The sequence below is a fragment of the Mesoplodon mirus genome (genome assembly GCF_964341445.2).
Source record: "Mesoplodon mirus genome assembly, chromosome: 15".
NCBI classification, from domain to species: Eukaryota; Metazoa; Chordata; class Mammalia; order Artiodactyla; family Ziphiidae; genus Mesoplodon; species Mesoplodon mirus.
In genome coordinates this window covers 11,789,610-11,933,788 of record NC_138991.1, presented here as the reverse complement: position 1 = coordinate 11,933,788, position 144,179 = coordinate 11,789,610, and the positions used below count along the sequence as shown (strand labels likewise).

At 44.3% G+C, this 144,179-nt stretch overlaps 1 protein-coding gene across 1 annotated transcript; it reads right to left on the bottom strand.

The window, feature by feature from the left end:
- Positions 1-37,248: 37,248 nt before the first annotated feature.
- On the bottom strand, positions 37,249-117,458 carry B4GALT5 (beta-1,4-galactosyltransferase 5). Its single transcript, XM_082643987.1, has 9 exons — positions 117,179-117,458; positions 58,734-58,868; positions 48,732-48,845; positions 47,399-47,523; positions 46,290-46,406; positions 45,209-45,396; positions 44,333-44,455; positions 41,378-41,479; positions 37,249-40,425 (listed from the first exon to the last, which is right to left on the bottom strand). Exons 1-9 carry the CDS (start codon positions 117,291-117,293, stop codon positions 40,278-40,280), a joined length of 1,167 nt encoding a protein of 388 aa, XP_082500113.1. The 5' UTR covers positions 117,294-117,458; the 3' UTR covers positions 37,249-40,277.
- Between the last annotated feature and the right edge of the window lie 26,721 nt (positions 117,459-144,179).

The following is a 144,179-nucleotide window of genomic DNA, read 5'->3' as shown; positions in this document are numbered from 1 at the left end:
GCTACTGTCCTCGGTCCTCAGTCTGATCTTTTCATGAGCTTCAAAACCTTAAACCAGGCTAATCATTTAAACTGTTCAGGGAAGACCAGCTTCACTCGGGTGTTTCAGGGACAGTGTGGCTGTTCAGTTCCCCTCCCTCCTTGCTCCTCTCCAAGATGGCATCTGCCCGTACCTTATCCAAGGAGAAAGGTCAGGTTCGGAAGTGACATTTAATGAGTGTCCCCTCTGTACTAGCAGATGCAGATGCCCGAGCTCTGGGAATCCTCATAACCACTCCTGGGCAGGAGGAATTGAGACTCCCTGAACCAGTGCTGGGGAGCTTGCAAGCAATGGAAGCGCATGAGACTCCACGACGTCCGACTCTGAAGCCCGGCTTTTCTCTGCTCCTATCAACACTGTTCCCATTCCCAGGCATGGGACAAGATTCAGAAGCTTGTACGCTCCAAGTGACCCAATCACTTGATCTCTAAAGGAAAAACTTTCTCTACCTTACCCACAAAGTGTGTTCATTTGTCTACATTTTTCTTTGCAAACAATAGGAACTCAACTCAAATTGGCTTGAGGCAAAAAAAAAAAAAAAAAAGTAATTTATTGGCTTAAACAGGGAAAGTCCAGGGTTGGAATCCTGGCTTCAGGGAGTTGGGGATGGGGTGGGGTGGGATGGACAGCTTCAGGTAAAGCAGGATCCAGGAACTCCAAGGATGTTCGGACTTGTTTCACTCCATCTTTCAGTCCTCTTTCCTCTGTGTTGGCTTCACCCATAGACAGCCTGTCTCTGTGTTGTATCATGATGGCTTTTAGCAGCCCTTATATCCTGCCAGCTCAGCAATCCCAGTGGGAGGAGAGTCTCTTTGTCGAGTAGTCTTACTGAAAGTCTGAGACTGATTCAGGTTGGCCTTATTTAAGTCAGATGCAAATCCCTTTACTAATCCCTGAAGCCGTATGGGATGCTCACATGGGCCAGGCCCGGATCTCCTGCCAACTTCTGGAGGTGGAGCTGGAGAGTGGAAAAGTTTCACTACAATGTTGAGTAATTAACGGCCTCCCTGGACTCAAGTGTGCAACATGAGCCACATGTTCTGGCTTTGAGACTTGCTCTGACCGATGGAATGCAGGGAAGCGCTGCTGTACCTGTTCCCAGCCTTGGCCTCGAGAGGACTTGCAGTTTCTACTCTCTCTTGGAACCACCGTGAGAACAAGCCGGACTATGCTGGAGGATGAGAAACCACATGAAAGAGAGCCCAGTCCCCACAGAGGCTGTCCTAGAACAGCAGACAGCCAGCTGACCTCCCAAAATGTGAGCAGGCCCAGCCAAAGTCAGCAGAGCTGCCTACCCAATCCGAAGCTGACCCCAGATGCATGAGACCAGCTGAGACCCAAACTGCCCTGTGGATCTATTCACTTGTGGGCAACAATAAATACTTATTATTTTAAGACACTGACTTTTAGGACAATTTATGTACCCAAAACTGACAGATACAGGAGTTGGTCCACCAGAACCACGTGGATTGAGTGGAGGAGGACTGCTTTTTAAAATGAGACATGGGTTCTATTATCAGAAAGGCAGGATGAATCTTGGGGAATCTATTATTTATTGCTCTTCAACTATCATCCCCATTTTGCAAGTAAGGAAACTGAAGCTCAGAGAGTCTCCTCAACTGGTAAGTGAGAGAGAGATGAATTTGAGCCTTGGCCTAATCTACCAATTCTCCCAGAATAAGTACAAACATTAAGTGATGAACCCAGATTCAGTGGAGCATGGACACAAATGTGACCCTGCACCTGAGATGAATCAGTCGTGGCAGCTGAATACTGATTTTAGTTGAGTTTCCTGGCAGCCAAGGTGAAAAGGGAAATGTATTGAGTTGCTTCAGTCTATTCACCTGATATTTAATGAAGGAGGAAGTGGGGAGGAGAAGGAAAGAAAGAGAAAAAGAGCCTATATACAAGGTTGTCTAAAGACAAATGTTTTTCTAGCCTTGACTCCAAGATGGCAGTGAGGGCTCCTTACATAAGGAATCTAACAGAAAAAAAAAATGGTTCTTAAGGTAGATGCTGCTCATTTTTTTTTTTTTTTTGTGGTACGCGGGCCTCTCACTGTTGTGGCCTCTCCCGTTGCGGAGCACAGGCTCCGGACGCGCAGGCTCAGCGGCCATGGCTCACAGGCCCAGCTGCTCCACGGCATGTGGGATCTTCCCAGACCGAGGTACGAACCCGTGTCCCCTGCATCGGCAGGCGGACTTTCAATCACGGTGTCACCAGGGAAGCCCTAGATGCTGCTCATTTTATTCCCCATAAAGGTTAAAGGCAGTCTGTGAGTTCACAGGCATTTCTGGGAGGAACTCAGGTAATGAGGTCCTTTCCCTTTCTCTCTTTTTCTTGCTTTCCTCTCTCCTCCCTCCTTCTTTCTTTCTTTCTTTCTTTCTTTCTCTCTTTCTTTATTTCTAACAACATAGAAGTTTATTTCTGTCTCGAGTGTGACAATTTAGAGATCACTGATCCAGGGCTGGTGAGTTGGCGCAGCCATTCGTCCCATATGCAGCTTCAATCTCTGCGTTCCAGGCGGCTGCTCTAGTTCCTGCCTTTAAGCCTGCTTTCCAACAAGCAGAAAATGGGAAAAAGCAAGAGTTTGCTTCTGAGTAATCTTATACATATTCTGGCAGGACTGGGACTGACAGAAGCCAACGGAACAGAGGTCAAGTGTGTTTGTAAAGATGAAAATTGAAAGGTTGCCAAGGTTCAACTCCTGCCTTGGCCATTTACTAGCTGTATTAGTTTCCTGTGGCTTGGTGACTTACAACAACAGAAACTCATTCTCTCACAGTTCTGGATACCAGAAGGTCAATGTCGGTTTCACGGGGTCAAAACCCCATTGCAAGGAGTTGGCTGGGCAGAGCTCCCTCTGGTGGCTGCTGGCATGCCTTTGCTTGTTGCCACATCACTGCAACCTCTGCCTGTCTTCATGTCACCCTCTCCTCTGCATGTTCATCTACTCTTCCTCCACCTTGCTCTTATAATGACGCATGTAGTGGCACTTACATCCCTCCTGGATAATCCAGAATAATCTCCTCATCTCAAAATCCTTAATTTAATCACAAATGCAAAGACTTTACCACAACATTCACAGGTTCCAGGGATTATGACCTGATATCTTGGAGGCCCACTGTTTAGCCCACTGCACCAGCTGTGTGAGCTTGGGCAAGTGTCTTAACCTTCCTGTGCTTCAGTTTCCTTACTGTAAAATGACAGTAGCCACCTCCATAGGTTATTATGAGGATTAACTAAATTAATCACATAAAGCACTCCAAAGGGTGACCAGCACATGACAAGAGCTTTGTGTCGGCTTTTAATATGATCAAGATGCTTCCGCCATGACTAAAATCCCCGTAAGGACAGTTCCCATCTTTGTCCTGTTCACCACTGTCTTCGTAGCACCTGCCACAGGGACTTACACACTGTAGGCGCTCAGTAAATACTTAATGCACGCGTGCAACTGGCTGGCTGCGTGGCTTTAAGGAAGTTGTTTTTCCTCTCTGGGCCTTGGTTTCCTCATGCCTCCATGAGCGCTGCTGTTGGGGAAAGTACATTTCTCTGTCTGGAAGGGTGTGTCCCTGTCGGGGGTAGAGGGTTTGGGGGTCAGGGGACGGCTGCAGCTGCTTTCTCTCTGAGTCACCAGATTTCTCAACTTGAAGCCGACTGTCTAAATATTATGAGCAAGCTGGTTGTAGATAAGGTGGGGAAACGCTGATTTGGCCAAAGCTGTAGCCAAGGTGCTCGGTCTGGACTTCCCTGAAACTTTTCAGCAGCGTGACTTGGAGCTTAGCACCTGCCAGAAAAACAGGCCGCTGACCCACAACCAAGAGGGACGGCCCAGATGCCTGGCTTTAGAGTCTGCTTTGGCCGTCTCTGTTCACAGAGCCAGCATCTACTCAAATCCTTGTGGCTCAAGTGGAGAAACTGAGACCAAAAAGAGTGAAGACCTTGTCCAAAGTGACGCTGTCCCATGAGGCTAAGATGCAGGATCCAGGCAGCACCTGCAGGAACCAACCAGGCAAAGGGAGGGGGAAAACTGCAGGCATGTGCAAATGACCAGGGGTGAGAGACAGGACTTAAGAGTCAGAAACTAGGGTAGAGGAGAGAGAGGGGGCTACATTACATGCCCAGGACTTTGGACTCAATTCTGAGGAGAAAGGGGAACCACTGATGGTTTTAGGAAGAGGAGCAACTAGATCTGAGAGTCTTTTTTTTTTAAAATAAATTTATTTATTTATTTATTTTGGGCTGCATTGGGTCTTTGTTGCTGCATGTGGGCTTTCTCTAGTTGCGGCGAGCGGGGGCTACTCTTCATTGCGGTGCGCGGGCTTCTCACTGCGGTGGCTTCTCTTGTTGTGGAGCACGGGCTCTAGGCACGCGGGCTTCAGTAGTTGCGGCACGTGGACTCAGTAGTTGTGGCTCGCGGGCTCTAGAGCGCAGGCTCTGTAGTTGTGGCACACGGGCTTAGTTGCTCCCCGGCATGTGGGATCTTCCCAGCCCAGGGATCGAACCCGTGTCCCCTGCACTGGCAGGCGGATTCTTAACCACTGTGCCACCAGGGAAGCCCTGAGAGTCTTTTTCCAAGTGTGGTCCACAGACCATCAGCATCAGAATCAGAATCACCTCCAGTGGGGACAAGGAGGAGGCTGTCAAAACACAGACTCCTGGGGTCCCCCATAATGGGCTGTTCATTTTAACAGACCCTTCTCCAAGGTGATTCTGAAGCACATCCACTGTTCTTATGAGTCCAAAGATGCTGGGTAACATTCCAGTTTCAAGATCTGGACTCTGCCAGACCTGGTTTCAAATCCCAGCTCTGCCACTCACTTGCTGTGTGACTTTAGGCCAGTTACTGCACCTTTCTGAGCCTCAGTTTCCCCTTCTCTGAAATGGAGACAATCTTAGTCTTTGCCTCTCAGGGTTCTTCTAAGGACCAAGTAAGATAATGTACAAAAAAGTGCTCAACACAGGTCTAGAACCTTCTTAGTGCTCAAAAACACTAAGTGATGTGGTGACTAAGGATTCACCGTGGTGGCCATGTGGAGGAGGGAACAGAAGGGAGCAAGCGTGGAGGCAGGGAGACCAGTGAGAGGGTGGCTGCAGGATGTGCCTGTGGTTCAGATGTGGAAACAGCTCAGACAGGGTCCTCTTTGCATAGCACCAGGGGGTGCCTTCAGCTACACTGCACTGTGAACGGTGCCGCCCAGCATCCTGCTAGGAGATGGTCTGGGGCTGGAGAGAAGAGGGGGGAGTAAACAGAGGAGAGTAATAATAACTACATTCGAAGTCACAGACTCGGTGCTTAGCATGTGCCAGACCCTGTGTGAGCTGCTTCGGGTACCTCATCTTCACAACAGCCCTATGACGTGAGGATCGCTTTAACCAGGGCTTTCTCAACCTCTGCACTGCTGACATTCGTACTGGGGAACTCTGTTGGGTGGCGCCAGGTTTGCACTGTGGGATGTTCTAGCAACATCCTTGGCTTCTACCCACTAGATGCCCATAGCACCCTTGGCCAGTGGTGACGACCAAAAATGTCTCCAGACTTTGCCAAATGTTTCCCAGGCGGCAGAATCACCCCCAGTTAAGTCCCAGGGCGTTATCCTCATTGTACAAGGAAGAGACAAAGGCTCAGAGCCAAAGCATCTCGCCCACAGTCACTCAGCTAAGAAGCAGCAGGATTCGAATTCTGCCTCAGAGCCCTGGGGGTTGACCTCTGCTGTGAAGGAGGTCAGCCCTTTGCAGCGGCACACCCAGGTTGTATATATGGGAGGGGCTGGGGGGTGGCGGTCTGGTCCAAAGGGGCAGCCTGCTAGGGATGTGAGTTGCATTAACTTAGATTGTATGTTTATTGGGGGTGGCTTTGGGAGTGGTGATGGAGTTTATGGGGGAGCCAGATTCACCCATCACCACCGGGCACCCTCTAGGTGTCACCACTGACTGCCCTGGACGGCGTGGGGCGGGGGGGCTGAGGGAGATGGGCGTTGAAAGGGCAGAAAGGACCAAGATGATGCCGTTGGGAGAAGCTGTGAGGTCACTGGGGCCTGGAACCTTGCTGCCAGGAGCCTCCCAAAACTCTGTCTCAGAGCTTCAGGCTAAATATTTATACTGTGAGCTCTCTCTTCCTTCCTGCATGGGCAAATGGACCCTTAGAGATGGGTCCAGGAGATATGGGGAGACAGAATCCAGGGAAAGGGAAAGAGTCGAGGCTAGAGGCCAGGAGATTGGAGACCAGAAATAAACGTCCGTTCCTCAGCTTGACATCCAAGGCCTTCCAGAGCGGGACCCGGTGCCAGCAGTCTTCTCCCTCAGGGAGGCGTGGGATTCAAACGTGTTTTTGTTTTCTTAAGAGATGTGGAAGAAAATGATATGTTTCCTTTGCCCAGTCTTGGTCTTTTTAAGCATGGGGGTTGGAGATGAGGGGACAATTAAGTCAAAAAATTATGTCCAGAGAAGAACCACTTTTCTAGACCCCAAAATACTTTGTTTATACAGATGGTTGCTGTCAAAGGCCTGACTGTGAGCACTTGAAGAAGGTGGATTTATGTTGCAGGGGCCTCTGGGTGAGCTGAGTAGTCATAGTCAAGGTCCTGACAGTTTAAGCCACAGTGGGCTCTGCTCTCCATCGGAGGCGACAGGCCCCACCAATGGGTTCTTCTTCCAGGCGGTGGAGACCGATAAGGGCCCTCACGCTGTCAGTTTAAATAAATCAGAAAGAGAAAAACAAATACCATATGCTAACGCACATGCATGGAATCTAAAAGAACGGTACTGATGAACCTAGGGGCAGGGCAGGCATAAAGACGCAGACATAGAGAACGGACTTGAGGACACAGTGGGGGAAGGGGAAGGTGGGATGAAGTGAGAGAGTAGCGTTGACGTATATACACCACCAAGTGTAAAATGGACGGCTAGTGGGAAGCTGCTGCATAGCACAGAGAGATCGGCTCCATGCTTTGTGATGACCTAGGGGGGTGTCATGGGGAGGGTGGGAGGGAGGCTCAAGAGGGAGGGGATATGGGGATATATGTATACATACAGCTGATTCACTTTGTTGTACAGCAGAAACTAACACAACATTGTAAAGCAATTATACTCCAGTGAAGACGTTAAAAAAAAAAAAAAGCGGATCTGACTCAGTAGGTCTGGGGCGGGGCGTGAGATTCTGCTTTTTCCAATAGGCCCCCGGGCTTGACGCTTGAGGTCATTGCCAGGGGCAAGCTTTATCATTGTTTACCAAGTGTGCTGTGTGTGCCCCTGCCGCTAGACCTTTGCTCCCACTGTCCCTGCCACCTGGCACGCCCTCCCTCTCTCTGCTAAGCCTCTCTGCGAGCTCCCTGCCTTCTCAGACAGAGCACCTCCTCCAGCTGGTACATGCTCCACTTAAGGATTCAGGAAATGTCTAAGCTCGAAGGATCTTTGAAATAATCTCCTTCAACTCTCTTTGGAGTTCCAGGTTCTTTTGTGGTAAGAGCTCAACCCGGCCAAAGCAGAAAAAAAAAATTTAAATAATGACTTACTGGTTCATGTAAATGAGAAACCAAAAATATTTCTTTTTTTTTTTTTGGTGGTACGCGGGCCTCTCACTGCTGTGGCCTCTCCCGTTGCGGAGCACAGGCTCCGGATGCGCAGGCTCAGCGGCCATGGCTCACGGGCCCAGCTGCTCCACAGCATGTGGGATCTTCCCGGACCGGGGCACGAACCCGTGTCCCCTGCATCGGCAGGCGGACTCTCAACCACTGCATCACCAGGGAAGCCCCAAAAATATTTCCTGAAGCAATGTTTGTCATAATCCCCAACTGGAAACAATGTACACGTGTCCTGCTGTTTAAAAGGTTGGGGAGGTTTGCATATGCCAACCTGAAAAATCTCCAAGATGTATTATTAAGAGAGAAAAGCAGGGCTTCCCTGGTGGCGCAGTGGTTGAGAGTCCGCCTGCCGATGCAGGGGACGCGGGTTCGTGCCCCGGTCCGGGAAGATCCCACATGCCGCGGAGCGGCTGGGCCTGTAAGCCATGGCCGCTGAGCCTGCGCGTCCGGAGCCTGTGCTCCGCAACTGGAGAGGCCACAACAGTGAGAGGCCCGCGTACCGCAAAAAAAAAAAAAAAAAAAAAAGAGAGAGAGAAAAGCAAGCACAGAATGATATATACAATAGTATATCACTTATTTTCAAACACCAAAAAAAAAAAACCTTGGTATCTTCTACAAATCTGTATAAATTTGTGTGGCTGCATAGAATAAGAATTAGACAAGGTTTCTCAACCTGGCCACCACTTGGGGCGGGATAATTCTCTGCTGTGGAGGCCGTCCTGTGCTTTCAGAATGTTTAGCAGCATCCCTGGCCTCCACCCACTAGATGCTGACAGCACCACTCCCCCAGGTGTGACACCAAAATGTCACCGGGCATTGCCAAATGTGCCCTGGGCGGGGGCAAAAGCACTCCTGGTTTAGAAACACTGGAATAAGATCTGGAAGAGCCCATCTCAAAGAAATAAGATCAGTTACCTCTGGGGTGTGGGAAGGACTGGGATGGAGACGGAGGTTTTCCATTCATTACTGATTCATTCATTCGTCTATTTCATACATTCTGTTTCTTTGGTGGAACCTGACTGATTCAGGAAGGATAAATGAAATAATACTTAGAAAGTCTGGCACATAGTAAATGCCCAAGAAATACCAGCACCATTGTGGTTGCTTCTGTCACTCCTCTTCCCTCACCTAAAAGGGCAGATCTCGTCTTGAGGTCATTCTGAGACCAGCAGACATGGCTGAAAAAGCACTGACCTGGGAGCCAAAGGACATCAGCTCAGGCTCACGCCCGCCCCCTTCCTAGCGAGATCTCCTCTGAGCCTCAACATCCTCCATCTGTAGAATGTCAATAATCGTACCCCTCACAGGCTTGCTGTGATTAGATGCCACCCTGACTGTATAACACCTGGGACACCAGAGATGGCTGATTAAGCTTCATGGTCTCCAGGTGTGTTTATTTACTTGGCATGTCACAGGACGAATGCACTGTACTAGGTATTGTGGGTGATTATAACCCACACAGAAGCCAGGGCGTCACATGGCTCAGTCTCTGAAGGAAGACACATCTTCCCCCTGGAGATGCTTGGACTTGAGGAAGCCAGGAGGGAGGGGGGCTGCAATGGGCCTGGTTGAGTCTGTGGTGGGGATCATGATGACCCAGTAACTTTCCTCCAAGATCAGTGTCCTTAGGATTAAGTCCTAACCATCCACCCACCCCCCCCACTCTCCTTCCCTCCTTCTCATCCATCCATGCATTGACCATTTATTGAAGACCTACTACGTGTCTACACTGTGTGAATGAGGGACAAAGTGGGGACCAGACAGGCCTTTCTCAGCCCCACCCTCCCTCATTCTTGCTTCTTTCCGCTCCTTCTCCAGAAAATCCCTGTCCTGGAAGATCCAGGGACTAGGAGGGCCTGAGGGGGCTGCACCAGGGCTTCACGGTGTCTCTCTCAGAAGTCCTGGCCCCTCTCACCTGTGGTTTTCCTCCCAGGACTGAGGCCAGTGGGGCTGGGCTCCTGGAGCATTGAAAGTGAAAACGTGGGTGGTTGGGACTTCCCTGGAGGCCCAGTGGTTAAGACTCCGTGCTTGCACTGCGGGGGGATGCAGGTTGGATCCCTGGTCAGGGAACTAAATCCCGCATGCTGCGTGGAGCGGCCAAAAAAACCCCAAAAATAAACAAACAAAACATGGGTGGTGAAAACATCTCCTCAGGGAGCTTCCGGGTGGGAGTGGAGGGGGAGACAGCAGAGAGCCTCACACCGACCCCAGCCTCCTGTCTGCCCAAGGGGGGCTGCCTGGGTCCCCCTGCTGTGTTGGAAAATTCCTGCGGGTACAGTCAATGATGGGTTCCAATCCCGCCATCGTGCATGGGGTCCCTCAGTGATGTGTCCCACATCCCCCCTTCTTCCTGCTACTCTGTCCTCCAGGGAATGGATACTCTATAGTCTGTTTAGCCTCTGGCCTCTCCCCAGTGGAAGGACATTCTGGTCACACATCCCCGTGACTGAGCCCCAGCTATGCCCCAGGTGACTATAATTCATCATTCATTTCATGTCACCACCAACGCCCTTGGGTGGTAGACACCCATGTTGTCTCCATTTTACAGACTTGGAAACTGAGGCAAGTCCCTTGTCCAAGGTCACACAGCAGGTAAGCAGCAGTGCTGGGACTCCAGAGCCACATGTCACCATCATCTTAGTGGAAAGTCACCTCATAGAGTAGGACAGGTCTCAGCAAAGTGTCCACGATGGACACGAGAGGAGGAAGGGGGACTTTGGGGCTCTGGCTTCAAACCCTCGCTCTGTGGGAAACAGCTACAACTTCACGTCCTCCCTCCCATGTCCCTGGCCTGTCACCACCCCGTTCATCTACGTCTCTCCCGAAAGCCCAGGTTTTCCTTGTTGCTCACTGTGACTCCAGGAACTACATCAGCCCATGAAGGCAGGACCTGGTCTGTCCAGTTCAGGGCCATGGCCCAGGCCCATGTCAGGATTCAATACATTTTGGGCAAAGACCTTTGGGATCAGTTGTCAGTTGATCAGTCACTTGCGGCTCAGAGGCAGCCCCAGTGCTGACTCTGTGAGCCTAGTAAACTACATTCCCCCACTGCACCCCCACGAGCCTCCCTTCCCTCATCTGTAAAATGGGCAGTGTAAAGCTTATCTCTTAGGTCCTACAAATACTAAATGCTCAAGCAATGAGCTGGAAGGTCCATAGGGTCCAGGGTTGTGAACTCAGACATTCCAGCATCCCAAGACACAAGTGAGAAATGATGGAGTGGGCTGGCCGCAGACGGTGATAGCCCCTAGTCAGCTCCAGTCACCAGCTGCCAGATCTTCTCATTTCTCGAGAGAAGCCAGAAATAGAGTTTACGAGAAGTTTCCCAACTCTTAAGTGCTGGCAGCTAATCTAAAACATTTAAACACTTCTGCGGGAAGGATGTGACTGCAGGCTGTCAATTTGAGACCGCTGATTAATCCAGTGTGCCTCAGATGTGGAGATGGAGGCCCAGAGAGGGTGAGCCACCAGCCCCAGGTCACAGAGCACAGGAAGTAGAGGGGAAATGGCGACCTTTATCCTCCAGCTGCAGCCCAGCTGCCCAAGCCTAGGGTATAGGCGGGCCCGCTCACCACAATCCCAAGGGAGGCAACGCAACCTTCACCTCCCAGGCCTGGCAGTTCTGGGGTGAGACAGAGGCCACAGTATCTCTGCCCAACCTGCCTAGACCAGGCTGTATCAGGCTGTGAGATCCAGAGAATAATTCCAAGCAACAGGCTGGCCTAGGAAGCAAGACCTGGGGTGGGATGGGGGTGGAGGGGAGTATGTTCCTTCCTCACTTCAGTGACTTGGAAACCATTTCAGCAGGCCTGGGCAGAGCCGGGCAAGGGGCAGATCTTGGTTCAACTCCTGTCTGGAGAAGCATGTTCCACTGCTGAGGCTGGGACCTTCAGCCTAGCACTGCCCTTAGAGGTCTTGTTGAGAGGCCAACAACATGTGCCAGGCCCATCTCACCAGAACTCACCTGACACCCCACAATCTCCCTGAGCCCCCCTCCCTCCATCCTCCCATCACAGTGGCTGCCCTGCTGTGCCTGCAATGTACCAGGCATGCTCTCACCTCAGGGCTTTGGCACTTGTGGGTCCCTCCACCTGGTACACGTTCCCCCATTATCCATATGGTTCATGTCCTCACCTCTTTCAGGCCTCTGTTAAATGTGACCTTCTCAGGGAAGGTCACATTTTAAGCAGGGTGAACCTGCCTGTTCACCGTGCTTAAAATTGCAAGTCGGGCTTCCCTGGTGGCGCAGTGGTTGAGAGTCCGCCTGCCAATGCAGGGGACACGGGTTTGTGCCCCGGTCCGGGAAGATCCCACATGCCGTGGAGCGGCTGGGCCCGTGAGCCATGGCCACTGAGCCTGTGCGTCCGGAGCCTGTGCTCCGCAACGGGAGAGGCCACAACAGTGAGAGGCCCGCGTACCGCAAAAAAAAAAAAAAAAATTGCAAGCCATCCCTACATTCCTTATCCTCCATCTGGTTTTATTTTTCCCCACAGCACTTATCACCACCTAACATATTATATGTTTCATTTCTTTATCATGTATTAGTTTCCTCTTGCAGCTGTAACAAATCACAATTTGGTTGCTTAAAACAATACAAACGTATTATCTTACAGTGCCAGAGTTCCGAAGTTCAAACTGGATCTCCTTAGGCCAAAATCAAGGGGCAGGGTTGACTTCCTTGGGGAGATTCAGAGAGAGAATCTGCTCCCTTGCCTTTTCCAGCTTCTACAGGCTGCCTGCATCCCTTGGCTCGTGGCCCTACCCTCCAGCTTCAAAGCCAGCAGAGGCAGGTCTTGCCTGTCTGGTGTTGCATCCCTCTGGCTCTGACTCTCCTGCTTCCCTCTTGTACTTACAAGGATGCTTGCAATTCAGTTGGGCCCACTGGATAATCCGGGACCATCTCCCAGCTCCAGGTCAGCTGCTCAGCAACCTTAATTCCACTGCCGCCTTAACTCCCTATGTAACTAGCATATTCACTGGTTCCAGGGGTTAAATGGACGTGGATGGGTGGGGGGCATTATTCTACCTACCACACACACACACACACACACACACACACACACACACACACACGCCAACAGAGCTCCAGGAGGGCACGGATTGTTGTCCGTCTGGTTTACTGCTTTATGCCTAGTGCCTGGTTCTTAATCAGTGCTCAATAACATTTGGTGACTGGATGGGTGGATGGAGCAGAATGAGGTGACTGATGGAAAGGGAGGCCCAGGAGGTGACTCAGACACCCCAGGGGTCCTCCCCATCTTACTCAAGGGACCTTGGCTCAGAGGAAGCCAACACGTCTATGGCTGGGGTGCTGTGACTTAGCCCCTGGCCTCGCTGTACCCGCCAGAGCACTTCCCACTCCGTCATCCTGAGCCCACAGAAAGAGGACGGGTGTGGGTGGTCTCACTCTCTCACCACTTAGCTCATCCCCTTCCTGGACTGAGCTTTCATTTCTCTGACAGGCCCTGGGCTGCATGTGGGAGGCCCAGAGAAAAGGCCTGAGCTCTGGGTGGCTCCAAGTGGGGATAGTCCCGGCCCTGACCCCCTCTCTGCTGGCGCCCCCCACCCTCAAGAGCTCTCCTCTCAAGGCCGTGCCAGGCGGCGTGTGCAGACAGCTGCCCAGCCCCAGCCTGTCCATCCGGGGCAGGGGGGCACCCAGCAGGACCCAATTAGTCACGTAGCAGCTGGAGCTCTCTCCTCCTTCCAGCGGTACAGGCCCTCCTGCCTTCAAAGGAGACAGGCTCAGGGCCCAGGTTTTCTCATGACAAAAAAATGTTCCGCCCCCAAAGGACATGAGCAAATTGCCTGCAAGGAAAGCAGTGGAGATAACGGTGTTTGGAAACAGAATGTTGAGTGAAAGAAGTGAGAAACAGAAGAAGAACGTGTCTGTAAATTAAAAACACCCACGTGTAAAATAATACTACTTGTGTTACAAAGACACATACATACCCAGAGACAGATGTCACAGGCTTGGGCCTTAAGGATGAAGGGAAAAAATACAACAAAATATAACAAAGTAAAACCATGGAGTTCCCTGACACAAACCAACTGATAGCATGCTTAACGCAACAAATAAAAGGTGTCTGCTTCACTCTCAATTTAAGAAGAGAGGTTTAAACTATACTAAGAAATCTGCTCTCATCTATTAGAGTGACCAAAAAATCCAAAAGTTCATAATACACAGTATTGGCAAGTTTGTGGGGAAAGAGGAAGCCTCACATATCATTGGTGGGAGAATAAATTGGTACAATCTCTGCAACGTGCAATTTGATCATACAGATCAAAATGTAAAATGCACAAATGTGTCATAAAATCTCACACACAAAGAAAGATATTAAGGAGAAAGACACTTACTACAGTATTATCTGGTAAGAGCAAAAAGCTAGAAATAACCTAAGGGCCCAGCAATAAGTGAATGATTAAGTAAAATATGGTCCAGCCACATAATGGAATACTACGCAGCTGTGGAAGAGGATGATGCAAGACATCATCATCCTATTTGATGAATTAGGAAGATCAACAAGGTATGTCAAGAGGAAAAAGCAAGACGTGAGACATGGGTTGTATTATGCTTCTATTCGTTTAAATAAAGAGTGTCTGTGGTCATGTCATGGTCAGACTTTCTCTGGAGGAGCCCACGTGAGACTGGAAACAGGGTTGCCTTGGGAAAGACAACTGGGAGAGCTGGGAGTCAGGGTGGGGAAAAGACTTAATTTTCACTGACCTTTATGCGTCATTTGAATTTTTATTTTTTACGTGTCTTGCCTATGTTTTGAATGTAATTTTTTTAAATGGAAAAGCAACACTCAATTGATCACAAAATTTAAACAATGAAATACAAACAGTATGAACCAATTGTCCCTAACCCTTGCCCTGAAACCACTACTATTAACCACTTTCCAGATTTAATATATGATGTTGAATTTTGACATGCTTCTGTATTGTTTGAATTTGTACGACAGGCTGCATGACTTGAAATTAAACATGAAACTGCTTTCTTTTTAATGCAAGAGACCAGCAAGGAAGCAGTTGTAGTTGTAAAGGTGAGAAAAGATGGTGACCTGGACAGGCTGTGGAACAGTGAAGTGGCCGGTTTCCGGAGACAAGTATAAGAGTCAGATGTGAGGGCAGGTAGGGACAGGAGGGAGGATGTGCCATGATCTCATGTCCAAGTGGACACCAATGTGTCGGTCCCAGACAGGACTGGGGAGACTGGAGTCAGGGTCAGAAACTCAGTGATGGGGGTCACGGAGTACCAGGAGTGGGTACAAGGGTCCCAGATTTTAGGGGCTGGGACTCTTGAGGTCAGAGCAAGATGCATGGATAATGGACTCAATTTCAAGAGTTAAACTCCAGATTTACTTGGAGTTCTTGGGACTTCCCTGGCGGTCCAGTGGTTAGGACTCCGTGCTTCCACTGCAAGGGGCACAGGTTCAATCCCTGGTCGGGGAACTAAGATCCCACATGCCTCATGGCCAAAAAACAAAAAACCAGATTTACATGGAGTTCTGGAGTCCGGATTCACTGCTGGGAACTTTGGAGGGAGGTGATGATTATGATGATCCCGGCAATAAGAGTAACAGAGGCCAACACTTTGTAGCACTTACTAGAAGCCACGTGCTTTACACGTGTTAACTCCTTTAATCCCACAGTCCACCCTCTAGAGAGGTGCTGTCGTCCCCATTTCACAGATGGGAAGACTAAGACACAGAGAGGTGAAGTAACTTGCCCAAGTCACACAGCTTATGGGCAATGGAGAAGGGCAGGGTGCACCACTGAGCAAAAAGGAGGTCCCTTCCCCCCAGAGTCCCAAATTCAACCTTCCTCAGTCCCTCCATCTCTCCTGCCACCACTGCATGGACAACTGCCACAAGCCCCTCCTCAGCCTCCCTGCTTCTGACCTCACCCCCCAGCCCCTTTTCCACCAACTGATCGAATTCAACATCACCGATAAATGGTAATGACAATCAATAATTATTTCAATAACTGGCCTGTACTCCTCAAAAATTATAAAGATTAAGGACAGAATCTGTCAGATTAAAAGAGACAAAAGAAACAGCAAAGTCCTATTATATAGCACAGGGAACTATATTCAATATCCTGTGATTAACCATAATGAAAAAGAATATGAAAAAGAATGTATATATGTGTATAACCGAATCACTTTGCTGTACAGCAGAAATTAACGTAACATTGTAAATCAACAATATGTCAATAAAATAAATTTAAAAAAAAGAGAGAGAGACAGAAGAGACATGACGACTAAGTATGATGCACAATCCAAATTAGACTCTGGATGGAGGGGGGCGAGGAATTGCTATGAAGGACACCACTGGGACAGCTGGCAAAATATTTATGGGCTTTGGGTAGCATCTCTAGTAAAGCTGCTGAATTTGATGGCTACAGGGTTGGATAATGGAATGCCATTGTTCGTAGGAAATACACACTAAAATATTTAGGGGTAAAGGGCCATCACGTCTGCAATGTATTCTCAAATGATTAGGGGAGGAAAAAAAAAGATTTCTCCGGAAGAGAGAGAGAAAGTGTGAATGATAAAACAAATGTAGCAAAATGAGGTTAACAATTGGTAAATCTGGGTAAAGGGGTTTTTAGAGTTCATTGTACCATTCTTGCAACTTTCATTTCTTTCAAAATTAAAAATCTTTTCCAAAGTCCCTAGCATCCCCCTGTGGTGGTAAACCCTCCATGTCATGAGCTCAGGCTACACTGTTCAATTCCTCTCTGCTTGTAGCCCCTGAAGGTTTATTTCCCTTCAATTCTGCGAGCCCAGCCGTCCCTTTAAAAGGCTCCTTGCCATGTTTTGTCCAGAATCCCTAGGTGTCCTGGGGGGAGGGGGACCCGGTCCCTGACCTGTCCCAATGCCCAGCCTCTCAGCACTGTGAGGGCAGGAATGCATCTCTCTCACTCCCAGGCCCCTGGCACAGACCATGGGCTTGGCAAATATATGGCGAATAAACAAGCTTCGGCTTATAGGCTGGGCTCAAATCACAGCTCTCTACTCACCCGTGGGAAAGCCACTTCACTCCACCAAACCTCCTTTCCTTCATCTGCATGGGGACGGGTCCGTGGTTTTTTTTGTTTTGTTTTGTTTTAATTTTTTAAATAAAACACAAATACAGAAAACCATGCAGTACAGACATATACCTTAATGATTTATGATAAGGCAACTAAACTTCCTTGTGGCCAGCTCCAGGTGAAGAATCAGAACTTGGCCAGTTACCCCAGAAGCCCCTGCAGGAGCCCTGTCTTACTCCGGGACAGCCCCTCCCTCCTTCCAAAAGGAACCACGACCCTGACTTTTAGAGTTAACTCTTCTGTTTCTTTATAGTTTTATCACTTCTGTTTGTATCTCTAGGCTATATTTTTTCTTGCCCATTAAAAAAAAATAAATTGATTGAGAATTCGCTGGCAGTCCAGTGGTTAGGACTCTGCACTTTCACTGCTGAGGGCCTGGGTTCAATCTCTGGTCGGGGGACTAAGATTCCACAAACCGCGTGCAGCATGGCCACTCCCCCCACCCAAAAAATTGATATGTTTTCAGTCTTTTAATTTCTGTTTCCCCTGCCATTTGTTTCTTTTCCTTACAGTTCACCTGTTGCAAAACCTGGGCTGTCTGACCTGTTGACTTCCCTGGGGCTGATTGTAACACAGCACACTCTAGCCTTGGCATTTCCCGCAAAATGGCAGCCAGATTCAGATGCTTGATCAGGGATATTTGTGAGGAATGAGGATGGGAGAGGAGCCTGGCACCAGGGGGCAGCCCCTGAATGCAGGAGCCGAGAAGGTTTGGGTGCCCATGTAACCTGACCACAGCTCAGCCAGGCGAGACATCCAGTCTCAACAATCCATCTTGGTTTCTCTCCCCAACTCAGACCAAGCTTCCCCACCTCAGGAAATTTCCAGGACCGAGGCTGGCTCGTCCCAGTGGGAGCTGGCAGCAGAATGGCCCATAATTTTAGCAGTTCCGCTTCCCTAAAATTATTTCCCATCTGGAAATGGATTCCAAACCTCGCCCAGGAAAGAGTTGGTGGTGCAGGGAACATTTTTCTATTAAAAACAACAAAACGACACCAGACACCGAACGTTGAGTTATTGTAGGCCAGGCTCCGGAGGCCTGGCTGAGTGCCAGCTGTATACCCTCCTTGAGGGGCTCTTCCAGGGAGGAGCAGAAGGTGAGAGGGACAGTCAGGCTCTGTTCCCAGGATCCCCCATCCCACCCTGGGCACAGGCTCTGCATGCAGGGCCTGGGAGGGCCTGGATGACCAGAGGAGAAGGGTTTGGGCTGGGGTCGAGCTGTGGGCTGTTCTAGGTCACATGGGGCATCAGGTCCCAGAGAGGAAGGCAGTTCTCCCCACAGGGATTCTCTTGCACTGCTCTGAGCACCTCAAGGAAAATGCTTCCTTGCTGCTAACAGCTCCTTATCATCTAGCTAACCCTCTCATCCCTTCTAACAAAGCTCCAGCAGGCTCTGCTTCCAGACTGGGCGAGCAAGCAAGCATCTGGCAAGGATGCAATGGTGTTGTTTAGCTCTTATTGTATTTATTTTTATCATTATCTTCAATTCATTACATAGGTTTTCCATTTCTGCTAATGATATATAGTTTCCTTTGTACAGAAACAGGTTTAGTTTAGAAGAAAGGCGGGTGGGCAGTCCCTTTAAAATATAGATTAAGGAAGGCAGAGAGCACATATAACACAAAACTCAGAGCCGACTAGAGTTTGGGAGACTCTGGTGCCACAGTTAAGAGGGCAGACTCCAGAGCCTGAGGGCCTGGGCTTGAATCCTGGTTCTGACGCTTGTGGGCTGTGTGATCTCAGGGAAGTCACTTGCCCTCTCTGAGCTCTGGGTTTTTTAATCCATAAAAGAAAGGAAAATAATAGCACTTCCATCACAGTTATTTCTCTTTTTTTTTTGAGGAAACTTTTAGTTTATTTTAGTAATTTTTATTGGAGCACAGTTGCTTTATAATGTTGTGTTAGTTTCTGCTGTACAGCAAAGTGAATCAGATATATATATACATATATAAAACCTTCCTATTTAGGTCACCACAGAGCATTGAGTAGAGTTCCCTGTGCTATACAGTAGGTTCTCATTAGTATCACAGTTATTTCTGAGGATTCAATAAGACATTGCTGGGAAAACACTCAGCACAGCGCCAGGCACACGAAGGACTCATTCTATGCATTCAGCCAAAATTCATTGAACGTCGCTTCTGAGTTCATGATGTTTCCTCAGAAAGCAGGTTCAAGTCCCAGCCCTCGGCTTACTGGCTGGCTGAACAAGTTGCCCTACCTCTCTGAGCCTCAGCTTCCCCATTTGTAAGAGAGGGACATTGATAGTCCTTTGAGGTTCCTGCAGTAGGTGGAGGGTGGCCTTCTGAGACCCCATGGCACACTGCGTGTCCTGTGTCCGTCCCTGCCTCTCAGTTGCAGTGAATTGAGCCCCAACATCTACCTCATCCTGACTCCCTGCCAATCTTTTTTAAAAATTTTTATTTATTTTTTAATTTTTGGTTGCATTGGGTCTTCGTTGCTGCCCGGGGGCTTTTCTCTAGTTGAGGCGAGCGGGGGCTACTCTTCGTTGCAGTGCATGGGCTTCTCATTGCAGTGGCTTCTCTTGTCGCGGAGCACAGGTTCTAGGCATACGGGCTTCAGTAGTTGTAGCACGTGGGCTCAGTAGTTGTGGTGCACGGGCTTAGTTGCTCCGTAGCATGTGGGATCTTCCCCGACCAGGGCTCAAACCCGGGTCCCCTGCATTGGCAGGCGAATTCTTAACCACTGCACCACCAGGGAAGCCCCCCACCCCCCCGCCCCATCTTTTTGATGTTATTTTAGCCAGACTTGGCTACTGAGGTTCCTTGAGCCACCCCGGGGCCTTTGTATACGCTGCCCCTTCCGTCTGAAATATTCTCCTGCTTCCAGATGGGTAACTATTGCTCCTCCAGAAAAATCAGGTGGGCTTCCTGCCCTCCCCTGAAGCATCCCCTGAGGCTTCCCCACTCTGGGCCATCCCAGCTCCCCAGTCCTCCCACAGTTTCTGATTCTCTGATATGGAGCGTCCATGGATATTTTAAACAAATAATTATGCTCTTGGCACAATGTCTGCCTCCCTTTTTTCACTGTGTGGATACAATCACCCCCTCCCCAAAGGAGACCACGCAAATGTCTAATGTGTACAATCATAGCTTATGATCCAAAGGCGCGCGATCTGCCTCCATACACTGAAGACGCATTGTGGAACAGCATCGCCTCTGCTAGCGACCTCAGCTGTCCGGCCTCAGTTACCGCCTCTGAATAATGGGGCAATAACAGTGCCCACCTCATTCGGGCTATCCTGAGGGCTGAATTAACGTATGTGGGAAGCCCTGAGCACAGCGCTGGAGGCAGGGAAGGAGAAAGGCATCTCTTTGGTAGGACAGGACCTCTCAGACCAGGGCTGGGACTAGAGTGAGGCAAGCGAGGTGTCTAGGGTGCGAAATGTAAGGAGGCGCTCACTCTCAGAGCCACGAAGACCCAGTTCCCAGGAGCCTCAGAGGAGGCCCAGATCTCTGCTGCCCCCTGCTGGTCACTCTGCAGAATGACACTCCTTCCCTCTGCTCCCAAAGGTCCCTGACCCTCACCCTCAGAGCTGGACGGGAGGAGGGCATCTTGCCAGCTTCGAGGCACAGGTCCTGCTTCTGCACCTGTGGGAGCCTCAGTTTCTTCACCCATAAAATGGGGTAGGAAAGCCTGTCTCACAGTGCATGGCAAACAGGAGGCACTCAATCATCTATGTTCTTCCTTCAACACCAGCGTTTAAGGAGCACCTACTATGTGCAAAGGACAAAGAAGGAGACTGAGACTCAAGTCCTTCCCTTCAGGGGCTGAAGGGGTGGAGAGGGGAGGAGGCAGGAGGCCGGGAATGGCGACTGAAGTACAGGACTGCCCCTATTAAGCACCCACTGGGCACCACACACTGTTCTAAACACTTGTGGAGGAATGCATTTAACGCTCTCAGAATGCAATGAGGAGGGTACTGTTTTTACTCTTGTTAGGAAACTGAGGTCCAGAGAGGTTAAGCAGCCTGTCCAAGGTCACACAACCTTGGTTATGGAAGTGAGACTAAAACCCACAAAGTTCTAGTGCGAGGTGGGAAGGGTTGTGCAGATTCATCCATTCATTCATTCAACAAGTATTTGTTGCACACTTACTGGGTACCAGGCAAGGTGCTGGATGCTGGAGAGAGATCAGTGACCAAACAGACAGCCTCTGCCCCCAGGGAGCTGCTCACATAGAGGAGGTGGGCAAAATAAAGATATATCACTTGGTGATTCTTGCTGTATATAAAAAATAGAGTGAGAAGGGGGGGGTGGAAAGCAGGCTGGAGTGTCTTTTGATTTTAAATAGAAGGGCAGGGGCCTTTGGGGCCATTTAGGGACTTTGGATTTCTTTGTGAAGGAGAAGTGGGAGCCATGGAAGGTTCTGAGCAGGAGAGGGACATGGGGGTGACAGACAGAGAGAAGTCGGAGACAACTGACTCCCTGAGTGTTTGGGGGAAGAGTTCAAATTTAGATGCGTCCGTTCAGTTGCCTGTTAGTGTGGATGTGGAGTTTGGACTCATCTGGATAAAACATCTTGCATTGACCTGGCACACCATGAGCCATGGGCAAGCGCTTGCTCGATACTATTGGCATTATTATTCCAGGAATGCTGGAGGGATCATTTCTGAAGTCTTGGTTCCTCCGGGAGCTGTTGCAGTGTCTCACGAGGCCACCAGGTGGCACCAGCGCACAGTAGGCAGGCCTGAGGCTGCTTACCCGGGGACACAGGACCCCAGGCCGGCATCTCTCAACCAGCCAGGTTTGGACAGGCTCATTCTGTGGTGGCGGCTGTCCTGTGCACTGCGGCATCTTTGGCCTCCGATCACTCGATGTCAGCAGCACACCCTGATGACCCAGCGTGACCACCAAAATTGTCTTCAGACATTGCCAGGTCGTCTCCTAGAGGGAAAAATCTACCCCTGCTCTTCTCTCAACCACTCTGTGCCAGATACATTGGCCTCCTCGAAGCTCCTCCCACTCATCTGCATATTCCTGCTGCAGGACCTTTGCACTTGCTGTTCCCTCTGTCTGGAACTCTCTTCCCCCAAGATATTGGCATGGCTCCTCCATTTCATCCAGGTCTCTGATCAGATATCACCACGTCAGGGACTTCCCTGGTGGTCCAGTGGTTGGGACTTCGCCTTCCAATGCAGGGGGTGTGGATTCGCTCCCTGGTCAGGGAGCTAAGATCCCACATGCCTGGCAGCCAAAAAACCAAAACATAAAACAGAGGCAATATTGTAACAAATTCAATAAAGACTTAAAAAAAAAGATATCACCACCTCAAAGGCCCCCTGTCCCGGACGCTCTCTACCTAATTACCTAACTATTTTTACAGCGCATTTATCACTAGCAGAAAAGATACTGTTAAAATGTTAATTCCTTTACTGTGGATCTCCCCCACACAACAGACAAACCTCTGCCCTCTTAGAGCTCAAGTTCTGGTGAGCCAGATGGTCAGGAAGGGCCTCTTTGAAGTGGTGACATTTGAGTTATGACTTGAAGGATGAGAAGGGACTGGTTGTGGGAGAAACTGAGGAAAGGTCTCTCCTGACAGAAGGAATAGCAAGTGCAAAGGCCCGGGGGCTGATGAACCCCTAGAGCCTGCCTTGGAGCAGGCCTGTCTGCTCACTGGGTGGTGAGCTCCCAGGCTGTGCACAGCTGAGAGCACTTGAGTCATCAGGAAGCCTGATGGTGTGGACAGGGGCTGGGCTACACCTGGTCACACAAAGGCTCATTCACAGCCAGATGGGAAGGACACGGGGCAGCCCAAGTGGTTGGCTCCCTCTTGTCAGCTCCCAGGAAGCTCTGGCTGGAAACAATTGAAAGTCTGGAGCTTTCCAGGAGACTCAAGTTTCCCTGGGTCAGGGAGAGAAACATGGGCAGCCTGGTCACTTGGACACACAGGGCAGCTGTGTAAAGGCTTTGAGTTCCCACGGCCCCATTCTAAGTCCAGCCCCCCAACCCTCGCCAGCTAAGCAACCTTGGCCACATCATCCCACTCTCTGGGCTTCAGTGCCCTCACCTCTAAAATGGGGCGAAAAACAGGAGAGTGTGAGGCCATGTGGGAACCAGGTGTTCTGTGGTAGGAGCTTGACGGCAGGTGGCTGGCTGTGGCGGTTGGCTATGGTGGTACTAAGTATGAAGACCAGCAGGGGAGCATGGCATGGGTTTCTGGTTCAGAGAGCCCGGGTTTGACCCAGATCTCCTGCTTTCCAGCCTGGGGCAGGTGTGATCTCCCTGCTCCTTGCCTCGGTTAAGGGATACTGAGAGCCGTACACAGGACGATAGCTATAAAGACCCCAGCATGGGGGCCTGTGGTTATAGATGTGGGGTCCAGGGCTTCAGAGGGCAGCCTCAGGAGGGCAGGTGGGAAGTGTAAGGGCATGTTCCCTACAGGCTGACAACAGGAAGGGTTTCTGGAAAGGCCCGGCTAAATGGCTGATATGGCAGAAGAATGATGCATCTGGGTCAGCCTGCTGGGTTCAAGTCCCCCGTGGTAGCTGTGTGTCCTCGGGCAAGTTACGAGACCTCTCTGTGCCTTGGTGCCTTCTTCTGTGAAACAGGGGCAAGATCATCCCCACTAGGCCACGGGGTAGGTGTAAGGTCCTGATGGGAGAAGTTTCATACAAAGAGTGGCTGACAGGCTGAGGGTCCGATTTGATGACCCATAACTGAGTAGGCATCAAGGCTCCAAGGAGCTGGGAGGGGAACGGGGATGCGAGCAGGGCCTGGAAGGGCCGTGGGGCAGAGTAGGCAACACCCGCGTGTTGTGTGAACACATGGACGAGCTCGGCCACGGGTCAGGGTGAGAAGGCATATCTCAGGCCGGGGAGCAGCAAGAGAAGAGAACCTGAGGCTGGAAAACGACACAGTGGCCATGGGTGCTTCAGGTCCTACTAGAAAAGCTGGCTGCGCCCAAAGAAAGGAGAGCGGACATGTGGAGATAAGGGGTGTGGACTCGGCCTGGGGCACTAGGGAGCCATGGAAGGTTTGGGAATTGAGGGCCCAGCTGCTCTTTGCATGAGACTTGACATAGTTAGGATCCTCGGCTTCAGAGCTTCATCCCCTGCACCCAGCTTGGAGCCTGCCACACAGTGGGTGCCCAGGGAAATGGTTTTGAATGAATAAATGAAATAATGAGTGCATGGGAAACCAGCCACTTAACAGCTGGCCCTTATTTTGCCTTTCCCCACCCACATAGCACTACATACCTCGAGGGACTTAGATATAGTTCTAGAAAAGATTATAGTAGCTAACACATGTAGGGCATCTACTATTGGGTTTTAGGAAGAGCCAAGATCTAAACAGGTCTAGTCCCTGCGTTTGTGGAGCTCACATTTCAGTGACACACCAGGAACAGGTAAACAAATAAATGTGAGTCTGACGTGATGTGCTCTGGAGTGGATGGAACAGGAGTGAGAGAGAGTGATGGGGTGAGGGTCAGGCCGGCCTCTCTCAAGAGGTGGCTCTGAGGGGAGAGTGGAAGGAACAGCCATGGGAGTAGCTGAGGGAAGCGCATGCCAGGCCGGGGGGCCAGCCAGTGCAAATGTCCTGAGGTGGGAATGAGCTTGGTGAGAGGGAGGCACGGCGAGGAGGCCCTAATGGCCGAGGAGGGAAAATGAACGGACAGGAAGGCCTGTGGGGCGAGGAGACAGGACTTCCCTCCGTATGCAGCGGGCGCCCTGGAGGGCTGTGAGCAGGGAACTGGCTTGGTCTCATTCGCCTTTTATATCCTCCTAGTCAAAGGGCTTCACCATTATCATCATCCCCATTTTACAGATGAGGAGACTGAGGCTCCAGAGTTTGCATGATTTACCTTAGGTCATGTGGCCAATAAGAGGCAGAGCCAGGGCTCAACCCCCCACTCCCCACTCCCCACCCCGTCTGTCTCTGGGGCCTGCAGGGTTGGAGGCGGATTGAAAGACACTTGCTGGACCCAACACAGGTCTCCTGAGTCACCCGGTTGGGCCCAGAGCTAATTTCTAGCAGCCAAGAGCTGCCCCGGGGAGGTGTCCCTCGCAGGGTCACTCCTTGGTGTCCTGCCCCAGTGGCTGTGAAGTGCATCCATGCCCTTTTGATTCCCCGGCAGTTCCGGCTACACTACCTCAGCCCTCAGCGTGCGTGTTGTCCTGTGTGGAGTCCTGGCCCATTGCTGATACTGGGCCCAGGCCTGAGGGCAGAGGGCAGGACAGATACATGCAGGCAGTGGGAAGCCCCTGTGGGCCCCACGAGCCCAGACTCCTGTGGGTGAAGCAGAGGCCAAGGCCAGAAGCTCAGGGGCCCACGTCCCACACAGATAACATGACCCAAGAAGAGGGAGACTCCTGTGGCAGAACTTGGCCTCTATAAGAGAAAGAGGGAAGGAAGAGAGAAGGGGAGGGAGTGAGGGAAGAAAGGAAGGAGAGAAGGAGGGAAGGGATGCAAGAAGGGATGGAGGGAGGGAGGGAGGATTCTACTGCTACCGTGTCATTTAATGCTCATAACAACCAGTGATGATGATGATACCCAGTTTACTGATGAGAAAATTAAAACCCAAAGAGGAAAAGTTTTTTCTCAAAGTCCCAGAGCCAGGAAGGGGAGAGCCAGGATCAAATCCAGGCCCTTCTCATTCCAGAGCCCCTTTGACTGGGCCTGGCAGCCCCTCAGACTCTTAAGCTTTCATTTTCTTCCCCACAAAGTACAGCACTCTGGACTGAGCCTCCAGGGGCCAGCCAGGCCTGGCTGTGGACCTTGGAGCAGGGCAGGGTTGGTCAGTGCAGCAAGGTGGGGCTGGGGGAGCCTGGTGGCCTCCCTGGGGTTGTTGGCCATCATGCTGGAGGCCACTCTGTCCCTGGGACCCAACCCACCCAGGAGGAGCCCATCTCAACATAGGAGTCATCTGGGGCCTGTGTGGCCCATTTTGGGGTGGGAGGCCCAGAAGTTCCCTGTAACTTGCCCAGGGTCACACAGGGGGAGAGCAGACACAGCCAGGGAACAGGGGGTACAGTGCCCTTTCCTCCTGCCCACTCAGGATATTCCTCCAACAATTGCCTCTTCTGTGCAGCCTCAGTTTTCCCCACGCCCAGGACCTCATGTTAAAAAACATAAAATGTATATATGTCCAATATATGTATATGTATGGCTGATTCACTTTGTTATAAAGCAGAAACCAACACACCATTGTAAAGCAATTATACTCCAATAAAGATGTAAAAAAAACAAACAAAAAAAACCCATAAAATGCCTTCCCTTGACGTCATCACCTTACCACGAGCGCCCCTCCCTCCACTCCCTCCCATACCTGGTGAGAGTCCACACTCCCTGGCCCACTTCCACACCCTACCTCCTCCTCGGTGTCCCCCAGCCAGGCTTCCACCCTCTGTGCCACCAAATGGCTCTCAATGTCACAGTCCTTGTTGCCAAGTCCAATCGTGGCATCCATGCTCAGCAACATCATTTCTCAGCAATGTCCTCCCCGAGCCCTGTCTTTGCGCCCCTGCCGGTGGCGCTCCTCCCCCTCCCTTGGGGACCTCACCCATTCTGCTGCCTGAAATAAACATGCGTGATGAATCTCACATTCCCATCAGCATCCTGATCTCTCCCGGGCTCTGGACTGGAATATCGAATTGCCACCTTGAAACATCCTAAGAAGACATCTTGCATTTCTCCAAACACTTATTCCTCCCCCATCCCCACCCCAAACCTCCAGTCTTTGCTCCTGGTGACACCACCCCGTGGCTCAGGCTCCAAAGGCATCATTATTTTTTTGTTTTTAATTGGGGGTAGAGTTGCTTTACAATGCTGTGTTAGTTTCTGTTGTACAACGAAGTGAATCAGCCATATGTCTACACATATCCCCTCCCTCTTGGACCTCCCTCCCACCCCACCCCCCAGGCAGCACTCTTGATTCCTCTGTGCCCCTCACCGCTACCTCCAAAACGTGTCCTGAATCGTCCACTTCCGCTGCCACCACCTCGCTCCGAGCCACCGCCATCCTCACCTACAACCTCCTTGCTTGTTTCTCCGCTGCCACATAGCTCCCTACAGCAGCCAGAGGGAACTTTATTTTTTTAATTGTTTTGGCCACGTCGCGCGGCTTGTGGGATCTTAGTTCCCTGACCTGGGCCCTCGGCAGTGAAAGCGCCAGGTCCTAACCACTGGACAGCCAGGGAGCTCCCAAGAGGGAACTTTTGGAAACGTAAATCCAAACATGTCCCTCGCCTGCTGAAACCTTCCAGTGGCTCCTGGCTGCCCTTCCGCAATCAGCGAAGTTCTCACCACGGCCTGCAAGGCCCCGTCTTTGCCTCCTCCTCTCCCCTTCAGCTGCTCTGGCTTCCTTCTCCTTCTTCCAACAAGCCAAGTTCTCTCCTGCCTCAGGACGTTTGCACTTCCTCTTTCCCATTCCCCTGTCCTTGTCATAACTGCCCTTCTTTTAAACCCCAGCTGAATTGTCACCTTCCCAGGGGTCTCTTCCCCGACCATCCAATTGAAGGAGCCCCACCCTGTGTCCTGGTCATTCTCAACCCCATCTCCCTGTTTATTTCCTTCACAGTTCTAAGCACATCTGGAACTCAGTCATTTATTTGTTTACTTGTTTATTGTCCATCCACCCTTCCTCCCCAGAAAGTTGGTTCCACGAAGGCAGGGATTTATATCTGTCTTGTTTGCTGCTATAGACGGAAGCCAGGTACCCAGTACAGTGTGCAGCACAGAGTAGATGCTCAGTAAACATCTGTTGGATGGATGGATGAATTCATAGGCAAGCAGAAAAATGAACCTAAACTACACATTTAATCTTGCCACTCTCCCACTCAAGAACCTTCCTTGGCTCCCCACCATCTACAGAATAGACAGCAAACTCTTCTTTGTGACATTCAAAGCTTTCTGAACTGGTCCCACATTGGGTACTCACTGCACCCCCAGAAGATAAATCATTCATAATGGCCTGTTAGGAAGTGGATCGGTTAGCTGTCCGTCTCCCCACACCAGGCCAAGAGTCATATGAGAGTGGGGTCTTGGTGGTCTTCATCTTGGTCTATTGGCATGTAGCCCTTTGTCAGCAGCATCAGAGACATTTGATGAGTAAATACAAGAATTAGTGAGTGAGTGAGAGAAAGTGGCCTCACTGTGACTTGGGGAGCCAGCAAGGGAGAAGGCTCAGACGCAGGAAGCTTCAGACTCAGAGAGCGGCACTTTCCAAATTTAGAATATGGGAGTAGTTTCACTGTTTCAGGTCACTGCTCCTGGTCAGGGTTTCAAAAGTATGTAGAGGTGGGGCTTTGTGGTAACAGGGAAATTTTGAAAACTACCAGCAATCAGCCCGGCAGCGTCTCTCAGGAAGGGATGATTTGGTTTTGTTTTTCCTTTCTTTTCCCCCTAAATTATTTATTTTTGGTTGTTTTGGGTCTTCATTGCTGTGCGTGGGCTTTCTCTAGTTGTGGTGAGCTGGGGCTACTCTGTTGTGGTGCGCGGGCTTCTCACTGCAGTGGCTGCTCTTGTTGCAGAGTGCGGGCTCTAGGCGCGCAGGCTTCAGTAGTTGTGGCACGCGGGCTCAGTAGTTGTGGCGCACGGGCTTAGTTGGTCCGCAGCATGAGGGATCTTCCTGACCAGGGCTCGAACCTGCGTCCCCTGCATTGGCAGGCAGATTCTTAACCACTGCCCACCAGGGAAGTCCCAGGAAGGGATGATCTGAATGATAATTATCGGATCCTCCAATTCTAAGAGCTGTGCAGCATCAGATTAGTAAAAACACACTCTCATGTGCTTTTGACCAAAACCATGAAGACCCACAGCCCTGGCAGTGAAGGTTGTTGGGAACTTACGGTCTTGCTGGCGTTCTTCTGGTCTTTGCACGCCTCTCAGACCCTTTCAAGTCTCTTGATTTGCAGGTGGGATGGAAGCGGAGCTGTGATGGAGGAGGAGCAGCTATGCGAAGCCACTGTGGCTTAGCAAACTTGTCTTATGTTGCATGTTTATCTGGAGTGGCTTTGGAGGCACTGAAATTATGGGGAAGAGACAAAGGCACTTCCCACAGCCCTTGATGCCAGCCCTTGACACTACCACTGACCATGACAACACCCCAGGCCTGACGTGACAGGTGCCAACACTCCCTCCTAAGCTGGCCCCAGGACCCCACGCTCCAGTGGGGGTGAGCTGTTCCTTTAACGATCATGATGGCTGAGTAACCATCACTTGCGAATTAGCTTCAAGGGAAACCTGTTAAGGGTAACTTATGCCACTTGTGAAATGAATTCTGCTCCCCATTCTGGCAGAAAACTTCCTTGGGAGGTTATGAGCTGTGCAGCTCAAGAGAGCACAGCTCTGAGACCTTCTCTCCCTCCCTGCCACCTTGCCCTGCCCCCCTCAGCTGCCCACTACTACTGCATGTGGCACCGACAGGTGCTGTGTGATTGATCTCCGGGACAATGGTGGGTGGCTTGGTGAAGTGAAGTAGCCAAATGGGAAAGAGGTCCCTGCTTTGTGGAGAGGCGGGGGGGTGGGGAAGGAATAGGGGAGAGGGAGATGTAAATCTTCTGCTTTTAATTCTAGAAAGAAGAGGGACTGGGAAAGATGCTCTATAGCTGGATTCCACTTCTACAACTAGCTCCATAGCTAGAACTCCACAGCCTGGGGAAGTCATTTCACGTCTCCGGGGCTTCCTTAGTAGTGGTTCATATTTTTGTAAGACGGACAAATTGAAAAGCCAAGAAGTCTGGGTAGCTGGGTAGGCATCTCTCTCTCTCTCTCTCTCACACACTTAACAAATATTTTAAGACCATCTACTGTCACGCCCTACCCTGGATGGCGAGGAGACCTGAGATTCTTGCCCTCCAGAAGTTTACAATGTAGAGGGGGAAGAAAGATAATAAACCAGTGAACACATAAATGAACGAGCAGATTCATCTAGTGATGTGGTATAAAGAAAAATAACACAGAACTGGGACAGTCGGCTGCTCCAAACTGGGTGTTTAGGGAAGACACCTGAAATTGATGGAGTGCTCCCAGCAGAGGGAGGAAAAAGAGAAAATTCCCCAAAGCTAATGTCCCCAGCGTCACCTTTAAATGCACTCCAATTCTTGACTTACTACCCTACCTAAGATATGACAGATACACCTACAAAATTTAATCTTTTAAACTGAATTTATTAGCCAGGAGGCTGGCAAAATGTTTCCTGTAAAGGGCTAGATAGTAAATATTTTAGACTCTGGGGGCCATACGTAGTCCCTGTCACAACTCAACCACTTGATTTTCCCGTTGTAACTTGAAGCAGCCGTAGACAATATGTAAACCAATGGGCATGACTGCGTGCCAATAAAACTTTATTTACCAGAGGCTGGCTGGCCAGAGTTTGCCAACCTTTGTCAATTTTTAGGCTAAAGGGTCTTCCCTGGTGGTCCAGTGGTTAAGACTCTGTGATTCCAACACAAGGGGTGCAGGTTCAATCTCTGGTCAGGGAACTGAGACCCCACACGCTGAGCGGTGTGGCCAAAAAAAAGAAAAAAAAGTTTTAGGCTAAAAATTAACAGAAATATGAATGATGAAGGAAGATCACAGAACAAAAAAGAAGTCCAGGAAAAATAAAGCTAACAATGTGTACTGGCCAGTTTATCACCATGTTACAGGTAATAGCAATCCCGCAGAAGGAAATCAAACCACCCAACAAGAATAGACAAACATGCTAAGCTCTGTCAACACAAAGGAAAAGGAAGTGACAATGAAGAGTGACAGATTACACAGAAACATGGAAAAGCAAGCCAGATAGTGAAGAAAGGATGCACCACAGAAAGGATGTGCTGATTACAATAATTAAACTGTCCATTCCTTGATCCTGGCCCATGGCTGGAGAGAACTAACCAGAGATTTAGAGCAATGGGGGACATGGTGCTTTTGTCTGTCATTCTGTCTGTATGTCTGTCATTTTACGTCTGACAAACATTTATGTTTGTCATTTGAACAGATGATCAAAAACAGAACAGAGGCAAAAGTTTTGTTTTTAATTTACAAATTGATTCAACAAATATTTAATGAGGACCTACTATGTTAGGGGCTACCAAGACTTAAAGTGGGGAAAATGGCAGTTCTTATTGGATGGGGTTATTGAGAAGCAGAATTTTATAATTATTATTTTTTAAATTTTAATTGTGGTAAAATATACATAGTGTAAAAATTACCATCTTAACCATTTTCACATGTACAGTTCAGTGTTGTTAAGTATATCCACACCGTTGTGAAACCATATCCAAAACCTTTCATCTTGCAAAAATGAAATTCTATTATCACTGAACAGCAAAATTTCATTTCCCCCTCCCTTCAGTCCCTGGCAACCACCATTCTAGCTCTTGTCTCTATGATTTTGTCTACTCTAGGAGCTCATATAAATGGACTCGTAGAGTATTTGTCTTTTTGTGAGTGGCTTATTTTACTTAGCATAATAGCCTCAAGGTTCATCCATTTTATAGCATGTCAGAATTTCTTTTCAAGACTGAATAATATTCCATTATATGTACCACATTTTTACTAATCCATTCCTCTGTTGATGGACACTTGGGTTGCTTCTACCTTTTGGCTACTGTGAACAACACTGCTATGAACATGGGAGTACAACTCTCTCTCTGAGGCTTTCAGTTCTTTTGGATGTATACCCAGAAGTGGAATTGCTGGGTCATGTGGTAATTATATTTTAAATTTTTCAAAGAAAGACTGTTTTCCATACCATTTGCACCATTTTACATTCCCACCAACAGTGCACAAGGGATGCAATTTCTCCACATCCTTGTCAACACTTATTGGAGGCAAAACAGTTTAGAACTGAAACCTTAGCTGTACCCTGTCACTCCCTAACATGATATATTGATAGATACTATGAAGTGGGTTTTGTTTGTATTTGTCTTTCTTCCCAACTGGATTGGAGAATATGGACTCTGTTTTTCTCACTGCTCAATCCCCAGCACCCAGTCCAGGACTTGTATACAGCAGGACCTAAGGATCACGTAGGTGCTCAAAAATCTCCTGAATGAACGAAAGAATGAACCATCTCAATTTGACATGGAAAAAATCAGATGAGATAAGATGAATGTAGAAAGAGCCAGACACACCCATCTCTGAATCCCACTCAGGAGCTTGGGGCCTTAAGTGAAGTCACATTTCTCCGGTCCTGTTTTCTCTTTTGCAAAAGGGAGGTCACAATACTTTCCATATGATGTCATTGTGAAGGGTAAGCGCAAAGACATGTGAGTTACTTAGTACAATGCTTGACGCATAATAGGTGGTCAGCCAATGGAACCTCCTTCATCATGGCAGCTTCACCATGAAGCGCCGTATATAAATCTAAGGTATTCTTACTATTAGTAAAGCCTAATTCTTTTTTAAAAAATTTTTAATTAAAAAAAAATTTTTTTGGCCACACTACACGGCATGTGGGATCTTAGTTCCCCAACCAGGGATCAAACCCGCACCCCCTGCAGTGGAAGCACAGAGCCCTAACCACTGGACAGCCAGGGAAGTCCCTAGTAAATCCTAATTCTTAAGACCAACTCACCCACAGGAGAAGTAACTTGGAGCCAAGATTTCTCGCTGGTGACAAGATCACAGACATTTCTGTCAAAAGAAAAATTGTAATGGAATGAAATACAAAATAATACAACAAAATAGAAAGATGCCATCAGATTTGTTTGCCTATCATTTAGGGATTTTTCTTTTTTCATGGTATTTTGGTTGTGAATCCACTGACTAATAAAAACGTAGTTGCAGGGCTTCCCTGGTGGCGCAGTGGTTGGGAGTCCGCCTGCCGATGCAGGGAACATGGGTTCGTGCCCCGGTCTGGGAAGAACCCACATGCCGCAGAGTGGCCGGGCCCGTGAGCCATGGCCGCTGAGCCTGCGCGTCCGGAGCCTGTGCTCCGCAACGGGAGAGGCCACAACAGTGAGAGGCCTGTGTACCGCAAAAAACAAACAAACAAACAAACAAAAAATCCCAAAAACATAGTTGCAGGATCATGAGTTGGTCACAGCTAGAGGGAATGGTTCATGTTTTCTCTGAGCAAAAGGATTTGGTAATTCTGGAGATTAGACTTAATACTGTAAAGATACTAAGACTTCCCAAATTAATACTTCAATGTCATGTCAATCATAATCCTAGGGCTTCCCTGATGGCGCAGTGGTTGAGAGTCTGCCTGCCGATGCAGGGGAGGCGGGTTCCTGCCCTGGTCCGGGAAGATCCCACATGCCGCGGAGCGGCTGGGCCCGTAAGCCATGGCCGCTGGACCTGCCCGTCTGGAGCCTGTGCTTCGCAACGGGAGAGGCCACAGCAGTGAGAGGCCCGTGTACCACAAAAAAAAAAAAAATCATAATCCTATATCGATTTTTTAATAGAACTTGACAAAATGAATCTAAATTTCACTGGATTAAGAAAATACATAGAAATAGCCAAGAAATTTTTAATAATAAACAATCATGAGGTTATATGGATATGTTCACTCTAACAATTCAAAGAACTATTCACTTATGATTTATGGATTTTTCTGTATGTATACTCCACTTCTAGGAAAGCTTACATTTAAAAGTTCGAGGAGGATATGGAAGATGAGAGATATTTGTCTTTTGAAAATATACTATAGGGATAAATATAAACTATGTAAAGCAGAATGAGACAAAGAACTTGGTGGAATGCAAGAATCTTGCTAAAGGGGACTTCTCTGGTGGTGCAATGGTTCAGACTCCGAGCTCCCAATGCAGGGGGCCCGGGTTCGATTCCTGGTCAGGGAATTAGATCCCACATGCATGCTGCAGCTAAGAGTTTGCATGCCACAACTAAGGAGCCAGTGAGCTGCAACTAAGGAGCCTGCCTGCTGCAAAAAAGACCCGGTGCAACCAAATTAATTAACTAAAAAAAAAAAAAAAAAAAGAATCTTGTTAAAGAATTTAATGTATGAGACATGGTATTTCCAAAAAAATGAGGAAATTACATATTATAATAAATAATATTGGGACAATTAGCCGTCCATTCAGAAAAAAATAAAAATTTGGACCCTCCCCCCTACCTCATCTCATACACAAAATCAATTCCAGGGGATTAAAGATATAAAGGGCATGGTCATTCATAGATGGTAGAAGTTGTTAATTCAGACTTCCTTTTTGTAGGACAAATTGGTGTATTCCATCAACATTTAAAATGTGCAAATTCTTCGCCCCAGTAATTTCACTTTTTGGACTCTCTCAAGTTGACCTGCTTACATATATGCACCCGAATTTATGGGCAGCTGTGTTCACTGTGGTTCATATCATGTGATAGTGGAAAACTGGGAACAGCCTCCATGTCCATCAGGAGTAGAATAGGTAAATAAATCACATCCATCCATACTACATGCGACCATTCACAGGAATAATATAGGTTTGCTCATTCATTCATTCAACAAATATTCATTGAGCACCTACTATGTGCCAGGACTGGTTCTTGGCACTGGGGATAGAGCAGGGAATAAAACAGTCTCTACCTTCATGGGGATTACATTTGAGTGGGGCCAACAGTCAGTGAACAAAGAACGAATAACCATATAGTCGGATTCAGAGTAAGAAAATCTTGTGAAGCAAAAGGAAGGTGAATGAGGGCTGACGCACAGTAGACTGGGTGCCCATGGAATGCTTCCCGGAGGGAATGACATTTGAACTCTGAGACAGCTCTTCATTCACAGAGAAGAGGTCACCAGGAAAGAGTAATATACAAAGCCAAAAGTAATACAATTTAAGTTTCTTTAAAAGTATACATGTCTTTATCTCCCTATACATGCACGTAGGCATATAGGTACATACAGACACCAGCTAAACTGCTAACATTGAAGGGAGAATTAAAACATTTTTTTCAGCAAGCATGTGCTCACGTATTACTTTTATAATAAAAATATTTGTGAGTTGTGTTTGTGAACAAAAGCTAATAAGAGCACATATGCAGAAAAAGAAGTTGCATCACAAGTAGCCTAGGGGTTAAGAGCATTTACCTTGGGGTAAAAATGACCTGGTGTTGAAATCCTGGCTGGCTCCATCGGCTAGTTTTGTGACCTCAGGCAAGTAGTGGCTTTGGTGGCTTCTGTTCCTCAGCTCCAGCGCAATGGTTCCCAACTGGGGATTTTGCTCCCCCTGGGGTCACATGGTAATAATGCCTGGTGACATTTTTGGTTGTTACAACTAGGAGGAGGGAGTGCTATGCTACCAGCATCTAAAGGGTAGAGGCCAAGGGTGCAGCTAAATAGCCTACATTGCAGAGAGGATGCCAACCCTCCCCTCTCCATCCCGTACAAAGAATTATCCGTCCCCAAGTGTCAAGAGGCGAGATTGAGAAACCCCGCTTTAGAGAAAGGGGCAGAGTCTACCTTGCAGGGCTGAGGATTAAGAGTGCACAATGCACTTAATTAGCACAGCGCCTGACCCAGAAGCAGCACTCAATAAATGGGAACTACTACTTTTATCACTGGACTTCCCCCAAATTAAAAAAATTTTGAGTGGGGAGGAAGTGGTAGAACCAGAAATCAATTCGGCCAAATTCCGATTCTCGTGACTTACTAGAAAGGATCCTGGATCTTTTAACAGCAACAGGGGTCTTCATGGGCTGTTTGCCAATTAGAGATGGCATAGGAAGGGCTCCTAATTCCTCCTGGTGTTTGCTTTGATCTCACCCTCTGCTACTAGTTCAGGAGCATTCCTGATAGATTATTCCTTGTCTCACGTATATTCAGCTATCTTTCTCTGGTGGGCATCTCCCTGGGGTTCAAAAACACACTGAAGTTTCTCTTGTTGGAAAGCCAAAATCAAAACCCGCCCTGAGCCTCACACACTTCCTCCAGGTACCAGCCTTCTTTTTTCATCCCTTTATAGGAAATTCAAGAAACGCCCACACTCGCTGCTACTCCACCTCCTCCTCTCTCAGTGTGGCTCCCCTTGCACCTCCACTTCAGCAAAATGGCTCTAGCCTCGACCAATGTCCTCCCCGCTGCTAATCCTTAATTTTCATGCCTCATCTTGCATCACTTCCTTGCTGCATTCAGTGCCTTTGACCACCCCCTTGAACATCTCTCCTCCCTTGACCTTCCTGTCCTATCCGCTCCTGTCTTCCTCCTATCACTCTTCCTGTCTGCCCCACTCGCTAATCCTCTTCTGCCCAACGGTTATTAATGGAGATGTTAGAGTCTTGGGTCAAGGCCACCTTCTGTTCTCCCTCTATGCGTCCTGTTCTACTCCGTCCCGAAACAATCTCATCCACTCCCAGATTTTCACTAATCTCCTACCCCAGAGACTCACAAATCCATCTGTGGTCCCGACTATTCCTTTGAGTCCCCGAGCCAGCATACGCAGAACGGCCTGTTTGCTGTTTTGGCTTTGGTTGCCTCAAAACCCCCTGAACTCAGCACACTCATGACTGATCTCATGACCTTCCCCGTGAACCTGGTCCAATGCCATCCAGTGCCCTCATCTCATGAAAATGGCCTTTGCCATCCATACAAGTGGCAAAGCCAGCTTAGTGGATTCCTCCATCCCAACAGCAATCCATGTCCAGGTCCTGTATTACATCAGCATCCCTCCATCTCCTCTCCTCCGTCCTGCACACCACGCCCCAGCAGGACTGCATTCACCTACCTGGTCCTCCTACTGTTTTGTTTCTCTACAATCCGCCATTCTCCCTGCAGCCAGAGGCCTCTGTTCAAATTACTCTCAACCCACATCACACACAGCCCTACCTACTGGAAGCGCTTGAATCCACTGCTCTAAACATAAAAGCTGAAAGCTTTACCTTGGCTCACAGGGCCCTGCACTGCATGGTCCAGCCCCGTCCACCTCCCCAGCCTAACACTGCCCGCTGCGCCCTTTTGCCCTTTCTGCTCCCGCCTTACCGGCTTTCTGTTCTTGCAGCTCCCGGGGTACCCTATTCATCTCCCCTCAGCTCACCCACCGCACCTCAGGGACGCCTTCCCTACCGTGCACTCATGGTCCGGAGTTACCTCCTTTATAGCACTTACCGCGGCTGTAGTTAAATCATACCCTCCGTCTGGGAGTGCAGGAGGAGAAAAGGATAGTAAGCTTTATGAAGCCACTAACCCTTTATTATTCTGCTAATCATTATATCCCTAGCACCTGGGCACAGAACTTTCCACGCAATAAATAGTAGTGAGTAGTAAACATTCAACAAAAAGAAGCTACGATTATACTCCACTCAGTATCAGGCAGACAGCAAACTCTGGACTGGCCCCAGAGGACCTTTTGGAGGCAAACTCCATCGACCCTCACTCCACCCCTTGCCCAGGTGTCTTATTCGACTTGATGGGCATTGCCTGGGCCAGTTCTTGAACAAAAACCCAAGTGTGGGCGGATGCCTGGTAGCACAGTGGGGTTCCATGCTTTGGCTACATGAGCAGCATTTTTCACTCAAGTGGTCTGACTGCAGGGCTCGGGCTGGCAGTATTTCTCTCAGGACTACCTGGAGGTCAGCCCAGCAAAGTGGAAGCCAAGGCTCTAAGAAGTCAAACTGTCCCAGACAAAGAGAGACAACCACCAAGGTTTGGTTCTTGAATATGTATTTTTTACTGAAAAAATCATTCATAAATTAACATACAAAAATGTACAAACACATGAGTAAATAATGTAATGACAAAGGACTATTTTCTGTGAAAAGTGTTTTTTAAAACATCTTTAGATTTCAGTGCAAAAATGTACCCCTGGCACCTCTTAAAACATAACAGCAAGCTCAAAAAACTCGTAGTGATGGAAGTAAGCGAGCTACGTTCAATGTAATGGTCATTGGTGAGTGGATACAATCAGTACGTGTGCTGTTGCTTAGCTCTTCATGTCTGTGGTAGAGAGGCTCTCATAAGAGGCCCTGTAATGTCAGAATGAATAGTTTTGCTGATAACCCCCCCCAAAACAAAACAGCGTGAAAGGAAAACTTCTTCCTATATGCAGCAATCAAAAGACAAGACTGATTTAAGGGGTCATTCATTGGTAGCCTTAAAGAATTTCAGCTGTCAAAATATATGCAAGGTCACGTTTGGTTCTTATTGTTCTTTTTTTCTTAACATGAGAATTTCACACTATTAACAGCACACAGGCTTGGCTGTATTTTTAACCTTTACCTTTCCCCACACGATACTCAGGTTGGTGGATAAATGACTTAACAGTGCACAGCAAGAGATTTCACACGAATAAAACAAACTCACACATGACTGCAAGATGATTTAAATGACCCTACTTCGAGCAGTGGAAAGAGACTTTTCCTTTTGTCCTCAAATCAGCATTTTCTTTTTCAAATCAGGTGTTAGCCTTTTGCCAACATTTTGTTCTTGATGGTAAATGTGTTAATGAAAGGCTTCAAACAATATCATTTTACAATGCTGCCGAGTGTACACGAGCCATTCTTGACCAAAAATCAGTCTGTCCTGGCAAATTCTTCCAAATGACATCATAATTTTGTCACACTGAAAGCAGCTCACAGCCCTCAGAGAGAGAAGAGGCCAGGCCAGCCCAGAGGCCTGGGGGTGCTCAAAGGAAGGGGGGAAAGATATCTTTATTGCTGTATGCACCATACATCAAAGGAAAGCCAAAAGAACTTCTGTGTGTCATGCTCCTCGTGAAGGTCTTTTAAAGCAAGAAATGCTCAAAAAAAAAACAAAAAAAAACCTCTTTTAAAACATTATGATACAACTTACCAGCGTGTTCAAGGGCAGGAGTCTGCTCTCTCATATGAGCCGGTAAGAGCTTTGCAATGCAGTTTATTTTCTAAATAGCATTCTCCTCTTCGAAAGAACAAAAACACAACAAAAAAACAAGGCCTGGCCAATCACTCCCACAGCTTGTGGGGATCATACGTCCATGGAACCAACACATGCAATGGAAGAAACCCCAAACCATGTGTATATACACAAATACAGCCTCTACACACATCCATGTAAACCATGAAAATTAAGGAAGTTGAAGGCAAACAAGGCAATTAAAAAAAACATGAAGTACTCTTCAGAAAGTACTCCTAATAATGATATATAAATATGTTTTACGGAAAAGGAGGGGGGAAGCCTGGCATTTTTCAGAATTCTGCAGAAGCCAAAGGGGACCATGAGGTGAGGGATTTGGCTCAGGCGAAAACAGAAAGGCACAAAGTCAAATGTGATTGAGAATCTGACTTCAGAAAGCACGTGGGGGCGTGAATGGAGCACCTGGGCTCCTGCGGCCATCCGGCAGCTTTGTTAGTCTAATCCCAAAGCCTGGATTTGGTCTAACCTGGATCTCAGCTGACCCATAGCACACGAGTGTCACCTGCTCCCTGGCTCAATTCTTCATAATTCAGTTGCTCATTATTCTATGTCCTAGTTAATAGTGTTAACAACAAAGCTTTCCAGAAACCAAAATGGGAAACATTCAAAGGAATAATCGTTGAAGCTGGTTGGTAATTTAGGCACAGACTTCAGAAACTGTGGCCAAGTTCCGTAAGAGCAAGCGAAAGAAAAAGAGAGAGAAAGAGAGAGAGAGAGACGGAAGTAGGGAGAACCAACACCCACACTCTCTCTTTATGATGATGGAAGGACAAGACAGGAAGTCCAGAGATCCAGGGGTGTGTGCACAGTGGGCCCACCTGACGGGTTTGCTTCAAGCAGGAGAGCAGTGTTCTAACACAGCAGCTTCTTGTTCAGCACAAGACTGGGATGAGAGTGGACGTGCCCAGCAGGGAAGAGGATCCAGAGCCAAAGTCGGGAGCAAGACTTCTGGAAAAGGGGACGGGAGGGCGGCACAAGAAGTTAGCTACCGCTGATAAAGACTGGACTGTTTTGCTCTTCTGTGACGTGCCCTATAACCACTCCCTTCCAGAGTGACAGCAATTGGGAGATGATGTTATTCCACTTTAGCTGAGTTCCTGCATCTGCCAAACAAATACGGGATCGAATGTATAAACCCTTGGTTTGAATTGGAGCCAGCTAGAAAATGAAATTTAAAAAAGGCATTTTACATGGCTTATTTACAATTATACTTCTTCAAGAAGTGATTGTTATATGTCTATTTATCTTCCCCAATCCCTCCCCCACTCCCCCCTCAATCCCCACCCAAAGCAGGTAATTTTTTTTTTTTTTTTTTAATGAAACCAAAGAGAACACCAGAGATGTAGAAGAATGGTTGTGTGGAGTTTCCTTTGCTCTTCCTAAAACACAGCTGCCCTGTGGGGGGTCTGCCTCTTTGCTCTGAAGGCCAAGAAGCTCCCAAGGCCATTCGTGGTGGGATGGTGGCGGATCACAGTTCCGGTTCTGGAGATTGTGGAGGAGAAGGGACGTCAGGGCAGAAGATGGGGGAGAAGAGCAGCAGGACAGACGTCTGTCTTGTGAAAAGAGAAAGTCGGTTCCCGGCTGACTCCCTCAAGCCCAGTGGGTCCGAACGGTGAAGGCGTTATGTGCGTGTGCTCTGTTCACATTTTTTCCTTGAACCCTGTGATCCCTCACAGATCCACACTGGATTTCTGTTTTCTTCCTCTGTGGAGCCCCGAGACATGTCGTCAGGCTGCTTTCTTGGGGGCGGTGGGTGAAGCAAACATATATTCTCCCCTCGTCTCAGTACTCGGTCACCTGAGCCAGCTCGGGTGTCAAATTGACAGTAATGTTTTTATACAAGGCGTCATATGTGATGTTTGCAAAGTAGTTCAAGTTGTTGAGGCCGTCCAGCCCTTGCCGTTCTTTGGACTTCCTCAGCAACGCATACCTGTTAAGCAGAGAACAGAGGGGTGGCTCTGAGCGAGGGTCCAAGCTCCTCACGACACGGACGGGGCAGGGCAGACCACAGGAGGCGGCACAACCCAAAGCGATGTTCCTGCCCCACGTGGTGGGTGACTGGCCGTTCAGCTCCTTCAGGCTACACGTCATCATTAGAATTAGAAGCACGTCCTATTTCATGCGAGGTGTTTTACTTACAGCATTATTTCATTTAATGTGTCTGCCCCTTTGCAGATGAGGAAACCAAGGCTCTCAATATTAACTGGCTTTCCCAAAACCACAGAGTGGGGAAGTGGGAGGTAAGTTGTTAAACACACGGGATGAGAAAGTTGAGTCTGTGTTCAGTGCCTGCTTACTCCCATGAGAACAGAGTTCACGCAGCCAGATCGACTGTCTAGAGAACAGTGCGCCCCACTACTAACAAAAGACACAAAGAACCACTCCTGAGGATGCAGAGACGTACTCCGCCCACATGCCCCACTCAGTCCGATCTGGAATTTCTTTATTGAACGTATAGAGGGTAATAAAGCAGCTGCAACCACACAAACAGAAGCCGAGGGACACCCTTCCAGAACCAGAGCTTGCAGAGAGGGTGCCAAACTTTTTGTCATGTGACTGTGAGTTACACAGAAACCTTTACCTGAATGGATTCTTCCCCAACTCCCTGAAGGCTATAGAGGAGACGAACAAAGCTTAAGACACAGAATGAGTGATTTCCTTAAAAGATCTTACGGTCAAAAATCTTCACCAATGGTATGATTTTGCCCCCAAACACCTGCCTCACACTTAAATTAAAATATATATAGGAACTCTAAAAGAGCTGTCCGAACAAGACCTTGGAGAGGGGTGGGGAGCAAGACAAGGGGCTGTAATGCTCGGGGACACCTGGAAATGCGAAGTATACAGGATATTTGTACAAGGAATAAATAAACTGCACCAACCTTCCAAGAAACTGGACTTCTCCTCGGTGGTGATGAGGAATGGACTTGTACTTCCCTGTGTCACCTTCTGGCCGACTCACAGAATAGCCTGCATTCTGTACTCTGTCCAAGACAAAGAGGGCGGGTTTTTGGGTAAAATGATCAAGTCCCATAGGTGACCAAGCCTATCCCGAGGCTGAAGAACCCCAAGTTGAACAACAGAACTTCTGCATCTAAATATTCATATTGCTTCCCCTCTGGATAAGTTCACGGTTTTAGAAAAGAAGTCTACAATACAAAAACGTTTTGAAGAAGGAAAGAAATTTGAAATTCAAAAAGAAATTCAAAATTCTTGAGGTTTGACACAGGGTCTCAGTGACAGGTACAACCACACTCCCCCTGGGCCGGCTTGTTTGGGTCCCATCAAAAACATGTTCTCCCCGGTGGGCACACCTGTCTTCCATGACCTACCACAGAGCAAGTCAGCAAAGTCAGAGTCACCGTGTGTTCCCCCGAGAGAGACCTTATGTCTCCGCCCACCTCCCCCATCACCAGGGAGATGAACTAATTTATATGATGTCCTCCGATATATAAAACTTCACAATTTATGAAAAGTCACCATGAGGGAAGAAGAATTTAGAGGAGGTGTTCAGGACATTTATTCTTAATATGATAAATATAAGATTTCCCAGGCTGGGTTTACTGGAAACTTGATAGGACTCCAAGAAATACTCAATACATGGGGTAGACTTTGGATATCTATGCGATATTTATGATCATTTTCATATTTCAACATCCTCCTCGACTCCAAATTATACTCTCATTTTGATATATAGTCAGCCCTCAGTCTCTGGGTGGGGGAGTGGTTCCATCCAGCACTGGGCCCACAGATATTAAAATCTGTGGATGCTTGAGTCCCTTATGTAAAATAGCATAGTATTTGCTTATAATCCACTCACATCCTCCAGGATACCTTAAACCAAATCTAGCTTACTTATAATACCTAATACAGTGCTATGTAAATAGGTGCCAGCATGTGGCAAATCCAAGTTTTGCGTTTTGGAACTTCCTGGAATTTTTTTTTTTTTTTAATATTTTCATTCTGTAGTTGGTTGAATCCTCAACTTCAGAACCCATGGGTACGGAGGGCCGACTGTGTGAAGATGTGTTCTCACTCTCATTTGATAAATATATATGAAATGCCTACTGTGTATTTAGAATTGTGCAGGGCGCTGGGGAAAACCAGCTGTAGGTTCCTGCACTGAGGGGCTCCTTGCTGAGCTGAGGAAAGAGCAAGATGAGAGTTATGACAGATATCCTGGGGGAGCTCAACTGGATTCAAAACCAGCCAAACTGAGCTAAATGTCTGGAAAAGCTGTTCATCCTCACTAGGTTCCTAAGAAACCCAAGTTAAAAGGATGAGATGCCACTTCTACCTAACAGACTGAGAAAGAACTGTCTGGAGCTGCTGTGCCTAACAGCAGCCACAAGCCACATGGAGCTACTACAGAGCTGAAACACAGCACACATTTAAAAGGTTATTTACATCCAACATCGCTGGTGGTGTAAGAAAATTTGTACGCTAATGTGCTGTTGGTCAGAATATTTTTGCAATCTTTTCTGGAGGAAAATGTGACAATAACTATCAAAATTTAAAAGTGCATTTACTTCTTGGGACTTCCCTGGTGGCACAGTGGTTAAGAATCTGTCTGCCAATGCAGTGGACATGGGTTCGAGCTCTGGTCCGGGAAGATCCCCCATGCCACGGAGCAACTAAGCCCGTGTGCCACAACTACTGAGCCTGCGCTCTATAGCCCACAAGCCACAAGTACTGAGCCCGCATGCCACAACTACTGAAGCCCGTGTGCCTAGAGCCCGTGCTCTGCAACAAGAGAAGCCACCGCAGTGAGAAGTCCTCGCACCGCGTCAAAGAGTAGTTCCTGCTAAGCCCACGTGCAGCAACAAAGACCCAACGCAGCCAAAAATAAATTAATTAATAAAAAATTTTTTTAATAAAAAAAAAGTGCATTTACTTCTTGACTCTGCAGTTCTGCAACTAGGAATTTAATCTAAAGATATATTCGCACATGTGAACAAAACATGTTCAAAATTAAACAATGTTCATCAACAAGAGAGGATTAAAATAAATTGTTGTCTATCTACATAAAGAAATACCATGTAATTGTTAAAAATAATGAAGTGGCTCTCTAACGTGGTTGGAAGGGGAGAAGGGGTGTGTCTGGGTTGTTTATGTATGAATAGAAAGAGGTCTATAGAAAGAAACAGCTTGTTCAAATGGCTACTTCCTGGGAAGGAAACAGGGTAACAATGGGGTTTAAGATTTATACTCCCTGGTTTAGACACACCTGTATCATCTGAATTTTTACCAGCAAATATTATTTTGTATTAACAACCAACACGCCCTTTCTTTTTTGAAAGCTGAGATAGAAAGTGGATACAAGGTAGAAATTCTTTTGGTTATTTGTTCCTTATTAGGTTACTATTTACTTACTCTGTAGAAATACTACTTTACACTACTCACCACAGGATTGTTCATACAGACTTACATAATACAAGCCTTATCTGATGGCGTGGATAAATCTGTGTATACATAACTAACATTTGACCTCTGGTTTGGGGAGGTTTCACTAAAATGTGCTATGAGTGTGAAGTACACACCAGATTTCTATGATTTAGTTAGAAAAAAATGAATGTAAAATATCTCATTAATAGTTTATATTGATTACATGTTGAAATGGTATTATCTTGGACATACTGTGATAAATATAATTGTTAAAATATTTTTATTAATATAATAAATTAATTTCACCTTTTTCTTTTTTAACCTTTTTAAATGTAGCTACTAGAACACTGAAAATTACATACATGGCTTAATACATCATATTCCTATTAGACAGTGATGGTCTGGAGAGTCTACAGTAGCATTTCTAGAAGACATCAGAAGAAGGGTAGTACCTGTTCCACAGGTCGTCATCTTCTCCACCCCAACCCCAGAAAGCATTAGGAAAGCCATTGATTTTCCGAAACTGTTCCACTGTTAAGCCGCTCACTCCGCCAAAGAACTCAGTATAAGGAAGCCTAAAAGGAGATGTATGGTATCAATCATCTGTGCATTAAAGGGTGATTTTTTTTCCCCTCGAACAGGCCATCTCACTGGAGAACTAAGTCTTAAGTAAAACAATACTCTCTGTGCTATTGCCCTGGATCACCTGAAACTGTTTCCTCAGGACGAGACGCATCAATCTGAGTAGCTAATTGAACTATTTTCTAATTGATTTTTTAAATAACAGCCTTACTGACGCAGAACTGACATACCATATAATTCACCCATTAAAAGTGTATAATTTTTTAAAAAGTGTATAATTCAATGGTTTTTAGTATATTCATGGAGTTGTGCAACCATGGCCACCATCAATTTTAATTAATTTCATCACCCTCCTGAAAGAAGCCTTGTACCCACCATCAACAGTCACTCATTTCCCCCTATTCCCCTCAACCCTATGCAACCACTATTCTCCTTTCTGTCTCTACAGATTTGCCTATTCTGGACATTTCATATAAATGGAATCATATAACATGCAGTCTTTTGTAGTTAGCTTCTTCCACTGAGCATAATGTCTTCTAGGTTCATCATGTCGTCACATGTATCAGTACTTCATTCCTTCTTATTGCCAAATAGCATTCCATTGTATGGATGGATATACTACATTCTGTTTAACCACTCATCAGTTGATTGCCATTCAGGTTGGAGCTAACTGGATTTTGCCATCTTTGCATCTCTCACCATCCTTTTAGATTTAACCTTTTTAATTAAAAGGAAATGATACTCACAGATACATATACTTATCCAGTTTAGTTGCAAAGTGCCTTGGCATCTGTCCACATCCATAATAGTTACGATCGCTTTCTGGTATATGATCCACATCATGAAAAATAAGACAGTCCCAGTCCAAGTCCTTCATTGCTTCTTGAAAACCCACATTAAAAAGCATGGCTCGATTAAAGGGCTGGGTGCCAACCTAAAAGACACACACACATATACATACATACATACATACATATATATATATATATATTTTTTTTTTTTTTTTTTTTTTTTTTGCGGTACGCGGGCCTCTCACTGCTGTGGCCTCTCCCGTTACGGAGCACAGGCTCCGGACGCGCAGGCTCAGCGGCCATGGCTCACGGGCCCAGCCGCTCCGCGGCATGTGGGATCTTCCCGGACCGGGGCACAAACCCGCGTCCCCTGCATCGGCAGGCGGACTCTCAACCACTGCGCCACCAGGGAAGCCCCCCAAACCTTTATTTTTAAAAGGACTCTTGAAGCACAATCTTTGCTGCCTCAGCCCTGCCTAAGGGAGAGCTTATTGAGAGATCACGGGGCCAGAAAGGAGGTGGGTCCTGCCCAGCTCATCACTGACTCACAATCACTTGACCTCTGGCCTTGACTTCCTCAGAAATAAAAAGGGGTGATAAAGATAAACCCAAGCTCCTCTCTCCCAAGGCTGCTGTAAAGGCAGACAGTCAGCCACGTAACAGCATTTAGAAGGGTACCCAGCCCCGTACACGGAAGGAAGAACAACACTGCCATTTCGACCTGTGGCTCCTTATCTTAAGGGGCATTTCCTGGGTCTGGAGCCTAAAGACAACATTTAAAGCTGCTCTAGCAAAACCAGCCCACAAGAGGCCTTTGTTCAAGGGTAAACAAAGTTCCAGGCTGCACTCAAATCTGCGGACATCGAGCAACATCTCAAACCAGGAGCAGGACCGCTCTCTGCTCCCCTCCGGCCGCAGGGCGACTCGGCCGTGAGCTTTCGGTTTTACTGGATCTTTACACCAAGGACGCACTAGCTTGAAGCCCCCTACACTGCTGTCTCAGAAGAGGAAGAAGAGGGAAGAGAGGACCACTTACTTGCTCCACCACATAAAATGCAAACTGTAGGCGCTGGCGCTGGAGCATGGGAATCAGGTGTCGGAGCAGGACCGGGAGGTGCTCGTGGCGGTTCCGGAAGGGGATAAGGATTGCCACCTGCAATGGGTCACAGCAAAAGAGGCCGCCATGTTAGTCCCCTCATCTGTTGCTTTGCAGCAGGGCACTTCTTCAGAATCGGGGACCGGCTCTTGGGGAGTTCTGGGAGCTGTCTTATCCTCAGCTTCTCTAAATGAAGACCTGTGGTGGCAAGTCGACCCTTGGAAGTAAGTGGACCTCGTTCTTACATGGGCCATACCATGTACATAGTGGGCCTGCAAATGAATTCGAGACCACAACCCAGAGAAAGACATACATTCATATTCACTGTGACCCAGTACACAAATATAGAAACATACAACTAAAACATGCTTCACAAAACAGTACTTCCCCATAAAACATGCAATGCACTTATATATATATATATATATAAATTTTTTTTAAATGCTGGTCATTAAATCGATTTTATAACCCAGTGATGGGCTGGAAACACTGATCTGTTCCAGACATGCTTTGATCACTGCTGCACCACAGCATCTCATAGGGCTGGCACAGAATAGGCACTTTACTAAATACTTGTTGAAAGAATGGGCTTAAGCCAGTGTCATAAGCTTGATCCACACTACCGATGTCTCCTGATTAGAGTCACGCAGGAAAAAACTAAACAATTCTGTGTCAGGCTAGATAACTCCACTTTTTATTCCACTAGACTCATGGCAACAATGCCAAATAAGGCATGAAGCACTGAATTTGTGAAGATGCTTCTGCAAATGTGTCACAAGAGACCTACCACCCCCCACCCCCTGCTTAGCCAATATTCCTGTAAGGAGGAAAAAGGGTCCTGGCTCAGTCATCAGAACAATGTGAATTTCTGTGGCTACAGAAGAGTCCTCATGGAAATCCATTCCTCCAGTATGTTCTCATCAAATGCAAATATTTTGCATTAAGTAGTAAGTAGGGTGCAAATTACAAAAGGTCAGAGTGAAACCCACGGTGATTCAGATGATGGCAGGTAGGCTTCCCAGCACTTGGGGTCTGACCTCACCCCCTACCTTCCATCGAGGAATGCAATCCGATGGCTTCCAGTGACCTCCGAGCTTGATGGTTGGGTCTTTAGAGAAGAGTTCATGGATGGCATCCATTCCAATTTCACTCATGTTTATGGCTATGGGGCCCTCTGAACAGAGGAGGGAAAAAAATAATAATTAAGAGGCCAGAAAATGGTGGAGTCTTATTCCTATGTTCAGGGTTGTAATATCTGGAGCAGGTCAGTGCTTTTTCAGTGGGTTGTGTTTTTAACAGGGATGGGGGTCCCTTCCTCTGCTTTCCAACTCATTGCATTTCAGCAAATCACTATTACTATTACTGGGTAAAGCAGTAAATCAAGAAATTGAGCCTTTGAGTTCTGCTTCTGCCAAGGGTATACAGCAGCTGAACTTCTCAGAATGGAAGGAGAAAAGCAGCTGAGCCTGGCACCCATCCCCGTGTGCTCCTGAGGCACGTATAGACACACTGTCCCAATTCATTGATCAGTGACCCCGACTGGTCACGTCCACACTCAGGACTCTCATCATCTCGGACTCAAGTCAAGAAAAGGACTGTCCAAGAAGCCCCAAAGTACAGAAAAGGTGTAACAGTACATTGTCATTGCTTCAGATTATACATGAGATTCTAAGAAGGAAAGGAAAGGAAAGGGGAAGAGGAAGGGGACGGGAAGAAGAAAAAGGAAGAGAAAGAAAAGATCCAAGAATTTTCTAAACTAGCACTTTGTTAAGAAAATAACTTCCCTCATAGCGAACAAGTCATATAATCAGTGTGAGATTTATGCTAAAAGACAACGCTGGTTGCCTACACTTTCTCTAGGACATCTTAACAGACCCCGAGTTACAAAGGAGGGGCGCATGTGTAAAGCAAAGAGTGAAAAATGTGGTAGAAAACGGCACCAGGAACACAGGCCACCCTACAGGAGTGCTGAAGAGGAGCCAGGGCACCAGTAGCTTTCATAATCCCTGTTCCCAATGGCCGGGAGGCGTTTACAATCTCTGTATAAGTAGACATATTGACAGCTCAAGAACACGCTCCCGGGGCTTCCCTGGTGGCGCAGTGGTTGAGAGTCCGCCTGCCGATGCAGGGGACACGGGTTCGTGCCCCGGTCTGGGAAAATCCCACATGCCGTGGAGCGGCTGGGCCCGTGAGCCATGGCCGCTGGGGCTGTGCGTCCGGAGCCCATGCTCCGCAACGGGAGAGGCCACAACAGTGAGAGGCCCGCGTACCGCAAAAAAAAAAAAAAAAAAAAAAAAAAAAGAACACGCTCCCTTTTAGTTTACTCAAATAAGAAGGCATCAGTTTTAAAAGGAGAGGAAGATAAGCTAGAGCTCTACTCACTCATGGAAGGGAGCCTTTCAGGGCAGGTATGGTTTGCAAAGTAGGTGAAGTCTTCAGGAAGAAAAGTTGTGGTTTGTAGGAAGGTTTCGCTGTGGTTCAAGTCAAGAGGATAATCTAGAGGTAAGAAAAAAAGGCAACTCAGACCGGTACATGCCATCCCTCCTGCAACTCTTCGATGCCTACCAAAGGAGTATTTTTCTTAGATGTCACCTTTTGGGGAGGCAGGCCGCTGGCCTAGCTCTTCAGCTAAAATCTGAACCTGTCAATAAAAATGTTAACCAGATGATACTAGTTTATCAGTGTTTCTATTCTTACTGTTGTTATAGCTTTATATGCAGGCAGTTCACAGTCAAATAACCTTACAACGTAATTAAAAAAGAAAACACAGGGCCCCCTCCCATGTCTTTCTCTAAAGGAACCACTCTCACTGCCTCACCTACTACTCAGTATTTATCTCCACCAGCCTGCACACCCAATCTCAATGCTTCGGTTTTAGGTCCATCTGTTGACTTCTCACTGCGGGAGCTGAAGACTGCGCTCCCTCCCTCCCCTGCCCCCGCCACACACATATGCTCTCCATCCTCCAGTCTCCCTCCAGTCAAATATGATAATCGTGGTTAGGACAACCTTCAGTATTTCTATTACGACGATTTGATAAATACTCATTGTAGCTGAGAAATGTGGAAAGTTATGATTACTTTTCCTTTCCTGCATAATTTTTTTTTCCTGGAGCGACTGTCTTGTTTTCCTGTTTGCTTAGTTTTATGTGAAATGATGACAACTTGACGTCATGCCCTTTGCCACTTCATTTCCCCTGAAGACACAGGCATCAGGTCTTCCCTCAATTTCCTCTTCCTTAAGAAGGTCCAGCACCTCCCGATCCACTCCAGTTTGGACAGGCTTTCCTGTGAGCCTGATGTGCACATGCTACTCTGGGATCTCCCTTCCTCAGTGTCCTGGGGAGTCCCTTCATCTTCCTATAGTATCGAACCTCAGTTTTCCTAAGTTCAGCTTCTCCCTTGTTCTCACTTGGTAGAGCACATTCTTCCAGTGGCTTCCTAAGAAGGGGGAAAGGGCAGTGATTTTGAAACCCTGTATAGCTGATTATTTTCGTTCTTCCTCACTTGATACACGCTTGGTTGGTTTTATAGAATTCAAGGCTGGAAATAATTGTAAAGGCGCTTTCCCACTGCCTTCTAGATTCCCCTGTGCCTGTTAAGTCCGAAGCCATTCCCATTCCTTATCTCTGTAAAAGGTGAAGTAATTTCTTTCTGGGAAGTGTAAAGAACTTTCTCTTTGTTCAGGAAATTTCATATTGGTGTGCCTAGCCCACCGTGTTGACCTTTTGGTGGGCTTTTAAAGTTTGGAAATTCATTTCCTGTTCTAAAATTTTGAGGTGAGGAGGAGGTATTATTGTGATGATGATTTCCTCCCTTCTGTATTGTGCTATCTTTCTGGAGAACAGAAAATAGGACTCTGATGTTGGACTTCCTGGCCCTATAATTTTCTCCTCTTTTCTAACTGACTTTCCACCTTGCTATTTTTCTGCTCTACCTTGAGAGAGTTCCTCAATTTTACCCAGTCCTTCTTTTAATTATCATTTTCTGCTGTTATAGTTTTTATTTCAAAGTGTCCCTTTAATTTTCTGAATGTTCATTTTTTTTCAATATCTTGTTCTATGTTTGCAATCCTTTTCCTCTGACCCTTGAGAACATATGTGATAGTTAAGTTTTCTCCTCCCAGCATATTCTGTTTCTTCCAATTTGCTGCTTCTTATTTGTTCTGATCTCTAGCACAGTGATCCTTGGCCATCTGCTAATATTTAAGAGTGAGGAACGAAAGCTTACTGGAAGGGTCTGGACTGAGGTTCTTCACTGGAGGGTGTTCTGGCCAAAAGTTTGGTTTGAAAACCTCCAACGTCAATATCTTTGGGTCTTTCCTCTTGATCCAGTCAGGTTCCCCAGAGAAGTCTATTCTAATCTCCTGCCAGAATCATATGGTCTTTGCTGCAAGCACCCTAAAACTGAGGAAGAGGAAATGGCTAGGGCACCCTAAACCAAGCCAGGTCCCCCCAGTTGAAGGACCCTCTATTTTACCATCTCTGGAGGTTATCAAGTCTCTAGTACTTTGCCAGGATGGGGGAAGGAATCTGGGTATCTGACTGCTTTTTAAACAGCTTTCAACCAACCTTTATCTTAGTTGCCACCTTTATTCTTATCTTCCAAAGTACTTGATGTTGCTGATTCTTGAGCTTCTGAGGGATTCTGGGGTATAAACTGCAGTGGTTGTTGGCTTTCCTTGCTGCCACATTAGCAGCAGTCAGTTTTCTTGGGTCCATTAAGTCCTTTATCACTGGTCCATCTGCTTTCCAACTTCCAAAATTTTTTGCTATGGTCTCCTTTCTTGTTCTCATTTTCAGGGGTTTATGCCATTAAACACACACACACACACACACACACACACACACAATCTACTGTCATTTTAGTGACGTGTTGAAGAGTAAAGCAGAGGCCTTTTTCCTAGGGGGAGGTATGAAGGGGTTCCTCCAACCTCTTTATCTTTTGACAGATAAAGAAAGTGAGGCACCGTATACACAACTCGTACAAGGAGACCTGGCTAGTGCATAAGAGAGACCCGACTGAACTCCGGGTTAGTGATCTTTCCATTACTCTGCACTATTTTTTCAGAGTATGAAAATCTCTCTCACCAGTCCTTTTGGATTCATGCTGATTCTATGAAAATTAAAACTTCCTATTCACATTCACTTTGCACCCTGGAATTCTAGAATCTTCAACATGGATATTTTTAAAAAAGCACTATGAAAGGGCTTCCAAGAATCAAATGGCTAATACAGTGAGTCCTTTTATACAGACACATGGCTGCCTATTCTACAAGTACTCAGAGGACGAAACTCAATGAGAGGCAACTTGAAGAGAATCTGAGGTGTCTTTTTTTAATATTATGAGTATTTATTATAAATATGGCTGAATACAAGGATTCATATATATATAATAGGTTTCATATCATCTCATGAATACAATAATATTTAAGTCTCTTAACAGGGGAGGAAAGGAACAGAATGCTTTCTGTCCTTTTTAGTTGCAACTTTCCTGAAAAACAATAAGCTTACATTTATATAAAGACATAAAACAAGTCACCATGAACACTAAAGGTAAAATTACATTTACACAGAAATTAGCCCAAAGTCCTCAGTTCACACATGCAAATCCATCCTAAGTAAGTCCAGCCCTTTCTGAAGGTATTAACACTTCAAAAAACTACATCAAGAACCTCCAATGCTAATCATTACTCTGGGTGATTCTCATTTTGCTTAATTATATACATATATATACACACACACACATTTTTTTGTACATAAAATGATTCTTTTTAAGAAAAAAAATTAGGGGCTTCCCTGGTGGCGCAGTGGTTGAGAGTCCGTCTGCCTATGCAGGGGACACAGGTTCGTGCCCCGGTCTGGGAAGATCCCACGTGCCGTGGAGCAGCTAGGCCCGTGAGCCATGGCCGCTGAGCCTGCGCGTCCGGAGCCTGTGCTCCGCAACGGGAGAGGCCACAACAGTGAGGCCTGCGTACCGCAAAAAAAAAAAAAAAAAAAAAAAAAAAAAAATTAGCAGTTTTCATGTGTTCTAGAAAACGTGTATGTCTGTGATGTGTGCATGTGTGGAGGGAGAAGCTGGTTAGAAACGGCATCACAAAAATTATAATCGTCCTCATCAGTTCACTCAATCCCACGTAAAATATACAAATCAATTTTCACTGCAAAGTAAAGGAGCTGTTACAGTGGAGGATTATTGGACTGAATGTCAATATTATGACATAGTGTGAGTGTGTTTCGTGTTTGGTAATTGCAAACATTGTTGCTTTTGTTGTGGTCATCCACTTACAATGCTTGGTGTCAGTTTATTTATCTCTTGTAAAAATAAAATACAGTGCGCGCGCGTGTGTGAAATAAATAAATAAATAAATAAATAAATACTTTTTAAGGGAAAAAAAAAAAAGAAATGGCATCACAGTAATTAGGCAAAGAAATTCCCTGAAGTATTACAATAGGCATTTTCATAAGCAAATCAACAAAAACAGAATAATAATTCTGGGCAAAGACAGAACCAAGCCTTAGAGCTACAACCTAAGGAGGGAACAAGAAGTTAAAAAAACATGTGGGAGAGGAGGCAAGACACCGTCTAACCTTAATGATCCTACTTTGGGGGTCTGTTTGAGGACACAGATAAATTCCTTTCTACTTCCTTCCACACTGATATATATATATAATAGGCCTGGTAGTGAAACTGTACAACCCAGATTGGGACTTGAACCCACTGTCCTTTTTCTTTTTTTTTTGGCCACGCCTGTAGCATGTGGGATCTTAGTTCCCTGACCAGGGATCGAACCCGCACCCCCTGCATTGGAAGTGCCGAGTCTTAACCACTGGACCACCAGGAAGTCCCATGAACCTACTGTCTTTTAACTGAGATCACACACCTGGTCTCAGGACTTGCTGAAGCTCAGGTTATGTCTCAGCACAGAAATTCAAATTCAGTGACAGACAAAGTGATAGGTAAGAAGTGGATTTGTTTAGAGATACACATTCCATAGGCAGGATGCAGTCCATCGCAAAAGGCGAGAATGGCCTTGGAAGAAACACACACCACAGAGTGTGGACCATCTCAGCGAGTCCTCGAATATGGGGTTGTTAGTCTTTCTGAGCTGGGTAACTTCATAGGCTAACTAGTGGGAGGATAATTCCAACTTTTGGGGGGAAGGGGCAGAATTTCCAGGAATTGGGCCACCGCCTAATTTTCGACCTTTTATGGTCAGCCTCGGAACTGTCATGCGTCTGTGGGTGTGTCATTTAGCTAATGTATTACAGAGAGTATATCATGAGGCTCAAAGTCTACTGGAAGTTGAATCTTCCGCCATCTTGGACCTAGTTGGTTCTAACCAGTTTATGTCGTATCGCAAGGGCTATGTCATTCTTTTAAAGGTTGTGCCCTGCCCCCTTCCCTCCTGTTTCATTAGCAGCTAGCATGAAACAAAACACCACTTATTCTTTTCTTCTGGTTACTAAATTAATAATGTCATTTTTAAAAAAGAAAACCTGAAACACACAACTCCTAAGTGAAAGTCCTCCATAACCTTGCCCGACACCGTGGAGAACACCCACCCCCAAAAAACACTAATTTCCTCATTTCTAATTTTAAATTCTTTACATTAAAATTTAAACAAAATCTACCTTTCCACTAGTAGTAGAAGCCTTTTAAACTGGAAGAGGCAGAGGAAATTAATTGCTCACGACCTGGTAAAACTGCCTGGTTATTGCGGAGTCCTAGCTCTCCTCCAGCCGCCTAGAGATGGGAGGACTATACTGCATACTCTCTTCAGGGGTTCCAAACACCCATTTCTTAGTCTTCTAAAGGACGACCCTACTGAATGAGGGAACTGCTGAGAGAAAAAGCCAGCCTGCTGAATTTCTATGGTCACGGTTTTTACTTTTTAATTTAAATCTAATCCATTTCGAATCAGGACATGTTCTTCCAGCAAGGGAGGTAGACGGCAAAGAAGGCAGCTGCTTTTACATTTATAACATGGGACCACAACAGACATCCTTCCTACCTGCAGATTCAAATGGCCTGCTCGGTCAACTTTGCTTTACATCAGTGGTTCAGCAGCCTTGGCTGCATATTAGAATCATCTAGGAAGCTTTTTAAAAATCCTTATGCCCAGGCTATACCCCAGACTAATTAAATAAGACTCTCTGGGGGTCGGGGCAGGGGGGGGGCAGGCATCAGCATCTTGTAAAGCTGCCCAGCGGAGTCCAGTGTGCCTCCAGGTTGACATGGCTACCCCAGTACACAGTGGTGGGAGAATTCTGCTTTCTCCCTCAAATTATCAAATCCAGCTGAGCGGGGACTGAAAAGTGCTGACTAACAGATGCCAGGAAGAATCACTACTTTCTCCTCCCATTTGAGAAAAGGCCAAACCCTTGCCTCTCTGACTGAAAAAAAGTGGAAATATATATATATTAGAAAGACGTCATCAGGACAAGCATTTGTAAAATATAAAGAATTTGCATTCTTCAAGAGTTAGCACGCTTAAGGCTGACTACCTGCTGGGAGAGGAGACGTAAAGACAACTATGGACTGAGCAGCCAAAAACCAGAGAGAAAGAGGTTAAGAACATTGACCTCACTGAATAAAGTACGAAACGTACTGGCAGTGGCTCTGTTCATTTTACTTGTCTACGACAACAGACCTGTTTTGAAGGATGTGGGCAAGAGAATACTTTCCTGAGTATGTGACCAGAAGGGGACTGAGGCCATCAGCGTGGGGAGGTTTGTGTGCACGTGCACGTGAATACAGAGGGAAGAAATCTCCCTCTGGGTAAAAGTGACTGCGTAGAATGACACCTGGAAATTTGTACTTAAGAATGAGAAACACCAGGCCACCCAACCACTCACCTCAAATATACAACTAAGTGGCTGGACTGGATGAGCCCAGGGATTCTCTTTGATAACAATATTCTCTTGAGCGTCTCCCCCCCAGTGCTCTGAGTTAATTTTACAGGACTCACAATCTCACATACCAACGGCTTTCAGTGACAAGAAGTTTCTCCAGGTCATTATTTCAGGCTTAATTCCAGGTCACAGTCCTGATCCCTCAAAGTACTTCCTTTTTAGGCAGTAGCCATTTTAGCTTTCAAGGATAAAGAAAGCTAGCATTACTTAAATGACACACTAGCTTTTTAGCTACCCTTGGCCTCCTGAAGGCCTTTGAACATGGGTGTGTGCCACAGCACTTTTTTTCCAGAGCGGGGCAACACAGTTCAGGAACTACCTCAGTCCAGGCTACTCTTACCAAACCCACGGTGCTCCTGGCGGGAGTGGCCGGGTCAGCGGGGGTGGTCATTTGGCTATCTCAGCAGCTTTAGGCCCCAAATGCTCTTTCTGACTGTGCTAGGCAGAAAATTACTTTGAAATGAATAAAAATAGTTGGTTTTTACTGGATAACTTCCAATGAAATGATGTTTCCTCTGCAACACTTACTCACCAAGGATGTGCCAATAAAATAGAAGCCAATCAAGATGGTAATCTCAGAACTAGGTTACAACACTTAAAATGTGTTTTCTTGTTAAATCTATCCACTCACACACTCAGAAATCATTTACTCTATGCCTCCTATGTGCTAGGCAGTGTACCAGGTACCAGGGGTAGTACAAAGGCAACACAGGCAATGAGGGGCGCTGCTGGGGTTCAGAGGTCAGCAAATCCCAACCCCACTGCTGCAGAGAGTCCTATAACTCCGACCCCTTCATCCCTGAAAGGGGGACACAGTCGTTATCTTACTGAGTTCTTGTGAGGAGCCTATGAGATAATGCAAGCAAATCATCTACCCCAGGGCGTTTATGCCGATGGAGCGGAGCCAGCAGTGCCAGGATGGTAGAACCAATAAACCCATTCCAAGGAAGGGTTCTGTGGAGGGCTTTGAGCCCTCAGACGACAAGTGTCCGTTAAGAGCTACTGATGGGAAAAGGAAGACCAGCACTGTGGTGAGCTCCGAAGAAGTGATTAAGTTTCAGATGGCTTATTCAAACCTACCGAGAGCTAACATGGATGGGCTGGAGAAGGGGGACAAAAAGGGCAAGAGTAGGAAGAGCAGAGCAGCGCAGGGAAGGGCACCAGATCTCCCATTTTGACCAGCTAACCACTGAACTGCTGTTCTTCCTTTGGTTTTAACTTTGGGCCACAAAGCTGGGTTTCTGATTCCCCTACAATAACTGTTTTCATGTGAGATTAGGGTCATCTTTGGATGGACGAAGGGCTGTAGTATTTACAGGGTAGTTACAAGAAGCCAGTTTATTTTAGATCTGGCTAAGTGGTCTGTGTTGTAAGGTTTTAAGTTTCTGGATAATAGTTTATAGTCTCTGTAGCTGTCTGGGAAGAGCCCTGTATCATTAAACCTGTATTTATCAGCACTGACCATCTTTTATTCCTTTTCCCACCCCATAAAAAGTTTCTGGCAATAGCCCCTCATTCTGGAATGATGTGACTATGAATAGGCTTTAGGCCCTGTCTTATGGGTTACTGGAATTGAAACCTGACAATTTTATAAAAAGTTGTGTTATTTCATGGGTATTTTTCCCAACTTGCTGTATAATTTTATCATCATAGTTCCTTTAGCAAATGTGAAAGAGTTCTCATAGCCAAATTAGAGTTTGCTTAACCAAACTAAGGATAAGCCTATTATAAAATCATCAAGAATAAAGATTGCAAGTTAAAAAAAAAAAAAATCATCTACCTCATCATAAGCAGGCCCCGACAGCAAAGACTTCCGACTTATGAGGAAAAGAGGCACATTAAACACAAAATGGATGATTAATTAGTCCAACCAGAGGGATGCTGGGAAGAATTATTTTAGTGTATGATAATTTGAGGATAAACACCTGCAAATTCAAGTAACAATGGGTTTCTGGATAGGCCTTCCAAGGGTGCAACTCTCCCTGCTCAACTTCCAGGGACAATAAACCCTCAGGGAATTAGCATGACCTGTGTTGCAAGACCAGCAGTGGTGCAGGGATGGAGACCTGCTGCGCACCCTCTAACTTTGAGAGAAAACAGGCTACCTCGCCAATGGCCCAGAGAGAAGCCCCAGCATCCTCTAACCTTGGAGAGGCATGAACACTTGGACTGGGTAAAGGTCATGACAGCACACAGGCTCCTTTATCTGGAGTGATACAGGGGAAAGAGCTCTGAATGGCAGTCAAAGTATTCCCGAGTTTTATCACCCAACTAGAAGCAGGTTCGGGCGGGGTTTAGGGAAAGTCACATGACCAAGCCACTCCAATACCCCAAGATTACTTGTACATGTGAAAAATGGAAGTAACAAAATCCTGCCTATCCGATGGAGCCATATCTGAGTCAAGTGAGACAATGTGTGTGGGATCATCTGTTAAAAGTGTGTGGGATCATCTGTTAAAACCGAACACCACACAGGATGAATTAGGAAACAAAAATGTGCTTGGCCTTCTCCCTTGACTTCAGGAGCTGCAGGGACTCCTCTTCCAGGTACGGTACAGAGCTCAGGCAGTTTGTCCCGTGAGGCCACAATTTGGCTGAAAAGCTCTGAAAAGTTGATCGTTCGCTCTTTGAGAACAAGAAGGAAGGAAGTAAGTACCAAAGCTTATGGGTTTGCTAACTGTAGTGCTTGGTTGCTGCTAAACTGGCCAGCAGGACTGACTGATAAATTAGGACGTGGTCAGTTCTTCTCAGGATTTAACTTCCCTTTCAGAGGCAATGCTTTCTCTTGATATCACAACACCCCAGAATAATTCTCACTTGCAACCGTTGCAAAGCAATTTCACATTCTACGGTGAGCTCTGGACAATCTTAGAACTTACTAGAGAAGAAAAAAGGATTGATTTGGAGGAAAGAATATTTTAAAAAATATACATATTTTATAATACTAGGCTTGAGTGAAATCAGTAAGAAGCCACAGGGAAAGCACATTAGTCCTCAGTTAAAGATTAAGTGGCAAATCATGAATACGAAGCAAAATGAAATCTCAGAATCTATTTTCTAAATAAAAACCATCCCTGGCTGGAGACTGGAGAGGCCTCACGACAGACCCATTTAACCATCTGGAAATACTTCCTCTGTTCAATTTTTGGAAGAGTTAAAAAGAGAGACATAAAAAAGACAGCCTCCTCTCAAAGGTGAAGAACTTGCTAGGTACAGTCTTTTGTAAAAGTAGTTAAAGTCAAAACCACGATTCAGGAACAAGTTCTTAGAATATAATGTTAGGCAAGCCATCTAACCTCGGTGTTCTTTTCCCCTCTTTATATACTTAGTGCTTATAAGATAATAAAAGTTACAGGTAAAAGTTCCAAAGACTGAGGCAGAAATGTTCACTCCTGGGTCCATCATTACCGCTTAGCTGAACTCCTGGGAGGAGGCCCTCTGAGCAGACCACCTCTTTACTAAAAATATACCTGAGTCGTTCACGCTGCTGTTCCTCTTGGCGTAAGCGCTCCGAACCACCTGCTCGTAAACCTGAGCGCCGATCGTTCTCATGTTGTCCCGGATGAGAATGCCTTGAGCCTGCATCATGAAGAGGTAGGTGTTCACTGCAGGAAACAGACGGGGAGGGAAAAGAGGTTAATTCAAAAGTAATCAGTAACATAAAACACACAGAAAACCCCACATAACTTTGGGTTTCTTTTTTTTTTTATCCCCTTTTCTTTTTGAAACCTCTTTCAGCTCTAAAACCCTACAAATGCTGTAACTTCTATTTTCCATACTGGGTTCTACGTTTTCAGGACACCAATATTCCTTGGGTAGCTAGTAGAACTTAGGGGTATTTCTGTCCATATTCAGCAGTTTTAGAAAAACCACAAATGAAAAAAAAATTATATTCTACCTGGTCTTCAAATACCCAAGCTGTATTCTAGCACTGTTATGATCAGAAAGACCTTTATGGATCAGTTAAAACATTCTGAAAAAGATCTCTGCTCTCTTTAAGTTCACATTCTCAATACTCAATCGCTATCCTCAGAGAAAGGAAACCACCAATTGCCCTGCCTTCTGGAAACACTTAGATGTAGGTCTGGTCCTGGCTGTCTTTCAAAAGTGGTGATGAAGGTTCTAGCTATTTTTCTTTGCGCTATTTGGAGAGAAGAAGAAAATAACGGAAGAATGTTAGCAGTCCTCACTACCCACCCACCTCAGCCCCAAAGTTCAAAGCAATGGGAAAGGAGCAGGGGGCTTGGTTCAGGTGTCAGTTAAAACATATTCCCTTCATGATACATACAAATATCCAATCATTATGTTGTGCACCTGAAACTAAAATGATGTTATATGCAAGTTATATCTCAATAAAAACAAAGCAAAACAAGAAAAACCATATTCTTAACATATTAACTGCCCAATCATCGTCATCTTTGGAAAGCGATCTCAGGGGTGGCACATTTATAAGTCTAAACTCTGGCGTGTGCTAGGGATCATCTGAACACTTGACTGACCTCTAACCAGGCCCCAGGCAGGTATGCAACAGAGAGGCTGGGCCACTCCTCCAGACTCAATACACACAGCCTTGGGCGGTCCTGGTGCTTCAGCAAGACCTATTTTGCGGACACTGTCTCATCATTATTATCACAGTGTCCTGCACATAATGGGCAGTAAATAACGACTAAATGGATGAAGCTTAGAAGTCTATTTACTTTATTTCAAGCTATTGTGTGTGGTGCTTGTGATGGGGTGGGGACAGGGACAAATCAAATGGCACAACTCTCAATGTGGAAAACATCAGGTGGCCCACATTAAACGGGGACATAAACTCTTTCCAAAGATTTCTAATCATCTCTAAGATAAATCCAGAGCCGTAAAATAATTAACAAAAGAAATCAATGTTCAGAATGCTTTTAGAAATGAGGGAGCAGTTTCAGATTAGGCCCGGCTGTGACTGGAAGACAACTGCATGCTTAATTCCTGGCACTGGCTGAGAATAGATCAGATACAGTGTTTACTCTCTGTAGCAAGAAAAAGTTACAGGAAAAAAAATTAGCAGTAGCATCTCATTTTCTATTTACAGCAGAGAGCACTGTGCCGGGTCATAGTAGGTAGGTAGGTAGGTAGGTAGTTAAGCTTAAGATTTAAACTTCTTCCAATATCGTATTTCTAATGTGGTTCTGTACTATTTTTTTTAATCACGTAGACTTATGTATATTATACATATCATATTAAACCTTCCTTCTATCCTCAACATACTATTAAACCAGTTGTCTTCAATAATATAGAAACAAATATTTATTGAACATTGTGTGTAAAGCTGTCAGCACTGCAAAAAATACACCACCTCTTTTCTCCCGAATTTCATCTTCTCTGAGCTTTTTATCTTCTACACTGTAAAGGGCACTGTTGTTAGCCCCTCTTTTAAAAATTCCCTCCCTTTCTTAGTTCTGTAGGATTCCTCTAGGGCAGTTCTCAAACCTTTCCCTGCCTACTGCCTGGAGAGCTTTCTGAAGCCTGCTTCTACGCCTCCCACCCCCAGAGGCCCTGATTCAGTAAGTCTGAGTGGGGCCCATGAATTTGCACTTGTAACAGGCTCACAGATGATACCAGTGTGGCTGGTCAGAGGACCACATTTCCAGAGCCAAGGCTCTAGGGAGACTTCAGCTACCTAATAAATAATAGTGAGTAACATTTATTGAGCACTTAATTACCTAATTCTTTATCTCGTTTAATCCTCATAACCTAAGAGGCAAGTAATACTATCCAACTTAAGAGTCAACTTCTAGGCTTCAGTTTCTCCACCTTGCTTCACCAAGGTCACTGAGGGATGGATTTGAACTAGGTGTACCTATACTCTAACCACTGAGCTTAAGAACTTGCTCATCCATATTCTAGCCACAACCTGTCCCTCAAAGATTTCACACACCCACATGACTTAAATGATTGCTCTTAAGGAGACAGCTCTCAAGTCTATCTCCTACACAAAGCTGCCAGGTGGATCTTTCTGAATTACAGATTTAGCCATACTGCTCCTTCTCAAAAGTCTTCTACGTCTTTTGCCTGCATGCCTGGGCTTCTGTTGACCTGCAATGCTTCTGCTCTCCTTTCTGCCGTCCAAATCTCATTAATCCTTCAAACCCCAGTCTATATAATTCTCCAGTCTTCCCCTTCTAGAATTTCTGTGGTACTGTTAAAGATTGTCAAAATTTTGCCTTTTGTTTACATTTTGTCTTAGTTTGCTAACAACTGTCTCGTGTGTTAGTCTTGTCATTCAATTAACAAATTTGCACAAACCACGTATTACCAATGCTTTTCCTAATTACCCACAGGAATTAGCACAAGGCTGAAGACACAAATTTTGCCAAACAAAAGAAAATAATCACAAATTCACAGACTCAGGGTTGGATGGGATTTTAAAGAACACTTTTCAATACCTCCTCATACACCACCCAAAAACTATGCCTTCCAAGAACACAGAGTCAGTAAGTAAAATAAAGCCATCTTCAAAGAAAATTCTATTTTGGGTTGGGTCCAAAATGTTTTCCAGCCACTTTTACCCACTGGTTCTCATCCTGCCCCTTGACAGAACAGTAAAGTCCCTTTCCCACACTTCAGATATTGGAAGACAGGCATTTTCAACCTCCCCACACCCTCACCTCTACCCCCGCTAACCTCCTCCTGCAACCCCATGCTAGACAGCCCCACTTCCTCTGTGAGCCCCCTGCCCTTGCAATCACCACACCTCCCCTCTCCATCCTGGCTGCTCTCCTCTGAATACCCGCCCAGTGGTCTACACTTTGACAAAGAGCGCTGCCCATGTTGACAGTGGTCCAGGTGCAGTTTGATGGGCCCAGAAACAAGCAGAACTACCAGCAGCCCTATTCCATCTGTTACCAAAGCGCTGTCAACTCAGGCCCCCTCTTGGAGATGCAAATGCACAATAACTCAAGGCCAAAGAAATCCTACAGTGGAGAGGCTGAATAATCTCATCCACCATTTCCCAAACCAGCCCCATTTCCCCCACATAATATAACTAGTAGCATCAAGTGATTCTCTGCAGAACTCACTTTGGGGAATTCTGTTTTGGGTATTTTTATTAACAGAATTTAAAACTTCCATTACATGGTAGATAATCAATCGATAATTGCTGAGTGTTGTTGGTAAATAGCAGTCACACCATATTACTGATTCACATTAAGCTTGCTAGAGGCAAAATACTCAATCTTTTTAGCTGCTAAGCTACACTTCCTCTGTTCTGTGCTCATGCAGCTGGTTACAGAGATCAAACTGTAGGACCTTACAAGTGTCCCTATTAAAAGTCTTGTTACTAAATTTAGCCCATGGTTCTGGCCTAAACTAGGAAGTGTATATGTGCGCTGCTTTCAATCTAAATGATCTCATTTAAAATTCACATCTTTGTGAAGTAGATATCATCTTGATTTCCTATTTAAGATAAAGATGTCAAGTCCTCCAGAAGTCATTTACCCAAGGTCACATAGTTAGTGAAGTCAAAAAAAAAGAGAGGTGAGGTTAGGCGTTCCATACCACTTTGATGAACATTTCTTTGAAAAATGGTACTTTCCAATAATGTGTTCCTGATCAACCGTAGCTGAATCATAGATATAAAAAAAATTTAAATTGGCACATGGTTGTTAAATCCTTAATTGTGTCAACAAGTACCTACTGAGCCCCTACTTTCCTGTGTGCTTTTTTTTTTTTTTTTTTTGCGGTACACGGGCCTCTCACTGTTGTGGCCTCTCCCATTGCGGAGCACAGGCTCCAGACACACAGGCTCCGTGGCCATGGCTCACGGGCCCAGCAGCTCCGAGGCATGTGGGATCTTCGCAGACTGGGGCACGAACCCGTGTCCCCTGCATTGGCAGGCGGACTCTCAACCACTGCGCCACCAGGGAAGCCCTCCTGTGTGCTTTTTATTTTTTTACACACAGTACTAGGCCACCTTGGGCCAAGGATGAGCAGGACAACACAGAATAAGGTACACAATTAAATAAGAAGGTATAACGCAGTGTGATAAATGCTAAAATAACATTTACTACAAATTCAGGCTTACCAGTAGCTTTTTTACACTTTCACGAGAAATGGTAATTATTATCCAGCCCCTGTTTCTAGATTGAGGCATCTCTTATGATCATAACTTAGCTGAGAAAAATAAGCCCCATTCAGGTTTACATAATTGGAAATTTCCATCCCGATGCCAATATAAGCAGCCTTGGGCCATGGCTTTAACTGGAGAGTTTCCGGGAGCAAAGCACCGGGCCTCCTAACAGGAAGGCATCCTCTCCTCTCTCCATCAGAATTCCAGTCAGCCTCCATATCCCTATGAATCAAGTAACACGATTTTCACTTGAACACACACATTAATAAATGACTCTCACTCATAAAAAATTCCTCACTAGATAATGAAATCTGACATTCCCGATTAGGAGTAGAATCATTTGACACAACTGAACCCAGGAGGAAATGACAATTAGAAGATTCTATATACTTAAGAGTTCACGATTTGTTTTAACCTAAACATGTGTATCCTTAATGTTTGTTACATCTGGCTTGGTAAGCTAAAACAGCATTAAGAAGTAGAAAAAGAAAGCCATTCCTTTCCTGACCACTGTCTAAAATCTGTCTTAACACCAACACCCAGACACTCCCGGCTTTATTTTCCTATTACACCTTTTCTTATTTGTCTTGTTATCACCCTCTAGAATGTGAGCTCTGTGAGGGCAAGGATCTATGCCCCTGGTGGCTAGAACACTGTGTCTGGAACACACAAGATGCACAATGAACACTTGAATAAATCAGTATCTAAGTCAGGACAATGAACAGTGGAGACCTCTAAACTCAGCTGTGCCCAAGAAGGCGTGGATATGAGATTTCAAGCCTTTCTCTCCCCTTTATGAGAGGAACTCAAAATGCTTTGAGTTAACCAGCTTCATTGCACGAACCTGCTCTTAAGAAAAGTTCAGCAATTCCTTTTCACCAACTGAGCAGAGCTGCCAAATAGATTAGCTTTTCCCTAAAAATGTTCTCTGGTACTCTCACTCCTCATGAAGTTGTTTGGTTTTTTAATGTTCCTTAATATAACGCACAAGTTTATTCAAAACCTTGTGCAATATTATTTGTAATAGGAAAACACTGGGGAAAAAACTAAATGTCACCCAAAGGAGACTGGTTGAATAAATTACTGTACATCCACATGGATGGAGTACCATGAGGCTACACAAAAGAATGAGGAACCATTCATAATAGCCCCAACCTGGAAAGAACCCAACTATAGTAGAACAGATTAAAAATGTGTAGCCTGTTTGAATCTTGGAAAACTATACAGCAACCAGAAGAGACAAACAGCAACTATATGCAACCACATGGATGAGTCTCAGACATCACATGGAACAAAGACACCAAAGGGCACAGATGGTGTAATTCTATGTACACAGGGCCCCAGAAGAGGCACGACTAATCTGTAGTGTCAGAAGCCAGGGAAGAGTTATCTGTGGGGCAGGGGAGGAGGGTTGGAAAGGGGGTTTCTGGTCAACTTTTATTTCTTGACCTGGATACTGGTTTCATAGGTATATTCATTTTGGAAAAAGCCATCAAGCTGCTCACTTACTTGTGCACATTCTAATATGTACGCTATACTTCCATAACGTTTACCAAAAAAAAAAAAAAAAAAAAAGAATGAGGAAAATCTATTAACTAATTTCCAGGATATATCGTTAACTGGAAAAAAGCAAAGAGCAATAGTGTGTGTGTGTGTGTGCGCGCACGCACGCACGTGTGTGTGTTATGCTGGCTGTTCAAGACATAAGGTGAAATTTTATACACATATTTTTATAGGAAGAAACAGGGGAAAGGCAAACCAGGTAAACATTCATTATACACCTACTGTGTGCCAGGAACTGCCCCTCACTCTGTGAATAAAATGATAATTATAAATAAGATACGGTCCTTGTCACTATCTTCAGTCAAAGAGCCAGACAAGGAAACTGTAGCCAGTGCTGTCTGTAAGGGGGCACAGGAGAGCGGCTGTAACTCATATAGTGACGCAGGGGATCAGAAAATACTCTCAAGAAGAGGTGACTCTAGGATATGGTCTTGAAAGAAGAGCGCTGAAATAGGAAAGGGAAGAGCAAATGAAGGGGCACAAAGGGAGAAAATACATGTGAGGAACTAAAAGCAGTCGGGTATGGCTGGAATGAAGGGTATGTATGGCCAAAATGCGAGGACGCGGTGGGGTGAGGATGGAGTTAGAAAAGCAGAGGGGAGCAGGAACACAAAGGGCTTTATGTGCTATACTTAGGGGCGTGACATGGAAGAAACAGTCCAGGATCAGATTTCAGGTGGGCCAAGTAGTAGGAATCAATCAAAACAAGTGAATACACCCTTACTCAAATTCAGGGCTCCAGATAAAAGACTGAGCTTTTTAGTATCCAGACCTAAGTTCCTTAAAGGGAGAAACTTCTTTGGATGAACTGAGTAAGGTGCTGTACGTAGAATCCCATTTGCTTACTACAAGCTGGGTGCCAAATCTTACCAAAGACTGTATTTTCGCTCTACATGAAGCAGCAGGAGGAATGCCCTGTCTGCCAAATCTTGGAGCAAGCAGATGGAGTGAAAGGCATCAAGATATAAAGCCGGTACTACTGATACACAGCCGGGGAGAGCTGGGGCAGGGGAGGGCAAAGGCAGGCCTGGCCTTCAGTGGGCCCATCAGACTAGGTGTTCTTTCCCGGGATTGACTCACATCTGGTATCTTTGTTCTGAACACCCCCTACAGGCCAAACAATGTATGATTTCTAATAGGGTCAAGTACATTCCAGGAAAACAATGGAACAAATCGATGGACCAAGGATTATACCCCATTCACGTTCATATGATTTCAAAATAAAATAAAGGATGGGGAAAGGGAGAGCATATAAAGGAAACAGAAGTAGAAAAGGAATAAATAGAAGAAAACAGGAAGGCTGCTCACTCTCTCTTCCTGCCCCCATATATAAAATACACCAATGAGATATAATAAAAATCAAGGGGAAACAAAGAACAGAATATGTCAAAGGAATGTTGAAGTTTGATTTCTGCCATGCTAGAATATCTGCAAAACCTGCACGGCTTTTTTGGACCAATATTTTCGGAGCAATACCAGAACCTGAAAAATAACTGATCTCTACTCCCCAGATCAGAGATGATCAGTGTTCACTGCTCCGCACAATAGGTGTTCTGTAAAGAATGAATCCACTTATTCTGCTTATAAAGAGACAGATTCCTGTAAAAAGCAATGCATTTCTTGAGTCCCCTACGTGCCAGTGCCTTTCTAAATACCTTCTGCGTTATCCCATTTCATCCTCACAATAAACCGAGAGGTAGGTTATTACTCTCATTTTATAGATGAGGGGACTGAGGTTTGGATATAAGTAACTTGACTATTTGGAGCCAAGATTTCCCAACAGGTCTTTGTCTCCAGAGTCCAGGTTTTTAATAAATATGTCCTATCATCTCCCAGGTTCTGGATGCCCAGGAGTCCTGTGAACCCACAGCTGTCATCACCACAGAAGATCCCACATGCCGCGGAGCGGCTGGGCCCGTGAGCCATGGCCTCGGAGCCTGCGCGTCCAGAGCCTGTGCTCCGCAACAGGAGAGGCCACAACAGTGGGAGGCCCGCGTACCGCAAAAAAAAATAATAAAATAAAAAATGTTATCAGTTTGAAGCTTTAGTATGAATCACGAATTTTTGCATTTCAGATCTACTTAAAATGTTGGATACTCATACTATACAGAGAGAGATGAAGATCCAAGGTGTGGGTACACAGTGACAAACATTGAAGAAAAAAAGAAAGCTGTTTGGGTTTTTTTTTAAGACGCAAGGAATTTTTTGACAATAAATTTACACCCTTCAGCACATCTATTTTAACGTTCTGGAGCAACTGTGTGACAATTTTCACACTCCTCTGTACGAATGCTCTCTGGTGACACCTGTTCATACTAAGCTTTAATGGCTCTTTTCATGGCTTTTCCTGATATCATCCCACCCCCAAGATTAGAACTGTCTTGACTCTTTCCCAGCTGATACATAAACTCTTACCATGACCCCTATAAATGTGAGCCTATCTCTTCCAGCAGGCTGTAAACTTCACGAGTACAGACTGTCTTACTCTTTTTTTCATCTACAATATCTGATAAACAGTAGACACTTAGTTACTTATTAAATTACTGATTACAGCTCAGCACACAGCATGCTGTCATGGCCATTTGGTGGAGGTGAGCCTTGTTTTCTCAAATGAGAAGTAGACTGGTTTTCCTGCAACCATACAAGAAAGATTCTATAAGCCAGAAGACAGCATAGTGAAACTGATACTTGACTAACTTTTCTGGTGGAAGCGTAAAGTATAACCTTTTGGGAAAACTGTTTGCAAATTCAACAAAGAGCCATAAAAATACTCGTATCCTCTGATCTAACAATTTCAAGGAAATTATCCTCAATATGAGGACATTCTATGCATGAAGTTTTTAATTAAATTATTCCGAAAAACAAAAACTTGGAAAACAACTCAAAAGCAACAATTAAAGAACAGATAGGTTAACAGTAATACATATTCCTGGTAGAATCTTATACAACTTTAAAAGCAAAAGCCATGAAACCTTATAAACAGAATAAATGTGGAACACCTAGCATAGACTATCATACTCTTAACAATATGAAAAAAAGTTCTGTTATATTATGGTAATTGTTGCTAAAGAATAAGCACATGCATAAGGCAAAAAATGACTAGAAGCAAATTTACTAATATGCTTAGATGGTAGGGGGTAACAGTGATATGAATTGACTTTTTTCCTTCTTCTGTTTTTCCGATTTTCTCTGTAACCGCTTTTTGTTGTTGTTGTTAATATACAGTAGGGAAAAATAAAGGATTCCTCCAGCCAGACTGAATTTATCTAACATGACATTTATAAACAAGATATTCACAATTCCGTTCTTTGCTTGTCAGGCTAATGGGAGAGGGGGTAGGTGGGTGTATAAAGTGTGCAGCTACCACACTTGAACTATCTATCTCCACATCCACATTCTGTTCAAGAAAGGTTGCCAATAATGGCTGCCACATGCTCCTGAAGTCCTCCCTACCTTGAAGGCCAGGAGAGCTTCTTAGACCAGAATTGCCTACAGAAACCAAGAATTTACGCATGGACAAGGTATTCTAGTTTTCTCTCTTGCGAGTAGAGTATCTACACTGCACAAACAACAGACATGAGGGGAAGGAGAAGAAACCCCTCATATTCTAAGGGAAAAAGGTAGAGGGTAAATTCCTAGACACAGTAGGCCGACGGTATTGGTTCGAGTCCCGTCCCTGGCTGGCTCCGTGGTCCTCTCCAGACCTCAACCACCCCATCTGTACGATGGCATTGCTGAAATGGATACAGTTTCCTTATCCTTTTCTACTAAGCCTGACCCTCATCACTGATATACATAGGAGATCTTCTGCAAATAAAAATGTTTATATTTACACTGAATATCTTCAAGACATAAACTTATATAATACTGAATGTGCTTTTGCACATCACACAAACCCCTGTAAATTCTGATTCTTCTCCCTTCCCTTTGGATCTTGAGAATCACTAGACTGCAAAGTCTCTTTCAGCTCAAAATCCCACAATTATAAACTCACTGTCTTCTCCTCTCTTCATTTGGGAAAAACTGACTCACAAACACCTCAGATTTACATTGGTCTACCTTCTCGCTCCTTCTTTTCCATAGGGAGTAGGGTTTGGCTGTCCTGACATTGTCAGCCTTCCTTTATGGAACAACGGCGCTTTAGCCCTCTTCATGATAAAGCTGGGAGTGGAGCCTGAATGAGATGGGAAAGCACATTCCCAGAGCCACTGCCTTCTCCATACACACTGGAGTGATCTAGAGGGAACATGGGTCCACACAGGGCTTCTAATTCCCTGTATTTCCTCTCTTCCTCTCTGACCATGTTGAAAAATTGCATTTTCATGATGATTTAAAAGAAAACAATTCTATAGTAAAGATCTGAATTTCTTTAACTCTGAAATGCTATCTGCCTACAACTCAGTTTCTTCTATCCCTTTGCAAATATATAACATAAGATTTTAGGATCAGGCTAAAAGTTGCTTGTCTAAAGGATTCAAAAGACTGACAATAATGAATGTTGGTGAGGATGTGGCGGAATAGGTGTCTCCTACCTTGTTGAAGGGAACATAAATTGATATAACCCATAGAGGGCAACCTGGCGATGTACTATGTCACAGTGAAATGTTCACACTCTTTAAACCCACTTTCAGGTATTCATCCTAAAGAAATAACTTGACAAATACAAAGTATGTCCAAGGATGTTTATCTCAGTATTATTTATAGAAGCAAAACACAAACCTACCTAAATGAGCAACAAAAGGACTAGAGGAAAAAACTGTGGCAGAGTCATACCATGGAAAACTAAGCAATCATTACTTCATGAAAAGAAATCATATTGTGTAACAATGTACACAGGACATCACATTTGTGTTAAAGTAAAAGACACAGAGGAAAATACATGCATAAAACAATTTTGGAAATTGTACATCAAGAAGTTCACAGTGTCATTTCTGCTCAGTAGAATTATGGGTCTTCTGTAGTTCCTTTGCTGTTACAAGGCAGCATTTCCCTGACAGTCAGAAAAACCCTTGTATGATAAAGAGAGTCTCTGTTCCAGCAGTGGAAATTCTTGCAGTAACCAAATCTGATTGAGTTGATCCAAAATTTCAAAGTTTCCAGAATTACTAAGAATGCCTTTTTCACAGCACCTATTTAATATCTAGGAACAAACTCTAGGAATGCTGCCTTAGGACATGGTCTTTTTCTTTTCATTTTTTAAAATAATGATGGTTTCATTTTTTTAAACAATGATCATACATTTTTATATGGGGGAGGGACACAAAAACACAACCAAGCTTTTGCCTTCTTAAGGATTCCCCCCTCTTTACTGCTCTAGACCCAAATAATTTCCCCAACCCCAAACCATTATTCTACTTTCGCCTACCCCCAAATGATTCATAATTATCCTAAAACTTCTGGTGCTTCTAGTTATAACTTCATCAAGCACGTTTTTTCCATCCATCCCACGATCCCAAAGTCTTTTTCCATAGACAGCTCTTTGGTCTCCCTCCTGATCCTCTTTTGGAAAGGAGATTATTCTCCATGTCCTATGGGGATAATATATGATAATCATATTATTTTTACCCTAGAAGATTGTAACAGACTAATAGGGTTATCTACTCTTTAGGAACTTAAGTGTTTCCAGAAGGCATCATTCTAGCTGAAATTAGCAACCCAATTGTCAAACACATGAAATCAGAGCCATGATTTCTACAGAAAGACAAAAATTACTAAAGAAAGCACTTGAAAATGTCTTGACTCTGAGGCATAAACACTCAGCAAAACAAGGTCTTCCCTTAACACCCTGTGGGTATGAAACCCTCCCTCCAGACCAGATGGCTTGTCTTTAGCAAACATCAAACTGTAGTCCTAGAAAGGGGTCTTCTGAGCCACTCATTTGCTGTCATCTATGATATCGCTTTGCCTTTCACTTGACCCAGAATCATCAGACGATAACTCTTCTTTCTTCAGCTAAGTGATGCTCACATGTTACAGCAATGCAAGGCCCACCAAGTCCACAGAAACAGAAGGGCCAACCTACTCTACAAGGGAATGCTGTAAAGTGTAAATCGTGTTCAAAACTTATAAGACTACTCTGGAACATTAAAAACAAATTCTTCCCACAGATTACTTGATTGCAAAGGGCAAAGTACACATTTACAATGGGGAGATCAGACAGGCATCCTTGACCAAGGGATCAAACTGGGCATTGCTAACATTAAAACAAGGTAACATTACCTTCAAGAGAATTCCTGCCAAAAAACTTTTAACCTACATCTAATCAAGATTTTAGATCTCTGGTTTACAAAAAATACAGGGGATTAAGGAAGACATCAAACTCAAACCAGGCAATTCCAGATTGTAGGACAGTCTATGAAACAATGGGCCTGGACTCTTCAGAAAGTTACTGGGGGGTTGGAGGACCGGGCAGGCAGCTACAGACTGAGACCAAAAAGACATAATCAAATATAATGATATAATAATGTGAGTTGGGGGGAGGAAAGCTATAAGTAACATTTTCAGCACCACTGGGGAAATTTGGATATGGACTGGATATTAGAAGATATTATGAAAGTACTGTTAATTTTATTAGTTGCAATAATAGTATTGTGGTTATACAGGAGAATATCCTTATTTTTTAAAGAGATGCCTGCTGAGGTATTTAGAGTTAAATATCTTGATGCTGGGAATTCCCTGGCAGTCCAATGGTTAGCATGCCACACTTTCACTGCCAAGGGCGCAGGTTCCATCCAGGAACTAAGATCCCACAAGCCGCACGGCATGGCAAAACAAACAAACAAACAAAAAAAAACTTGATGTCTACTTACAATTTAATTGTACATGGCTCGGAGGAAAAAGAAAAAAGAAAGCCAGAGTTAAAATTAATAAAGCGAAGTGGTAATAACTGTTGACTCTAGATGGAGGGTAATATGTTCACTGTGCTATTCCGTTAACTTTTCTGTATGTCTGCATTTTTTCATAATAAAAATTTGGGGGCGAAGTCTGATTTTGGATGTATCTCAACAGCCAACTAAATCTAAATTAAAGTATACTAATGCTATACTAAGAATTCTGTAAGTGGGTCAAAAATTATAATACAGGGAGTAAATACCCTTAGTGATGGTCGCATAAAAACTTAAAGCATTCAGTAGCTATTCTTTTTTAAATTTAATTAATTAATTTATTTTTGGCTGAGTTGGATCTTCGTTGCTGCGCATGGGCTTTCTCTTTCTCACCGCAACTCTAGTTGTGGTGAGCGGGCTTCTCATTGCAGTGGCTTCTCTTGTTGCGGAGCACGGGCTCTAGGCGTGCGGGCTTCAGTAGTTGTGGCACGTGGGCTTAGCTGCTCTGCAGCATGTGGGATCTTCCCGGACCAGGGATCAAACCCATGTCCCCTGCATTGGCAGGCGGATTCTTAACCACAGTGTCACCAGGGAAGCCCCTCAGTGGCTATTCTATGCCCCCCTCCCTAATTCTTTACTTTCTTTTTGGAAACAAAAGTTGCATTTACTCTTTTCCTCAGGAAAGCTGAAGAGAAATTATAAATAAATCTTCCTGCTCCCTCACTTAATCTTTGAATGGCTTTCTACCACCTTCAAGGTCAAGTTCAAATTCCTCGTGCTTAGCATGACTTTTGAGTCCATAAAACCTGTCCCCTGTCTCTGCAATTTCAGATCTTGCCACTCCCCAATGCCAGCCCACAATGGACATCAGCAGTTCTCCAGGATCCCAGACAAGTCTGTTCCTACTACCTGGATCTTAAAGGCACGACAACAAGGAAAGCTTCCCAGAAGAAATCAACTATCACAGAAGAAGCATGTGCTTGGGATGAAAAGGGAGGGGAGGAGAAAAGATTCCAGCGAAGACCAAACCCCGCTGTGCCTCACTCTCCCTTCACATATTCCTTAGGTTGGCTTGTTTGCAGCTCTCTTCAATTACAGTTGTAGGTTGGCCAAAAGAAAAATGGCTAATTCCTGGGATTGGATTTATTATCAGACAAAAGACAATTCCTAGGCCTGCACACCCCACAATCAAAAACACTACAGTATGTCCAAAGACCTTAGGACACTGACCCTCTGCTGGCAACCATACAGCACTGAAATGTCAAAAAATTAAATTACGGTCCTTTGTAATAGATTTAGCACTTTATTTTTAAGTATTAACAAGACTGCCAGAGGAAGTAAGTTTATCAAGGGATAAGAATCCTAGCAGAGGCCAATTCACATTTCTCACCACGCCCAGCAACTCTGCCCTCCAGGCGTTCAAAGTTGCTTACGACCCTGTGGGTTTGTCAGCAGGTGCCTCTGATCAATAACCTATTACGATGAATGTACTAGGGGCTCAGTGTACAGGGAGGAAAACCTGAACTATAAGAAATAACTACCTGAGCAAATTTAGTATTGCCCAGATTTTGTTTTTTGTCTTTTGCTGACAATCCACAATCTAACGCGGCCATTTGATTTTTAGTCTCTCTTCTCACCTTGGTTTTCCCTTCTCACAGTTATTTTTAAAGTCAGCAAATGCCGGGACTTCCTGATGGTCCAGTGGTTAAGAATCCGCCTTCCAATGCAGGGGACACGGGTTCGATCCCTGGTCGGGGAACTAAGATCCCACATGTTGTGAGGCAACTAAGCCCGTGCACCACAACTAGAGAGAAGCCCGTGCGCCACAACAGAAGATCCCACGTGCCTCAACTAATAACTAATGCAGCCAAATAAATAAATATTCAAAAATAAAATAAAATAAAATCAGCAAACGTGTAACATTCATAAACTGTCAGTGGCCATCTGTGCTTTTCACAATCAGATCACTATTAAAGAGAAGCAAAATTTTCAGCTCTAGACTTTACTTCGACGATCGAGCAAATCATTAAAGGGGTGGGTGAGTGACTCATCTTTAGAGTAGGGTTGCTGTACTCTGAGGCCACCCTAAAACAAACCTAGTTCTTGAACTCAACTGTAGGCCTGGAGTCTTCTGGGTGGAGTTTTATTACTGCCTCTCCCCCCAACCCCAACTCTAGCTCCCCAAACAAAGCCTGGCACTTTCTGGATCCCTGCTCATAAAATGACTCAGTCTACTGATGGGGTCACTGGCTAATTTTTAAGGAACTGAAAGATTATCAGGTTAAAAAGTGAGTTTAAAAAAAAAAACTGTTCTAGGAGAGCTGTGAAGTACATAAGAATAATAGAAAAATTCACCTAAAAGAAAAAAAAAAAAGAAAGATCGGGCAGCACCAACTATAACCTTCTACCCACATGACCCCTCTAAGTGGATCCACAGAAGACTGTCTTGAAGTGTCTTTTGCTAATTTGTGGTTAGAGCACAACACAAGAATATGATGCTCACAGCAGGACACTAATACTAAGTAATTTTAGGAGATTATGCCTGCGTTTGTGCTAAATAATTTATGCTGGGAGCAGTAATGAAAGCGGAGATTAAGTTAAACTATTAATTGAAGACTGTGCCAACCTCATTCTTCACCCCAACCAAAAAGAGAGAGAAAGGGAAAGAAGGCTGAATGAGTCCCTTCAAGACCCAGTGCAAATGTACCTGCCAGTCGACCTCTTCCTGCTTTAAAGAGCCCTGCTGCTCTTATGGGCACACTTTTTGCACTTGGCAGTTGTGCAGTGGCTGTGAAGTCTGTGAAGGCCTCCTGGTACTAGGACTAGAGCTGGCACACATAAAACTAGTAGGAAGCCAGCTGAAGGCAGGGGAGGCACAAGGCACAGAAGACGGTGAACGGCCTGTCCTGGCCCATTTCTACACAACAATAGTTTTCACTCTTTAAAAGAATAAGGTTCAATGACATTCGTTCTCTGTGTTTAAGAGGACTAGCTGCTGCTGCTTTCTGGTGAGTAAGGAAGGGGAGTCCACCTGAGAAACAAAGAGTTACTTCTGTGTTCCTCTACAACATGAAAGCCATCATCATCCTAATTATGGGACTCGGGTATCCTAAAACCAGCCTATGAGGTGTGTGTGCCTAGCTTTTAAAAGGTGCTACAGTGTTGATGACTTCTTTGTTCCTGGAGGCATTTCTGCAATCTTTTCTAGAAGAACCTTAAAAGTATTAGCCAGAAAGTGCTACCGCTTTCTGATGTCAGTCAGGGAGCGTGGGCTAGAAAGGGAAGCACAAGGCTTCAAGGATGACCACAGCCTCACCACCTATCATGCAAAGATGATCCACACTCAAGTACAAGTTCACCCAGAGTATGAGAAGTCTCAAAGTAATCTCCCTCCCCAAAGTCTGGCCCTAAGATCACACCTTAGACCCTGGATAGGGTAAAATGCTCACCATCTCCTTCTACCGACCTCCCCCCACCCCCTCAGCACCACACCTCCACTCCAGTTTCCCCAAAGCAGCACTTCCAGGACAGCACGATTCTTTAATCCACTGAAACTTCAACACTGGCTAAAGTGTACTATTATTTCTATTTTTTTTAAAATTCCCTTTTACACCATTTAGACTGTAAACACACAAATCTCTAATCCCAAATGCTAGGTGCAAACCCTTGGTTGATTATGTTAAAGTCAGGCTTTTTAAATTCTATTTGATCTTTATCTGATTTCTGAAGTGGAATTCTCTGCAGAGGAAAAGTGTTGAAACTGCTTTTTTTATGATGCAGCTGAACAGATAAAACAAAAATTAAATATAACCAGAACACAATACAAGAGTCATACTCTCCAAAATTACATATGGATTTGGCTAATGTGGTAGGTGAAATATCTTTTAAATCAAATGTTAGCATATGCTCTAAAGACATTTTCCATCTTAGGACTCAGAGTAAACAAATTTTATTTCTTCAGAGCAGAGGAGAATGGCAAGGTAGAGAATCAGATGACATTGGAAGAGAGCCTAGATCTCACCCCTCCTCAGATGCCAATCAGATACAGCCTAGGGCTCCTGGGCTAAATTAGAAGATGAAGGTCAACTTGGTTACTAATTTCCCAGAGACAGCCCAAGGGAAGCAAGACAGAAAAGCAGAACCAACCCTGGGACTCAAATAGGATTAAATGCATATCATAGTATTATTTATAGCCCAGGACAGGTGGGTAATAATTTGGCTGGACAAGAGTTTAGGCCCTTTCCTGAGTTATTCACCTACTGTTCAAAGAATGCAAATGCCTTCCTATTGTAGCTACAAGCTAGACACCAGCCAGGAGTCCTTAAGTGGATACACCCTCTGGTATAGGCGGGCACTACCTCTGAAGGGCAAGACTTATAATCAGCTGGCGACGAGGTCTTGAAAAATGCCTACCAATGTATACTTGATAAGATACATAATCGCTGAGCCCTGGAAGCCATCCAGGGGCTCACCAGGTCTTTGGAAGGGCAAAGTGAGACAGATATAACAGTGTAACAAGGACACACTCCTCTCAAACTTCGTCCTAGCACAAGCCTTGATCGAGAAGAAAATTAAGAGACAAGGGGTTTCATTTAATTTTGATGAAGTAAGTATTATTATTTCCATTTTATAGAAAAACAGGGCTTCGCTCCACAACTACTGAGCCTGTGCTCTAGAGCCCGCGAGCCACAACTACTGAGCCCGCATGCCGCAACTACTGAAGCCTGCATGCCTAGAGCCCGTGCTCCACAACAAGAGAAGTCACTGCAATGAGAAGCCCTCGCACTGCAACGAAGAGTAGCCCCTGCTGGCCACAACTAGAGAAAGCCCATGTGCAGCAATGAAGACCCAACGCAGCCAAGAGTAATAAATAAGTAAATTAAATAAATATTTATTTAAAAAAAAAGAAAAAGAAAAACAACCTGGGAGTTAATCATTGCTCTGACCTGGCTTAAAAGCTCCCACTAAGCTTGCTACTAAGACCTTGGAAACCCTTGGCCTCCAAAAATACTTCAACACAGACACTGTTACTGCTAACAGGGGCAAAAATGGAAAGTTCTCAGGGTTCCTGGAACCCAAAGCAGAGTCCCCTCCAACCTCCCAGACACACTAATTTCATCCCTTGCCCACTAGGTGATAACATAAAAAAAGAAAAAAGAAAAAATTTAAAACCTAGGGGACTTCCCTGGTGGCGCAGTGATTAAGAATCTGCCCTGGTCCGGGAAGATCCCACATACCATGGAGCAACTAAGCCCATGCGCCACAACTACTGAGCCTGCACTGTAGAGCCCGTGAGCCACAACTACTGAGCTCGCATGCCACAACTACTGAAGCCCGCGCGCCTAGAACCCGTGCTCCGCAACAAGAGAAGCCACCGCAATGAGAAGCCCGTGCACTGCAACAAAGGGTAGCCCCCAGCTCGCTGCAACTAGAGAAAGCCCATGCACAGCAACGAAGACCCAACGCAGCCAAAAATAAATAAATAAATAAATTTATTTTTTAAGAAATAAAACCTAGGGCCAAGACCCAAAGCCAACCACAATTCAAAAGGAGAGAACAATGGATACTTTGATCTTCCTTTTCAACTCTCATCACAGCTGACTGTTTTCAGCACTGCTGGGATGGCTCAGTGAACTATGGGAAATGACCTGAAAGGTCCACTGGTAATGACTAAACGGGGACTGCGTCTTGAAAAAGACTTCTTGCCTCCAATTTTGTTAATTTATTATTTTTTTTAACTAACAAAGGTTTTTCTGCAATTGCCAGTCCCGAAGTGAAGCTGAACATTAATTTTCTTTCTATCCTTAGTAATTCTCTCACTCCAGGCAGGAACATCACTGAGTCTTGCCTATGAGACCGAATGTTGGTTAAACAAACATCACCTTGTTCACATGTCAGCTAAGCTTGCAGCAGACTCAATCCCCAAGTCCAAAGGAGAGCCAGATTTTTCCTCAGTGCACTCACTGCCATAAACACTGCTGCTATCAAGCAGAGTGAAGATGTTATTTAGGAGATATGGCAAATAACACTGTAATTGCTTTGAAGGGAGAGGCAAACTTACAGGACTTGCCCCCAAGCTCAGCAATTTGTCAAATGAGCCAGCGTAAAATTACACTCCCCCAAACACCTCTCCGCCCATTACCAGAAGGAATCTATTCTGACTTGGTCGCTGCCTTTAAGCTGCCACTTTTTCAGGTTTTCTATCTATTCCAAATGAGACAAGCTTATCCTTTGATTAAACATGCCATATAATATCAGAAAATCCATCAAGTCATGTAGGCCAGAGTGTAAGTCATCCGGCTCCTCAATATCATCGCCATTGTTTCACTAGCTGCACAAGCAAGAAAGAAGGCTGCATGGGCTGAAGAGGCACTTCACAAACTCTTAAAGCTTTCCAGACACACAGACCATGAGTATTTGGGGACACGAGGCTGGGTTATTGAGGTTGCTCTGTAGCAAAGAACTCCTCTTAGAAATAAGACTCAGTATAAGAGATACTAAATTATTCAAAGAAGTTTTAAAAAGTAATAAAAGCACTGACATGCTGTAACATGGATGAATCTTGAAAACATGCTAAATCAGACACAAAAGCACAAATATTGTATGATTCCACTCACATGCGGTACCTAGAACAGGAAAATTCATAGAAACAGAAAGTAGAAATGTGATGACCAAAGGCCAGGAGAAAGGGGAACTGGGGAGTTGTTGTTTAAGGAGTGTAGTTTCTGTTTGGGATGATGAAAAGGTTCTGGATATGGACAGTGGTGATGGTTGCACAATATTGTGAAGGTACTTAATGCCACTAGATTGTATACTTAAAGTGGTTACAATGGGAAATTTTAAGTTTGCTTATGTTACCACAATTTTTAAAAAGCTGTATGTAAAAACTAGAATTATAACGATAAAATTACAGGTGATAAATAATAAACCTAACCAAAGGGGCATATAAGTTCTGTATTTAAAATCCATTTAAGATAACCAACAAGGACCTACTGTATACCACAGGGAACTATACTCAATATTATACAAGAAAAGAATTTCAAAAAGTATATACATACATGTATAAATGAATCACTGTGCTGTACACCTGATACCTACATGATATCTGTAAATCAAGTACACCTCAACAAAAAAAATCTTTTTATTAAAATTAAAATAAATAAATAAAATCCACTTAAGAGTCAAAAGGATCAACACTCCCAAAGTGCCAAAACAGTGCAGACGAAGCTACCGCTGCTCTCCTGCTTCTCTCATCCAGTCTCGGGACTTTACGTACCACATCTATGCTGACGACTCCCAGGTTTGTAAGTCCAGCTTGGACCTCTCCCCAGACACCCTGTCTGTATACCAACTGCATCCTCCACATCTCCACTTGGATGTCCAACAGTCCTCCCAAACTTGACTGGTCAAAAGCCAAATCATGGTCCTTCCTGCCCACAAACCTGCTCCACCTGTAGTCGTCCTGTCCTGGTTAGTGGTAACTCTACTTTCACCCTCACCCCCTTTACGGTCATTCTCAACCAGGCAGCCAGCAGCGTCCTTTTAAAACAGAAGTCAAATGGTCTCACTCCTCCCTCTTCAAAACCCTCCAACGAATTCTCATCTCTCTCAGAGTAAACTCTGGACAACGGCTTACAAGGCTCTAAATCAGGAGTCAGCAAACGTTGGAGGCCAGATCCTGTCCACTGCCTGTTTTTGTAAACAAAGTATTATTGGAACACTGCCGCTCCCACGGGTTTATGTATTGTCTATGGCTGCTTCAGTGCTACAAGCTACAGGGCGGGCGGAGCTGAGTGGTTGCTATAGAGACTGTGAGGCCTAAAACATTTACAGCGTCAGTCTGTCCTCCCCTGCTCGCAATGATTTGCACCTCTCCTCGCCCCTTTGACGGCATCTCCTTCCACTGTCTGCCTCACTCTGCGCTGGCCACCGCAGCTTCCTTGCTGTTCCGCGGGTCCCCCAGGCAAGCTAGCACCTCAAGGCCACCGCCCACGCGGCTCGGCGGGGCTGCTCTTCCGCAGACAACCGCAGGGCTTTGCTTGTGCAACTAGAGCAAGACCTTCCCTAACCCAAGTATATTTCAAAATGCAGCCCTTGCCCCACCCTCCAAAAAACCCACGTAGCCACACCTTTCCCCCTCTCAGTTTATCTTCCTCCATAGCACCAATCACCTATTATGGTACGTAATTTTCTTTTTTGTCTGACTTGACCTCAATACATTAGAATATTAGCTCCATGAGGGCAGAGATTTCTGTATGTTTTGTTCATGTATCCCAGTGCCTAGAACAGTGCCTGGCATACTGTAACAGCCCAATAAATATTTGGTTAATATAGTTCAAAGAGTATGCATGGTATAGTTTGTGAGCCTAAGGCTAAATTCAAGATTTCTATTCTAATCGTAGGGGGTAAAAATCAAATGATTAACAAAAGAGATGGGAAAAACTAGGATCCGTACTTTAAAAGAATCTGAAAACACAATTTTGGCTTCTAACACATCCAAATACAGACAAATACTTCCAAAGTTAAATTTCTCAATTAAAAAATCAAACACCAGTTTAGAGTTGCAATTAAGTAATAAATATGTGCTCACAATGCGAAACCTGTTTTAAGCTGTAATCTCCAATTCATTCATATCCTTCTGAACTTTATTTTTAATCTTCAAAAATCGACATTTTAATTAATATTCGATACATTTCCTATTATTCTATTCCAATATCCCATTAATACTGCTTGTCATATTACCCTCTTAGCTAAAAAGACCAGAACTCGTAAAAAGAAAACTCCTGCTTTGATGAAGTAGGTTAAAGAAATGATATGTCTGCAAAAGAAAACCAACCATGTGCTAACAAAATTGGCAACTCTAGTTTTTATAAGCAATATTTTAAAGAAGAAAAATGTATCATGCAAGTAAAGTCAAGGATGTTAGAATGATAGTAAATTGTTTGCCCCACTATCAAGAATACCAAGGAAACCTGAAAGGAAATCTGTAAGAACTCCAGGTTTTGAATTTACCAAGTAACCAACCAGCCCTACGGCAGAGGGTTTAACAACTACAGGTTTGACATTTAACACTAGTATACCTGACACGACTCAGAAACTAGTGACACATTAGTTTTTGTTTAGAAAAAAGCTTAGAAGAACATGCAGCAGGCTGTTTAGATAGTGGTTACCTGGAACAACAGGTGGGATTACACAGGATTCTTGACGTTTCAAGATTATATATTTCTATAATGTTTGCATTTTATGTGACCTTCTATTCCTTTGTAAGAGTAAAATAAAGATAGAGAGAAATGATATAGAAATAAGTTTGTATATGGCAGATAAAAACTCTCAACTGGGGCTTCCCTGGTGGCACAGTGGTTGAGAGTCCGCCTGCCGATGCAGGGGACACGGGTTCTTGCCCTGGTCCGGGAGGATCCCACATGCCGCGGAGCGGCTGGGCCCGTGAGCCATGGCCGCTGAGCCTGCGCGTCCGGAGCCTGTGCTCTGCAATGGGAGAGGCCACAACAGTGAGAGGCCCGCGTACCGCAAAAAAAAAAAAAAAAAAACTCTCAACTGAAAATGATTAATGAAGCAGTTATCTTAGAAATAAATTGTTTTCATCTCACAAATAGCTAACGTTCAGATGAGAAGTTGCAAACCACGTACGACTGTGTTTTGTTTGGCCTATCAGGTGTCTTCCGGTTTTCCTTTCACTTTCAAACTGTGAATTAACTGCCAGAGAGTTTAGTGGTTAAAACCATCAATTTTGGAGCAGAACTACCTAGAGATAAATCCTAGTCAGCTGAATGACCTTGGGCACATTACTTAACCATTCTGTGCCTCAGTTTCTTCATCCATAAAATGGGGATATCAATATCCCTACCTCATTTAGGATTAAATGAGTTAATATTTGTCACATACTAAGAATAAAGCCTAGAACATAATAAGCACTATGTTTACTTAAATATTTGCTATTATTATTCACATAAAAGTCCAGATTTCTAGATTTTCTTTAAATATTGGAAGATCTAGCAAAAATGGGCATGCAATTCCCAACTTAATGCAATCATCAGGTGCTGAGTAGCCTAGTGGCTCTCTCCTTTTAACAGAATACACCTTTTTAGTTACTCTAATCCTCACCAGGGCCTGTCTAGTGCTTACCAACACCAGCATTTGAGTTTATACCCTCTGATCTAAACTGAAAAAGGAAAATACTTTATAAAATCAGAATTTCATTGTTTCTACCCTCCAAGGAGTTGTTTTTTTTTTTTTTTTTTTTTTTTTGGCGGTATGCGGGCTTCTCACTGTTGTGGCCTCTCCTGTTGCGGGCTCCGGACGCGCAGGCTCAGCGGCCATGGCTCACCAGGCCCAGCCGCTCCGCGGCACGTGGGATCTTCCCAGACCGGGGCACGAACCCGTGTCCCCTGCATTGGCAGGCGTACTCTCAACCACTGCGCCACCAGGGAAGCCCAGGAGTTGCTTTTATATTCATTAATTTATTAATCTAACCACCCGTCGACATTTAAGTGTCTACTACGAAGCAATGCGGATCCAAAGACATTAAAATGGGACTACAGCTTAGTGTTTGAGAGCCTGGCCTCCAGAATAAGACTACCTGGGCTTGAGTGCTGGCTTCATCACATGGTAACTGAAGAACCTTGGTCAGGTTACTTAGACTCTCTGTACCTCAATTTCCTCACCTATAAAATGAGGGAAATAACACCACCTACCTCATCGGGTAAGGAAAATGAGTAACAAATGCAAAGCTCTAAGACCAGGACCTTGTGTATGGCTAGCACTCACATGTTAGCTTAGAATTAATTTTAATTAGAAAAGAGAAAAAGAAAAAGTTGGTTCCTGAACTGACGGAGGCCACATACCAAGAACATGAGCATGCAAATCAATTATGTGCCACGCAATGTTAACGGCGCTATAACAGAAAGAAATCAAGGCTTATGTGTAGACTTAAATGATGCACTGAAGAGCCACGTGTTCAAATAATTCTACCCTCATTCCCTGGTGAACAGAGAGGAAGTGAAATGGGGTAGGATCAGTCTTTCATTCATATAAGACCAAGGTCTGAGTCTGGACCCCGTGTAGCAGTGTGGTCTTAAGATCAAGACTGAACTTCTCACAGTCTTGTGAAGGTTGGATATAACAAATGTCGGACCCAAAAGTTAGTGATTAGAACAGAGTGGCCCTTTGCTGAGTCACAGTTATTATTATTTTCATGAGCCTTTTATGTTAGAGTAATTTTACAGAAAAATTGTGATGATATTACAAAGAGTTCCCATACAATTATTCTTTTTTATCCATATTGTTATTCTGATCGTGAAGAGAGGTAAATAACTTCTAGGCTACCTTTAAAACCCATGGCAAAGGGCTTCCCTGGTGGCGCAGTGGTTGAGAGTCCGCCTGCCAATGCAGGGGACGCGGGTTCGTGCCCCTGTCCGGGAGGATCCCATGTGCCGCGGAGCGGCTGGGCCCGTGAGCCATGGCCGCTGAGCCTGCGTGTCCGGAGCCTGTGCTCCGCAACGGGAGAGGCCACAACAGTGAGAGGCCCGCATACAGCAAAAAATAACAACAACATCATCAACAACAAAACCCATGGCAACAATGAGGACTAGCACTCTGGGAAAATCCCAATTTAAGCACTCAAAGCACCACAGCACATCAATAAACTGATTTAACAAGTTTGTTAAGATGTGTCATGGTTTAAAGGCTGACCTGAGTAAGAGGCTATGATGCTCACCACAGACCTTGCTACACCTTCTCCACGTGACCACCTCCAACAGGAGCTTCAGCAGGTGTGCGGGGTATCCCCTCAACCCATACCACAAACCCAATGGCTTCAAAAATTCCTTTTTTCTCCAGGGCCCATCCTAACATAGTTACTTCCTAACCAACCAGAAATAAAACTGTGGCCCAAACAGACCTGCATTTGAAAACAGCAGGGACAGCAGCGGCTGGGCTCTTGAAGGTCAGACTCTGAGTGGCCATCCAGAAGGCTGTGGGCTGGCAAAGGCAGGGGAGAAAAATGTTGGCTCCAAGCCTGGACCCTAGTCCTCATGGAGCAATTAATTACTTGTTCTATTCTCTTATATCTGACTCCTAGCAGCTGCCTATCATAAAGATAATGCGAAAAGTATCATTTTAAATTTTACAAAATAGAAATTAGGGAACTCAGAAGAGACATATCCAGACAATAGCTAGAAAAGTGGAAAAACAACAGCTATTGTCCCAGAAATTGAATGCAGTTCACACTAACATTCAGACCAATTTTTTTTTTTCTTTTTTCAGACCCACTTTTAAGAGCTCTCAAAAACCTTATGTCATAGACGTTTCTGGATAGTTTTTTTTTTTGTTTTTTTTGGTTTTTTTTTTTTGCGGTATGCGGGCCTCTCACTGTTGTGGCCTCTCCCGTTGCGGAGCACAGGCTCCGGACGCGCAGGCCCAGCGGCCATGGCTCACGGGCCCAGCCGCTCCGCGGCATATGGGATCCTCCCAGACCGGGGCACGAACCCGTATCCCCTGCATCGGCAGGCGGACTCTCAACCACTGCGCCACCAGGGAGGCCCTCTGGATAGTTTTTAAAGCCTTTAAGAGTAAGAAAAAAGCATCCTCTGAATTGAAGCTTTAGAGTAATTAAGGTGGAAAAGCTGCTGCTACAAGATATGCGCGCATGAAAGATGGCAGCATTTGAGCCCTGCAGCGGGGTTTCTCCTCTTCACCGGTGCTGAGCTGCTGCTGTAACAATCTTCTCTGACTCAGCACCTAAGAGGCAAGATGGGAGTACCATAAAAAAGCCATGCATTATTAATAAGAGCCTTGGCATCAAAGCAGAATGATTTGGAAAACAGGGAAATGTCTGCAGAGAAAGAGTAGCAAACAGCTTAAATCATTTTTGCCAGTGTCAGAAATGTCCACTCCAACTCTCTTTTCTTCTAAGCTGTCTTTTCCACTTTTTTTTTTTTTTTTTTTTTTTTTTTTGCGGTACGCGGGCCTCTCACTGTTGTGGCCTCTCCCGTTGCGGAGCACAGGCTCTGGACACGCAGGCTCAGCGGCCATGGCTCACGGGCCTAGCCGCTCCGTGGCATGTGGGATCTTCCCGGACCAGGGCACGAACCCGTGTCCCCTGCATCGGCAGGTGGACTCTCAACCACTGCGCCACCAGGGAAGCCCTGTCTTTTCCACTTTTAACCCTTAGTTTTAGCCCTAATTCTGATCTCTTTATGCCCTGTGTCCCTTAAATTCCCAATGGTTATTTACATTCTGAGTGGACTTCTCTGTGTTAATTTGCTCCTGTCAAGAATAGACTGTACATGTGTTAGATCACCGTGAAACCAGAGGGCAACAGTACTGCTCTGCAGAAGCCCAAGGAGACGCCACACACGGGCTGGACAGTTACTATCACCTGAAAACCAAGTCTGTCTTCTCATGTGACCTAAGCTCCAAATTCACAGCAGGCAAGCTAACGGTGACAAAATCTATTTACTCTTATAACGGTTTTAGGGCCCCAGTGTCTACCATCAAATGAGCAGGCAAGAATGAAGCTGGAAATTAGTCCAGTGGTGAAAGACAATAACGGGTAACTCAAAATTCAATTCCACTTCTCTGGTAATATATCAAATTAGGAAAACGAATCCCTCCTCTTAGACCAGTGGCTCTCAACCAGGGGTGATTCTGCTCCCCAGGGGACAGCTGGCAGTATCTGGAGACATTTTTGGTTGTCACAGCTGAGGGAGGGGGGTGCTACAGGATCTCGTGGGTAAAAGGCCAGAGATACTGCTAAACACTCCACACTGCACAGGACAGCCCCCAGCGACAAAGAATTACCCAACCCAATATGTCACTAGTGCTGGTATTGAGAAACTCTGCCTTAGACAAATCATTTAACTTGTTTGTGCCTAACACTTACTTTTAAATTAACCATTAATATTTTTAGACAAAAAGCATAGTAGTAATGTACAAGTAAGGTTATTAATGTCTGGTTCGCGCTTAGATTTTTTTAATTAATTAATTAATTTATTTTATATTTGTTTGGCTGCGTTGGGTCTTCATTGCTGTGCACGGGCTTTCTCTAGTTGTGGCGAGCGGGGCTACTCTTCGTTGCGGTGCACAGGCTTCTCATTGCGGTGGCTTCTCTTGTTGCGGAGCATGGGCTGTAGGCACGCAGGCTTCAGTAGTTGTGGCTCATGGGCTCTAGAGCGCAGGCTCAGTAGTTGTGGCGCACGGGCTTAGTTGCTCCGCGGCACGTGGGATCTTCCAGCACCAGAGCTCAAACCCGTATCCCCTGCACTGGCAGGCGGATTCTTAACCACTGCGCCACCAGGGAAGCCCCCACTTTTAGATTAATAAACAGATATTTCTTTTCAATTCCCTTTGAACTGAACATGTCTTCCTTTATAAATGAAGCAAAGACTAATACCATCTTTTCTACAACATAAGGAAAAAACACATGAGCAAGATTTTTATAAAGTAGTGTCTGCTTCTGACTATTACTGAGTAGCTTGCTGTAGACCAGGGATTCCTCAGAGAACAACTAGAAAAGCCAAATAAAATACAAAAAAAAAAAAAGTTTGAAGACTTTGGAGAGTTGCTGAGGCAACCAGGACTTGAGGAGACAAAATCCTGGAGAAGGGAGAATCCCTTGGCAGTGAGCCACACACTGCAGTTGGTTTGTTCCTCCAGGTATTTGCCAATTCTGGGTACCAAGAACAAGGCTGAAGAAGCAGGCAAACAGTCTGGGCACAGGACTGAAGCCACTACTAAGAGGCAGAGAAACCAGGAGAGCTTTTGGCAGTTATCTCAGGTCTAAGAAACAAAAATAGAGACTTAAGGGGCCAGTATCCTAATGAAAAGAACTGAGCCAGTTTTCCCTTTATGAGATTTTGTAGAATCCCAACGCTGCATAGGTCAGGGGGCTAAGAAACCAAGCCGAAAGCCTCTGAAGAGCACAGCTGGGTTTTTTATCCATCCCATGTGCTGAGGAGACAAAGATTAAAGTTCAGGAGACACCATGGAGAAAGGGTCATGGTAAACAGCCCAGGTTCTCAGCTGGAACTCCTGCAGGGCTACTCCCTAAGAGCAGGCAAAGCAGAAGTAAATGGAGCCTTACAAAAACCACACCCTAGCTTTGGTCCACCCAATAGGATAAATGGGATCAGCTCTCATCCTATTTGCGTAGCAAGTGAAGTGAGCCTTCTCTAGAAAAGAATAAAATCATGTAAGGCCAACTACAATTTTTTATACACAACATCCAGTTTTCAATCAAAATTACCAAGCATGCCAAGTGACAGGACACCAGATGACTGAATATCAAAAGAAGAAACAGACAATAGGAAAAGACGCACAGGTGATCCAGGTATTGGAGTTATCACTCATGGGCTTTAAAAATAAATACATTCGAGAAAAGAGAGGAAAAAAATTAAGAAAAAAGATGGGGAGAAAAAAGAAGAATTTCACCATAAATGGAATCTATAAAAAAATATTGGGACTTCCCTGGTGGTGCAGTGGTTAAGAATCTGCCTGCCAACGCAGGGGACACGGGTTCGAGCCCTGGTATGGGAAGGTCCCACATGCCGCGGAGCAACTAAGCCCGTGCGCCACAACTACTGAGCCTGCACTCTAGAGCCTGTGAGCCACAACTACTGAAGCCCGTGCGCTGAGAAGCCCGCGCACCGCAACGAAGCGTGGCCCCTACTCACCGCAGCTAGAGAAAGCCCACGCGCAGCACTGAATACCCAACGCAGCCAAAACTTTTTTTTTAAAGTATCAAATAAAAATTCAAGAGCTAAGAAATTAAGAATTTAGTAGACAGGTTTAATATTGGATTAGACATAGCAAAAAAAAAAAGGAGAATTAGTGAACTAGAAGTCAGGACAATAGAAAACATCCAGATTGAAGTTTGTAGAGTAGGGGAGGAGAATAGAAAAATACAGGTTTGTACTGAGCACTAACCTTAGAAAGTGCCTTGGCAAAGCAGTGTTTATGTACCCACTGGATATTGTATGTAGAAACGAACACAGGTGCTACCTTTGACAATTATACAGGATTTATGTTACTTGGTCACATCCAAGATAGTACAATAATCAGAAAAATAATCTTTGGACTTAATGAGAAAGACTGTGAGAGCCTTAACACAGTAAAGATGGAGAATCTAACAATTCTTAGCTTGCCCTCTATCAGTCTCAAAGTTAAAATGATCAAGTCAGTGGTCAGATTCAAATGGCTCCATTTCTGCCCTATGGTAACTAGAACCTTAAAGATACTAATTTATGGGACTTCCCTGGAGGTCCAGTGGTTAAGACCCTGCCTTCCAATGCAGGGGGCACAGATTCGATCCCTGGTTGGGGAACTAAGATCCCACATGCACAGCAGTGCATCAAAAAAAAAAAAAAAAAAAAAAAAGATACTAATTTATAACATTTTAAACCAATATTTTACTATGAAAAATTTCAAACATATAGCAAAGTTGAAAGAATTTTACAGTGAACACCCATATACTCACCATCTTGATTCAACTCAACTTTTTTTTTTAATTGAAGTATAGTTGATTTACAATGTTGTGTTAGTTTCTGGTGTACAGCAAAGTGATTCAGTAATACATATTACTTTTCATATTCTTTTCCATTATGGTTTATTATAGGATACTGAACATAGTTCTCTGTGCTCTACAATAGGACCTTGTTGTTTATCCATTCCATATATAATAGTTTGCGTCTGCTAATCCCAAACACCCAATCCAACCCTCTCCTGCCCCCCCTTACTCTTAACTTTCTCATCAAAAATACATCCATCTATCTATCCATCAATTCATCTTATTTTTTCATGCATTTCCAAGCAAATTGCAGAGATCAGTATATTGCCTTCTAAATACTTCAATATACATATCATTAATAAGAGATCGATATCCATATAAATACTCCCCTTTTGGTGTAAAATTCCATAAAATGAACAAGTATACATTTGCTGAGTTTTGACGAATGCACACACCTGTGTAACCCAAATCCCTATCAAGATATGAAATACAACCATCACCCCTGAAAGTTTCTCAAGCCCCCTCCTAGTCAATCCCCATGACCACTTCCCCCTCCCAGAACAAGTGTTACTTTTAACCCACTATGTTACAGACCTGCATTTTAAACATTTTCAAGTCTCTGGTGTAAAGAGTCAATCTTAGAAAAGTAATGTTTAAAAAGGACAAGCATTTTCATTATAAAATATTAAATGGAAGCCCATTCCTGAAGTTAAATTTAATGTATCTATACATGTAAAGTAGGAAAGAAAGTGACATCTTTCAATTCCTATAAACCAACTTAAAGTGTGGTATTAGTGATAGCTAATTTACTGCCAGTATCTTTCAATGTGATAATATTTAGCTCCAAAGAAGGCACATTGATTGGTATGTCCAACATATGTAGCCATTATTTAACAACTGTTCTTGTTTTCTGAAATTCTACTTTTATGAATTCATGGAAGCACAAAATATTCTAGGGAAGAATCCTTACTTTCAGACTTCCATTTTATCTGTAATTTATATTCCTTGAATATTTGGCTTTCCTTTCTGCATATGACCAAAGTGAATCTTTCTTGGCAAGAATGGATTGCTCTCTCTGCTGTGAACGGTAGTTACCTGGCGTTATCTAGCAACCAGTTAATTTAACATAATTTAACAGATTATGCCTGTACTCTGGTCCTAGAATATTATTAGACAGATAGCAGATAAGACCTAAGTAAGTAAGAGATCAAATGGTGCTGGTTGAACCAAGCAAAACTTCCTTGAGAATTAATTACTATTCTTTTCATTTCTGAGACTTCCTATAGGTGGGGAAATATGAGTCATTCTGATAAAAGTGAAGGTGCATCACAATCAGCCCACTTTAGGCATTACTACTACATGAAACACACACGAAAGACTGTTCTTCTATGGCATATGGTAAAGTCCAGATTTTCTTACAGGACTGAAAACGTGACAGTCACTTTGCCTCTAGATTGTTTTAACACTTTAAGTATATAAAACTGTACATAATGTGAGCTCAATTATATTTTTGAAAAATTACACACATACCAAAAAAAAGAAAGAGAGAAAGAGAGAAGAAAGAAAGAGCACCAAAATGTTAATAGCAAATTATCTTTGGGTTGAGATTTTAAGCTGTCTTTATTTTCTTTATGCTTTGCTGTATTTTCCAAATTTAAACAGTGAATGTACTAGTTTTATAATCCAAAATACATACTTAAAAAAATAAAAAATAATACAAAAACCCTAGCAGCAACTGACCTGTAATGATCCCCATCTCACTCTGAGTACAGACTTACAATGCCCTTTGTACCTGTTTTATCTTTCTGCTCACCCCAAAGATGCATATAACCTGGTTCTCCCAGCAGCAAAGCACCTTGACATCCCACTTACCCCGTGTTTGTAAGGACAACAGATGGTAATTCAATGTTTTAAACCTATGCCCCCTACAATCATGCTTTCTCACTATCTTTGGTGTATTCCCACCTGCCAAGTTTTTTTTTTAAACTTATTCGCTGTAGTCTGCATTATAAAAACAATAGGTATGTTGAGTGTGCTTTTTCTATTTATACACAAATGTCTCTCTGCCTTATCCCCAACCAAAAAAAAAAAAAAAAAAAAATCCTGGTATCATCATATCATCACCATTCAATGCCAACTTTATAAGAATCCCTGATAAGACTGGTGAAAATCCCTGGTATTACAATCAGACTGGGAGTCAGCTCTAGTCTTGGTATTGCCTGGGAGACTGAGTAAATCCTGTAACATCTCTCAGATTCCATCTCCCCACCTGTACAATACAGAGTTTGTTCCAGTAACCCTGAATATCCTCTTCTTCTCTTAAGCTGTGATCCTATATGTGTGACTTAGTCCTGAAAACACATCTAAGATTACAGTCTCCCAATAGGCAGACTATCAATCATAGTAGCAGCTAACATTTATTGGGCATGCTCACCATTGCCAGGGACCTTGCTAAGCACTTCACTATGAGGTAGGAACTGATATTATCCCATGAGGAAACTGAAGTAGGTACAGAACGGTTCAGTAAACTTGCATGAAGTCACAAAACCAGCAAACTGCAGAGGTGGGACATGAGCTCAGAAGGTGTGACTCCAGAACTCATTGCGGGTTTACATCTCCCAGGGGCAGGCGAATTCCCCTTGTCCTAAATAGAGCGCATCGACCGGCCAGTACAACATAACTTGTGTTTCTAAAAGGCCTGCAAGCCAGATGATTGATTGACGATAGAGAAAGAGACAGGGAGGCAGGGAGGGAGGAAGGAAAGGGGGAGAGAGAGAGATAAAAGGAAAGAAAGAATTCTATACCTCTGATTTTTAGGACTCTAGGAATTCTAAGTATAAACATCCTTACTATTCTCATGGTTATACATCATCAAGAAACAAGTTTACTTTCCTCACCAGTTTCAAAAAGCCCGACTGACTTGACTGTGTTTATGCTCAGATATCATTAGCTCAGCTCCATGGTTAGAGAGCAGTGCAAATGCAGTCCTGCAGCTTTGCTTAGAGAACAACTCTTTGCATAAGGAGTAGCCTGGGGGGAAGTTCCCCAATTCCTGACAGCTACCTCATAAATACCTAACAACAGTCACAAGGGAGAGCTGATGTAAAGGGGGACAAAGGCACAGAACAATTTGTCTCTGTACCTGGAAAATAACGCAAAACCACATGATGGAAACCCACTTTCAACATAACAATTAGGACTTCCCTAATGGCACAGTGGTTAAGAATCTGCCTGCCGATGCAGGGGACACGGGTTTGATCCCTGGTCCGGGAAGATCCCACATGCCAGGGAGCAGCTAAGCCCGTGTGCCACAACTACTGAGCCTGCGCTCTAGAGCCCACGAGCCACAACTACTGAAGCCCGTGCACCTAGAGCCCGTGCTCCGCAACAAGAGAAGCCACCGCAATGAGAAGCCCGCGCACCGCAACGAAGAATAGCCCCCGCTCCTGCAACTAGAGAAAGCCCGCGCGTAGCAACAAAGACCCAACACAGCCAAAAATAAATAAATAAATAATTTTTAAAAAGAAAAAAAAAGAATGAGAGGGACAAAAGGACAGATGCCAGGGCAAAGGGGTTCCCATTGGCCTAATAAGGACAGTTGGGCATGAAGATGATGATAGTAAACAGATTAAAACCACAAGCCCATGCTGGTAATAATAAACTCTTTAAACTAAAAAGCATGGGTATAAATAAATAAATACACTGAAAAGTCCGATGAAGAAAGATATTTGTATAGTTTTAAAGTACCTCTCCACAAAATACATACTGATTACAGAAGGGAAAAGAGTCACTTTATGGTGGAAACACTAGGCAGATACCTCCTCAGTCAAGTGATCAGAGCAAACATCACCCGCAATGGGACAAATCACAATCCTGTGTCACCTGACATGCATTGGAAGGATGTAATACACTTCTGTGATTGTGCTGCCAAAGATGCATAACCTGAATCGAACTGTAAGGAAACATCTGACAAACTCAAAGTAAGTGACATGCTACAAAGGAGCTAGCCTGTCATCCTCAAAAGTGTCAAGGTCATGAAATTCAAAGAGAGACTAAGGAACTTTTCCAAATTTTCCTGAAGGAGACTAAAGAAACATTACAACAAACACAATGGGCGATTCTGAACTGGATCCTTTTGACATAAAGGACATTACCGGGGCAACTGGCAAAACTTGAACGGAGGTCAGAGGATTAGATGGCCATAAAGGTGAAGTATCAATGTTAACATTAATGGTTGTATTGTCCTTGGTTGCAATATCCTTCTTTGTTGAAAAACACACTCTAATATTTGGGGGTGAGGGGCATAATGTCACCAAATGGTTCAAGAAAAAGTCACGGTACTACACGTGCAACTTTTCTGTAAGCTTGAGATTTCAAAACTTTTTTTAATCATTTTTTTTAAGTTTCACATGTTTATACAAATTACACCATATTTTGTCTCACAGTCAGTTCCGCTATAACGCTTATTTTGAAGCGTTTGAAGCGAACACATTTGTTCCAACACAACTGACATATTTGGGAACAATCTGAGCCTAAGTGGATTTGCATCTGCTTATGTGCAATTCCACCCACGAGTGACACCCAGAAAACTACAACTCGCTGAACTGACACACACTTCAAACATCTACCAGCGACCTCAGTTCACCAAGTGAGTATCCCATACACATCTGGATGTCACAACATCCAGTACTATTTTAGAACAACTCTCCTTCCTCCACTTCACAATAACTCACAAGTTGCAATCCTTCTGATGCCCACTTCCACAAGCAAACTTCAGGTCTTTATCAACATAAAGTGCCCTACTTATGGTGTTTCTTAACCATGTAACATGTGTCAAACTGTACTGGTTTCATTAGGTTCCTTTTTTTTTTCTTTTTTAATAGGGCACTAATTTAGTTTTTAAGTGTTATGTGCTTAACCCCATTTTTCCCATAAGCTCTAGGTTTTCATTCAACAGTTTTGTACAGCACAGCGATCTTTAGAAACACTTATGTCAGAGCAGAGCTAATTGCATTTGATATAATCACCTTTACAGAAAAGAATAAATTGCATGACATCAATGGTGTCCCCCTTCTGTACATATAGGTATGGGGATCTCCCAGGTGGGATCTTCCAAAGGGCTAAAGGAAGCCCAGGTCAACCTAGAGAAGGCCACACAAATTAACTTTACATATTTAATTCCTTTAACTACAGATATAGAGGGCAAGCTGTGTCACACAGTTTACACTTGAAAAACAAAGAAAATAATGGCAATAATGTATATGATTATAGTGTGGCCGGGGCAGTCCAACCTACCCACTTTGGTTTCTGCTCAGTTGACCTGATCCGTCTTTGAATAGTTTCTTACTCATTCAAAGTTTAGTTACTCTTGACAAACTGGAGAAAAAAATACCAGACTGGAGAAAAATAACCACTAAGTACAAATAGGTTTCTGAGAAAGACTTTATTTCTACTTTGTGGAATCCCATCAAGGGAGGAGACAGATCAAATACTACACTCTCACATTAGATTAGCCACACTGTTATAACATTTAATAAAATTTAAGGTTCTTCTATTTAACTTTATTAATAGTATTTAAGAATGAGATTAAACTGACTTGACGCCACAAGGCCTAGAAATTTCCCATCAAGTTTTCCACATATTGGTAAAGAAAGCAAGTAGGTTTTCTTTAGAGCTTTCATTTCAAGAGTCCCTTGCCAGAAATAATCTTATATCAAGACACTACGTTTAGACTCCCTCTTGCAAGAACACCAGAATCGGGCTTCCCTGGTGGCGCAGTGGTTGAGAGTCTGCCTGCCAATGCAGGGGACACGGGTTCGAGTCCTGGTCTGGGAGGATCCCACATGCCGCGGAGCGGCTAGGCCCGTGAGCCACAATTGCTGAGCCTGTGCGTCTGGAGCCTGTGCTCTGCAACGGGAGAGGCCGTGATAGTGAGAGGCCCCGCACACTGCAATGAAGAGTGGCCCCCACTTGCCACAACTAGAGAAAGCCCTTGCGCAGACACGAAGACCCAACACAGCCATAAATAAATAAATAAATAAAAATTAAAAAAAAAATTATAAAAAAAAAAGAACACCAGAATCATAACTAACTGCTGAACAATCATCGACAGGAAGACACTGGAACTCACCAAAAAATATACCCCATATCCAAAGACAAAGGAGAAGGTGCAATGAGATGGTATGAGGGGTGAAATCACAATAAAATCAAAACCCAGAACCTCTGGGTGGGTGACTCACAAACTGGAGAACATTAATACCACAGAAGTCCACCCACTGGAGTGAAGGTTCTGAGCCCCGCATCAGGCTTCCCAACCTGGGGTGCCGGCAACAGGAAGAGGAATTCCTACAGACTCAGACTTTGAAGGCTAGTAGGATTTGATTGCAGGACTTCGATAGGACTGGGGGAAACAAGGACTCCACTCTTGGAGGGCACACACAAAGTAGTGTGTGCATCAGGACCCAGGGCAAGGAGCAGTGACCTCATAGGTGAATGAACCAGACCTACCTGCTAGTGTTGGAGGGTCCCTGCAGAGGTGCCATTAGCCCCACCAAAGAGCCAAGTAAGCTCTAGTGCTGGGTCGCCTCAGGCCAAACAACCAATAGGGAGGGAACCCAGCCCCACCCATCAGCAGACAAGCAGATTAAAGTTTTACTGAGCTCTGCCCACCAGAGCAACACCCAACTCTACCCACCACCAGTCCCTACAATCAGGAAGCTTGCACAAGCCTCTCAGATAGCCTCATCCACCAGAGGGCAGACAGCAGAAGCAAGAAGAACTACAATTCTGCAGCCTGTGTAACAAAAACCACGTTCACAGAAAGACATACAAAATGAAAAGGCAGAGGACTATGCTCCAGAAGAAGGAACAACATAAAACCTCAGAAAAACAACTAAATTAAGTGGACATAGGCAACCTTACAGAAAAAGAATTCAGAATAATGATAACGAAGATGATCCAGGACCTCGGAAAAAGGATGGAGGCAAAGATCGAGAAGATGCAAGAAATGTTTAACAAACACCTAGAAGAATTAAAGAACAACAAACAGAGATGAACAATACAATAACTGAAATGAAAAATACACTAGAAGGAATCAATAGCAGAATAACTGAGGCAGAAGAATGGATAAGTGACCTGGAAGACAGAATGGTGGAATTCACTGCCGCGGAACAGAATAAAGAAAAAAGAATGAAAAGAAGTGAAGACAGCCTAAGAGACCTCTGGGACAACATTAAACGCAACAACATTCATATCATAGGGGTCCCAGAAGGAGAAGAGAGAGAGAGAGGGGACCCGAGAAAATATTTGAAGAGATTATAGTTGAAAACTTCCCTAACATGGGAAAGGAAATAGCCACCCAAGTCCAGGAAGCACAAAGAGTCCCAGGCAGGATAAACCCAAGGAGAAACACCCCCAAGACACACAATAATCAAATTGACAGAAATTCAAGACAAAGAAAAATTATTGAAAGCAACAAGGGGAAAATGACAAATAACATACAAGGGAACTCTCATTAGGTTAGCAGCTGATTTCTCAGCAGAAACACTACAAGCCAGAAGGGAGTGGCATGATATATTTAAAGTGATGAAAGGGAAGAACCTACAACCAAGATTACCCTACCGGGCAAGGATCTCATTCAGATTCGACGGAGAAATCAAAAGCTTTACAGACAAATAAAAGCTAAGAGAATTCAGCACCACAAAACCAGCTCTACAACAAATGCTAAAGGAACTTCTCTAAGTGGGAAACACAAGAAAAGAAAAGGACCTACAAAAACAAACCCATAACAATTAAGAAAATGGTAATAGAAACATACATAGCGATAATTACCTTAAACGTTAATGGATTAAATGCTCCAACCAAAAGACACAGGCTCGCTGAATGAACAAAAACAAGACCCATATATACACTGTCTACAAGAGATCCCATTCAGACCTAGGGACACATACAGACTGAAAGTGAGGGGATGGAAAGGGATATTCCATGCAAACGGAAATCAAAAGAAAGCTGGAGCAGCAATACTCATATCAGATAAAATAGACTTTAAAATAAAGAATGTTACAAGAGACAAGGACACTACATAACCATCAAGGGATCAATCCAAGAAGAAGACATAACAATTATAAATATATATGCACCGAAAATAGGAGCACCTCAATACATAAAAGGCAACTGCTAACAGCTATTAAAGAAGAAATCAACAGTAACACAATAATAGTGGGGGACTTTAACACCTCACACCAATGGACAGATCATCCAGACAGATAATTAATAAGGAAACACAAGCTTTAAATGACACAATAGACCAGATATGTTTAATTGATATTTATAGGACATTCCATCCAAAAACAGCAGATTACACTTTCTTCTCAAGTGCACACAGAACATTCTCCAGGATAGATCACATCTTGAGTCACAAATCAAGCCTCGGTAAATTTAAGAAAACTGAAATCATATCAAGCATCTTTTCCGACCACAACACTATGAGATTAGAAATCAATTACAAAGAAAAAAACGTAAAAAACACAAACACATGAGGCTAAACAATACATTACTAAATAACCAAGAGATACCTGAAGAAATCAAAGAGGAAATCAAAACATACCTAGAGACAAATGACAATAAAAACACGACAATCCAAAACCTATGGGATGCAGCAAAAGCAGTTCGGGGCTTCCCTGGTGGCGCGGTGGTTGAGAATCTGCCTGCCAATGCAGGGGACACAGGTTCGAGCCCTGGTCTGGGAAGATCCCACATGCCGCGGAGCAACTGGGCCCGTGAGCCACAATTACTGAGCCTGCGCGTCTGGAGCCTGTGCTCCGCAACAAGAGAGGCCGCGATAGTGAGAGGCCCGCGCAACACGATGAAGAGTGGCCCCCACTTGCCACAACTAGAGAAAGCCCTCACACAGAAACGAAGACCCAACACAGCCATAAATAAATAAATAAATAAAGCAAACTGTCAACAAGTAAAAGTAAACACTATTATTAAAAAAAAAAAAGCAGTTCTAAGAGGGAAGTTTATAGCAATACAATCCTACCTCAAGAAACAAGAAGAATCTCAAATAAACAATCTAAACTTACACCTAAAGGAAGTAGAGAAAGAAGAACAAAACAAAACCCAAAGTTAGTAGAAGGAAAGAAATCATAAAGATCAGAGCAGAAATAAATGAAATAGAAATGAAGAGAACAATAGCAAAGATTAATAAAACTAAAAGCTGGTTCTTTGAGAAGATAAATGAAATTGATAAACCTTTAGCCAGACTCAAGAAAAAGAGGGAGAGGACTCAAATCAATAAAATTGTAAGTGAAAAAGGAGAAGTTACAACGGACACCACAGAAATACAAAGCATCCTAAGAGACTACTACAAGCAACTCTGCCAATAAAATGGACAACCTGGAAGAAATGGACAAATTCTTAGAAAGGTATAACCTTCCAAGACTGAACCAGGAAGAAATAGAAAATATGAACAGAGGAATCACAAGTAATGAAACTGAAATTAAAAATCTTCCAACAAACAAAAGTCCAGGACCAGATGGCTTCACAGGTGACTTCTATCAAACATTTACAGAAGAGCTAACACCCATCCTTCTCAAACTCTTCCAAAAAATTGCAGAGGAAGGAACACTCCCAAACTCATTCTATGAGGCCACCATCACCCTGATACCAAAACCAGACAGAGATACTACAAAAAAGAGAAAAACAGACCAATTATCGCAGATGAATATACATGCAAAAATCCTCAACAAAATACTAGCAAACAGAATCCAACAACACGTTAAAAGGATCATACACCATGATCCAGTGGGATTTATCCCAGGGATGCAAGGATTCTTCAATATACGCAAATCAATCAATGTGATACACCATATTAACAAATTGAAGAAGAAAAACCATACAATCATCTCAATAGATGCAGAAAAAGCTTTTGACAAAATTCAACACCCATTTATGATAAAAACTCTCCAGAAAGTGGGCATAGAGGGAAATTACCTCAACATAATAAAGACCATATACAACAAACCCACAGCAAACATCATTCTCAATGGTGAAAAACTGAAAGCATTTCCTCTAAGATCAGGAACAAGACAAGGATGTCCACTCTCGCCACTATTATTCAACATAGTTTTGGAAGTTCTAGCCATGGCAATCAGAGAAGAAAAAGAAATAAAAGGAATACAAATTGGAAAAGAAGTAAAACTGTCACTGTTTGCAGATGACATGATACTATACATAGAGAATCCTAAAGATGCCACCAGAAAACTACTAGAGCTAATCAATGAATCTGGTAAAGTTGTAGGATACAAAATTAATGCACAGAAATCTCTTACATTCCTATACACTAATAACAAAAGATCAGATAGAGAAATTAAGGAAACAATCCCATTCACCACTGCAACAAAAAGAATAAAATACCTAGGAATAAACCTACCTAAGGTGGTAAAAGACCTGTACTCAGAAAACTATAAGGCACTGATGAAAGAAATCAAAGATGACACAAACAGATGGAGAGATATACCATGTTCTTGGATTGGAAGAATCAATATTGTGAAAATGACTATACCACCCAAAGCAATCGACAGATTCAATGCAATCCCTATCAAATTACCAATGGCATTTTTTACAGAACTAGAACAAACAACCCATCCAAAATGGGCAGAAGGGGGGCTTCCCTGGTGGCGCAGTGGTTGAGAGTCCACCTGCCGATGCAGGGGACACGGGTTCGTGCCCCGGTCTGGGAAGATCCCACATGCTGCGGAGCGGCTGGGCCCGTGAGCCATGGCCGCTGGGCCTGCGCGTCTGGAGCCTGTGCTCCGCAACGGGAGAGGCCACAACAGTGAGAGGCCCGCGAACCGCAAAAAAAAAAAAAAAAAAAAAAACCCAGACAAAATGGGCAGAAGACCTAAATAGACATTTCTCCAAAGAAGACATATAGATGGCCAAGAAGCATGTGAAAAGCTGCTCAACATCACTAATTATTAGAGAAATGCAAAGTCTCACCTCTTACTGGTTAGAATGGGCATTATCAGAAAATCTACAAACAACAAATGCTGGAGAGGGTGTGGAGAAAAGGGAACCCTCTTGCACTGCTGGTGGGAATGTAAATTGATACAGCCACTATGGAGAACAGTATGGAGGTTCCTTAAAAGACCTAAAAATAGAATTACCATATGACCCAGCAATCCCACTGTTGGGTACATACCCTGAGAAAACCATAATTCAAAAAGACGCATGCACCCCAATGTTCATTGCAGCACTATTTACAATAGCCAGGTCATGGAAGCAACCTAAATGCCCATCGACAAATGAATGGATAAAGGAGATGTGGTAAATATATACAATGGAATATTACTCAGCCATAAAAAGGAACGAAATTGGGTCGTTTGTAGAGACGTGGATGGACCTAGAGACTGTCATACAGAAAGAAGTCAGAAAGAGAAAATCAAATATCGTTTCTTAATGCATATATGTGGAATCTAGAAAAATGGTACAGATGAACCAGTTTGCAAGGAAGAAACAGAGACACAGATGTAGAGAACAAACGTATGGACACCGAGGGGGGAAGGTGGTGGTGGGGGTGGCAGTGGGATGAATTGGGAGATTGGGATTGACATGTATACACTGATGTGTATAAAATAGATAACTAATAAGAACCTGCTGTATAAAAATAAATAAAATAAAATTCAAAAATTCAAAAAAAAAAGACACATGTTTAGTTATAGTGAGGAGAACAGAACTAACCAGGAAAAGATGTTACAGCAAAGAGACTGTACAAGATCATTCTAAATCAAACACTCATAGCGTTTACTAAATTGGTGCCACCCTTATAACATCAATTCTCTCAGCCTAGCAATTTCTAAGGTACAAAATTTTCAAATATCTGTGTGTGTATACAAAGATGAGAAGGAAACAATGAAATGAAAACACCTGTGAGGAAAAGACGATTGTGAATAAATTACTGTAATTTCCTTTATTATCCTTAAAGTTGATTTAATAGTTTAAAAATATTGCTTAACAGAACAATGGTGGTAACATTTGTTAGATCCTAACTAAACATGATTCATTCTGGAATGCTTCTGATGACACAAGCTTACATAAATAATCTACCGGTAAGTTTGTTCAAAATTCACAATGAAAAGAGTCAGTTTTTCACACATACAACCCGAAACTATAGCTTCAATCTATACAGACTGTTTTACTTTTTTAATTATAGAACTAATAAATTAATATAATAATACTAAAATTAAATCAGTGGTGTTGTTCACCTGTTACTAAACACAAAGCACAAAATCTGTGCCAACACAGATCCTAAAAGAGGTATTTTTGCCATTCTTTCACTTGCAAGCTTGGCACTTGGCTTTGGTCAAAGCTGATGTAAATAGCAACAGAATTCAGCAATATATTCTCAGAAAAATAGGCCAAGAGAAGCAAAAGAACACAGGTGTTAAACACTCGAGCAGTAATCATCTGTTCCCAGGGCACCTCGGAGACTTCAGCATCCTCAGCCAGAGCACCTGCTTCTCAAGCTAAGGAGTGCCTTCGAGGTACCACCACAGTACAGAAAGGTTTATTCTTGGCAAACATCTGACCCTTGTTTTTCCAGCTCTAAACTTCAAGGGTTCAAATGAAGGACGGGGTAAGAGAAAAAATAAATAAATCCTCTGGAAACTTCGCCGTAATCAACTCTCTACCGTGTACCAGTTCATCCACGTGTCCCTTCCCCTCTCCACTCCAGTTGAGCACTGTGACTGAGGAACTGTGAAAGGGCAAGGAGACATTTAACTGTTGAGCATCTAACTGGTACCAAGCCATGGAAACATCTGACAAATACTCTCCTTTAATCCTCACAATAAGCCTACGTTTATATACTTTTAGTCTTCCCTTTTTACATATTAAGAAACTCTCATTGAGGTAAATGGATCAGCAAAACATGTGAACAAAAATGAAATCCAATTATCCAAAGGTTTTAAAAATACAGGTTATTAATTAGCCTAAGCTTGTACTTTTGTTTTGTTTTGTTGGGGGAATGGGGGCCTGTCTTTGTGCCCTTTCACATTTATATTTTTCACGAATATAAAGGTCATATCAAAATACCTTTGTTCATGGGAGTCCAGTATACTATTCACTCTACTTTTGTATGTGTTTGAAATTTTCTATAATAAAATAAAATAATTAAGGGAAAAAATTATCTTTAACATAAAGCCAACCCAAAAAGTAGCTCTTACCTAAAGTTAACTTCCCATAGTGCCAAATGAAATTCAAATAAATCCAAATCTTCTAATTCACACATATCTTAAGATTTCTGAATACTTAAAAGCAGAATGAAAAAGCCAGGCATGCCAAGTCAACAATGAAACAGAAAAATCAAGCCAATACCAAAACCAAACATTTCACTTCCTCCCACTCACATTCACACACACATACACAAAATGAAGGATTCCAGTTGTCCCTTCCACACAAAGCAGTTGATGGGTGCCAGCCTAGCACGAGTCAGCTCAAAAATAATCTCAGCAACAGAGGCAAGGTTATTTCCACCTTCCATCCAACAGCGTAGAGCACAAGAGACTAGCTGTTTATGAATAACAGACTTACTTTCCATTCCATCCATATGGACTTCCAATTCCAGAAATTGTTTCTTCCTCATTGCTCCTTGGAAGAAGTAAAATATACAACAATTTCTCATTTCCTAGGCAAAGAGTATCTCTCAAATTAAAGACTGACAAGCATATTCAAGACATAAAAGTATAGCTTTTATCATAAATGTGAAAACACCAAAACCATTAACCTAAATATCTGTCTAATTAAAAATTAGAAACAACGTTCCTAGCAATATATAAGAATTATTGTACCTACTTCTTCCTAAATCAGGACTGAGTGTTTTCCTGTTTATTAATTTTTATTTTATTTTTATTTATTTATTTGTTTGGCCACCCCACGCAGCTTGCAATATCTTAGTTCCCCAACCAGGTATTGAACCTGGGCCCAGAGCAGTGAAAGCCCCGAGTCCTAACCACTGAACTGCCAGGGAATTCCTTGTTTATCAATTTTTTCATCTAGATTTCAAGTTGAGGAACAAGACTAACCATTAATACATTCATTTGTGATCTGCAATTTCAAAGCATTATCATACACATACTATGTAAGATACAAAAAGCACTTAAAAGGGTTAAAATCCGTGTTGAGTCTTAAATGGGTAAAACTTTAAAATTCCTACTTGTCATCTGCCCACCAAACCAGGCCCCCACAAAACCAAACATCTGACTGGACTGGACATAATTAATCTGAGACTGAGCTAGGAATCATACTTTCAGTTACAATTAATATTTTTACAAATCCATTGTGTTTTTATTTGATCCTTTTTAGTTCTTCACCTTGAAGTCCTAGCAGTTAGCACAGCAACCTTCAACATACCCAAATGAGCAGCGAATTGGCTACTTGTACTTTTCAGGACCTCAGATCTGTCCACCTCCACCTTACTTCCCTGATTTAACAAAGAAATATTCATTGAGCACCTACAGTGTGCCAGACCAGCGTTCCAGGCAGGGATACAACAATGAACAAGAAATGAGGCCCTTGGGGCTTCCCTGGTGGCGCAGTGGTTGAGAGTCCGCCTGCCAGTAGAGGGGACACGGGTTCGTGCCCCGGTCCGGGAGGATCCCATATGCCGCGGAGCGGCTGGGCCCGTGAGCCATGGCTGCTGAGCCTGCGCGTCCGGAGCCTGTGCTCCGCAACGGGACAGGCCACAACAGTGAGAGGCCCGCGTACCGAAAAAAAAAAAAGAGAGAGAAATGAGGCCCATGCATTTGCCACTGATTTAGAGGCCTGAGGATGGGCAGGAATATTTGAGTTAGCTAGTGAAAAGCTTAAGGAAAGAGCCTAGGCTGGAAACCAGGGGGGAGGCCCATGTGTCTGGAGGGAGAGAAGTGGCATAAATGAAGCTGGAGAGGGAGGTAGAGGTCAGATCACAAAAATTCTTATAAACTACAATAAGGAATCTGAACTTTATCCTAAAAGCAATGAAAGCCACTGAAGGGTAGAAGACAGACTGATCCTGTCTGACAAATGCTCTCTGAGCACCTGCTCAGTGCCAGACCTCTATTCTAAGACTGACACTCTTCCAGGTGGAAGGGAAGAGGCCTCAGCATATAAATGCATCCTTCCGCCACTGGTCCAGAGAGCATCTATGTTACTAAGAAACTTCAGGTCACTGTTCACCACCATTGCCATGACTCTGTCCAGGAGATAAACAGCAAAAACATTCATGTAAATATGAATACCACCAAGAACATGTACAGCCAATGGGCCCAGTGAGGTAAAAAATTAAACTAAATGCCTCTTCAAGAATTTCTTTAAAATTTTTTTGCTGTCTTAAATGTCTACAATTAAACTACATTCACTGTTATTCCTGGCAATTAAGGTACGTTAACATCAACTGAACTGACCCTCAATTAAACACATCTTCTAGGAATATAAAATCACTCAAAATTCTGAAAATTTTTTACTAAAATGAAGCCATGCTCCCTTGCTAAAGACTTAAAAAATAACAGAGGTACGGTGTCCACGTCATTCATCAATGTACCCCCAAGCCTAGCACACTCTAAGGGTTTAACACATAAAGATTAAGTTAGCTCTAAGAAAACAGCCAAATCAGGCAAATGCAAAGGCAAGTCTGTAAATTTTTTCTTTTATCACAGGCCCAAAAACACAAAAATTTTCTAAGTACCCACCTGTCTTTAATCACTACCATTATCACTCACATTTAGATAAATACATTTGAAATCCAGCTGATACCAGGAAAAAAAAAATCAAAGTGCCAAATTTTACCATGTCACAGATGTAGAAGTCCAGCAGGTTTTACACGTTAGACTTTTCTGTTTCCTCATTCTTTAACACTCTCTTCACTTTCTGATAATGTTATAAAGGGAAAATGTTATAAAATAATTTTAAAAAATAAAAAAATGTTATAAAGGGAAAAAACAAATCCTGTGTTCACATCACACACCTCTTAGTCAGCCAGGCACCATCATCTTAGCAAGCTGTTCCTCATCACTACCTGCCATCCTGTGCCTATGTGGTGGCCTGGGGAGGTATGGGGAAACAGAGTGCTGTTTCAAACAATCAGAAGGAAAAAAATCATACCTAACACCAAACTCAAAGTCATGCATCCGGGTCTACATTCTAAGTATCACCACTTATTATTAAACAGCAAAACATAAAAGGTGCTGGTTAATGGAGATTTGAGGCTAACAAAATGCCAAGTGATATTTACTTTTCCCTATCTTCAAAATCATCGTATACTTTCATTTCTGTATGGAAAAAAAAAATAAGCCCAGTGTTTCATGGACTATATTCATCAATCTATAATATTTTCTAAATTTCTCTTCTATATCATATGTTTAATCAGTAAACTGTATTGTCCCCAACACCAAAAATTTGGTGTGCCAACTTCTGGCCCTGTCTTACATGGACTTTCAGAGAACTGCAATTAGAAACAGAAAACATTTAAATTTAAGTTACATTTCAGTCCTACTGAACAAAATAATCAACAAAGACATCAATAAGATACGGATCCCTCCCTTCATCAGAAGAGTCACAGGACTCTTCAAACACTTGAAATATTTAATGGAATCTGCAGAGCATGTCAAGTTTGGCAAAGAGAGAGTAACCATTTTAAAGACCAAGAATCAGGGTTTCGCCGGTGGCTCAGTGGTTAAGAATCCGCCTGCCAACGCACGGGACACGGGTTCGAGCCCTGGTCCAGGAAGATCCCACATGCCGCGGAGCAACTAAGCCCGTGCGCCACAACTACTGAGCCTGCGCTCTAGAGCCTGTGAGCCACAACTACTGAGCTCACAAGCCACAACTACTGAAGCCCGCGAGCCACAACGAAGAGTAGCCCCCACTCCCCGCAACTAGAGAAAGCCGGTGCACAGCAACGAAGACCCAATGCAGCCATAAATTAATTAATTAATTTAAAAAAAAAGAAATCAAGAAACCAGCATCAAACTTAAACAAGTAAGAGAAAGATAAACCAAGAAACCTTGCCTCCTGCTTTCTCAGAAATCAGCTCAATAATAGCTTGTGTAAGATATGCCTATCAGTAACTTAGGGAAACCTTTCACGGGCAGAAAAAGTAAACGACTACAATGTAGGGAGCAAAAGTTCAGTCATAAAACTTACCAAGTAGTATATTTTTTAAAGTACAAACAAAAGAAAAATATAAATAAACTGAACCTCGTTAAAGTCAAAAGCTTTTGTGCATCAAAGGATCCTACCAAGAGAGTGAAAAGACAACCCATAGGATGGGAGAAAATACTTGCAAATCATATATCTGGTAATGGTTTAATATTCAAAAAATATAAAGATCTCTTAACAACAGACAATCCAATTTAAAAACGGCAAAGGAACCTGAATAGACAGTTCTCTAAACAAGATACACAAATAGCCAATAAACATATGAAAATATGCTCAACCTCATTAGTCATTAAGGAAATGCAAACCAAAACCACAATGAGGTACCATTTCACACCTACAAGGATGCCTGCACTTTAAAAAAAAAAAAATACACACTCAGAAAATAAGTGTTGGCTGCAAGGATGTGGAATATATTGTTGGTGGGAATGTAAAATGGTGCAGCCACTGTGGAAAGTCTGGCAATTCCTCAAAAAATTAAACAGAATTACCATATGACCTAGCAATTCCACTCCCAGGTAAACACCCAAAGAATTGAAAGCAGGGACTCAAACAGATGCTTGTATGCCAACATTCACAGCAGCACTATTTGCAACAGCCAAAAGGTAGAAGCAACTCAAGTGTTCATCAACAGATGAGAAAAAATGTGGTATATAGAAGATAGACTATTATTCATCCGCAAAAAGAATACAGTTCTGACACATGCTATGACATGAATGAACACTGGAAACATTTTGCTAAGTGAAATAGAGCAAACACAAAAGGACAAACATTGTATGATTACACTTATATGAGGTACCTAGAGCAGTCAAACTTACAGGATGGAAAGTAGATTAGCAGTTGAGGGGGTGGATGGGGAGTTATTGCTTAGTGGGAAGAGACTTTCTGTTTGGGGCAACAGAAATTTTTGGAGATAGCTGTAGTGGTTGCAAAACACTGTGAATGTAATTAATGCCACTGAATTGCACATTTAAATTAACAAAATACATGGCAAAGTTCATGCTATAAATATTTTACCACAAAGAAATAGAAAGGGAAAAAAAGACAAAGTAATTTTGGTCAAAATGAATTCAAAATCACTTCAAAATCAGGATTAACAGAAGAAGCAATCCTTCCCCCAGATTAAATGCAATCCAACAACAAAGAGGCTAGCTTGACCAGGCAATAGTTTCTTCATTCATTTCAATAAATATTTAAGTGCATATAATGTGCTAGGCACAAGGACACTACACCCCAGAGAACTTCCCTATCATTACTCTATAGATTATGATGATATGGATAAAATGAGTTTTTCTTTAAAAGTTAAACGATTAAATGGTTTTATTTAAAATATAAAGATTCATAATAAATACATCAAGAATCCTAAAGTCAGTCTACTATCATCTCTGATCCATCTGGTTTAACTTCCCTAAGTTGGCAATGTTTTCATTTTTCTGCAATGGAAGAAAGGATTTTTTTTTTTAACTACACAAACATGACGCCAACACAGCATTTAGGAAAATACTATTTTCTGACCTTCAAAAGCCAATGGCCTACCAATCTGAAAACGCATACATTACAATCATGAGTATAATTTAGGCTTAGTGCCTAAAAGCACAACTCCTCAAAATGGGGTAACTAGTTCTATGAGTAAAAAAAATACTCCTGCTTTTCCATTTTTCCAAGCATACAGTTGTTCAACACATGAGAATTAAGCAAAAATGTTAAATGACTATTAATCACACTTTTAGATGGTGAAAAAAGTTCCCTCTTTACTGGTATTTAAATGTTTTACAGCTCTTTAATAAAAATAATAAACAGCTGTGCTCACTAGCACACCTCTAATTTAAGTTTTAAAACACAACACTGAGCTTTCCTACAATCTACATTTCCCTGTACGCGACACTCCACAACATTTTTCATAATTATAATTATGCCACTAATAAGCCTCAGAGAACTGTTCATAATTGATGATGGTAACTAAGGTACCTCAGAAACAATGCCCAGCTTCCCTTCTAGTCATTGCAAAGTACCTGGCTATCTTTGTAACCTGGGAAGGAGGCGGAACAATACTTATAGTCTAATAATTACTCAAACTAACAAAAGGGGTGGGGGGAGGGAATCTAAGAAGAGACAGCACTTTAAATTATTCAATGTGATTCCCAGGCTTGGGAAAACACTGGATTCATGGGATCAGTAGAGGAGGTATGAATGCTCTTCTATATAAGCCACAATATTAAAAAGAATTACTGTACCGTGAGAAAACCATAATTCAAAAAGAGTCATGTACCACAATGTTCACTGCAGCTCTATTTACAACAGCCAGGACATGGAAGCAACCTAAGTGTCCATCGACAGATGAATGGATAAAGAAGATGTGGCACATATATACAATGGAATAGTACTCAGCCATAAAAAGAAATAAAATTGAGTTATTTATAGTGAGGTGGATGGACCTAGAGACTGTCATACAGAGTGAAGTAAGTCAGAAAGAGAAAAATAAATACTGTACGCTAACACATATATATGGAATCTAAAAAAAAAAGGTTCTGAAGAACCTAGGGGCAGGACAGGAATAAAGATGCAGACGTAGAGAATGGACTTGAGGACACGGGGAGGGGGGAAGGGTAAGCTGCAATGAAGTGAGAGAGTGGCATGGACACATATATATACTACCAAATGTAAAATAGCTAGTGAGAAGCAGCCGCATAGCACAGAGAGATCAGCTCCATGCTTTGTGACCACCTAGATGGGTGGGTTAGGGAGGGTGGGAGGGAGAGGCAAGAAGGAGGAGATATGGGGATATGTGTATATGTATAGCTGATTCACTTTGTTATAAAACAGAAACTAACACACCATTGTAAAGCAATTATACTCCAATAAAGATGTTTAAAAAAAAAAGAATTACTGGGTCAAAATGTAATATTCATTTCTCATTTAACGTCCAATTACCTAGAGGAATGAAGATGGGGCAGGAGCTAATGAGTCCAGGGCTCTATTTCATGCTTAAAAGCAAAAGTGTGAGGCTAGAGGAAAAGACTGATTTAGCAGATTAAAACCTAAAAGGATTACCCAGGGGACAAAAAGCAGAGAAAAAAAGAGGAAAAAAGTCTTAACATCCCAAAGATATTTCTGTAAAATTCTTTTAGTTTTTTTCCTTTGACCAAGACAACACAAATTTCTTTTTTGTTGTTGTTTCTTTGCCACAATGATTTCAAAGATAGACTTCAGTGCAGACATTCTACGTCTGTCTCATTTTTAGGGCAAATGTCCTCAAACAATAGCATTGCACAGTTTGAATTTCTCCATTCACCCTACAGAGTGAAACTGTTAAGTCTGAGGGTTGTACACCGACACTTCACAGAATCCATGGCTCAGTATTTCACTAAAGGTGGGAAACTAAGTGAATGGGAGATCTGAATTTTTTTAAATGGGGTGTCTTTACTTGACAGAACTCATTATTCCTTCTTCTCCTTCAAGGTTCAACTCACACTTGCTCAGAATCATGGAACTTCAGATCTGAGAGGGACCCTAGAATCTGTACTTTAGTCCATTGCTTCATTTTACAGATGAGAAAACTGAAGTAAAGGTTTCCATCTAGTTATTGGTAAAGCTGGACTGGAGCTCAATCCTCCCCTCAGTTTAGTACTAGCATTAGGCCAAGAGGACATCTCCTATGGTTATAAATAATAATTATTAACATACGGAGCTTCGTGTCAAGCTCTGTGCTAAGCCCTCTTACAAGCACATTCCACTCAATTCTCACAACGACCCTGAGAAAGATGGTATCCTCCACTGGGCAGATAAGAAAATTGAAAATAGTGTGCCCACTCAGTCAGAGTTGATTCAAACCCAGATCGGGCTGATTTCTAAGTTAATGTTCACTCCTATCCTACAGCCCTTACCATGGCCTATAGGGTCCTAAATGGCCTGACCCCTACCATCTTTCTAAGCTCATTTCCTACCATTTCTCACTTACAAAAATCCAGTCAACCTGCCCTCAAGCGCATTTCTGCCTCCAGACCTTCACATATGCTTGACACGCCCATCACCATCCCAATCCCCAGACCTGTGACCTGTTCTACCCCTGCAAGTCAAATATCACCTCATTAATGAAGCTTTCCCTAACCACCCTATCTAAAATAGACCCTCAGGGACTACCCTGGTGGCGCAGTGGTTGAGAATCCGCCTGCCAATGCAGGGGACACAGGTTCGAGCCCTGGTCTGGGAAGGTCCCACGTGCCATGGAACAACTAAGCCCATGAGAGCCACAACTACTGAGCCTGCACACCACAACTACTGAAGCCCATGTGCTCTAGGGCCTGCGTGCCACAACTACTGAGCCCATGCACCACAACTACTGAAGCCCGCGCGCCTAGAGCCCGTGCTCCACAACAAGAGAAGCCACCGCAATGAGAAGCCTGCACATCGCAACGAAGAGTAGCCCCCACTCGCCAGAACTAGAGAAAGCCAGTGCGCGGCCACAAAGACCCAACACAGCCAAAAATAAATAAATAAAATAATATAAATAAATAATAAAATAGACCCTCGGTCACTCCTACCACTATCCGAAATTATATTGTATATTGGCTGTCTCCCCATCAGAATAAAAGCACCACAAAGGGCAAAAATGTCCCACTAGAATGAAATCACCAGGATGGCAGAAACGTTCTGCCTTACTCATTTCTAGACTGTCCGATACCCAAAAGAGTATCTGACAAGAGAAGGCACTCCAAAAAAACTACGTATTGAATAAAGGAATGAGTGCCTGTGTCTGAATCTCCCACCTCATTAAGGACCAGTATCATACAAGTCAGCAATTGACTACATACTATTTTCTATTTTCTCTAGTTATTTCTTATGATTAATCTTGTATTTTCAACCATAGAGTATGTGCTGCAGAGGTATTTTATCTTATTTATTTATTTATTTATTTATTTTTACAGCTGTTTTATAATTCTCAACTTTGGGCAAGTTAATGACTCAACCTGGGTTTATACAATCATCTGTAAAATGAAAGAAGCAGTCAAAAGTCTAGAATCCAAATATCTCCCATAGCTGGTAACATGATAGGAAGATATTCAAATACTGGATTATTATTGACCCACAGATCTTAAATTCCTTTAATTTTCTCACAGCTTTCTACAAAAATACACACAGTGTGCAAAGGAAGGCATACTCTTATTTAGCTAGTATTAGAAACTAAAGAATAACTGTCCTTTCACTAATAGTACACACAGGCCTGCCTCTTCTCACGATAACTCCTTTAACTTCTTTTAAGCCAACACCCAATCTGTTTGCTTCTGATTAACCTTTATCTTGACCAATGTTAACCACTAGTTTTCTCTAGTTCTTTGACAGGCCTTTGCAGCATCACATTGCCTACTTCTTGCTTACTGAAGTTCTGTTTGCTTATATAGTTGGATTGGATGTGTACAATGTATCTTCCACGATCTAAAACGCTGCAAAATTAGGGAAGCAAGTAAGTCAGTAGCACTTCGGCTTCTACGGCTTTCTACCCTCTTAAAGAGCTCTAAAGAGTCATGGCAACACAAGAAGACCCTCCTTCCTGGCGTTGTTATACGATGTTATACGCTGCTCTCACTGGCCTGTCAAGCTCTGGGGGGAAATGTCAGGGTTGGGAGCAGAATTATCTACTGGCTAGAGTAGCGATGCCCTGGAACAGCAACTGATACTGGCCGAACGGCTGCTTCCAAAGACTGTCCAAGACTAGCATATTTTCACTGTTCAAGAGACTTCAATTCCAAACCCAAGACTTTGTTTCCGACATAGCAAACTGATGCAGAAAGGACATAAAACATCACCAAAATCCTGGTCAAAAGTGGTGCTGTTTAGTTTTATAACTTCAATCTGTTCTCCAAATATGGTTTCCTTCTAAGAAGACTGACACGATGCAATACTCAAAGGAAACATCTGAGTGAGTGAGTGAGTCCATAAAGGCACACGTGGGGAGAAGGGGGTCCTTAAACAGGGTAAGGCTTTTTAATTTTCTAAAATAAAATAACCCACATTCACAATATGACGTATTTCACTCCAGAAAAGCTCAGAAACTAAGTTCACTGCAGCATTTAGAGGACACTTTCATGTGAGGAACAACAACAAAAAGGCTATTTTCATACTACACTTAACAAGGGGGTGGGGGATGGGACTTCCCTGGTGGCCCAGTGGTTAAGAATCCGCCTGCCAAATGCAGCGGACACGGGTTTGAGCCCTGGTCTGGGAAGATCTCACATGCCGCGGAGCAACTAAGCCCGTGAGCCACAACTACCGAGCCTGCGTGCCTAGAGCCCGTGCTCCACAATAAGAGAAGCCACCACAATGAGAAGCCCGCGCACCGCAACGAAGAGTAGCCCCCGCTCGCCGCAACTAGAGAAAGCCCGCGCGCAGCAACAAAGACCCAACGCAGCCAAAAAAATATATATATATATATATATATTTTTTTTTTTTTAAAACAAGGGGGGGAATCTGAAATTTTCCTGGGGTTATTAGAAAAAGTTACCTTCAGTTACATAAAACATGTATGTTATCTAAAATCTTAGGTCCAAAATTTGCATAGGACATGAATGAATTATCAACTTTCTATACAAAAAAACGTCTCACTAAAAGTTTGGCTAAGATGCAGTTCTAGTTTTTCAAACAGCTTTGTTTTCTGGCCAAGTATAAGATCAGAGAATCAAGTGACTTGCTCAAGGTCATTTGGTCAAATCAGGTGGGATTAGAATTACTGATTCCTGTCTTCCAAAAGCCAGCCATGAATCAAACTCTTCTTGGAACCAAGCAGGCCAAAAGGGAAAAATCATTCCCCATTTCCTTTCCTCAGTAATCAAGACAAAAGAAAAATTAATTTAAATAGTGGAACTTTAATAAAATTTCATCAGTATATAGACTACTGCCTCTAACCACGCACAGGCATCTCTCTCAAAATCAGTAACTAGACAACTTGCAAAGGTCAGTTCTATACAACCTTGCCACGTGACAGCACCGTAAAGTTAATAAGATTTTTTTAAATCAGCCCTTCAGATGTACGTCCATCCGTAAATAGTTCACTTCTCTTATCTTCTAAAAGACCTGGTCAGACTGGAATATGGAGGTACTCCGAGCTCTTAGATTTTTTTTTTTTTTAAGTTAAAGGATCATAAATAAGTTCAAAGTTCTCTTCGGAACCCTGAAAGGAATAGGGATATTTCAACAGTGCAGGTAAAACAAGTGATGAAATAAATGATAATCACTCAGGCTATGGAGGGCAAGGGGCTACAGAGAAGAGGCACGTATGCTTTTTTTTTTTTTTTTTTTTTTTTTTTCCGGTACGCAGGCCTCTCACTGTTGTGGCCTCTCCCGTCGCGGAGCACGGGCTCCGGACGCGCAGGCTCAGCGGCCATGGCTCACGGGCTCAGCCGCTCCGCGGCATGTGGGATCTTCCCGGACAGGGGCACGAACCCGTGTCCCCTGCATCGGCAGGTGGACTCTCAACCACTGAGCCACCAGGGAAGCCCATGTATGCATTTTTATAACCATATTCCCTTCCTCTTCCTTTTTCAAATCCACCACCTCCCTCACACTTTCTGCCCCATCCTTTTCTTTTCTACTTTTAAACTGCTGATATAAAACACTACTTTTGATTTAATAACAAAAACATAATGGCCAATGAAGTCATATTTTTAAATTACTTAACTGGATTGGCAGGGGTTTATTAAAGTAGCTAAGCGCACTTTGTATTTGTTACAAACACATTATAGTCATATTTAGTAATATTCCTCACATCCAATTTTCTAAGCCAAATGGTACCACTACCTCCATTTCGGATGACCCTCAAGTCCAAGAAAATTTCCCTTTGCCGTTAGACTATGGGACACTAACATTAAGAGCTAGCATTAGATCTCAAAAATACCAACAATAGTTAGGTTGAAATTGTAGCTGGACTATATTACACATGAGCAACTTTAAAACATTTATAACTAACATGGTTTTTCTCATATCTCAAATTCAAGTCTACCTAATTCCAAATATAGCTGTAACACACTCTCGGGTTGATGATTTCTCTTTAGCCCTAGAGCACAGTGTGGCCACAGGGTATACAAAGTAAATCAAAAGCAGGACTGGAAAAATATTAAACCTGGAAGGAAATACAAGTCTGACACTTCCCGTTATGCCAGAAAACAGGATTGTCATTATTTGGAAATGTATTAGGTTGAGCTATATCAAACTGCCAATATACAACTGGTTTTGACCTGCAAAAAATGGAAATTTCATGTGGTTCAACCCAGTATTATTTTCTAAGCTCATTTTAACAACTGTCTAAAATAAGGTCTTCATAATCCAAGGCATATAAAACCTTCTATTTCTCTAGACTGCCTTAACCTTTTGAAAAGATTTGCCACCCTCTGTCCAAAGCTGATTATTTAAAAAATTAAGCTCATAAACAGGAAAGCCAAGATAAATAAAATCACCAAACTGCTCAATGTACCCTTCTAAAACCACTTCACATCCTTCCCACCACTCCCCTTTCCAACTAACAGAAGTGAATCTTAAGTAGATCTGCCCTTTAGAAGACCCACATTTAAGAAGAAATTAGTGAATATTTAAGTGCTTTGCATCTTCCTCAGTTATCAGTGATGTAGGAATCTAAGTGTGGTAGAAGCCCATTGCTTTTTTTTTTTTTAATTTACTTATTTTATTTATTTATTTTTGGCTGCGTTGGGTCTTCCTTGCTGCGCGCGGGCTTTCTCTAGCTGCAGGAGCGGGGGCTACTCTTTGTAGAGATGCGAGGGCTTCTCATTGCGGTGGCTTCTCTTATTGCAGAGCACAGGCTCTAGGCGCGCAGGCTTCAGTAGTTGTGGCTTGCAGGCTCTACAGTGCAGGCTCAGTAGTTGTGGCACACGGGCTTAGCTGCTCCGCGGCATGTGGGATCTTCCCAGACCAGGGATCAAACCTGTGTCCCCTGCATTGACAGGCGGATTCTTAACCACTGCGCCACCAGGGAAGCCCCAAGCCCATTGCCCTACACTGGGGTTCCACTGACCTAAATATCTACTGCTGAAGACTTTTAATTAAGTTGTTACGTTCCATTTCTGTTTTAGAATCTGGCTTCTAATCTTTCTAATCAAGAGGGTGATTACTATCCCAGTGGGATATATTTTTGCATTTCAACATAGCTGGTTTATGCACCCACACCAGAAAAAACCCATCACTTTCACAAAAGGGGTTATGGCTTCAAGACTGCCTCTAGGTTCAAATCCATCATTTCACACCCATTTTTATTAGTCTAATATCCAATATGCTAATAAACTCTTTTCTCAATTAATTCCACTAATTACTCACCTGTTCTTATTCTGCCCAGACTCCTATCCCCTCATCCGATCCATCAGGCCACATACAACACCTTCCCAGAGGGATGCTTTTCCTAAGACATTTCATAAAATGTTACGGCAGTAGGATATTACCCGTTCTATCTTTGTAGTACAAACTAGATCTAGTTTGTACTACAAATCATCAATATTAACCATCAAATGAAATATGCTCTTAAAAAAAAAAACAATCAGGAGAGGACTTCCCTAGTGGTGCAGTGGTTAAGAATCTGCCTGCCAATGCAGAGGACATGGGTTCAAGCCCTGGTCCAGGAAGATCCCACATGCCGCAGAGCAACTAAGCCCATGTACCACAACTACCGAGCCTGTGCTCTGCAGCCCGCGAGACACAACTACTGAGCCCGCATGCCACAACTACTGAAGCCCACATGCCAAGAGCCCGTGCTCTGCAGCAAGAGAAGCCACCGCAGTGAGAAGCCCGCTCGCCGCAATTAGAGAAAGCCCGAGCGCAGCAATGAAGACCCAACGCAGCCAAAAATAAATAAATTTATTTTTTAAAAAAATCAGGAGACAATCTCCGGCTCTATCTGGAAATTTCTCTATTCAGCTAGTTCAGTGTTGACAGGTCAACAGAGAATGGCACTAAGCATTACTACAATCCTAAAGGGTATTTCCCTAGAGTTAAACCATCAACCCTTTCCTAACATCCAAATGATCCAGACTTTTTACAGCAAAATTTACTCTCCTTGCCGCACCCCCAACAGCATTTTCTGATCATTTTTCACCTTAAGCTGAGGTTTTCTCTAGGGCCTCATGGTGATGCTAAGTCAGGCAAATACATACCTTAAACCTTCCATCTACTCCCTTCTTTCCTGAAAGCTACATATAATAGCTTTTTTTTTTTTTTTTTGGAAAACTCTTTAAGCATCAGGTACAATGATAAGTGCTTTAAAAGGGAATTTATCTACTTCCATCCTTAAAACCCTATGAGGTTAGGATGAGTACCCCCATTTTACAGAGGAGAAAAGGTGAGGCTTAGTAACTTGTTCAAGGTCATAAAGGGCAGGGATTAGAATCCAAATCTGACCTCCATGTCCTCTGACCTTAACCCTCATGCTGTTATTTCCTTCTAATCTTTCTTCACGTCCTAAATGTCTGCTCTGTGCTCTTAGACAGCCTATGCTCGGTCAGGGTTCAGTTTCTCCAGGGCTGTCTTTCCTTTAAAGGACATGCCTCTGAGAAGAATGAGTCCCCATTCCACCTTTTCTCCATGCTCCTTCCCACCTGCACCATTTCCCCAAGGCCCTTGTCATATCTCCTTCTCTAGGACCAATTTAAATGTACCCCCCCCGGCCCCATAGGATATTGAAAGGCCACCTTCTACCCTCAAGGCTAGGAGAGGGCAGAAGTGAAAGAAAGCGGAGAAAGGAAGAGCCCAGACAGCACCCCTTCCCCAAGTCTTCAATCAGAAAGAAACTGTGGCTGAGGGCCAGAGCGGGCTGGTGAGGATTCGGGGAAGGATAGGAGATAAGGGAGCGGAGATGACAGGGAGTGCCCTTGGGGGTAGGCGGGGCAGGGGGAGGGGATGAGAGGAGGCGTGGCACGCTCAGGGGTTCTTAGGCTGAATGGGGGGGGGTGGACCTCCCTGGGGGGTGGGGGATGCCACCCTGCTAGGAAAGGGATCTGGCCACTTGGAAGAGGAGAATGTGTGTGCTGGGGAGGAGGACCTGAAGGTGGATGTAACAGGGGAAAGTCGAGGGAAGAAAGGGTAGGAGGGAGAGCAGGAAACGGTGGAGTCACCGGGGAGGAGAGAGGGGAAGGATGGATGGGGAACCGGGAAGGTGGGACTCCTGGAGACCCCAGCACAGGGGCTCCGCGAGGAGGGGAGGGCGGGCCGCGGAGGTCCGGGGGCCGCGGAATGCCCGGAACCGGGGCTGGAGGAGACCCCGGAGGAGGGGGAGCGGGAGTTCTCGAGCCGAGGAGCGTTAAGTGGGGGTTCTAGGGAGGCCAGGGCAAGAAAGGGGGCGTCCCAGCACGTGTGTACGTGTGTACGTGTGTGTGTGTGTGTGTGTGTGTGTGTGTGTGTGTGTGAAGGCATAGTCGGGTTCCCGCGGGGAAGGGGTTAAAGGAGGGCAAGGGGTGGGCGGGAGGCTGGCGGGGGAGGGGGGTTCTGGAGCCCGTCGGGGTGCAGGGCACTGGAATGTCCTGGAGCCCCCCGAGGGCCAGGCGTGGGGTCTCCCGAGGGTCGGGCCGGAGTCCCCGTAGTCTTCTAAGGGCCAGGCTCGGGGTCGCCTCCCAGCCGGGTGTCTTCTGAAAGCCGGGGTCCCCTCAGGGCGGGGCGGGGGTTCCCGGGGTCCCCTCGAGGCCAGAGCGGCACCCCCGGGGTCCCAGGCCCCTTTCCTACCTATGCCGGGCGCCACATAGACGAAGTAGAGCAGCGAGGACGAGAACGAGAAGAAGAAGAGCGCGGCGAGCAGCGAGCGGCGCGGCAGCCGCAGCAGCCCCCGGCGGACGCGCATGCTGCAGCCAGGCGGCCGCTCGAGGGCCGGGCCGGGCCTGCTCCCGCCGCTCTCCGTGCGCCGCCTCCTGGGCCGCCGCCGCCGCCGCCTGGGCCTCGGCCACCTCCCGGGCCTCGCCGGCCGCCGCTCGCCACCGCCTCGCCGCTCCCAGCCGCCGGCCGCCGCTGGCCGGGCCACATGAAGCGGGCGGGGGCCTGAGCGGCCCGGTAGAGAGCGCAGCGGCGGGGGCGGGACGGGGCGGGCCGCGGGGGCGGGACGGGGGCGGGGCTAGCGCCGCCGGGCACCGTCGCAAAAGACCTGCGCGCTCGCGCTCACAGAGCGATCGCCTGTTTGGCCCCCGCGGCGGCTCAATGGCCCGCAGGGAAAGTCGCCAAATGGCGACAGTCCCTCTGCTGGCGCGGCCACCGCCCTGGCTTTTGGGGAATGTCGCTCAAGTGCCCGTCGGTCCGCTCTTGGACGCCCCCAACCTGGGAGCCAAGGGACCGTATGCAATGTCTGACTCGGCTGGCCACCCACTGCGACAGAAGAGCAGGGATTGTAGGCATGAGGGCTCGGTATACACCTCCATTCATTCATTCATTCAGTTCACCATTTATTGAAAGCCAGACATATGCCAGACACCGTTCTTGGCGCTGGGGATGCTACATAGAACAAAACAGACAAAATCTCTGTCTTCTTGAACCTAACACTCAAATGGGAGGAGAAAAAGAAACAAATCAGTTCATAATGTCAGGTACTGATAAGTGATATGAATACAATAAAACAGGAGAATATGTTTGAGGCAGACTAATGTGGTCAGGGAAGGCCTCACTGAGGGGTGACATAAAACAGTGAACAGCAGATGCAAAGGTCCTGAGGTTAAAAAGCCTGATCTGACCCCAGCTTAACTCAAGGCCAGCATGGATACAATCCAGTGGGGCAGGGAGAGCGACAGGGATGAGGTTGTAGCTCTGAGCAGGTTCCATATCCCAAAGATTCCTAAGGAGCTTAATGATAACAGTTATCAATATGAAGACTTGCCCTTGAGAGACACTGGGCTTTACCTACCTCATTAAATCACCCCAACAGGCCTGAGATGTGTGCTCTTATTATTCCTATTGTACAGATGAGGAAACTGAGGCTCCTAGATGGAAAAGTAATCCACCCGGGCTTCCCTGGTGGCACAGTGGTTGAGAGTCTGCCTGCCGATGCAGGGGACACGGGTTCGTGCCCCGGTCCGGGAAGATCCCACATGCCGTGGAGCGGCTGGGCCCGTGAGCCATGGCCGCTGAGCCTGCGCGTCCAGAGCCTGTGCTCCACAACGGGAAAGGCCGCAACAGTGAGAGGCCCGCGTACCGCAAAAAAAAAAAAAAAAAAAAAGTAATCCACCCAAGCCTTGCAATAAGGGCTTAAATAAAAATGACCTGTCTCCCAAGGCACCCTTGACTACTAGGTTGTCAGTGCCTCAGCATTCCATCTGAACCCTAATTTCCATCCTGCAGACAAATCGGTACCCTGCTCTGTAGGATAGTGTGCGGCCATATCCAAAACAATGCTTTAAGATCAGCCCCAGGCCAGAAGACCTCTGATGGCAGTAGGTAGTAACTAGAGACACAGGTGAGGGCAAATAGAACCTGCCTCAGCCTCAACTCAAGAAGTTGCCAGCTGAACTGGGGAGGCAAGTGTCCCCTTGGAATGCCATAGCAGTCAGGAGAAGAAAGGACTTTGCAGGGATTCTGTGAGAACCAGCAATAATCCTGCTTTGTATTCCTGAAGTGATTTATCTTTTTATGGTGTTTCTTTGACTCTTTAGATTTGGGCTCTAGAGCCAGACTGTCCTGGTTCCTTGTTCCTGTTCCTTGTTCCCTGTTCCTGTCTCTTTCATTCTTAGCTGAGTGACCTTAAGCAAGTTACTTAACCTCTCGGCCTCTCAGTAAAATGGCATGTATTATTAGTAATGACTGCATCGGGTTGTTGTGAGAATTTGAGTAATACATGCATACAGGCTCTCAGCTGACCAACACCCCTGGGAAATGGAATGGGAGAGAAGAGGCTTAAACAACAAAAAAGAAAAGCAAATAATTTTGACTCAGACAGATATGAGTTCAAATCTTAGCTTGGTCTCAACTGGCTGTGTGACCTTGGGCAAGTCACTTCACCCTCTGAGCTTCTATTCATTACCTGTGAAATGGGCCCAGTGTTGTCTACCCCATAGGGATGTGATGCAGAGTAATTGAGATAGCAGAGGTGAGGCCTTAGACCAGAAATCTCAAACTAGCTGGAATAATCTGACCTGCCACTACCTTTGTTTGGACCATACAATGGCCCCCGCCTCCTGCCCAGCTCTGTCTTTAACAAATATTTTCAAACATACAGAAAAGTTCAAAGACTAGTACAAGGAGCACCTGTACACTCTCCACTTGGATTGTTATTTTTCCAGCTTTTTAAATGTTTTATACAATTTTTAAATGTTACTTTCCATTTACAGTTATTACAAAATATAGGCTATATTCCCTATGTCAGATGATACATCCTTGAGCCTATCTTACATCTAATAGGTTGTACCTCTAACTCCCTCATCCCTATATTGCCCCTCCCCCTATTTTTTCAAATTTATCTATCTATATTCATATGTACAGTTTTTTTCTGAATTATTTAAATTAGTTGCTGCCTTATTGGTACTTCATGCTTCAATACTTCCACAGAAATCCTAAGAAAAAGTACATCCTCCTACATAACCACAATAACATTATCACACCTAAGAAAATGAACAATCACACCACAATGACCTGTAATATCCAGTCCATTCCCAAATTTACCCTTTGCTTTAAAAAATGTCTTTTATAGCTTTTTTTAAACAGTATCAAATCAGGGTTTACACATTGCATTTGAAATTATTTCCATAGTATTCGTTTATCTACCATAGTCCCTCTACCCTTTTTTTATCATCCCTCCCCCAACATGTTATTTAAAACACTTTTAAACCCATTGGGAAGTTGAAAGAATGGTACCATAAACACCCGTACACCACCATTCAATGTTTTGTTTAATTGAAACAAAACAATTGGTGCTGGGTCAATTGGACTTCCATATGGGGAAAAAAAAAAAGACATCACTCCTACCTCACACTATCCACGAAATCAGTTTAAGATGGATTGTAAATCTAAATACAAACGATAAAACAAAAAAACAAAAGCTTTTAGACGAAAACATAGAAGAATATCTTCCAGGGCTTCCCTGGTGGCGCAGTGGTTGAGAGTCCACCTGCCAATGCAGGGGACAAGGGTTCGTGCCCCGGTCCAGGAAGATCCCACATGCTGCGGAGCGGCTGGGCCCGTGAGCCATGGCCGCTGAGCCTGCGCGTCCGGAGCCTGTGCTCCACAACGGGAGAGGCCACAACAGTGAGAGGCCCGCGTACTGCAAAAAAAAAAAATAATAATAATAAATAAAAAATAAAAAAAAGAAGAATATCTTCCTGTCCTTGGGGTAGGCAAAGATTCATCAAACACCAGCCAAAAAGGAAAATTTTGATAAGTTGGGCTACATTAAAATAAGAATTTCTCTTCATCCAAAGACACCTTTAAGGGAAAGCATAGGCTGCACAGTAGAAGAAATAGAAATATGTAGCTGACAAAGAATTCATATCCAGGGCTTCCCTGGTGGCGCAGTGGTTGAGAGTCCGCCTGCCGATGCAGGGGACACGGGTTCGTGCCCTGGTCCGGGAGGATCCCACATGCCGCGGAGCGGCTGGGCCCGTGAGCCATGGCCGCTGGGCCTGCGCATCCGGAGCCTGTGCTCCACAACGGGAGAGGCTACAGCGGTGAGAGGCCTGCGTACCACAGAAAAAAAAAAAAAAAAAGAATTTATATCCAAAATATTGTTTAAAACACACAGATTTATAAAGACCAGCAAACCAATAAGGAAAAAAAAGGAAAGACTTGAACAGACATTTCACAGAAGAAGATATGCAAGTGGCCAATAAGCACATGTAAAGGTGCTTGCGTTCATTTGTCTTCTGAAAAATGCAAATTAAAACCACACCTCAATACCATCTTTGGGCTGCTGATTCAGAGGATATCAGGGAGTGCCTAGAGCCAAGCCTGGAGGAAGTCCACCTTGAATGGCAGAGCTAAAAATTAGGACTCTGCCAAGGAAACAGAGGGCTCTGGAGGCTGAGGGAAGAGGCGCCTCTGCCTTTGTGCATGAGACCAAGGTCACTTTTCATCCCCGACATCATGTTATACATGTATGTGTTTATTTGTTCCTTTTCTGTCTCCTGTATCGAACATAAGCTCCATGCAGTCAGGGATTTTGTTTCATTCTCTGCTGAATCCTTGCATCTAGCACAGTGCCTGGCACACAGCAGGTGCTCAATAATTATTGAAGGAATGCTGAATGAATAGCAGATGTGCATTGAGCACATCTAGGCATGACAAATGCAGAGGTGACCAAGAGGAGGTGCCTGCAGCCCACTGGCAGGAGTGATAGGAAAGTGGGTAACTGTGGTACAACGCGACGAGGGCAAGACTCATATGAGCAGCAGTCTGGGGAGGTGTCCTGTGAGATTCTAGATGGCCTTTGAAAGGGAGTTGAGACATGCTTGCTCGAGGGGCAGTGAGAGGAGGCCAGCCTGCCTGGAGCAGCTGGTGCCTCCAAGGAAAAGGAAAAGGGATGGAGTGAGATCAGAGGGGCCTTAACCCTATAGCTCAGTAGGGGCCCCAGAGTCAGAAAGATCTCATGACCAACCAGTCCTGCCTCTTCCTCACTCTCGCTCTGTGACCTTGGCAAGCCATTTCACCTCTTTGAGCCTCCAATTCCACATCTGTAAAATGTGGATCATAGTTTTTCCTCCTGGAGTTGCTGTGAGGACTAGAGATAGTACCTATAAAGTGTCTGGCATGTAGCAGGCGCTCAATCAATGGGAGCTGTCCTATTCTTACACTTTTTCCTGTGGGCCATAGGGAACCCTTGAAGGCTTTAGAGGAGAGGAGTGGCCTAAAGAAAGGTGGTGGGGGGTGGTCCCTTGAGAAATTCCAGGATAGCATGAATTGGGCCTCACATGCTTGTCAACACTCAATTACAGACTAGCCCAAGTAAAACACATGAAGAAAAGGATCCAGAGCCTGAAGTAAGTCAGAAATAACACTATGCCCTCCCCAACCCCTCAAACTCTCCTGTTCCAGGCACCTGCCCCGAGGAAGCCATTGCACAATCCATAAATGCCAATCACCAGTGTTGTGATAATATTACAAAGCAGTGACTATCTGAGTTCAAACTCCCAGAGGCAGTGAGTAGATAAAGGTAGTTGACATGTCATAACTGCTTTCCAGGCCCCAGGAGACTTGGCATTGATTACTTCTGGTGCCAGAAACTCCTGTTGACTGAATATTGACTGTGAGGTTCACCCTGGTAAACTCCAGCCAGGCAGTCCTTAATCAACCCTTTCAGAGGAAACTGAGGCTCAGAGCAGAAGTGACAGACACCATTTCCTGCCAGCAGCTTTAAGAGCCGGTGTGTCCTCTTACCCCTCTACCACAGTGACCATCAATGTTCCACAGAGCAGCTGCCCCACCAGCTGAGTCCCAGAGGGAGGAGAAAATTCCCCTGAACCCATCAGGCCAGTGATGAACATATAACATGAGCAAGAAATAAAACTTGGTTTTAAGCATCTGAGATACAGGTGCTGTTTATTTTACTACAACATAACCTGACTTATCCTAACTGATCACAAATATACTCTTGGGCAGCATCATGGGCAGCATCTCAACATATTTTTATAAGGTATAGCCGCAATGAAACGTGTAACTGAGGTTTATTCATTTCTTGATGATGTTAATTTGTTTCCTTTTTTTTTTTTTTTTTTTTTTTTTTGCGGTTTGCGGGCCTCTCACTGTTGTGGCCTCTCCCGTCGCGGAGCACAGGCTCCAGACGCGCGGGCTCAGCGGCCATGGCTCACGGGCCTAGCCCCTCTGCGGCATGTGGGATCCTCCCGGACCGGGGCACGAACCCGTGTCCCCTGCATCGGCAGGCGGACTCTCAACCACTGTGCCACTAGGGAAGCCCTCCTTTTTTTTTTTTTTTTTTTGCTATTACTGGTCCATAGATCCTTAGCCACAATTCAAAATCTAAAAATCTGAAACCTAAACGTTTTTTCATAATTTATTTGGCAGTAAGACGTGAGCTGACCTGAACTTCTTTGGTGGCAAAACTTGACCTCAATAGACAGAAAGCTATCTATAATCTTTATCACACTTAATATGAATAATCATATGTTCCAGTGAGAAAATATTTAGATTTTTACGTACAGGGTGACCCATTCCTCTCAAGGGGTGTTATATAAATATTCAGTGTATGTACCGTGTTACCTTTCAAAATTCTGAGGTTTTTTTTTTTAATTTCAAAACATATCCGGCCCCAAAGGGGTTTGGATGAGGGATGGTGGCCCAGTACAAACGCTGCTGCAACGAACATCTCTTGCAGAATGTCATTTACAAAGATGGCCTCAACAATATTTCCCATTCCCATGTTCTTCTGGAACTTACTTTAATTCCTCTCCCTTTGAACCTGGGTGGGATTGTGAATCACTTATAGCCAATAAAAAGTAGTGGAAATGCCAATGCACAACTTCTGAGGAAATGCAGCTTCTGACTTGTTGGTTGGACCATCCACCTTAAGAGCCTTTAGCCACCACACTGTGAGGAAGCCCAGGCCACATGGAGAGGCCACGTCCAGGTGCTCTGGTCAAGGCCCCAGCAGAGGTCCCAGCTGACAGCCAGCATCAATCACCAGACACGTGAGACAGCAAACCTTTAGACAGTCTAGCCCCCAGCTGTCAAGTCATCCTCCACCTTCAAGCCTTCCTAGCTGAAGCCCCAGGCAAGCAGTCCTCACTGTGCCCTTTCCAAATCCATGAGCATAATAAAATGTTTCTTGTTTACACCACTAGGTCTGGGGTGGTTTGCCACGCAGCAGCAGTACCTACGACACTGCTCTTCTGTATGTCTCCTGCGCGCCAGGGCAAAAGTTCCTCCACAGCACAAACATACAAGAGTGCATTTGCTGAGCAGTAGGATATGCACATGCTCTGTTTAACTGACTGTTTCCCAACTGTTCTCTGAAATGGGTGTGCCAATTTACACTCTCTGCAGCAGTGAACAAGGACTTCCTGCCTCAACCATGGCTGCTACGATGAGACTTTTCCAGGGCTCTGTCCCTCTGCCAACAAAGGCCCTCTGAAGAAAGAGAGTAAGATAGGAGGAACTGGCATAAAAAGTTAGCAAAAGTCTTCAAGAGCATTAATTCTATAGAGACCTATGGCTTTGCAGTCAAAAGACTGATATATATCCCTTTTCTAAATTCTGACACTATCTTTTCTATCCTGGACAGGAAGACCTAGGACATGACCAGGTGACTCCTAGGGAATATCAAGCGATGGAAGTGATTCTCTCATTCAGCAAGTATTTGTATCTACCAAAGTGGGTGCCAGGCATTTTTCAAAATGCTAAGAAAAGAAAGAAGAGGAGGAGGAGAAGAAGTATAGGTACCAGATATTTATTGAACATTTTTACATATTTAACTTCCATTCACTTCTGCAATAGTTCCAATTTCCTCCTCCTCTGCTTTCTTGGGGTTCTCTGAGGTTGTTGACTCCATTTCTGCCTCCAGACTTGTTAGGTGAGCCAGCCTGGCGAGTCAGAACATCGTATTCCTCTGGTAATAGTAATTGGTTCAGGGTTGGGTAGACCAGTCAGAGCCAATGAGACTCAATTCCCAAACATTTAAAGTTGTGCTTTTGGAGAAGCCAACCTTCTCTTCCATGCTAGATATAAATATGAAAGGTTGTGAGGCTGATGCAATGGCAGCCATTTTATCCACATGTGGAGCCTGGGGATGAAGCCGGCATATGGAGAGAAACTGATGCAAGTAACAAAGAGAAATCGAGTCCTGATGACATAATTTGAGTCCTGAATCCATCTAGTCCTAGCCTGCCATTCTTTCCGCCACCCCCCCCACACACACACACCAGGTTTTCTACCTGCTGAGCTTTTTGTTTTGTTTTGTTTTATATTTAATTTAAGTATACATACAGAGACATACACATATCACAAGTGTATAGCTCACTGAATATTTAAAACTGAATATACCCATTTAACAAGCACTCACATCAAGAAGAAGAACATCACTGGAACTCAATTTGTACAAATAGAATCATAGAGTGTATTCTTTTTTTTTTTTTTTTTTTTTTTGCGGTATGCGGGCCTCTCACTGCTGTGGCCTCTCCCGTTGCGAAGCACAGGCTCCGGACGCGCAGGCCCAGCGGCCATGGCTCACGGGCCCAGCCGCTCCGCGGCATGTGGGATCCTCCCGGACCGGGGCACGAACCCGTGTCCCCCGCATTGGCAGGCAGACTCTCAACCACTGCGCCACCAGGGAAGCCCAAGTATATTCTTTTATGTCTGACTTCTTTTGTTCAGCATTATGTTTGTGAGATTCAGTCGTATTGAGGAGTGAAGTTGTAAGTCACTCATTTTAATTGCTGAATAGTATTCCATTGTGTGACTATACCACATTTTATTTTCCAGTCAACTGTTATCAGGCATTTGTGCAGTTTTTAGCTGGAGGCTGCTATGAATAATGCTGCTGTAAAGTCTTTAGTGTAGTAGGTCTTGTACTAGTAAACTACTCTCTTGACATAATGTATTAGTCAGGACTTTCAACTCAAACTGGCTTAAACAAAAAAGAAATTTATTGCCTTAAATGACTATAATGGCCTGAAGCAAGGTTACATGGCTTCAGGCATAGCTGAATCCCAAGGGCTCATGTAATATCAGCACACAATTTCTCTCCATATCTTATCTCTGCTTTCCTTTGGGTTGGCTTCATCAGATTCACCTGTTCCCCCGAGGAGGTGGTCCCCACAGCTAAGGAATCCCTGACAAAAAAACAGTGTTTATGATCAAGTCTCATTGGCTTGGTTTCAGTCACATGGCCATCCCTGAACCAATCAGGGACTAAGGGAATGGAGTGTGCTGATTGGCTGGACCTGGTCACATGCCTACACCCAGAGCCAGGGGGCAAGAGGAGCTTCATATGAGCTACCTGACTGATAGTGGAAAGGGTGACTTCCCAAAGGGAGACCAAGGTGCAGTTACTCCAGTGGAATAGATGCTGGGTAGGCAAAAACAATAGACATTTGTGGACCATACCAAGCTTTTTGTATGCGTTCATGACTTTACATACTCTGTTTCTGCTACCTGGAAACCCTGGGTTCTCATTTCTCTTCATCCTTTAAGACCCAGCTCAAATATTTTTCCCCAGTGTGATATCTCCCAGAATTCTTGGTCTGGATACTCAGATGGGTGCTCTTGACCTCCATTTCACTCTCCTTCTACTGAAAGAGGCTCAAAAGCTTAAAATGACATTCCCCAGGCTCCCTTGCAGCAAGGAGGCCAGTGGTAAATTAAGTTCTGTCAACTAGATGCATTTGCATGAGACCTGAAGGGTGGGAGGGAGGCAGTGGTCCTCTTCCTGTGGCTGTGGCCCCTGACCAGCCAGTCCTGGAAGATGGGAGGAGCATGGGCAGTGGAGTCCTCCATCTCGTCCCCAGTTTGAAGGGTGTGAGGCAGGAGGATGTGGCAGTGGTGATGGCAGGAGCAGCAGCAGTTTGGTGACTTCTGAAGCACGGCCAGAAGGAACCTTAAAGTGGAGGAAGCTTAAAATCAAAAGTCCAGGGCTTCCCTGGTGGCGCAGTGGTTGAGAGTCCGCCTGCCGATGCAGGGGACACGGGTTCGTGCCCCAGTCCTGGGAAGATCCCACATGCTGCGGAGCAGCTGGGCCCGTGAGCCATGGCCGCTGAGCCTGCGCGTCCGGAGCCTGTGCTCCGCAACGGAAGAGGCCACAACAGTGAGAGGCCCGCGTGCCGCAAAAAAAAAAACAAAAAACAAAAGTCCAAAATGGGGACTTCCCTGGCAGTCCAGTGGTTAGGACTCTGCACTTCCACTGCAGGGGGCTCGGTTTTGATCCCTGATCAGGGAACTAAGATCCCACATGCCGCGCAGCGTGGCCAAAAAAAAAAAAAAAAGAGAGAGAGAAGTCCAGAATGGTCACCCCGATCACTCCTCCACCCCTTCTGGTGACTTTGCAAGCACCTAAGTCCTGTATCAAATCCTGTTTTGACTAAGGACCTGGAGTGGTTTCTATTTCCTGAGCTACATCCTGACATACAATTCTCTGATGTAGAATAATCATAGACACCTCTGTGAGAGTACCAATTACACTGCTTTATGTGTACATACATACATGTGGGTGTATTTTCACATGTGTACATAATCAAACAAGCAATTAAATAGCATTTATGCTGCATCAGGCTCTGTTCTAAGCACTTTACTTAAGCCTTACAGCAACATCTTGAGGGAGGTATTATCACCACCCTCACTCACAGATGAAGAAACTGAAGTGTAGAAGGTTTAAGGAACTTGCCCAAAGTCACACAGCCGGGTTTTTTTATATACATATAAGTTATGCGACAGTTATGGCTAGATTATACATTTCCTTGAGGGCAAGAAAATGTCTCTTTTTCATCTTTGCACCCTTTGTGCCTAAATCAAGGCCTGGCACATGGTAGCTATTTGGCAAATATTGGTTAAACGAATGCATGAATAAAATGTTTATGAATTCATCTGAGTCTGCTGTAAGAAAACAAAAAAATTCCCCCTCAAAATCCAATTATTAAAAAATGTTTCAAGGTATTTCTTTTCCCACTAGAGCATGGGTACATAAACTTCTTTTGTAAAGGGCCAGATAGCAACTATTTTTAGTTTTGCAGGCCTTACAATCTCTGTCACAACCACCTAATTCTGCTAGTGTAGCACAAAAACAGCCATAGACATGCAGCTGTGTTCCAATAAAACTTTATTTTCAAAGATAGGCAGTAGGCCAGATTTGGCCCATGAGCTGTAGTTTGCTAACCCCTGCACTAGAGAATGAGTCTCTATTGTATCAAAGTATTTACTACAGATTATTGCACCTAGTAAAATCCATCAGTACCTTAATTTTTACTTTGTTCTGAAAAATTATTTTTTAAGCCACCACCGTTCAGCTTATCCCATTTACTTCCTTCAGTATATTAAACTTCCTGGCACATACTTTTCATCATGTCATGTCATTCATGTCACTCTTCTTATCAAAAACTTTGGTGGCTCTCTATAGCTTATAGAAGAAAACATAATCTTCATTTGACCTTCAAGACCCTCCATGACCTGGCCGTGACCCTTTGTATCTCTTACTTCTCTCCAACATGCAAGTGGGGATGGAGAATAAGTATTTCAGGTTCTATACTGAGGAGTGTGCTTAGTAACATTCCATGATCCTACACCATACAGGGCTCAGTCAACATTCCATGACTCTACACAGAAGAAGGAGGTTCAGGGCTTCCCTGGTGGCGCAGTGGTTAAGAATCCGCCTGACAATGCAGGGGACACAGGTTCAATCCCTGGTCCAGGAAGATCCCACGTGCCACAGAGCAACTAAGCCCGTGCACCACAACTACTGAGCCTGCACTCTAGAGGCCATGAGCCACAACTACTGAAGACCGCGTGCCGCAACTACTGAGCCCACACACTGCAACTACTGAAGCCCATGCACTCTAGGGCCCACGTGCTACAACTACTGAGCCCACGTGCTGCAACTACTGAAGCCCGCATGCCTAGAGCCCACGCTCCACAACAAGAGAAGCCTCCACAATGAGAAGCCCGCGCACCACAACGAAGTTGCGAAGACGTAACACAGCCAAAAAAAAAAGAAGTGGGTTCAGCTAACATTCCTTGGGTCTATACAGACCAGGAAGCTCTGTAGACATTCCATAATGATAAGGAAAGAGGCTCTGCAAACATTCAATGATTTTATAGAAGCAGGTGTTCTGTAAACAGTACAAGATTTAAGCCACAAAAAGGGGTTCTGCAAACATTCCATGATTCTGTATATATAAGAGTGTTCCTCAAAAATAGTTCATAATTCTATATACAGGAAGGAAAAGTTGATCAAACACCCTAAAATTCTATACTCAGGGAGTGTTCTGTAAACATTTTATGATTTTATACCTAGGAAGAGACTTACAAATATTACATAATTCTATAGATAGAAAAGGGCTGTATGAGTCTTCCTTGACTTTCCAAGGTGTTTTGCAAACAGTTGGTGATCCTGGAGAGGGATCTGCAAACAATTAATGATTCTACTTGGAAGAGGGTGTTCATTTCCCTGATTCTACTGAGAACAGGAATGCTCTGTAAAGATTCCATGGTACCAAACATAGGAAACTCTGTGTGCAGTTAATGATACTACAGATAGGAGGGTATTCTGTAAATATTCCTTGATTTCACACAGAGGAGGGGCAGTCTACAAATATCTCATGATTTTATATGTAGGAGAGGGTTCAGAACACATTCCAAGATTTTACACAGATGAAGGGAGTCCAGCAAACACTCCTTGATTCTGCTGAGAAGACAAAGAATCCTTACAAATGTCCCTCGATGTTACATACAGGAAGAGGATTTGGAAGCAGTTCATTATTTAATACGCAGGAGAGCGCTTGGCAAGTGCTTGGGAATTCTGTGGGCTGTAGTAGGCTTGGCAAATCTGATCTTACAAAGGAAAGCTGGGGGATGGGCAGTTCCATCAATGGACCCCAAAGGCCAGAGCCCCGAGTCTCTAAATGTTTCAAGTGCACATAAAGATGTCTGAGACCAATACTGACTCCAAAATATAAAATGGAAACCGCAAAAATTGGAATTAGTCTAGGTTTAATAAAAATGTCTATAAAATATAATGTTAGGTCAGCTAGTCATCTACCTCTGAACTCACACGATTGCATCTAATTGTATCTACTGAGCCATGGGGATGCATTTTGTTATGCTTAATATGATGTGGATGCGGCCTTACAAAGTAACAATGCCAGAGGCCCAGGAATATCCTAAAATGACCCTAGATGGGGAAGTTGTTGGAAAGTTCCCGTGGGAAGGTCAGAGGACTCTCATCTCCAAGCCACTTGCTGCCCCTACCAGCCCAGCTCCTGAGCAGAACGCTGACATTCCAGAGCTGGGCTCAGTTCATCCTCTGCTGGGGTGGTAAAATATCCCAACTCCCAAGAGACGGACAGGGCTCCAAATATCACCCACTGATTGGAGGAAAGGCTGCCCGTGTCCACAACAGGGAAAGCCAGTGAGCCAAGGACATTATGTTGTGGCATGTGTCTGGAGCAATCAGATATTGTCATGGTATCAGGAAGGAAAAACAGCTGTGTCTGCTTCTCCCCACCCCATCCTCTGAGCCCGCAGCATGACTCCGAGCAGAGAAATGGGGGTCAGAGGAAGGAGCTGCGGCAGCAGCTAAGCCCCAGGGTCACAGGCAGGAATCAGGAATGTTGACCAAAGGCAGTGAGAGAACGTCTGAGTCTAGGGTCTAAACATCCCAGAGCCCGGCCATAATCAGTCAGCCCGTACGACAGCAAATGTGATATTGCCCTTAGCTATAGGCCACAGGATGGGCAGAGGTTAGAGCTCTGTTCTTCCATTTTCTTAACCCATACCCCGCCTTCAATGAACATAAAAGCACCTCAGTCTCCTTTGGCATCATTTCGATTTCAAAAGAAATTTTTTCCCTCTAACTCTAAAATGATTAAAGAACATACAGAAGAATATCTTTGTGACCTTGGAGAGAAAAGGATTTCCTAAACCAAGCACAAAAAGCACAAAGTATAAAGGAAAAGATTAACCAATTGGACTACATCAAAATTGAATATCCCTCAATGACAAAAGACCTCACAAAGGGAAAAGACAAGCCAGAGAAGATACCCACAACCAATATAACAAAGAGATTATATCCAGAATTTATAAAGAACTCTTTCAGATCAATAAGAAAAAAAGACAATCACCCCAGTGAAAAAGGACTAGAGAGTTTTAAAAGGCATTTCTGTGAGAAGAGGTAACCCGTAAACATATGAAAAGGTGCCCAGTGTCAGGATTAATCAGGGAAATACAAACTAAAACCAGAATCAGATACTGTTTTACATCCAGAGATTGACAGAAATTCTACTTCTAGATATGTACTCCAAAGAAATTCTGGCAAGTGAGCATAAGGGGGTATATACAAGGGTGTTCATTGCAGCATAGAGTGTAACAGTGAAAATTTACAGGCAACCTAAAGCCATTATTAGGGGAACGGGGGAAAAAGTGGTTTTATTTGTCACATGATGGCATACCATGCAACAGTTAAAATGAATGAACTAAAGTTTCTCTATATATCAATAATGTGAGAGAACAGCAAACTACAAAATGAGACATACAGGGTGATAACATTTGGCTGAATTTAAAACATATAAACAATGAAACTATAAATACTAAAAGAAAATATGAAAGAGGGCTTTCTAATTATGATTCAATGACCAGAAGCCATAAAGGACTGATAAATCTGACTATGTTAAAAAAAAAACTTAACGGCAAAAAAAGAGAGAGAGAGAGAAAAAACACACAAATGACGGGACATCCCTGGTGGCGCAGTGGTTAAGAATCCCCCTGCCAATGCAGGGGACACAGGTTTGATCCCTAGTCCGGGAAGATCCCACATACCAAGGAGCAACTAAGCCCGTGCACCACAACTACTGAGCCTGCGCTCTAGAGCCCGCAAGCCACAACTACTGAGCCCGCGTGCCACAACTACTGAAGCCCACACGCCTAGAGCCTGTGCTCTGCAACAAGAAAAGCCACCGCAATGAGAGGTCTGTGCACCACAATGAAGAGTAGCCCCCCACGCTCACCTCAACTAGAGAAAGCCCGTGCGCAGCAATGAAGACCCAAAGTGGCCAACAAAAAACAAATAAGCAAACAAAAAAAACCACACAAATGACAAGCCAGAAAAAAATTCTTGCAACTCATCCCACAAAGAGCTACTCTTCCTCATGTAAGAAGAGCTCATAGAGACAGATAAGAAAAATGGACAAAACCCAATAGAAGAATAAACAAAGGATATAAACATACAGTTCATAGAAAAGGAAATTCAAATGGCTGTTAAACATATGAAAAGCTGCTTAGCTTCTCTCATTCTAAGAAATGCAAATTAAAACTAGTTCCATCTATCACTTTTGCAAAGTTCCAGAAGCTTGATAACATGCTGAGTGATAAGAGTTTGAGGCAACAGGAACCTTCTATTCCTGGTGGGGTATAAATTGGCCCAACCTCTCTGAAGGGCAATTTGGCAAAATCTATCAAAATGATAAATGCATATACATTTTGATCCAGCAAGTTCATTTCTAGGAAGTTGTGCTACAAATAACCCTGCATATGTGTAAGATGACATTTGTATGAAATTATTTAACAAAAACATGGACCATAATGACAAAAAAAAAAAAAGAAAGAAAACAAAAACCCATTGTCCATTGAGAGGAGACTGGTAAAGTAAACTGTGATCAAATAGTTATGATAGAATATGACGCAGCAGTTAAAAAAAAAAAAAGAATGATGAAGCTCTCTATGTACTGATATGGAAAAGTCTCTAAAATATATTGTTATGGGAAAAAATAAGTGTGATGATACCTACCTTGTATAAAAACTGTAGTAAAACAAGACTGTATGTTTGTATTTGCACATGTATTCAAAAAATACTCTAAATGAACACATACAAAAATAAAACAGTAATTACCTGTTGCAGGGGGAGGGAACTATATGAATCATTCATTACCCATTTAGGGATTAAATGTTGAAACAATGAAAGTGCACATACATATACACACACATACAAATCAGTTTATGCTTCTTCCCTGCTTAAAAACTTCCAAGAGCCATGCCCTGAAATAATAATAAAAGTCAACACCTCACTGAGGCCTAGGGACCCAGAAGGATCAGGTACCAACCAGCCACCTCTCTAACCATCCTCTCTAACCCGCTCTGGTCACCCTATCCTCACCTTTCTTCACCTCTTTCTCTATATGTTCATATGGTTGTATGACTGAAAAAAACAAAAAGTATAAAAAGGTATCAAAAAACTGGAACCCTCATACACTGCTGGTGGGAATGCAGAATGGCGCAGCCACTTTGGAAAACAATCTGGTAGTTCCTCAAGCAGTTAAACATAGAGTTACCACATAACCCAGAAGTTTTACTCTGAGGTATACACAAAAAAATATATGAAAATATGCGTCCACACAAAAATTTGTACATGAGTGGTCATAGCAGCATTAGTCACAAAAGCCCAAAAGCAGAAACCTTAAATGCATATTACTAAATGAAAGAAACAAATTTGAAAAGACTGCAAACTGTATGATATCAGTTATATGACATTCTGGAAAAGGCAAAACTATGGAGACAAAATAAGGATCAGTAGTTGCCAGGGATGGGGGCAGGGGGGAAAGATGAATAGGCGGAGTACAGAGGAGTTTTAGAGCAGTGAAAATAATCTTTATGATATTATAATGGTGTATATACATCATTACATATTTCTCCAAAGTCATGGAATGTACAAGAGTGAACATACAAGCCTAAGGTAAACTGTAGACTTTGGGTGATCATGATGTGTCCATGTAGGTTCATCTTTTTTTTTTTTTTTCGGTACACGGGCCTCTCACTGTTGTGGCCTCTCCCGTTGCGGAGCACAGGCTCCGGAGGCGCAGGCTCAGCGGCCATGGCTCACGGGCCCAGCCGCTCCGCGGCACGTGGGATCTTCCCGGACCGGGGCACGAACCTGCGTCCCCCGCATCTGCAGGCGGACTCTCAACCGCTGCACCACCAGGGAAGCCCTAGGTTCATCTTTGATTAAAAAAAAATGTACCATTCTGGTGAGTGATATTGACAATGGGCAAGGTTATGCACGGTGGAGGGGGGAGGTTATGTGGAAATCTCTGTACCTCCCTTTCAATTTTGTTGTAAACCTCAAACTGCACTAAAAAAATAAAATAAACAATTAACACGCACACAAACACATTCCTCAAGGGGGAAAAAGACACAATTTTAAAATATATATATTGTTTGAGTTACTGATCGAGGTGAAACTGAGGGTCACCTGTAGCCAACCATGAGCAGCAACGTGCCCCCAGGAAGGACTGAGTGAACTGGGGAAAAGCAAATGCAAATGTGTCCTTCCTCTGCTCAAACCCTTTTCCATAGCTCCCCATTGCCCTCAAGAGAGAATCCAAGTACTCTTAACATTTGCCCAGACCTGCATGAACTGATCTCTGGGCACCTGTCATTCCTCCTCCACCTTTTCCACTCAGTCTCTTTTCTCAGGAGCATGGACCTCACTGGTTTTCTTTATGTCCCTTGCATGAGCCCTGCCCCCTCTCTCCCCCTACACACACCCCTTTTCCCTGAAAACCTCCCCTCCCTTTCCCACTCTCTGAGGCTAAATACACCTACACACCCTGACAGGTGGAACAGCAGGGAGGCAGCCGGTGTGGCTGGAGTGGGCTGGCGGGGGTGGGGGTGGGCGGGCAGGAGGACCGAGGTAACATGGGTGGGGGCCATCACAGAAGGCCTTGCTGATCAAAGAAAGGCTTTTACTCTGAATGAGCTGGGAGCCGTGGGAGATTTTGTGCAGAGGGACAGGATCTGACTTTAGATTCCTTTAGGGTTTCCCTGGTGGCGCAGTGGTTGAGAATCCGCCTGCCAATGCAGGGGACACGGGTTCGAGCCCTGGTCTGGGAGGATCCCACATGCCGCGGAGCAACTGGGCCCGTGAGCCACAATTACTGAGCCTGCGCGTCTGGAGCCTGTGCTCCGCAACAAGAGAGGCCGCGATGGTGAGAGGCCCGCGCACCGCTATGAAGAGTGGCCCCCGCTTGGCACAACTAGAGAAAGCCCACGCACAGAAGCGAAGATGCAATAAATAAATAGATAGATAGATAGATAAAAAAAAAAAAAAAGATTCCTTTAGCTTTTGGGGAGTGGCTAGCAAGGGCAGAAGCGAGAAGACCCAACACCCTCAATCAGAATTAATCCCCATTTGGTCTATGCCCCCAGAACCCATGCATGCACTGCTTTCAACAAGCAAAAGCCTTTACTTCTCTTTCATGTTCTAGTTGACTATAAGCCACAGGCGCTGAAGCACGGTGGATAAGACCTCTGGGTTGAAGTCCATCCCTCTCAACCTAACCATCGGGTGTTATTTAGTTTGTTGGCACCTCAGGTTTTTCATCTGTAAAATGCAGTTGATAAATTGTACTGACCTCCATAGAGCTGTGGTGAGGTTTAAAGGAGTTAATCCACGTAAAGTGTTCCTGCAGCATGATCAATCTCAATAAACATTAGCTATGATTATAAAGTGTCTGTCTGCACTACTATAATAAGAACTCTGTGTTAATTTAACCTGGCTATGCAGAAGCAGCTCTCAGGCTGAGTTTGCTGGAAATCCAAGCCTCTGCTGACCGCAGGAGGTCTCCCCTGCTTTCCTTTCTCTCCCCCCCTCCCCCGATCCTGTCCTCCTCCTCTTCTCTGTCCTTTTCCTCCTTGGTTTGTTATGATTCTTGCAACAGGTTCGTGCAGAGTCTTTACATGTTAATACTTCCAAAGGACTCCAGTGATCCATGGGCTTCCTGGACAGATGAAGAGACTCGTGCAAACATCCAACCACAGGATGGAGGGGCCGGTGGGGCCTCAGAGCCCTCATCTAATGCACATCAAGATACAGAACTGGGGGACCAGAAAGCTGAAGCCACTAGGCACAGGGCGCAAGGGTTAGGGACAGACCTGGAGCAGGAATCCAGATTTCCTCTCTCCAGGGCTGAGGTACTTTTGTTTCCTTTTATCAGTTTTTAATTACACAAGTAAGGCAGTCTCCTCCTTTTTAAAAAATGCAGGTGAATGTAAAACATGTCTTTAATGACCACCCTGTGCCACCTGCCAACATTCTTTATCACCAAAGCACCAGTTTCCACTTGACATACCACACACTGGAATGAAAACTCCAAGAGGGCAGGGAGTTCAGTGATTTACTCATAGCCATGGTCCCTGTGTAAGGACCACTCTGTGCCTGGCACAGAGTTAGTGCTCAATAAATACCTGTTAAAAGAATAAATGAGACCCTGCCATCCTTGCCCCCTCCATGCCAAGTTAACCATTATTATCAGTTTGGCTTTTTCAACCATTTAGACCAGTACCATCCAATAGAACGTTCTACAGTAATGGAGGTAGGCTGTATCTGCACTGTCTAATACACTAGCCACTAGCCACATGTGTCTACTGAGCACTTGAAGTGTGACTGATGCCACTGAGAAACTGAATTGTTTATTTAATTTTAAATAAACTTTTACATTTAAATAAATAAGTAAAATAAAATTCAAAAATAAATAACTAAGTAAACTTTTACCTTGAAATGTAAATAGCTATGTGAGGCTAGTGACAACCATATCAGACGGTGCTCTCCCAGACATAGTTCCCTGTGCATTTACATATATATATTACTCACACACTGTTTTGCATTTTTGTGTTTTACATCCGTGTTCAAGTCTGTAAATCCTTCAGCTTCTTGCTTTTTGTCACTGAGTGCTATATTTTGGAAGTGAAAACACCTCAGGCCATATTAACCTGCCCCTTTCTTTTGAACTGCTGCACAGAAATCCATAGTGTGGGTGTACCATGATTTGTTTAGCCATTCCCTACTGAGAGGTATTTAGATGGCTTTCAGTTTACCATTATTAAAAACAGTGCTTCAATAAATGTTACTGTTCATATCTCCTTGGGCACAAATATGACCTTTTCTCTCTGGTGAATAGCAAGAATTATTATTATGTAATTATAGTAAAATCACTTACATTTATTGAGCCTTTATTATGTGCAAGGCATAGTACTAAGTCCTTTACATGTATTAACTGATTCAATTCTTATTACAGTCTAATAAGGGAGGTTTTATTATTATCTCCATAGTACAGATACAGCAACTGAGGCACAGAGAAGCTCAGTAATTTGCCCAAAGTCACACAGCCAATGAGTGGCAGAGCTAGAATCTGTACTTGGGCAGTTGCCTCTGGGGTTGCGTGCTCAACCTGGAGTTTTCTAAGCTCCTGCCACATTACCATGCAGAGGGTAGAGGGGCTATATCAGTGTACACACAGACATGGGTTCTTCACCTGCAGGGCTGAGCTGCCACCTCAGGGATCTCTTCTCAGGGCTGAGAGCCTGGGCTCCTCTGTCTAGGGTAAGACATGCATCCCTGGAAATGTTGGGGCTCGGCCAAGCTGCCATTTGGGTCTCCTGGGCAGCAATAAACTCCTGCTGGGGCACCCTGCATCTTGTCCCCTCCCCTTATAGGCCCCAGGTCTTCCTCCCTGACCGGCAGTGAGCTCAGAGTGGCATAAATAAAGATGACAGCAAGAGAGAGAGAGTGAGAGCGGCAGGCGGACTTATGCAACCCAGTGGAAAGTGATACAGGCCGACTTGCTGATTGGAAACAAACAGAAAAGGAGTCGGGCAGAACTTCCTGGAATCCAGGTCTAGGAGCTGCCAAAAATGGGCCTCCTCCCCTAGGAACAATTGAATGTCACTGGGGTAACTGCACACAGCTGGCAAGAGAGGTCTCCTGCCCACAGCCTCACAGAGCAGCCTGTGTGAGCTAGGCCGGGCTCCAGAGGGAAAAAGGGCTTGGCGAGGTGCCCCATGAGGCCATATGAGGAGACACTGCAGTCTCTCATGCTGGACCAGCCTCTGCTGTAACCAGGATGATGGGCCACAGGCCGGGGGTTCCCCAGGGTGAGTCTCAGGCACAGCTAACGAGGAGGATTCTAGGCCAGTGGGCAGGCCCAGAACTCAGAAGCCAGGATACCTGGGTTCCAAGACGAGCTTTTCCTGCTGCATAACCCTGGGCATGGCATAACCTCTCGTTCTTCTCCTTAATAGAAAGAGAATAAAAATGGGGTAGATTAAAATGGGATTAGTACAAAGGGGATAAAAACATTATAAGACTCAAATAAGACAGAGGTCCATGAAAATTTTAGGTAAAAGTCACTTAGTAAATATCTTAAGCTCTGAGGGCCATATAGTCTCTGCTACAACTGCTCAACTCTGCCATCAGAGGCCAAAGCATCCATAGACAACAAGAAAACAAATGGGTACGGCTGTGTGCCAACAAAACTTAATTTTTGTACACTGAAGTTTGAATTTCATATAATTTTCATGTGGCACCAAATATTGTTCAGCTTTTGATTTTTATTTTGTTTTTTGGTCTCACCAAATGGCTTGCAGGATCTCAGTTAACCAACCAGGGATTGAACCTGGGCCACAGCAGTGAAAGTCTGGAATCCTAACCACTAGGACAGCAGGGAACTCCCAGTTTTTGATTTTTTTTTAACCATTAAAAAATGTAAAAAACAAATCTGAGCTCTATGGGCATACAAAAACAGGTGAGGTCCACCCAAAGGACCTGGCTTTGGTGGGCAAGGAAGCCTTTAATTTATATTCAACTATAAATATGTCACTGGAGGGTTTCCCTGGTGGCGCAGTGGTTGAGAGTCTGCCTGCCGATGCAGGGGACATGGGTTCGTGCCCCGGTCCGGGAAGATCCCACATGCCGCGGAGCGGCTGGGCCCGTGAGCCATGGCCGCTGAGCCTGCGCGTCCGGAGCCTGTGCTCCGCACCGGGAGAGGCCACGGCAGTGAGAGGCCTGCGTACCACAAAAAAATAAAAAAATTTAAAAATAAATAAATAAATAAATATGTCACTGGAGAAACAAAATATGAATTGCCCATCTAGGAAAACAAACAAACAAACAGGCAGTGGGCTTAGGACAGAGTTTAACACAGTATCTGGCACATATAAGTGCTCCAGAACATTCGCAATTATCATACTGAGAGTAACACATAGAATTTGTAAAAAGTAGATACAGGTGACTCTATAAGGCTTTAACAGGTAAAATAATAATAGCTAACATTTATTTTTTATTTATTTTTTATTTATTTTTATTTTTTTTTGCGGTACGCGGGCCTCTCACTGTTGTGGCCTCTCCCGTTGCGGAGCACAGGCTCTGGACGTGCAGGCTCAGCAGCCATGGCTCACGGGCCTAGCCACTCCGCGGCATGTGGGATCTTCCCGGACCGGGGCACAAACCCGTGTCCCCTGCATCGGTAGGCGGGCTCTCAACCACTGCGCCACCAGGGAAGCCCCTAACATTTATTTTTTAAAAAAATTTTTTTTGGAGCAGAGAAAGGTTTATTGCAAGGGCCATGCAAGGAGTACAGGTGGCTTGTGCTCAGAAGACCTGAACTCCTCAATGGTTTCTCAGGGAAGAGTGTTTATAGGCAAAATCTGAGGGGAGGTCTGCAGGGTGTGTGACCTTCCTCTGATTGGTTGGTGGTGAAGTAATGGGGCGGTGTTCCAGGAATCTCAATTATCAGCCTTCTGGTTCCAACCAATCTGGGGTCCAGGGCTTGTGCTCAGCCTGAAGCTACCATCCTCCACCTGGGTGGGGGTCTTAGTTCCTGTAGAACTCAGAGATATGTACCAGATTGTTATGTATATCCCTTGAGGAGGAGCCAGGACACTGCCCCACCGGACAGCTAACATTTATTAAGTCCTTGCTATACGCCAGGCCTTGTCCAAAGCACTTTACTTATATGTATGTGTTCACTTTTCACAATAATCCTATTCTTAGGCCCATTTTACAGATGGGGAAAGAAGAGAGGTTAAGTAAACAGCAGGGCTAGAACCCTCACCCAGAGAGTCTAGTTCCAGAGCCCACATTTACTTACGCTCAGTGATATTTCTAGGCAGTCTCTGTTTTAACTCATTTAATCTTTCCTGAGAATGCTCTGTGGTGGGGACTATTATTATACCCATTTTATAGAAGAGGAAAATGAAGCTCATAGCAATCAAGTAAATTAACTAAGAGTGCATGGTTAGTAAACAGCAGAGTTAGGATCTGAACTCAAGAAAGTCTGATTCCAGAGCCTATGACCTTAACGATAACCCTGTAATATATGTAAATATAGCTTTTCCTAGCATAATTTATTATATCATACTTGATCGAATCCCCATTCGGGGACATTTAGGTTGTCTCCAGTTTTGACTCACAACTCTCAGTTGTGAAGCACATCTTCAGTTCTTAAAATAAAACTTTGACATGGGATTTGCAGGTCAAAGAGCATAAACTTGGAGACTTTCCATGTATATAATGTTGGCAGGTGGTGGTACATGGGCGTGTTCTTGTTCCTGAGCAGCAAACAGGTGGTGGTTAAAGGCCAGGCTTTGAAGTCATAAAGATCAGGGTTCAAATCCCAGATCAGCTATTTACTACGTGGCTAATTTGGGGCAAGTCGCTTCAGCTTCCTCATCTGTACAGCCCTGCCTTCATTGATCCTCAGCTCACTTCTGGCTGATTACAATCCCTTCTTCAGAGTTACCATTAAAATTGTAATCATTTGATGAACGGGCGTTCCCACTTCTCTTTTTCCCAGGCAGGTTCTCAAAAGAGAAAGGAAAAAGAACCAACAGAGTCACTGGGAAAGGAGTAGAAACATGGTCATCAGAATAGAAACTCAACCCTAATCCTAGTCCAACATCTTTAGATCGTAAGTAACAGAACCCACTCAAACTAGCTCAAGTGAAAAGGAGGAGCTTACTGTGTGGAGTATTAGTAAGGAGCATTTCCTTTGTAAGCGACAGAAGAAACCAACCAAAATTGGGTTAAACAAAAAGAGAAGTCATTTGGCTCACTTAATTTAAAAGACCAGGATGAGTGCCAGCTTCAGGCACAGCTGGACCTAAGGCTTAAATGATGCTCCAGGTACATTCTCTCCATCTCAGCAGTGAGCCTCTCCTCCTGGGAACAGTATGGCACCAGTGGCTCCAGCCCTCTCACCAACTACAGGGCCAATAGAGTCTGTCTTCTCACTGTCTTCTCACTCCCAGAATGGAGTCCTCATCGGTTCTAACTGGGTCATGTGTCCATTTCTGAACCACTTATCACCCTCAGGGGATAAAATGCTATGACTGGGCCAGCTTAGAGTCAGGTGAAGATGGAATCAGCTTTGCTGAACACCATGGACAGGAATTAAAAGGGGGGTAGTTCCCCTGGGAAAATCAAGGTGCTATTTCTGGAAGAAGGGGGAATATCAAGACCTGAAAAGCTAAGACAATAGGTGTCCATTACATCACCCAGCTATCCTTCTGTGAGAACCACTGTTATCATATCGAACACAAGGGCAGGAAGAGCAGTGGCTTCAGACATTTCTGGAAATAGCGTCTGAAAAACCACCAGGAATTGTGGGAGCAATATTCTGCATCCCTTTATTACCCTGCCCACAGATTCCTTGACCTCTGTTTCCCTTTGCCCCTTCTCTCTCTCCTCCTCCTCTTCCCCAAGCCCATGACCAAACATGGCTGCCTCACAGCACCTGAGTGCATGACCCCTTCCTTTAAACACTACCCACAAAAATCACTAGGTCCTAATCCCAGATTCACAGGAGAGAGGATCTGATTGGCTCATGTAATCAGGCACCCATCTTTATCCAGTCAACTCTGGCTGGAGGACAGGGTCATGTAGTTGTTGTAAGCATGGCTTCCTGGGGTGCCCACACCTGTTTCAAAGAGAGAGGTCACCAATGGACTGGGAAGGTACCACCTAATGTGTCCATGACACTCTGTATCCCGATGAGGTGATCTACAAAGAGATTGAAGCCAAGTTGCAGAAGCAGTGCGGAAACCAAGAATGTGTTTCCTTAGGACAGGACACATTCTTGCCTCTGGGGAATGGATGAAGCTGCCTGGATGGACAAGTGGACCCAGGTGTTGGGGTGGAGCTCCACAGGGTCCCCAGAGAAGCATCCAATCAGAACAGGACCAAGAGAGCCTGATCCCACCCGGAAGTCACAAGAACACCTGCAGGAAATAATCATCATGTCAACAATAAAAATAGTGCGCTAGTCATCCTTCTTCAGCACCACTACCAGGCATCACTCCAGGTACTTTAAATGCCTAACTAGTTTTTTTAAACATTTTTTTGATGTGGACCATTTTTTAAGTCTTTGTTGAATTTGTTACAATATTGCTTCTATTTTATGTTTTGGTTTTTTGGCCACGAGGCATGTGGGATCTTAGCTCCCCGACCAGGGATCGAACCCACACCCCCTGCATTAGAAGGCGAAGTCTTACCCACTGAACCCGTAGGGAAGTCCCATGCAAAACGTTGTTAATCCTCACAGTGATACAATGAGGTAGGTACTTATTTTCCTCATTTACAGAACATTTGTTGACTGAATTAGCACTAACAGATCATTTGCCTCATTTATTCGTTTAGTCATTTACTCACTCTCTGAACAAATATTTAATGAATGCCGACCATATGCCAAATACGTGTGTCCTGAGTGTTGGGACCACAGTGGAGGGCAAAAATGATCCTGCCCTCAAGAAGGTTATGGTCAAATGTTGGAGGATCTGAAGGACAAATAGCCATTAATTAGGCAAAGAGGAAAGGGAAAAGCGTTCCAGGCAGAGGGAACAGCATGTGCTAAGGCCCTGTAGGGGAAGGGAGTGGGTGAGGCAGGAGTGATGTAGGTGGACTAATGGTGACCCAGGTAGGCGGAGAACCATACAATTTATGATACATCTGCTGACTCGTGAACCCTTACAACAATCCTATGAGGTAGCTACTATTTTCAGTGTCATTTTGCAGATGAGGAAACTGAGGCACAAAGAAGATAAGTAACTTGCCCAAGGACACAGACCTCCACCAGCAGTGGTAGAACGGATGTTTGACCTCTCCAGCCAGAATCCCAAGCAGCTCTAATCCTTAAGTAAAGGAAGGCAGGAGAAATTCATCCATTTGGGGAAGGTGTGTAGTCTGGGGGCCTTCTAGGATTACTTTCACTTGCATCTGCAGCCACAGGCTTTGTGGTTTCCATAAAAGAGGGGAGAAGAGAGCACAAAGCCTTTCCTGGTCACAGACAGGAATCCTTTCAGGCAGTCAGTTACTGATGTTCAACCACAGGAGGTGCCATAGTGAGACATACAAAGGAGCCAGCCCTGGGAGAGGCAGGTGAGAAGACCAGCATGTGTCCTGAAGTAACTCACTTCCGTTTCCATTAAGAGTGAGTCTGGACTTCCCTGGTGGTCCAGTGGTTAAGACTCCGTGCTTCCACTGCAGGGGACGCAGGTTCGATCCCTGGTAGTGGAACTAAGATCCCACATGCCATGAGCCATGGCCAAAAAAGAAGAGTGAGTCTGTCGGCATAGAAAGAGCTTGGACTCCAGGGACAGGCCAAGCTCATTTCAAATGGCAGCTCTGTCACCCACTTGCTGTGAGACCTCAGTCAAGTTACATCTGAGCCTCCATTACCTTGTTCAAGCAGGAGAAGTAAGTCTGTCAGCTCTCTCCCATACCCATCCTGCTGCTCCCAGCTTCCCCATCCCCAGAATGCATGCACTGTTACTACGTTCATATAACACCTTCCAGGTAAATTTGAGAGAGAGAGAAAGAAATAGATTGATGTATATGTATATTTAGATGTATATATGTATACCTATACCTAATATACATATACACACACATATATATGCATATATTGTATCTGCTGGGATGCTTTTGGCTGCAAGTACAAAATAATAACCTATAAATGTATGATTTACTTATCAAGAAGTCTGGAGATAATAAAGGCCTGTCACATGTGTGCAACTGTTACTTATTGATGTCTAATAGAAATTTCAAACATTATATGGTCAAAACGGAACTTTTGATTTCTGACCCTCCAAAACCTACTTCTCCCTTACTGAACATCTGGTTGCTCAAGCTAAGAAGCTCATTAGAATCACAATCAACTTTTGCCTTTCATTCACTTTTTACATCCAATCTATCACTCAGTCCTGTCTGGCTTTCCTGTAAATCTAGAGGTAGCTCTACCATGAAGAGAATGAAGGAAAAGTTCAGGGTCCCTCAGCCACA

Coding starts and splice junctions, on each gene's coding strand:
- B4GALT5 (XM_082643987.1), bottom strand. CDS start 117,293: ATGCGCGTCCGCCGGGGGCTGCTGCGGCTGCCGCGCCGCTCGCTGCTC. Junction 58,869..117,178: donor CTATGTGGCGCCCGGCATAG/GTAGGAAAGGGG, acceptor TGTTTCCTGCAG/TGAACACCTACCTCTTCATG. Junction 41,480..44,332: donor GATGACGACCTGTGGAACAG/GTACTACCCTTC, acceptor TGTCTTGGACAG/AGTACAGAATGCAGGCTATT.